At 38.2% G+C, this 102,238-nt stretch overlaps 1 protein-coding gene across 5 annotated transcripts; it reads left to right on the top strand.

The window, feature by feature from the left end:
* The first annotated feature begins 1,206 nt into the window (after positions 1 to 1,206).
* On the top strand, positions 1,207 to 94,035 carry DAGLA (diacylglycerol lipase alpha). Of its 5 annotated transcripts, none has more exons than XM_034420186.3 (22): positions 1,232 to 1,378; positions 52,718 to 52,847; positions 59,771 to 59,807; positions 60,772 to 60,910; positions 62,957 to 63,168; positions 64,417 to 64,518; positions 65,119 to 65,257; positions 66,028 to 66,115; positions 66,972 to 67,106; positions 68,194 to 68,271; positions 71,485 to 71,609; positions 72,465 to 72,621; positions 73,366 to 73,449; positions 73,598 to 73,675; positions 81,231 to 81,311; positions 82,427 to 82,569; positions 85,867 to 85,935; positions 87,362 to 87,434; positions 89,176 to 89,372; positions 90,130 to 90,259; positions 91,099 to 91,280; positions 91,476 to 94,035. In XM_034420186.3, the coding sequence occupies exons 4-22, from the start codon at positions 60,816 to 60,818 to the stop codon at positions 92,398 to 92,400; spliced, it is 3,093 nt and encodes a 1,030-aa protein (XP_034276077.1). In that variant the 5' UTR covers positions 1,232 to 1,378; positions 52,718 to 52,847; positions 59,771 to 59,807; positions 60,772 to 60,815; the 3' UTR covers positions 92,401 to 94,035. The 5 variants fall into 5 exon arrangements, with proteins under 5 accessions (XP_034276075.1, XP_034276077.1, XP_034276078.1 ...); XM_087881441.1 differs by lacking the exon at positions 1,232 to 1,378 and adding an exon at positions 1,696 to 1,819; XM_034420184.3 differs by lacking the exon at positions 59,771 to 59,807 and having other exon boundaries at positions 1,207 to 1,378.
* The last annotated feature ends 8,203 nt before the right edge of the window (positions 94,036 to 102,238 follow it).

The following is a 102,238-nucleotide window of genomic DNA, read 5'->3' as shown; positions in this document are numbered from 1 at the left end:
TTCCAACATTGGGAGTTTGGAGGAAGCTGTGAAAATGGTTGCTAAGAGCTGAAGATGAAAGTCAAAAATTCAATATGAATGCCTATGCTGAACTTAATGCTGTTATTTACAGTCTCTGTTGCTAATTTATGTGATTTATTCTTATAGATAATTTTATGATGGTCGGTATTATGAGCCAGTTTGAGAGATCTGAATCTTATAAAAGTCAGTTGTAAATTATTTTAAAAAACGATCAGTTAGACTGTTCTTTTTCTCAAGGCAACTTATATCAACAATATTGGTTGATTGCTATTCTGAATTATCTTCTGAGTTACTTGATACCATTGGGAGCTGTGATCAAAGCAAAGCTTCTGAAGAAGCACATGAAATATTTTTTCAATAGTTTTGTTCATGTAGTAGTAATGTTCTATTTATCATGCATACTAGGAATGACTGAAATTGAAGGACACCCACAGGCACTATATAAAAGAAGTCTGTGTAGTCATCTGTGTTCCTTACTTCACAGAAGCAACAGATGAACTAATGTGTCTTATCTTATTATGTCTTAGAGGCACATAAAAATCTTCAGAGTGCAAAAAAAGCTTTCATTTATTTCAAATTAATGTTATGACAAATTTCAGCAGTTTCTATTTACCGCTTTTGCTCTTATCTAAATTACTTTCCTTGCTTTCTCCACCCTTCCAACATCCCTTTCCTATTTATTTATACCTGGCTCTCAAGAAAATAATGCTATTTGTTAAGGCTCAACAGCTACAGAACCTCATTTCCATATCGCAGATAAAAATGTTTAAAAAGCAATGCACGCATTTTAAATACTCCTTCATAGCTTCCTTTTGATTGTGTAATGCACCACTTTATTCCCTGTGTATTTAGGATTAAAGAGCGCCGCTCTTCCATCTGTGAACGCCTTTAAGTCACCGCTTTTGTCCATTCAAGTGAAGGATGGATCAAAGAGCCATCCTTCACTTGAATCCTTCTTTATGGGGAAGTGACGTATTCCATAAATCCTCTTTTTAAAGATTAATAAAAAGCAAGCAATGTCTTTCCCCATATTTCGGCAGTCTCTTCCTCAGCCCACAGGGGCAGCGGGAAATCCTCTTCGCCCCGCTGGGGCATCTGTGACCAACCGTCTCCTGGCAGGTTGTAACACTGGCCACCAGAGGGCGCGCGCGCGCACCCACCGTAGCCATGGTTACCGCTGGGTGCGTAGTGGGGTTTACGAAGCTGACGCAGTGGGCGGCCCGGCACAGGCGGAGGCGGCCCTGGCACAGGCGGAGGCGGCGTTGAAGAGCTGCGGGGCTGAGAAGCCCCGGCATGGAGGCGGCGGCAGCAGTGGCTCTGGCCCGGTGGCGGCGGCGCCGGAGGCGGCGGCAAAAAGGTGAGCGGATGCGGGGATTGGCGCGGCTCGAGGACGGCGGGGGGGGGGTTGAAACGGGAGAGGTGGTGGCGGTCCATGCAGGGCGGATGCCCACTTCTCGCTGCGGGTGAAAGAGCCGCCGCGCACCTCTTGGCGGGAGGAGGAGGAGGAGGCAGGGCGGGCGGACGGGGTGGGGCTGGAGACGGAGAAAGCCGCGAGGCCGAGGCCGCTCTGGCGCGGGAGCGAGCGAGCGAGCTAGTGCAGAGGCGTTGGTGCCCTGGCATATGGCAGCACGGGCGCGCGCTCAGGGAAGGCAGGGGTGGGAAAAGCGCGCGCCCCTTTCTCCCCCCACCGCCCGCCCGCCAACCGGCAGCCCCGCCGCCAGAGGTGGAGGGCCTGGTTGCCAAGGGGAACGGAGAAGCATCCCTCCTCCCCCGGCACCAGCAGCGTGGGAGCTGGACGGTAAGCAGGCAAGCGATCCTGTCGCTCTCGTGCCCAAGCAGGTGCCTCTGCTTCTGCTGCTCCCCTCCCCGCCTCTCCCCTTGCCAAACTCGGGTATATGGTGGAAGAGGTAGGGTGGGAAGGAAGGAAGGAAGGAAGGGAGGGAGGGAGGGAGGGAGGGTGGGTGGGTTGCTCTCCTGGGAACTGGTGGCAGGGGCTTTTCCTATGTCGCCTTGGATAGTTTTTCACCCCCTCTTCCTCTCCATCTCTCTGCCTGCTCTGCACCCTTTTCCCAAGAAATCGGTAGAATCAGGGTGGTGTGGCCTGTGGAGGGATTAATCTGCCGGGAGTTGGAAGTGTTGGGTAAGGAGGGATGGTTACAGTATGGAACTGCAGTGTAGCAAGCTGAAATTGGTTCTTGGGTATCCTTCCAATGCTTGTGGAAAAGGGAGTTGACAAAAGCTTAAGTGTTCCTAATACCATGGAGGGTGACGGGTGGATTTAAAGTAGAGAGGTTCCCTCCCCTCCCCCCACCCACCCACCCAGTTGATGAATCTGTGCATGATGGTGTTTTATGTGGAAATTAATAGTCTGGATCCATAACCAAATGACGTGGGCTGACATAAACATTTACTTTGCAGAAAAACTGAAGTTCTTTCTATAAACCTAAGCAGATGGGAAAATAATGGATCTTTCATCTTTGAAGGTTGTTTCTGCAAGGAGATGCTTCTATCGTGCAATTTTTGATAGCGTCCATTAAAAGTTTTGTGTGTGTGTGTGTGTGTGGCATGTAAATTGAAATAAAGGACATCTTGCCTTATGATTTGAAATTGCTCAAGAGATTGTAGCCATGTTGGTTTGGAATGCGATAAGTACCTGATACTTGTATTTTGATTATTGCCCAGGGTTCCACTTTTAGAAGGGAAGAAGACAAAAGTGGAAAAAGACAACATTAGAAATAAATTGCCTCCAAAGATTTCTAATTCTAAAAATTAATTTATTATTTGAGTGATTAAGGTTTATTAAAGGTTTATATGTTTATTAAAAGGATATATAAAATTATGGATTAAAAGGATAGATAAAAATTATGGATCAGTGAAGAGAGCTTTTAAAAAGGATAATCATTTCATGGCTGTAATTCAAACCTTAGAACACAGTTTAAATGGGTGGAGTTCAATGTACTAAATTATGTAATTTCTTTGATTATAATAGTTCTACAGAAAAGCATTGTGGAGATAGTTAATTTCTCTAGAAGTGTAAACACATACTGTTTGCATGAGCCTAGGCTCAGATGTGGCCTCCTCTCTTGGGTGAATGATTTAAAACTAGTGATCAATTTTAGAACTAGGTTCTTATAGTTTTATTCTTCTGTACAATTATATCATCATTAATAGATGCCTCCTTACTACTTGTAATAAATACTGTGCAAGTGAAAAAGAACATTAGGTACTTTTTCCAAGGCTTGAAAATGTTGTATTGCTTTTGTCTCTAACAAAAGTCAGTTTTGTGTTGTCATTGTCAATAGAATCAAAAAATTGTATGGGGTTTTGTGTTAAAGGAGCTGGGTAATCAGATTTCTACCATTCTTTAAAAATTCATATTCCTGAATGAAATTGCTTTCAGAATTGATGACAAAATTAGAGCTAACTAATCTATTGTGTATAGGCTTCTCATGTTTTGAAATTTCGAATCCCCTGAATGATAAAATGATGAGTCGACATTTTCAGCTGTAGTTTAAAGCTTACCTGGACTGTTTTATTACTATACTGAACAGGAGTTTAAATTATAAAAATGAAAAAGATCAAAGACAAGGATAAATTCATGTATATATGGAGCTTCTCACACATGTATATATGTAAATAACACTTTACACAATCCTTTTAGTAAAGGATTACCATATTCATTTTAAGTATACATACATAATCTATACCTGTCCATTAGTTGCAAGTAACATCAGATTTTCAATCCACTGATAGAAAATGCCATATAATTATCTTTTAAATATTGAAGAATAGGTCTTTTAGAAATAAGAAGGACACAGTATATCCATTTCTGTTCTCCGGCTATCAATTAGCATGTAATCATTGTAAAAAATGGTTGAAAATTAACTTGACCTCCCTTTGTAAGTGTATCCATTAGCAATACTTCCACATCTCTGATCATGTCTTTTCCTAAAGACAGTAACTCCAAAAACAAATTAACAAATTGCATTATATATTCATCACAATGGACTCAAAAAGGGAACAATTGTTCTAAAAGTATTTCTGAATATATACCTTTCAATCTGTATTAAAACTAAGTCTGTATATAGAAGATTCTCATACAGGTAGGTTTCAGCCATAAAGCCAGTCACTCAATTAATTAGAGCTACTTTCCCAATCTGAGGTTCTCCAGAAATGTTGAGAGAGCAGTCCTTCATTTCTCAGTTCATGTATCATGTGCATCACATTGGTGAAATCTGCATTAGAAAGTTATGACAATGGTGTAACTTTTAATCAGATAAATATATATTTTAATGAGTTTAAAATAAATCTGATAATGTTTAAAACAGAATTTTTATAGCTATTATGCCTTATAGAAAAGGAAATTTGAGACAACTTTTTGTATAAAGATTTTTATACTAATTCTATATAGATTTTAAAATACAGAATATTTTCTAGGAAATATTTTTTTCTTTAAAAGGATTTTCCTTTGAAATATTATATTATTAACTTTTAGCATTCCTGACCTTCACAGAGGAGCTTTTTTTTCTTCTTGGCAATCTCACTTTCATAAAACAAAAATTAAATGCCATAACAGTGTGCAAAATCTGTTTATTGCAGTAGAAACTATGGCAATGTCTTTTCCTGCCTTAAATATTAATGATTTCTGTTTGGATTCAAAAAGAAGGACTCTCACAATATGTCTTATGGAGGCATAAGTGTATACATTTCCCTGGTTTGTATAGGTTGCTAAACTGTTATTCTTTCTGGGGCTGGCTTGGAGGAGGAAAGTGAAAGTATTTACTTCTGTTTTCAACTGCTGTTTGTTATGACATCCAAACTGAGAACTACAGTAATTATCAAGTGTGATTTATATCCAAACAAATCAGGTTCATTAACTGTAGCTTGAAGTTATCTTTTAGGCAAACTACCGTCAAATTATTTCCTCTCCCCCCAGTTACTGTGGTTATATTCACATAACATTTAAAAACCATGACTGGTCCACTAAGTAAGCCAAATTAAGTTACACAGCCATAAGCCATATTTACTGACTGCATTGCATGGTTCACATACGGTAAGTAGTACATGTAAAGTAGAAGCAATTATTCTTTCTCTATTTTCTTTGCTTCTAAGTACAGTAGTATTGCCCTGTACATATAAAAAAAAAAACTAGTAGCAGAGACACTCTTACCCTCTCTCATTTCTGCTAGGAAGCTTAGATTCTGCGTGTGCAGATTAGCATGCGATATGAGTCAATGGTTAAAACCTTGATTTGCTTGAAAATGATACAAGATACTGTACTTCGATTAAATTGAGTTATTCTAATCCTCCCCCTGGGTTCAGATACTATGTTAAACTTAAATTACAAAATGACTATATTTTGTGTAAAGATGCATAACTCCATACAAAGATTGGTTAAAAATGAAAGCATTTCAGAGTATCTTTATTGCTGTGCTGAAAAAGAATTAAACAGAGAGGACATACACTGGCCTAGAGCATCAGTTGTAAGGCTAACATGCTCATGCTCAAATTAATGCCAGTCAATTTGTTCTTTAAGTGATCATGTTTGCAGGGTTGGTTTGGAGTCAGACCAGAGTGGGGTCTGTGGAAATTTGTATACCCTCTAAATTTTATCTGTACAGCTACATTTTGTTATCTTGAAAAGCCTATCCCTGAAAAAGATTTTTCTTGATTTTTTTTCCCAATGTTCCCCTGAACTTTTGCTCCAGTTTAGTTGATTTCAGAAACTTTCTGGGGAAAGACAGCATGAAATCACTTCTCTATTGGCAAAGAAGTAACAGAAATGTATCATTGGAGTCATCAGAAGTCAAGCTTAACTTGAAGATGACATTATCTTACGTTTTGTAGGCCTGATCAGTTGGAAAAATGACATTATGTGTCATTGATGGAAAGATGAGACTTCAAAAACTTTTTATCATGCAAGAATTTATGTTGTGTTGTTATACTTTATACAATACCAGTATTCTTTTACAGACTCTGTTCATTTATTTTCAGCATTATTGTGGTATTCTCTGTTTTTAATATAGAATTCATAAAAGATGGCATGTTCTTATTTTCAATTTTTATGTATAACAGTAGCCCTGTGAAGCACATTAGAGTGAAAGAATAGTAACTGTCCAAACTTTGTCCGATAAGTATCCATGGTTAAAAATGGATTTGAATATAGGTCTTCCTGTTCCAAGTTAACCTAGTTTAGTTAGAAAGTTTAAGTGCTGATAGTCTGATAATATAGTTCTCTGCTGCATTCAAAAATGGATTTTTAAGATTTTGCAGGAGACCTATTTCCTACCAATTAGGTGCCATCAATCATTTCATAAAGCTGGCATCTGAAAAGTGTTATATTTCAATAGTCACATCCTTATTAAAGAAACTACTGATGTAGTTCACAGTGGAATGTAAATTGGAATAGTTATACAACTAATGTGATAGGTGGAATCTGACAAAGATAGATAATCTAAGATTAAGAATTATCTAAGAAAGATAATTCCTTCAAAAGTTTCCTTTTAAAATAACTTGAAAAATCCCTTTAACAAGGTTGAAATGTTAGTATTTATATTACTTTTGGATATTAAATCATAAATTATAAACATTGCTAAGTAAATAGAGATATGATTCACTTTGCCTATCTGTTTCAAAAATAGTATTTCAGTAAAGGCAGATATAAATATTCATATATCATTCTTTATGTACGAATGTCTTATAAAGTTAGTGGAAGTTTGAGAATGTGTGTGAATTTTAAAAAGTATATCATTATTGTTGCACTTGTTAAGGAATTGAGCTCAACAAAATTTTGTAATACATTCTTCATTGTTCATAAATACTGCAAATATTCTTATTGAAAGTTGAAAATATAAATATGGAAACTCTGTTCATTCTAGCACTTATAATTTATTTTCAGCAAAGTATGGTAGAGACAGAATATGCTAACATTCTTCTCCAAAATTTATTGTGAGTCATTGTGAAAATTTTAAGGGATTGTTGTTCATCCATGTAATATTTCATTCCTAATGTGTGGTTTGTTGTTGCATTGATGTTCCAGAATGTGAGGCTAACAATCTAAGCATAATCAAGTCAGCTGGGAAATTTATTTGTTTTTTATTTGATTTGGAGCATGTTCAATACTAAAGTGACACTGAGCAACTTGAAATTTAAAAACAGAAAAACAATAAAGATGAACAATTTAAAAAATTCTAACTTTTTGAAATAACAATATTCAATTTTAAAAACACCACCAACAGGGCTTCATATCCATTGTATCCCAAAGTTTTAGAGAATAGCCACAATTCTAAAGAACATAATTAGAATGGGAGCCACATGGGCTTCTGGGGAGATATTTCCGAGGGCAGATTCATAACAAAAAGGATATGTTTCCTGGATCTGATAGATTATTGAATTGATGCACATAAGCTTTGATTGATCTTATGGATGGACTGAAACCATAGGAGAAAACTTTACTTGCAGTGGTACAAGATTCATTTTAAAATTGCTTAGGTTCACAGATACCAATTTAAATGCTGGACCAACTGTTCTTGATTGTATGACCAGGAGATCACAATGCAGTAACAGGGCAAATATTTAATATGTAAAAGTCTCCAGTTCAAGTTAAAGGATCACTGATAACAAAGTTGGGAAAGAATAATAGAGTAACCAACAGTTAAATGTAAGCACTAGTTTCATATTTTTATTTTTATTTTCAAAATTAGCATGCCTTGGGGCCAGGTTACTTCATGGACTGGCTTCTCCCAGTCATTTCTAGCCAACCAGTTTTTTAACCAACCAAATCTGGTAGATTGGGTATGTTACGGGTGCTGTCAGCCATGGAATGCTGACTGGCAGGGACTAGGAAAACTGCCTTCTTTGCCACAGCCCCTGCCCTCTGGAACATACTCCCTTCAGAGATTAGGATGATTTGGTTTGCTTTCCTAAGGCTGTGAAGACCTGGTTATGTGCACAGGCCTGTTAAAATGTTAAAGAGTATTTTTAAAGTGTCTTTATGATGTATGCCACCCAATCACTTGTTGAGATGTGTGGGTATAGAAATAAAATAAAATGAATCAATCAATAAGATAAATATGCTGTTTTATAATAGAAGAGCTACAGTGGTGCTTAAAAGTTTGGGAAATCTTTTGAATTTTTTGTGTAAAATATTACCTAAAACATGATCTGTTCCACACACAAGTCCTAAACCGACATGAAAAGAACCCAGTTAAACAAATGAGTCAAAAACATACTTGTTTATTAACTGAGGAAAATTATCCAAAGTTAACAGATAATAGATCGCATTTTAGATCATACAGGTAGTCCTTTACTTATAACCATAATTGAACCTAGAATTATGGTTGTAAGTTGTTGTGTCATAAGCTGAGGCATCACATGACAAGACTCAGTTTTTGATACTTTTGTGTCAGTTGCTAAGCAAGCACCACAGTCAATAAGCAAATCAATTTCCACCAATGATTTTTTTTTTGGCAAAAATTGACAAAAAAGTCACAAATGGTAATTATATAACCACTGAATGCCACAAATGGCTATAAAGGTAAGAGGGAAACCATGCACCCAAAATATAATGACATGAATACGGGTGATGGTAGTATAGCACTGTATCTTCAAAACCAGGTTATAAGTAGCTTTGGGGAAGTTTGTTGTAACTTTTATTACTTCCTTCTTGGTTTTCCACCCCTAACAATCTAAATTTGCTTTTTAAAAGTATAATCTGGTCTTTCATGCTGCTAAATTTCCCCGAAAATAAGACCCTGTCTTATATTTTTTGAACCCCAAAATAAGCACTTGACCTTATTTTTGGGGAGGTCTTATTATTTTGGGGCACTTGGAGCAAGATTTATTTATTTTATTTATTTATTTCATGTATTTATATGCCGCCCTTCTCCAGAAGGACTCCGGGCGGCGAACACAAGTTAAAAACATGTACAACAAAATCCCATTTTAAACCAAATTAACTAATAAATAATAAATAATAAAACCCAGAATCAGAGTCAGCCTATTTTCTTGAACAGCCAAGTCTTCAGGTCCCGATGGAAGGAGCGGAGATCAGGAGCCGTCCAGAGCTCAGTAGGCAACTCATTCCAGAGGGTGGGAGCAACCACAGAGAACGCCCTACCCATGGGCGCTGCCAGACAACATTGGCTTGCCGTCGGAACCCTGAGGAGAGCAGCCCTATGTGAGCGAACAGATGCAGCTCCTTTTGCTGTCTTACCTGATTTCCAGCTCTGTATTTAAATATTTTTGGGGAGGGCTTATTTTCGGGGGGAAGCTTATTTTAGCACATGCGCTCAAAAGCCCGATTGGGCTTATTATCAGGGGATGTCTTATTTTTGGGGAAACAGGGTAATTGTTTAGGCCTCATTGTGATTTGTTTGAAATCCAAACCTATTACAAGGTACAAATTTGGAGGGGGGAAATACAACAAACCTCACTTAGATGATATTATTAGTTAGGAATCCTGTCTTCTTTTAATCATTGCTTATGTTTGAACACCACAGTCTGGCTTCTTTTTGTTTTTGTACCCAAACCAATGTAAGTTTTTTGATTAACAGGATGCAAAACGGGGGGGGGGGGATTATTTTGTGATTAAATTGTGTTCTTTTACTTCCTCCCAACTCCTCACTTCCTTAGGCTATAATTATTGCTTCCATCCCCCAACCTTCTTTGACCAGAAGGTAAAAGTGGGCATTTACTCTCCAAATGTCAGAGCAAATACTTGCTTCTATATGGCACAATATAGAACAAAGCACAAAGAATGTAGAACTTTCAGTGAAAGCTTTTTTTAAGCACACAAAACCCTCTCCTGCAGCCTATCCAGAGAAAGATACCTGCAAACATAACAAAAACAAAAAAGTTAAAATTGTGCAATTGCATAACCATTAAGTAAATTTTGTCTCTTTACTTCAGCCTTCAAATGGAAGTACAGACTGCATGTATGTAACCTCAGTTTATAATAAAAGATTGAATGATGGTATGCAAAATTAATGTGGATTGGCTACTATTTCCTTCATGAAGTGAGAAGTTTCTAATTCAGTACACTGAGGCGAAGGTACTAAGCTTCAAGAAGCATTGAAACTTTGAAAAGTTTGGATTTAGGAGTATTGCATATACTAATCAATTTCTCTCATTAATGTGTTACAGATTCAGCCCCATTTAGTTCTCCTTTGAATACATTCCTTGTTCTGAGTCCAGAAGATTTGTCCCATAGTGACAGATACTGTTCCAGCTTCTAGTTAGCTCTCAGTTATTATTTTAAGTATTATCAATTATGGCAACGACTAGTTCAATGAAGTGGTTAAGATACTGGATGAGACTGTGGTTTCTAGTCTACTCTTTGGCATGGAAGCCAACTGGATGACTTAGGGCCAGTCATAGAATCATAGGGCTGAAAGGGACCTTGGAGGTCTTCTAGTCCAAACTCCAGCCCAAGGCAGGAGTCACTCTTTCTCAACTCAACATAATTCACACAGTGATAGTCGTGGGGAAAATAGGAAAGAACCACAACATAATGATTTGTAAAAAATAAATGCAGGATATAAATGCAATACAACTATTTTATATCAATAACTGCATATGGTAGCAGTATTTATAACACGTACTCCATTTTGGAAAAAGTAACTTTTTTGTTTTGCTTGTTTATATATATGCATTTACCATATTTTGCAATATGTGTGTGTATCTGTCAAAGAGCTAGGTCATTCTGTGAGAACAGGTCAATCCTCTTAGTAAGATTAGTGTCAATATATCAATATTTTTTTGAAGTAAACAATCCACGAAATCATTTGATAGCAAGAATATAAACTTATATGGAAATCTGCTTTATTTAATATGATTCACAACCTTATGACATGATCATTTATTTGAATTGCTTGGAAAAGAGCAATAGATTGAATAGCATCTTGTACATTGTATCAAAAGAAAGCTTTGTGGAATAAGAAATAGACTGAATTTGAATAAATAATCCCCCCTCCCCCCCTCACTCCCTTCCTTCCCCAAAGTTTCTCAAACTGTATTCAGTGGATCCCTAGAGTTCCAGGAGAACTTGATGAGCTTTTATAAAAGACTATGTTTGAGGAAAGAGAGAGCAATATTTAAACTACTAGTTTCTGTGCCTGAAACCTCCTGGTCTAACCAGTTTTGCTACTTGGGAGCCTAGCACTAATGTACTCAAAGAATGGTGTGTTCTGGATTGACTCTTAATGCTCTAGACGTTTTGCCTTGATACCTGGAATGGCTGTCAGCAAGCTAGACATTCTTAGCATACAATACATGTAATTCACATACACACATACACATATATACACACACACACAAAATGTTTTTCAAACTATCTCCTGATCAGCATAATTATGTTGTGTGACATCAGAAAGATAGCTGATTAAGAGCATTAAGTAAAATGGTAGTCTTTCATCGTCAGAATTTTCATTTACAAAAATAAAAAAATGAGCTCCAACTTTTCTTTCCAGGTTGAAACTGAAGGGCATACAGACAAGTGGTGAGGAACTTTCCATGTTGCTATTTTGTGGCACCTTGAAAACACAGAAGGCTCCAAATTGGCTTGTTGTTGTTATTAGTTGCGAAGTCGTGTCCAACCCATCATGACCCCATGGACAACGTTCCTCCAGGCCTTCCTTTCTCTACCATTCTCTGGAGTCCAGTTAAGCTCACGCCTACTGCTTCAGTGACTCCATCCAGCCACCTCATTCTCTGTCGTCCCCTTCTTCTTTTGTCCTCAATCTTTGTCAGCATAAGGCTCTTCTCCTTGTGCCTTTAAGGAATGTGTGTGTGTGTGTGTGTGTATACATGCATGTGTACATGCGCCTAAGAGGTTTTTTTTTAAAAAAAATATTCCTAGCAATTACCTGGACACTATGGTCCCTACACTTTTCTTGCAAAAAATTTGGAAGTTATTTTCCATTGCCTCCTTTCTAGAACCAACACACAGTGATTAGTCCATCTAGCTGGCTTTGTGCCTAAGACAGAACTATAATTCATGGTCTTCTGACTCGTAGCCTGCGGCCTTAAATCACTGTACCAAATTGGCTTGTTGAAGAATAATTTTTCACCAAAAGTTTCTTCTCCAAGCTGAGAAGGAAGAAATTTTGTTCTTCATCTTAAACTGTTCAGGAAGACTTATATGAATGACAATTTGGACAATTAAAAATGTCTTGTTTTTGTTTTAAGTTGGACAAGGATTTGGTTTTTAGGTTGCAAAACTGGTTCTAGCTGGAAGCTAGGAAGTGGTGATTACTTGAATCCACAAGATTTTTACGGTGCTCTGCTTTTCAGGAAGCAGACTAACATAATGATCAATGGAGTAGCTTTAAATGACTTCCTGTATGTGCTTTGAGCAATGGTTCTTCTTTAGTGAAATTGTGAATTTTAGCTTTTTATTTTGTGTAGTTACAGGAAGTGTTAATAATTAACAAATTATTTAATAAAAGCAGAACAACATGCATCTTTATCTTCAAGAAGTAGATTACTTTATTTGATTATGATACCATGAATTTGGGTCCCCTTCATTAATTGTGATTCCTTAGGTATGTTAATAAATTAATGCTTATGCATTCTATAACCTTATATACATACAGACATATAATTATATATATTGGTCATTGAAAGTACTTTGTGCATAGCTGGCATTTCTGTCATTCTAATTTACAAAAACTTATTATAATATAATGTACATAGATAGTATCATAGATACTATGGAACATATATTAAGTACACTCCCTTTCTATATTTTGTATGTAGGCTTATAATGATCCATTTTTAATCAGGAAGCATTTATGTCAAGAAAGAATCAATGGAGAGTTTGGAAAAGACTTCTATGGAGAAAAGAAATTTCTACATATTAATTTAGAAATAATAACTTTCTACAATTTTCTGTCAGGTACAAGAAGTCAGGAACCAAGATAGAGTTTTAAAAAGTATTACAAGTTTGTTTCATGCTACCTATAACAAGAATCTGAACTACTGACGGTCAAGGCAAATTGGCACCAGATGAGAAGGGGAGGCTAGACTTAGGTCTCTTATGGGGCCTAGAGACTCCAAATTGATGATGCATTTGACCCTGCCCTCAGGCTCAGCCTGATCATCTCCTACATTTTCATTCTGATTTAAACTTAGGTTTCCATTCCATTGCAGTATTTCTGAATCGCATCTCTATTGAAAAAAAAAGGTGCATGTTACATATGAGGAAATGGAATATCCTTTAGTTTTGTGTGTAAGGAATTGTCGCCTTTGGATTTTAATATCAATTCTATTTCTATCTATCCTAATGTGCTTACCTTTTTGGTAAATTCTGTTGTTCTGATTTGCAAGGAAAAATATTGAAGTTCTGAAATATATATGGTTTGGGTAATATTCTTTGGGAAGTACTGGTAGCTGCTTTTTTATCTTAACAATACTAATGTTAGTTCACAATCATTCATGAGTGGTATATAAATTTGATCTGAATGAAGACATGAGATTACTGTACATTAATGCCTGATTTTCATAACAGCATATGAATCTCAAGGTGTAAAATAATATTTTTAAGATTTTAAGTTGATGTTTCATTGCTTTTAAAAATATTGATTTGATTTGATGACATAATAGGAATCACTTGCACCCATTGGCATTTAGATCTAATTATAAACTGTGAATGCAGTGTCCACTGTGAATGCAGTGTCCATCTTCCTTATTCAAACCTATTAATGTTCTACTATCATAACCACTATCTAGTAATATTATTAACATAAGGGGTTTTTTTTCTTTATCCAAACCTAGAAACTTGTTTATACTTGCAAGTTCACAGAATCGAGTATTGGATTGGTTTCAATCAAAGCGTTGTTGTAATCTGCTTAGAATAGTCCCATGGTGAGATAGGCGGCAAATAAATGTAACAAATAAAATAAATAAAATAATAATGTTCCATTTCAAATATAATTAAGCAATACTCTCTTTACATACAGGTCTAATTAATGATGTTTTATTGCCTTTTATGAGGAAGAAAGGAAAGGAAGAAGTGGCATTTTAGATCTGAGAATTGAGAGTTGAAGGGTAAAGAATCACATGATTGTTGTAGGAATATTAATGCTGCTGAAAATGTGACACTATGCTGCAAAAATGCTCGTGAAGAACATGTCTTAAACATGTTCACTCTTTCTGCATAACCTACATACTAACTTTCTTGAGACCTGTACTTTTCCCAAAATATTTTTATTGTAGGTTCTGGGGGAGATGATCTATCAGTTTTGTATTTAATGTAATCTATGTATTGATGATACCGGTACTTAGCTTTACATCTCTGCAATAGGCTAAGTAGAAAATGCAGTGGAAATCATGACCTGGTGCCTAGAGACTTTAAGGGATTGGAAGGGGCAAAACAGACTGAGACCGAATTCAAGACAAGCTGAAGTTACTGCTGGTGCAAAACCTCTCAGAAACTGCAAATACAGAAATACACCATGTTTGTTCTAACTAACTGGGTTACATTTCTTCTGAAAAAGCTGGTGCAAAATTTGAGAATTTTCCTGGATTCATGGCTCTTGCTGGAACAGTAGATAGAAGCTATTGCCAGGAAAGCCTTTGACTAAGTTTTGTGACTCTGCCAGTTGTTCCTGTTTCTCGACTCAAAGGCACTGGTCATCGAACAGTCTATTATAATTCACTTTATATGGGGCTGCCCTTGAAGATGACCTGTAAGTTGTTTCTGGCCCAGAAAGGCCGAATGTGCCAGAATGTAACAGACAATTTGCTAACTGGTGCTTGCCAGTTCAAGCAAAATAACAGTGACAGCTGCATTGCTTCTGGCCCCAATTCATGCTGCTTGTTATTTATTTACTAAATAGATTTATATGGCTACCCAACTCATACACGGTGACTACCTTATTGTTACCTATAAAGCCTATATTATCTGGACTCTTTTACCTTCAGAACAGTTTTCTCTGGAATAATATGTTCATCCTATGTCATGTAGTTCTGAATAAAATAGGAGAAGTAAGAGTCAAACAGACAGGTAGTGTCTCTCATTTGTATGGTATTCTTGCTTCTCCTACTTTATTAAGTCAGCCAGGTTGGGATCTGCCCCATGGTTAAGGGAGGTGATTAATGTCTCCGTAAGTGTGGGATGCATTCCTGCCTATTTAAAGGAGGTGGTTACAAGATCTCGATTAAATAAGTTGTCCTTACTGAAAGAACTCAGTAAATATTCATTGATCTTAAATATTCCATTCTTGAATACTGTAAGATAGGGGTGTCAAACTCGCGTCATCACGGCTGTGTCAAGTGACGTATCGGGATTTTTTCCCCCTTCGCTAAACCGGGCATAGGCATGGCCAGTGTGTAATGCATCCCGCCCACAGGCCGCAAGTTTGACAGCCCTGCTGTAAGATGATTTAAAAATGGTGTCCTTGTAGCTCTACATACATTTGGCTGAAGTCATTTCTAGTTCCATTTCTGAAATAGAGTATTGTCTGAAATATAGTATTAAGAATTGGATTCCTTCCTTCCTTTTTCTTTGTGTTTTTTTTTTCTTTTACTATCCTTCTCTTATTCTTTGCAGTATTTCCACTTTGTCCTATTGGGACTCATCCATATGGCTATTACTTAGGTTGTTGACTCTGATATTGTTTGAAACTGCTCTAAGTCATTCAGAGTTTTGCAATGAGATGCCATCAGTACACTGATAGCATCTACTGCTTCCTACCTTCTAACTCCAAGGAAATAATTAATGCCCGTGAGTATTACCTAATCTTAAAATGAGCTGGATGAGAGAAAATAACTGAAAATTAAATTGAGACAAGAAAGAGAGAAGAGAAAACTACTCAGGCATTGAAGTGAACTTTGTTCTGAAGAGGGTTACACTCTTTCTTTACAGAAAGAGCAGGTCATAGTTTGAGAGCGTTTCATGACTTCCAGCTATTGCTGAATTTACAGGTGACAGTTGTACTGAAGAACCTGTTTATACCATTAGGAATAGCACACACCAACCTTTGCTGTGGTAACTAGACTTAGCAACAGTTATCCATATCATGATTATGACCTGTATTGAATTCTATAATGAGTTCTAAGTGAGGCTATCCTTTAAAAATGTCCGGAAATTGCAATTGATACCAATGTGGGCTCTGGTTGCTAACCAGTACAAGATATAGGAAATACATGATGCTACATTGAAAGATCTGTGTTGGCTGCTAATTGCCCACCAAGCAGAATTTAAGGTTTTGCTATTGATCTTTAAATCTCTAAAGAGTTTATGGAAGGCCTGATTAGATATCTGAGGGGCCAGTTTTGTCAAATTTTTAATAGTTAAACTATTTTTAATTATCTTGATTTCACGTTTGCATTTCATATTTTGTATTTTATTGATGCAGGCCACACTGAAAAGTTACATAATCAAAATCTGGGGAAAATAAATAAAACTAAATAAATAAGCCATGGGGGAGAAGTAACAGTATGTCAGAGCCATATTAAATTAAAAACAAATCAGGTTAATTTAGTTATCTTTAAGTGATTGAATGTTGAAACAAATTAAAAGCAAAAATAAAAAATAACCACTAATGGTCTCACAGCCTAAGTAGCATGACTGCTGACAAGGCACTTAAACCTCAATTTGGAAATCACTAAAATAGTAGAAATTGAATTTTTCAACAGAAAACTCAGTATTGACATCCATATTACCGCATGTATTTTGTAGCTGATAAATCTCAGCATGAACCAAATTCTTATTATAATAAGTTCTGAATAACTATTTAATAGAGGTATTCTCATTCGTCAATATGCAAATACTTACTCCATCATAACAACATTTTTGAAGGAAGATTATGTATTTGTATATTAAATTGCAGTTGCAATATTGCAACTTTCATTGTACTACAGTATTGATACTCTTTCTCATTGAAAATATATATAGTAAAGAGGGAAAGAAAGAAGAGGATGATCAAGAACAAAGTGGATAGAATTGATTACAACATTGATGGGTACATCATTGGAAGACCTGAAGGGACAAGCTGGATCATGCTGGAAAGGTTTTGTTTGGTTGCTAAGAGACAGCACCAACTTCATGGCATGTAATCAAATGTGAAAAAGAGAAAGGAAGAAAGAAACTTGCATTTTTAAAACAAAGAACAATTTTGAAGTAATTTAATTCTTGAGGTGAACGAGAGCAGGAAACTAACCTCCCTTTCTACTTCAGTGCTTTGAAACAGAATTGTCATGATACTGGGCGGTGTTCACAGTCTGGACAATAGAGCAGTTTGGAATACAAGAACAAATGTAACATTTATCTAAAATATTGACAAAAATATGTAGTATAATTATATGATTTGTATGAAGTATTATAAAGGAATTTTGCAAATTCAAGATAGCTTACATAGACAAATATATAACTTTAAGTAGTAAAGATAAGAACTTTCTATCCTCAAAAATGGATGTCTTTTCTGAGCAGGCTGTAAGCATATGATACATAAATAATGGTACAGAAACAACTCAAAATTTATGAATTAAAATGGGGAAAGGAGGAATTAAATAGTTCTGTTTTGGATACATAATAAAAAACAGCATCTGAACAGAAACTAAGTAATTAGATACGATGGTCTACATAAACATATCTAGCACTCAAAATTAATGTAGTCACTTACTCTTATTTCTGTTTTCTTGCCATTGCTTACTATGCTGTTTTTTTTCTCTGAAGATATCTTCACTTTGACCATTGGAACACCTTGATGTTTCAAGACAACATAGTTCTGACCAAGAAACTCTACCTAGCAAAAAAACATGTTTCAGTTTCTCTTCTGTGCTTTCTTGTCAATTTTGGCTTTCCAGATTGGTAAACTGAACTTAGTCTGATGTTGTGTGTCCCGAGTCATGAGTGTAAGACTGATATGCATGTCTCATTTTTACACTATGCTGCCTGTTGCTGCTTGTGCTTCTGTTGCATGATTTCTAGTCTTGTGCAAGGACTCATAACTGAGGCATATAGATATAACATACTGCCAATGGTGTAAGGTATATGTGAATTTATTCGCAATGTTATATCTATATGCCTTTGTCTAAAGTGAAATGAGTAGCTTGCAATAACATGATGCTTTTTGCTAAGCACTCAGCATTCTGTTTGATGTGTCTGACTTATTCCTGAGTTTGCAGTTTCAACACACACACAAACTCCCAACCTTGTCTCTTTCTTGTCTTCAGGAATTCTCACCCACTTTATTGCTTCTTAACCAAATAGTGCCTTCTACTGGTTAGGAGTATGATTAATGTGTGCCTTATTATTTGGAATACATTTGCCTCTTATTCTGGAAGAATACAGAATAATAGAAGAAAATATAAAATTGATGCTTGGGACTTGTTGGAATTGCTAGATGTCCAAGTTCCACCTCTTTTACATGCCTGTTTTAAGCGTTCTTTCTTGTTTTGCTGTTTGTCTAACCTTTTAATCAACTTTTAGTACAGAACAATTATTTTCAGATTGTGTTCTTCATCCATTATAACTTCCGTTTTTGAATAATCACAGGGATAGAGTGCTACCGGTATGATTATATTTTTTTTGCCAGGGGCATCTCTTTTTTGACCTGTATTGTTCAAAATGCATCTTAGCTTATAAAAAATGCCAACCATTGTATCACTTAATTTCTCTTACATGTTTCTCACCCAAAGATCTTGTATCAATATGTGTAAACTTTATCCAAGAAAGAGGTAATAAAAAAAAACCCCAGCATAGGACCCTTACCACTGTTAATCAAGCATTGGTCAAGAACTGTTGTTAACTTTATAAGACAAATCTTAAAATTCTTCTGGAATTTGAAATCATTGCACATTATCATTGCTAAGAACAAAAATTAAACCTGAAGCTAATTTTAATAGCACTTCAGCTCAAAATTTAAGGCAACTAAATTTAGAAATCAATTGGACTTAGAGACTGGCATAAGATTTATTCTGTAGGTTTCTGCCATGGGGCAGATAGCAATGTCCTTAAGCAAATTTCAGTTAGAAAAAGGATATAGAGAAAAAAGATAATTACTAACTCTTGCTATTATGTTCCTGCCCAGAATCTGCCTGGCATGCTGCTATTAAATAAATTTTCAGACATTCTGGGATTTTGACATGACAAATAAAATTATCAGAATGCTTATCTTGTGAAATTTATTTTATTTTTATTTATTTATTTGTTTCAATTTCTATACCGCCCTTCTCCAAATAGGACTCAGGGCGGTGAACAGCCAAAGTAAAAAAACAGGACATACAAAATTTAAAAACAATTTAAAATAATTAGATATTTTGGCCGTAAATTAAAACAACCCAATTTAAAATCAATTTAAAATTTAACTCAAGCCAGCCCAGCTAGTTGAAATAAATAGGTTTTCAGGGCCCGACGAAAAATCCGGAGGTCTGTTATTGTTATTGTTATTGTTACTCTTATAAATAAGAGAAGGGCCACTGATATCTATTATTCCCAAGTATCTCTCTCAGTATGGGGAGCCCTGAAGTTGTACAATCAGAGTGCAAATGCGAAACATTATCGATGAAGGAAAATAAGTTCCTAAAAATATTCTTATTCTTATTTTCAGAGTCTCAGCGATAGGGAAGATTGTATTGGAAATTAACCACTCTGAAATTGGATTGTGTAGCTGAAATACTGATAAACAGTCTGACTAAGGCCATTAAAAAAATTGTTTATACTGTATCTCCTCCTATCTCCATTTGCTTTTTGCCTGAGCTATAGTACAGCTTCAGATGAGTTTTTTTATTTATTCAATTTATATAGTGTCCCATCCCCCCACCCCCAATTCACATATGTGATTCTGGATTATTCACACACACATAAAACTCAAACGTATAAAATAAATAATCAAACAATAACAACATAAAACAATGAAAACAATGAAAACCAGAAAAAGCATAATCTATAAGAGATTGCATCCATTTTACGGTGTAGTCATTTTACAGGCTCTATACTGCCACCATATCTCCAGACACAGTAACAAAGCCATATCTTCAGGACCCTTCAAAAGTCCAATAGGATTGGGGCAAATCTAACCTTGGGGAGTGCTAATCCAAAGAGTGAATGCAGTGGCAAAAAGGAAGTGTTCTTCTGGGTCCCGTCAGATGACAGTCATTAGTAGACAGGACCCATAACATGCCCCTTCTGCCAGACATGTAGGGACAGGTAGATGTAACTAAAAGATGCAATCACTTAAATAAGCAGTTATGTACAACAGAGTGTTCCGTGCACCTTGGCGTATAGTCATGCTGGCCACATGACAAAGGAAATGTCTTTGGACAATGCTGGTTCTCTTGACTAAGAAACAGAGATGAGCACTGCCCCCTAGAATTGTGCACAACTGCACAGGTGAAACCTTTACCTTTAAAAGGCATTACCAGAACCTTAGGAACAGTGCAGTTTATAGAGTAGAGGTGTAACATGCACTGATCTAGTGACAAGTGCCCTTGTCACTGCACCCCTTGTACCAGTTGCAGCTTCTGGATACTCTTCAAGGGTGTAAAGGGCATCTCTGAACATTAATTCATAAGTTTCAGGCATACTCTATGTCAATACCCAGAATGAAAATGTTCTTATGAAAAAAATCATCAAAAATTCCAATTGGGTTCTTGAAGCATTAGTAGAACTAAGGAGCCAACATTACATAACATTGAGTGATATTTTAATTTAGGCCAAAAATTTCAATGCATAAATGGGATAGAAACTGAGGAAAATATAATAACTGAATACACCTCTTAAGTAATGTTTTGAACAAAAGTTTGAAATGCACTGTATTTACTATGGCTGAAATTCAATATCCAAACAGCTATTAAGTGTCTTACAGGTGGCTAATTAAAGGCTGTTTCACAGGTCAGGAATGGAATATTTGTAAGGGAACAAAATTATATCCCACATTTAATTGATAAAATTAACAATACATTTACAAATACTACAATGTGCTATGTGTCAGGGTTCCAAGTAACACCCCCAATGAAAGAAAACTCCAAGGCTTGAGTTTCCTCAAAGTCCATTTTATTACAGATGTCATATTCGCACATCTGGGAAAACCCGAATCTGAAAGTTTCCAGGTTTTCCCCACCCAAAGGAAAGTTCAAGTCCCTGCCCAACACCCATGTATCCATCACATGGTCCAATCAAAGCACCATCCCAACTGCAGATGCCTCTCAGTTCCAGCCGTCCAGGTGCAGGGCAAGATGTCCTTGACTCTCTGAGAAAGGAATGTTATTATGACTATATATCACCCTGGCTCCATACAATCCCCCCTCCCAGTTTCCCACAGTAGTAAATATGGCAGGCCTGAAGATCCAACAAAAAAGATGGTTTCCAGGCCTGACACTATAATTTATAGACTGATTTCTTATTAAACCTGACATAGAAATGTATCTGAGATTTCTTTTTTATAATAATTTTATTGAAGATTACAATAACAAAGATAAAACAAATACAAACTAAAAAGAAAAAATACAGAATAGGAAACAATACAGAGAAATGCGGGGGGGTGGGGGAGAAAAAATTAAGAGTATAGTAGATAGTCCTTGACCTACAACTGTTCGTTTAACAACAGTCCAGAATCATGACAGCCTTGTGAAGGGCAATTTATAGCCTGGAAAGCACTTCCGACCAAAATGTTGCAGCATCACCCTAATGGTCACATGATCACAATTTGGATGTTTAGCAATTGTGATCACCATTTGCAATCTTCTCTAATGACTTTCCCAGAAAGGCAGTGGAGAAGCTGATAGAGAAGGCTACAAACTGCTGCCACCTGCCAAGAGAACTCTCTCTTAAGTCTGGGGGCTGGCTAGGTGCATGGAGGGAAGCTGAATTCCTTCAGTAGGGTGCAGAAACAGAACTGAAATCCTGAAAACCAATCCATGCACTCTGGGAGGGAGTGCTCTTCCTTGCACAGAGGGGAGCTGAAATCCTTGAGCAGGCAGTTCTTTCAGCCAACTCCAAAAGAGGGGATCTAAATCCAAGCAGAGAACAAAGAGGCAGCACGGTAAGGTAAATATCATGGGGTGCCTCAGGCAGGTGGGGGAGGCTCTGGAAAGCCTGCTGCAGGCTGAACACAAGGTTTGAAAATCCTCCTTGGATTTCAGCAGGAGGATTTTCGGTTCCTGAGCAGAACCTCCCAGGGTCTCCTCAACTCTCCTGAGGTATCATGTGTTTCTTACCTGGGACTCTGTCTACTTAATGATGTGCAAGATTGCTTAATGACCACAATGGGAGTGCCAATTGTGTCCCAACTTAATGACCCCTTTGGTCAGTGACCAAGAGGGTAGTTGGAACACTAAAATTTGGTCATGTGACTGCAGTTTACTAAAAAAATTACTATTCTCATGCTGATTCTCAAGTCTTTTTTTGCCTTTCAGTGTTAGAGCAGATTGTGCCTTGCAGATGTGCTATTCAGTTTCTTAAAAATTTGCTTCAAGCAGTAAGCAATCGGGAAAAATCTTAAAATAATAAATTATAGGGTCACAGATGAACTAAACAAACACTTCACTAAAGCCTGATAATTTTGACTTAACATTCCTAATATATTTAAGATATATTGTATTTGTGCCTTTCCATCCAAAAGTCTTGATCTAAACAGACTAAGATTGTAAGGTAGTATATATGTTACTGTTAATGTGTGAAATTAGGCATTTTAAAAAATGCCTAGAAATCTGTAGAATACCAAAAATGGGATGTCAACATATGAAACATTGTATTTCACACATTTATTAGGCATTCTGTGCAATGCCAAGAGGTAAACTGGCAAAGTATAAAATACAGCCACTAAAATGTCATTCTAGCTTTTCTTGTTGCAACAGGTAAGTTAATACTGGTCTTTTTCTCTTGTTTTTTTCAGTAGAAAATTCTGTACTTTATTTTGCATTTCTTCTTTTCATATATGTTTTTTAAATAAAAGGTTAGGGACAGGATCAGGGTCAGGGTTAAGGTTAGAATTCTAATTCTTTTCATAACTTTCTACTTTGCGTAAATAATTCTTGTCATTCTGCATAATGTCTAGATATTATATACAGTGCCTGTGGGAAAATATATAGCTTATTAAAATAACACATATTTCATACTTTACCTAAAAACATCACACATTTTACACATTTACTAGGCATTCCATACAATGCCAGTTTTTCGCACATTGCTGGTAACATATATATCGTTTTGACCAGTGGTGAAATCTAAAATTTGTTACTACCGGTTCTGTGGGCGTGGCTCGGTGGGGAGGTAATGTGACTGGGTGGGCGTGGCCATTTAAAAAAACTTTTAAAACCATTTTTTCTACAACCTTTTTGGCGAAGAGGTTGTAAAAAATGCTTTCATCCCAGCTGAGTTGCCTGATCGGCAGAGGCTTTTTTAAAAAGCCTCTGCCAATCAGGCTACTCAGCTTGGATCATCAGAGGCATTTAAAAGAAAAAAAAGGGTTTTTTCTTTTAAAAGCCTTTGATGATCCCAGCTGAGCCGCACAATCATCAGGGGCTTTTTTTTTTTTACTTTTGAAAGCAGAAAAAATGCTTTTAAAAGTAAAAAAAAAAAAGCCTCTGATGATTGTGCGGCTCAGCTGGGCATGGGGGGGGGCAGGAATTTTTGCCCCGAACCACCCGCCTCCATTGCTACCGGATCAGGCAAACCGGTCCGAACCGGGAGCATTTCACCCCTGGTTTTGACAATACTATGCAGCTTGATTTTATTGTAGAAATTAAGTTAAATATACCTAACCAGATCACTTTGCTTCAAGTCTAAGTGTTGGCATCATTAGCTTAATTGTCCTCTGATAAGGATCTTGTTATTCCTGTTGCTATCCTCTTTTTGTTATATATTGATATTAATCCATAGACATAAATTTATATATGTACAAACTAATTGTTCTTTCATTCACATATTTTATTTTATCAAATATATCCAGAGGCAGACATTTTCTATTCTAAAATTGGGTTATATAGAAATTGATTAAATTAATTTTTTTAAAAAATAATTGTTTTGAAAATTAAAAGTTACCCGAGTTTGGAATGCTTATCCTATTATCACTGTCCGTTGCTACAGGCAGAATTCAGTTGCATGGAAACACTCAACTGTTAATTAGAATACAAATGTCAACTTGTTTGCAAGCAATTGGGAATAGAACTCATCACAATCACTTTGCAATCACAATATAGAATAGCGATGGAGCTTTATTCCCAGTGTCAAGAGTGAAAGGAGATAACTTTTTTAGGGTACATTGTATTGTAGTTATTGCTTAGGTAATTCCAATACTAGTCTCTGTTTCTTGAAATCTTGAGAACCTTCTGTATACAATGTATTTGTGATGGACTTCCAGGAAAGTAACGGGGGACTCATGACTGTGGCAGATCAAAGAATTGGCGAACAGATTGGTGTCTCAAAATTCCTCTCTGGATAAAGTGGAAGGCCTGGGATCACCCACAAGTACTGGATTTTAATTATAAAATCCTCCTTGTAGATTGCTTAAAACCATTCATTCTTCTTTTTTTTCTTAATTCCTTTTTAGAAGTGTATGAAATGTTTTAAGGCTGTTAAAAGCAGGTTTCCATCAACTTATGAATTATTGATAACTTCATTCCATTAGCTTTTCTGTTTTCCCTTAGAAAAACTTTTATTTTGGTCAGTTAATGTGACTCTCTTCTCAATCAAAGCAGCATTTTGAATATTGATGTAGCATTTTCATCACAACATAGCCACAACTGAAAGAAAAACAGTTGAGAAAAAGAATGCACTAAATGCAATGTCTGCTTTCATATCTGTGTAAAAGTCTGAAGCTTTTAAGAAATATTGAAATATTGAGAAATATTTGTTCGGTATTGTTGTTGAAAATCAAATTATCTAATCTACCTTACAGTATCATTGCTGCTTTTGGAAATTTTCATATGTAAATATTCCTTATTGTGATGTCTATGATGCGGTCATGTTCCTGTACACAAACTTTTTCAGAACCTCTCAAGTTTACAGAAATATCTGGCCGATATCATGGTTTGATACAGCTCTTGCTGAATCGCTTCAGTTTATTTTTGACAGCCACAGTGACAGAACATTCATCTTTGAAATTTTTGCAGCATCAAAATTATTTTAATTACTCTATTTTACTCTTGTTCATCCTTGCTTCTGCCTAATATGGTTCTGCAAAGCATTTGTCTCCAATTTCTGATAATTCCATGGTGTTTTGCTCTTCTAGGAAAGCTCACCAGAGTTCTGAAAGCCTCTGAAAGGCTTTTCACATTTCTCATCAACAGATTTATCTTCTTTGGAAACTTGAAATATAATGAAGTGAATCATTTTATATACAGGTCTTTAACTGCATATTTGGGTTGGATTTTCTCTTAACCATATTTTGGATATTCTCAGGACAGGCAGCTGTTGGAAGCATTGGGTTTGTTGCTGGTGTTGTTGTTCCAGGTTACTCTGGGTATTCCTTTATGAAAGATCTTCCACCTGGGCTTCTATCTGGCATCGCCTCCCACTCAAGAGACATTGTTTTCTCCCTGCTTGCCCCTGCTGAGTCTGCTCATCCTATGTTTGTTTTTAAAAAGTTAGCAATAAAAACTACTCTTCCAGGAGAAAATAAATCGTAGCTTCTTTTTCAAGTTCTTTACCCTGTCTTAGAAGGATATTGGACTTTTATAACATCAACTACTTTTTGAGATGTTCTTGCTTTATGATGGTGTCAGTTGCTTCCAACCTACTTCTAATACAGAATGGAATATAATTTGCATTTCTAAAGTGCAGGTTGATTATTTTCTTATTTATATAAATATCTTACTATCATGACTATCTGCTAGAACTGTTGATCAAGATAGGAGCCCTCTTCCCAGCTTAAATTCTAGGAGGTAGGGGAATGAGAAGAATAGGATGTAAGAGACATGGGTAGAAGGACATCCATCAGAGAAGATCAGGGAATTCTCCAACTCTCAGAATAACAGATTTAAAAATAAATCTGACATTTATATATTAAATATTGACATTTATTAGATACTAATATTAGATACTAGATATTAATAGATACTTTGTGAATGCTAGGAAAATATTCTGAAGAAGTTAATCAAGGTTACAAACTTAAGGAAACCTGTTTGTTTTTATATAATAATTTGATTATTTAATGAAGAAACAACAAAAAAATAATCCTAATCAAGAAAAATTTTGGTGATGGCAGTAAAATCAACAGATCTCTTAATTTTTTTCCTCACATTATTGTGAGTATGCTTTAACTCAGAGTAAAATATCAAAAGGAAGGACAATTACAACAGGATGAGCAACAGCTGAATTTTTTTCGTTTGTTTTTTTTAATTAAATATCTCTGCTACTAATTTCACATTTAACCATTTTGATAAGCAAACAGATCTTCTAGCCAGGCAAGACAGAGTAGTGCAGGATTGTCAAACTCAAGACCAATGGGCCGGATCCATCCCGTGGGGTGCTTAGATCTGGCCTGTGGAGCCGCCTTGGAAACAGCAAAGGACTGGCCCTCCATGCCTCTGCCAGCGAAAAGGGAGCTCGGGCTCCATTTTTTCTGGCAGAGGGTTGCAGGAAACTGTTGCAGCCAAAAATGGAGCTCAGGAGCCCATTCTCGCTGGCAGAGTGCTTGGACCACCACATGTACCCCTGACATGAGTGACATCGAGCTGGCCATGCCCACTCCAACCCTGATGCATCCTTCAGTGAAATCGAGTTTGACAGTCCCGAAGTAGTGGGACAAATCCTGGCTGCCAATACCAAGATAGCAGGGGAACAAAGAGAAACACGTAAAATGGAGATTCTCCTATTAGCTGTCACGGCAGTCAGACGTGGGTAATAGACAGGTGGCTGACCAATAGGACCAAGTGTCGAGCCTCGGTTGGGTCTCGCCATCACTGGGGAGGACGACGAGGAGGGGGCAAGCTGCTGGACTCTCCGGGGGCGTGTCATCACCTGTTTGAGAAGTCTTTTAAAGGATTGCAACTGCCTTCTTCCATTCTGGTGTTGGCTTGTTTCCAGTGCAGTTGGGTGGACTGGCCGAGACCAAGTCTACTGGAAGTCAAAGTTCCGCCCTTTCCTGCTTGGCTCCAGTTTTTCGACTCGGTCTGCCAGGACAGCCGTGTCTATAGAGTGCTCATTGCTAATCGTTTAAATTGTTATTAGGACTCAGGAATGGACTTGACTATTCTTCGTGTTTCTCCTTGTCGGATTTGATCGCTTACCTTATTAGTCTGCCGGCTGGCAGCTTTATTCAGCGCGCGCACGAGTTTGCTCTGCCGCGCTGCCCGGCTTTCCCGCCTGTCTCTCCGACAGCGGAAGATTTTAAACAGAGCCCTGGTCTCTTCGGATTTTTTGGAGGGCCTGTTACCGGGACAGCCCGCCTTCGTTCCATCGGCGGTGCTCGGCTGCGCTAAGGAGCCTTCCAGCTCAGCAGCGGTTTGGCACGCAGCGATTTCCGTGCCATTTAGTCGCCCTTAGCCAGCAGGCTAGCAACTTCAAATTGGGGCTCAGGACTCGAGCTCTGGGACATCGCCTTCAACCGCAAGTATCTGGCAGCCCCAATAGCCTTTCGGTTCCCTATCTCGCTCTGCGGTTTGGGATAGACCTCGTGGCGCAAGATTCAAAATGGCGGACACAACTAAATCGCACTCCTCCCGCCAGGCCCAAAATAAGGGGAAGAGACCCAGAGAAGAAGATCCTCTGGAAGGGTCATCCAAGCACCCTCCTTCTAAATCCAGAGCTACGGGCTCCACTGCTTCTTCTCGCCTTTTAGCCACTAAGCCATCAAGGGAAGAGAAAAGGCGCCATAAAGCAATTGAGAAGGCATTCCACAAGGCCCAAGCCTCTTCAGGTCTAGTACCCTGTCCTAGCCGAGCGGAGGTTTCCCCTGAATTGCCTTCCACAGCCAAATCCCTTACTAGTACTTCCAATTTGCAAAGACCTGCCTCTGCCTTATCTCCAGACAAGTCTGACATTGAAGAGATCGTTCATGATACTGAAGCTGATTCGGTTTTCCCTATTGCTAATGCTCCTCTGCCCTCTACAGTTTCTGAACCGGTCCCTCCACAGGAACCAGCTGTGCGGGCAGCCAACCAAGGTTCTCATGCCCTTTCTGATATTCCTCCAGCCTTGGCTGTACTGATCTCTGACGCTATACGCCAGGGTATTGCCCAAGGTCTCCAGCAAAGACCTCCATCCGAGGCTTCTGCTCTTTCTAGTGCTCATCATCGTTCTAGAACACCATCCTTGCAGGATGAAGTGGAGGAGACCAGGGAGGTTTGCGAGGCCGCGGATTCGGCCAGCCAAGATTCTCTCTCAGATGGAGAGATTATAGCTGATCAGGAACTTTCGGATGATGAGGGCCTAGAACCCGATCAACCAGCGTTTGTTGGCCTATTCCGTCCCCAAATGTTCCGTTCTTTGCTCTATAAGGCTCAAACTGTCACCCGTTTGGGGGGAAATGCAGCGGCTGCCACTTCAGCTTCTTCCTCTGCTGATCCTACTGCCTCTCTGTTTCAGGAACCTTCTGTTCAGAAGGAAGTTATCCCCGCTCCCAAGTTATTTTCCGATGTCCTCAGACAGTGGGCATTCCCTAGTTCTGGACCTGTACCCAATACCTTGGACAAGCGGTTTTATAACATGGCTCCTGATTTCTCCACCTTACTTCAGGTCCCTTCGGTTGATTCGCCAGTTCTGGCTCTGTCCTCTCCGTCTCCCTTCACAGGTCCTCCTGAAGAGTGCCTAAGACTGGAAGAGAAGAAAGCTGAGAGAATTCTGATCAAAGGCCATCAGGCCTCTGCCTGGTCTGTGCAAGCTTCCTCAGCGGCATCTTTTTTTAACAGGACCACGATTCTCTGGTTGAGACAACTGCAAGCGCGTTTGCCTCCATCCGATCATCGCTCTCACCAGGACCTGAATAAGATTTTGGCGGCAGTAGAGTTCTCGGCTGACGCCACTCTCAATGCGGCCCGCTTTTCAGCCAAAGCCATAGGAACCTCAATTACATCATGCCGACTACTGTGGCTCCGTAACTGGCAAGCTGACATCAGAAGCAAGTAGCGCCTGGCTTCTTCTCCTTTTGCCGGAGACAAGCTCTTCGGCTCTCAACTAGACCCTCTCTTAATTGAAACAAAAGATCACCGCAAAGTGCTTCCGTCTCTGCATCGTCGCCAAGATAATCGTCCTCAACACTTTTTTCATCCCTCCTCCTTTCGGGGTTCAGACACAGTCTTCCCAACTCACCGGTCGCAGCGTTCCTTCTCAGCCAGACCTTCAAATCAACAGGACTCCCAGGTTAGACAGGGTTCCAGATTTGGCTTCAAACGGCCCTTTCGGGGGGGCAGGGGATGTCCCTTCTGGAGGTCCCGCTGATTCTCCTTCCGATCAATCCTTAGGGGGGCGCCTATCCCTTTTTGCAGATCAATGGGATAGGTCCGTTTCTGACGCCTGGGTCACATCTACCATCCGTTTTGGCCTTTCACTTGAATTCCGCTCCTCCCCTCCGAAGCTTTTCTTGAGATGTCCTTCTTCTCGAGATCACATCAAAACTGCCCGTCTTAATTCGGCCATCCAACACCTTTTGGATATCAAAGCCATTCAGCCTGTGCCCCTCAATGAGAGGGGCGATGGTTTCTATTCCCGTCTCTTTCTAGTCCCCAAAGCTTCGGGGGGTTGGAGAGCAATTCTTGATTTAAAGTCCTTAAACCGGCACATTGTTTATCGCCGGTTTAAGATGCAATCGCTTCACACCATTCTCCTGAGTATCAGACAAGGGGATTTAATGGCATCAATTGATTTGACGGAGGCTTACCTCCATATTCCAATTCGGCCTGCCCATCGCAAATTCCTTCATTTTTACCATAATGGACACCATTTTCAGTATACTGCCCCACCCTTTGGCCTTTCTTCCGCGCCAAGGGTTTTTACCAAGATCATGGCCTCCCTTATAGCTCATATTTCTTCTATACCAGTCAGAACCATGTTTTACCTGGATGATATCCTCATCCTGTCCTCTTCTCTGACCCAGGCGATATTAGATGTCAATAAGACAATTACGATTTTACAGACCCATGGCTTTTCCATAAATTGGGCTAAAAGCCACTTAGTACCTACCGACCACATTCAGCATTTGGGGGCTGTCATCAACACAATCACAGTGGAGGTCTCCCTGTCCCCGGATCGACAATGCAGCCTATCCTCTCTTGCTAGTCGTTGCCGGCTTCGCAGGGCTGCTTCTTTGTCAGACCTCTCCACCTTGCTGGGGAAGATGGTGTCATCTTACGGGATCATTCCTTGGTCTCGCCTCCACAGCCGGGAGCTTCAATGGCTGCTGCTGCCCTACCAACGGAACCCATCGTCCCCCACCTCCCTGAAGGTCCAGCTTCCTCCATGTGTGGTCGATTTCTTGGCCTGGTGGACGTCTCCGGCGGTGGCCAAGGGTTCAAGGTTCCTCGAGCCCCAGCGAACCGTCATCACTACCGACGCGAGTCTCCATGGCTGGGGAGCTCATCTCGGCTCGAGCACGGCACAAGGGCGGTGGTCCTCCCAAGAAAGATCCCTCAACATCAATGTCCTAGAGCTTCGAGCAGTCTACCTGGCTCTTCTGAGCTTCGAAGCTCACGTCTTGGGTCGGGATGTGCTGGTCCTCACGGACAATATCTCGGCCAAGGCACATATAAACAGGCAGGGGGGCACTCGCTCAAGATTACTCATGAAGGAAGCTCTTCGGCTGGGGTTGTGGGCCGAGACCCACCTGATCTCGTTGCGAGTGGAACACATTGCAGGGAAGGACAACATCCACGCCGACGCTCTCAGCCACTTCCAACTGGATCCCACGGAATGGAGCATCCCGCACCACCTCTTCCACCAGATAACCCTTCGTTTCGGCCTTCCTCAGGTGGACCTGTTCGCCTCCAACGACAACCACCTATTACCTCGCTTTTATTCTCGGTTTCCCTCGACAACAGCAGAGGCGGTGGATGCTCTTCGCAACCCTTGGCCCCAGGGTCTTCTACTTTATGCATTTCCTCCTCTTCCTCTGATAGCCAAGGTGGTTCGCAAACTGTTGCAGGAGAAGGCAGAACTCATACTTCTTGCACCTCATTGGCCCCGCAGACCCTGGTTTGCGGACCTTGTATCTCTTTCAGTGGTCCCTCCGTGGCGGATTCCGGACGATCAGATTGTATTGCGTCAAGGCAACGTTCTTCATCCGGAACCCCAGTCTTATCATATAGCCGCCTGCAGGTTGAGCGGCTCTGTTTGATCAATTCCAACGTGTCCCCAGCTGCGATTCCCATTATCCTGGCGGCTCGACGACCCTCGACAGTTCGTATCTATGACTCAACATGGAAGGCCTTTCTTCGTTGGTGCTCCAAACACCATTTGGATGCCTCATCTGTTTCAGTGGTTCAAATTGTGGATTTTCTACAAGAAGGCTTCACCTCTGGGCTTTCGCCCAACACTCTACACCGCCAAGTCGCAGCCTTATCCTTGGTACTAGACCTTGGTCCCGAGAACTCACTATCCAAGGATCCTCTTATTCGTGCCTTTTTGAGGGGTGCTACCAACCTCCGTCCTCCGGTGGTTCACAGGTTCCCCACCTGGGACCTTAACAAGGTCCTCACCTCTCTCACCAAACCATCTTTTGAACCTCTCAGGGACGTCAACTTGAAGTTTTTATCCTTCAAAGTTTCCTTCTTGGTGGCGATCACTTCGGCCAGACGTATATCAGAGCTCACCTCTCTTTCAATTCGATCCCATCTCTGCGTCTTCCACAAGGACAGGGTGGTTCTCCGATTAGAACCTGCATTCATTCCAAAGGTTAATTCTACCTTCCACAGAACTCAGGAGCTCATCCTTCCAGACTTCTGCCCTTCTCCACATCATCACCTGGAGAAAGTCTGGCATACCCTTGACGTGCGCAGAGCTCTGAAGATTTATATATCCCGCACCTCGTCTTTTCGATGATCCGAAGCCCTCTTCATTTCCTTCCAGCCTTCGTCCATGGGGTCTCGAGTCATGGCTACCACGGTGGGACGTTGGCTCAGAGCTACGATCTCCACGGCATATGAGTCTCAATCCTTACCTGTTCCCTGTCGTATTACAGCACATTCCACCAGAAGTGCTTCCACATCAGCGGCTTGGGCGACCCAGGCTCTGCTGGAAGAGGTCTGTCGGGCGGCAACTTGGACCTCGGTGACACCCTTCATCCGGCATTACCGGTTGGACACTTACGCTTCCGCAGACGCCGTTTTCGGCAGAAGGGTGCTGCAGAGAGTTCGAACGGATCCCTCTCTATAGGACATGTGCTTTGGTATGTCCCACGTCTGACTGCCGTGACAGCTAATAGGAGAATGGGTGTTGTACTTACCTGATACGCTCCTTCTCTGTTCTGCTGTCACGGCAGTCAGCCCCACCCTGGTCGGTATAGGAGGGAGCTCCTGGGGAGGGTGGCTCTTTCACTTTTTCCTTTATATCTCTATAGACACGTCAGTCTACTGGACATCTTCGCCTCAAAACTGGAGCCAAGCAGGAAAGGGCGGAGCTTTGACTTCCAGTAGATTCGGTCCTATTGTCAGCCACCTGTCTATTACCCACATCTGACTGCCGTGACAGCAGAACAGAGAAGGGGTGTATCAGGTAAGTACAACGCCCATTTCATCTCCAGAAAAAGGGACATTGACTATTGGATTGCAGTTGGGATTGCTCCAACAGGATTTGATGAAAGATAAGATGTAGTTTCCAGTCATGCTCCACTGTTCTTGCTGCAGTACAGTTAGTGAGTAAAGGTGTCAGTACCAGACATATGGCTTGCTACACTCCTCCTTCCATACACTTATGCTTATGCACACAAACACGGTTTCGAGTTTATGTAAAAAAGGGAGAGCAGTTTCATTCTATTAACTGCACCAGATATTTGATTGCCCTTAATTAAGAGAATCTGGGAATTGCAGACTATTTTTAAAAATGGGGTTATCCAATTAAATACACTACAAATGACTTCCAATTTTTTCTCATAACCTTCCTTATGGAGAGAACATAAGGGTTGATTTGAAAAACACATTCTGTATGATAGAAAGACAAGTCACAGTTACACTGAGGTCCCTGTTGTATGGTTTAGGAAGAAAGTAAGAGCATAAAGATTATGTGCTTGGTGTACATTTGTGCAGATTGTACTATGTGTGGGTGTTGAGTAGGAGGAGTATATGCTGGGTATGTGAAAGCGTAGTCATTAGACAGTCTGTGCAAAGAGAGAAGCCATTTAGCTCTGAGTTGCTGAAGGAATATATGTACAATTTAAATGACACAGAATTACAGACATATTAACCTTTTCTCTAGTCTTAGAACAAAAATAAATAATGTTGCATTTTCTATCATCAGGTTTTCTGTTTGTCTTGCAAGTCCTATCTTGCAGGTCAGAATTGACTAGGAAAGTACATGAAAGGTTGCAAAAAGCTGGCTATAATAAGGATAGAAATATATTTTGCTGTTATGTGTTCTGATTTTGATTATATAACTGGAAATAGTCAATATTTAATCCAAATTTTAATTTACATTTAAATTCAGTCATTAAAATGGGAAAGTTTATATATTTTATATTAGGTAAACGGATTAAGTGTGACTTCTTTAGAGGCAACTTCCTGAGTATAGCACCCTCAACTATGGATTGCACCAGAGAGGCTAAACCAATTTCGTTGTATATATGATGTACAATGACAATAAAGGCTATATTACTCACATGCATCAACATAACTGATCACTGGCATCTGAGTCAGGATATCTGCTTGATTTCCAATGATCAAAAAGATTGAAATTTAATGAAATAATATTTTGGATATAGGTAATCCTTGACTTACAACAGCTCATTTAGTGACTGTTCAAAGTTACAGCAGTACTGAAAATAGTGAGTTATGACCGTTTTCCACACTTACAACTGTTGCAGTATCCCCATGGTCACATGATCAAAATTCAGACACTTGGTAACTAGTTCATATTTATGACACTGGGTCCCAGGATCATGTGATCACCTTTTGTGACCTTCTGACAAGCAAAGTCAATGGAGAAGCCAGATTCAGTTAACAACTTTGTCACTTACTTAACAATTACAGTGATTCACTTAATAACTGTGGCAAGAAAGGTCATAAAATGGGACAAAATTCACTTAACAAATGTCTCAGTTAGCAACAGAAATTTTGGGCTCAATTGTGGTCATAATTTGAGGACTACCTGTATTTTGGTATTATGTTTAAAGAGTTCTACTATATTTAAACTTTAAACTTATATAATTCACTTGAATCACTTGTTTCACTTGAATGCACCAAAGACAAATTCCTTGTGTATACAATCACACTTGGCCAATAAAGAATTCTATTCTATTCTATTCTATTCTATTCTATTCTATTCTATTCTATTCTATTCTATTCTATTCTATTCTATTCTATAAATGTATTTGAATATTAGTAGTTTGGGTTGGTAGTTGGGGTGTTGGTTTGAGCTCAGAGATTGGCAATTTGGTTTCAAACGTTTTGTCGCCATTCGAGGAGACATTGTCAGTGCTCTTTGAATTGTGCTTGTCTGTCAGAACACTGGCCTTTAAATACCTTCATATGTGATGCAAATTAGCATTAGTGTTGTTTGTTCACATGCTTCTGAGTCATGGTTTGGTTTTGGACTGTTTGATTGGCTAGTTGTTGTTACTGAGACGTGGTCCAATTTCTTGTGAGTTGATTGGTTATAGGATGCCTGTTTGTTCGTCATCAATGCTACCTTCGGGATTGCAGTTGATGGGGCCTTGTATAATTCAATAATTGTATAATTCACTTGTATAATTCAAACAGCATAAGTTTTACTGTCTGCCTTTTCTTGTAAAAAAATTGGAACCAAGATACTTAAAGGAGTATGTTTTTCTATTCCTTCTATGGCAATCCTATCCAATGGAACAGGGTGATTTTTTTTTAAAAAATTAATCTTTATTAATTATTTACAAATAAAAAAACATAATGTAATTATCAAACAGATATGAGTTATATATGGGTACACAACAAAACACATAAAGACAACCACATATAAAGACTAACCGGGGGTCATATCGATCCTCCAGATACCTATTCATAGTTACATCCCGGTAAATCTTTTTGTTCAGATAACATTGACTATTTTAAATACCAAACGCTATCTAATTATGACTAAGTATATATGTAATACTATATTGTTTACTCTATGGAACAGGGTGATTTTTGTGTCCTACCAGCTATCCAAAATTCAGTGGATTACCATAGATGAAAAGTACCATCAGAATGTGGAACCCAAGGAGATACATTACTCTTCTATACTGATCTTCCTTAGAAGGTTGAAGATAGTTTTGCTTCCACAAATAAGATAATGCAACTGATGTGTGATGGACTGGATTCTCTTGGCAAAATGACCGCTGTATTTTCACAGAGACCTTTTGAACAATGGATGCTCAAGAAACATCTACACCAGAGATTTATGCTTCTGGTGAATGAGATGCAATTGTTGGGAAAGTCCCTAATTAATGGCATTGTTATTAAGAGTATCCTAAGGAATGGTTTTATTATTAAGTGTCAAAAGAGGATATTTAATCCTGGATAGATCAGAGATAATGATTGGATATTTTGTGGTAGACTTCCTATGAATTAATTACAATAACAGATTGTTAACAGAGAGCTTTGAAGTTTAATTTAGTTGTTGATTAATCTGATATATATGTGTGTGTGTGTGTGTGTGTGTGTATGTATATATATGTATGTGTGTGTGTGTGTGTGTGTATGTGTGTATAATAGATCTATTTGCAAGGGGAGAAAACTATTATTGTAAAATATTTGTCAATTCTCAACTGAGGGGATAATATGTGTTTCTGTTTTTTGTCTTTTAATTTAAATTTTTTAATGTTTTTGTCTAGTTTGCTTTACTTTTGTAATTTTTTTCTGGTTTTTCTTTGGAGTTTGTATTAGAGCCGTTATGGCACAGTGGTTAGAGTGCAGTACCGCAGGCTAGTTCTGCTGACTACTGATTGCCAGCAGTTTGGCAGTTCAAGTCCCACCGGCTCAAGGTTGACTCAGCCTTCCATCCTTCCAAGGTTGGTAAAATGAGGACCCAGATTGTTGGGGGCAATATGCTGACTCTGTAAACTGCTTAGAGAGGGCTGTAAAGCACTGTGAAGTGGTGTGTATAAGTCTAAGTGCTATTGCTATTTTAATTTTCTGCATAAAAATAAAAAAACTAAAACTGCAGTAACAAACTGTAAAAGAATGGGTAATTGTTAAAAATGTTAATTTTCCAGAGTTATTATTAAGTAATTGTAAAATATGGGCATATATTTTTATCTGAAAACCTCTGCCCTTTTCCACGGTCTGGATGCATCTGAAGGCCTAGAAAAATAATTTGGAAATTCAGTAGTATGGAAATAATCAGTAAACTGTAAAAAGTCAGAGAGCAATTCTTCAGCACCAAGGATAGTTCTAAGTGAACACAGGTATTTCCATAGGAAATGTCAAATTTTAACATTAAAGGAATTTGAGTGGGTTTAGCAGTGAGATGGAAGTCCTTTGAAACAGAATTCAGCTTGTTTGGGTTCAGTTCCCTAGAAATACACTTGTAGAGCAATAATAGCCATAGATTACTTGTTACGTAGAAATTAGTTAATGCTGTAAGAGAGATGCAAAATGTGCCGTCAACACAAACTGTTTTCATAGTCTGAATTTACTATTTTTTCTCCAAATTTAATTCATATGTGATATGAAGGCAGAATGTTTCTGGTGTATTTTGTGATTGGGAAGCTTAGACTAAGGATTGCTGACATAGTTCAACTCTTCAGGATGGATATGTTTTGGAAGCAATAACAGAAGACTGAAATTAGGACACAAACTAAGGTGATAAATTAGCAGAGTACATGAAAAGAAATACAGTATGCTAAACTCCAGAGTGAAACTTTCGGGTTTGTAGAATGGTGAATGGAAACAATTTTAATATAGGCAATGTCATGTGCTTATTTGGAAGGTAACATAACGAAAGGTGTAGATTCAGACTTTAACTCATCATTTAGCGATAATTGATGTTCAACAGAAAAGCATGTTGTTTACATGCAGAAGATCAAAGAATCTAATGTTTTCTGTTAAAGGCTGAAGTAGTAGGTAATATGAAGGACTTCTGCCCTTCGACCCTAGCAAGTTTTTACCAAATTATGTAATATGAATTCTATTGTAATATGAATGAATATGAATAAGGACAGGAGTTAGATGCTTTTAGTAGAAATCAAGCTGGTTTTACTTACTTACGTAAAGTATGAAAATAATTGGAATACATTTAATTAGTCCACATTTAAAACCATGTTTAGAAATTATCATATCTACATTTAAGATAATCATTAGTCTGAAGGATGAAAAAGAGAAAATCAACTAAATAGTCTTCCAAAGCCATATCATCTTCTTCTGACTGAAAAACAACAATGGAACTATAATTTCTGAGCAATAAATAATTCTACACAATGGGAGCTCACATCCAAAGTAATAGCAGTTTTGTGAGTGTATAATTTGTATACAGTATTGGTAGAGAGGACTCAATTGGAGAAAAGCCTCTCTAGCTGTTCTTATAGACTAGTTAGATTCATGCATTGATAGGCAGTTGTCTTGCTACTTTGATCACTAATCATGTAGGCTTTAATAGTCATAATTGGCACCTTGAAATTCAGGCAGAAGTAAATAGATAATTAGGGCAATTGGAATAATAGCAATGTTACCTATGTTTTATATAAATCACATCAGAATTTTTTCCACCTTTAAGATAACATATAAGCTGTGCAACTGAAAAACAAACTGAAATCTTTTAGGGAAAATAACAATAAAAACTTACAATAATATGATTGTATGTCTCGATGGGTCGGACACGACTTTGCAACTAACAACAACATGAAGATACACACCTTCAAATTCTCCATAGTGGTGGAGATAGCATCCAGGAATGGGTAGATCTCGTCTGCTTAGCTGATTGGACTGAGTCTGTCAGAGCTGTCAGGACACGCCTCTGTTGCTGGGCTCTGCAGCTTTTGACTCAGTCCCTCAGCTAGGACAGACATGTCAAGGCTCTCTCCCAACTTGACAGGAGCATTCCTGGATCCTTTCTTCACTATACTAACTTCAAATTCATGAGTGTTTTACCCAGATGACTCCCAAAACATCTGGTTTAGTCGCTGGGGCCACCACAGCGTTGAGGGCTTCGGCTTGAGCCACTGGACAATTGACTTCTTGGCTGTCAGGGCAGCTGTCAGGGGTTTCTTCCACACAGCTAGCCCGGATTGCATTAATGGCTTGCAAACTCCTTTCCAAGAGATAGTATAGCTTCTGTGCTCCTATTTTAACCACCATGGTTAAGCGGAGCTTTTGCACTCCCATTCTGACAGCCAGGAAAACCGAAAAGTGGAACTTTTGTGCTCCCCCCACCTTTTTTACTGCGCAGCGGAGCTTTCATGCTCTCAATTTGACAGCCAGGGAGGCTGCTTGGTGGAGCTTTCACGCTCCCACCGTTGATTGAGTCGGGCGGCCATTACAGGAGCTTTGTGTTTCGAGAACTGCTCTGTGCTGCAGCACCCACCTCTGGGAAGCGTTTTGAACGGCGCAAAGAGCGGCAGTGGAGCTTCGTGCTCCCATTGTGCCCTGACCACCAGGCCACTGACTGGAGCAGTAGCTACGACCCGAACAGCCGCACAGTGGTTTTACACAGAGCTTCACACTCCCATTAAAGGAAAAAAGCCGCGGATCGCCATCTGAAGGGGCTTCAGAGCTCTGTTTTGAACTGCCCACCGCTGAGCAGAGTGGAGCTTCGTGCTCCCATTTTATTTAACAAAGAACACTTTTTAGCTGGCCAAGAGTTCTCCTATAGGCTTCAGGACCGTTGTGCTCAAACAGCATAGACCTGCCAGAGACCCTGTAAGCCTTCTTCAAAGGAAGAAAAGGGCATAAAAAAGGCAGGATTTAAAATGTTGGATGAGGCGGTAGCTAGTGGCAGCGCAGGAACAAGACCTGCTGAGACAGCAGCCACCAAGACAACTGCCTCAAAAAGGGCAAGGTCTGGACACAGATCTAAAGTTTGAGGCAAGGCTGCAGACACTAGCAAGGGCTCTAAGGCAGCCAAAAAAGACAAGAGGCGCAGAGATAAAGCCCTGGTGTATCTGTCACAGGCAGGGTAGATAAAAATCAATGATTTTTTTAAAAAAAATAAAAATCAGATTTTTTTTGAATTAAATCGGATTTTTTTGATTTAAATCGGATTTTTTTGATTTAAATCGGATTTTTTTGATTTTTATCAAATTTATTTTAATAAAATGCTTTGGGAGTAAAAATCTATCTAAAGATAGTTTTCTATTTAAGATACATTAATAATTTAGTTTAATCAGCATGAAATGGACCTTAGTTATGTAGCATGAGGCTGTATATTCTGCAATATTGGGACTGTTGGTGAGTCAACAGCGGGTCAGAGGAGGAGCCGGTGCCAGAAAAGAGATGTCAGCTGCTCTTTAAAAATTATGATTTAAATCGAGTTGATTTAAATCAAATCCACCCTGGTCACAGGAAAGGCAGACCAGCCACAGGGACTGAGTTCAGAGAGAGAGAGAGAGAACAGTGTCCTTGGCCCTGCTCTCTCAGTTGCTAGGAAAAATAGTGTCCACCATCTCCATCATTCCGTGGACACGCCTGCACACTAGAGATCTTCAAGAGTTTCTTTTACCTGTCCAGAGGTCAGGCAGGAGCAGCTCACCAGCCAGGGTCAGCGTCCCAAAGGAGGTAATCTGGTCCCTCAACTGGTGGATGTCCCCAGCTATCACCAAGGGCTGCCAGTTCAAGGAGCCGGAGTGCCTCACTGTCACGACGGATGCCAGCCTCTTCGATCTCCAGTCGCAGATGGCTCAGGGGCAGTGGACCCAGAAGGACCAGACCCTAAACATCAACTGCTTGGAGCTCAGGGCAGTTTACCTTGCCCTCCAACACTTCCAGCAGTCGGTCTCCGGAAAACACATCTTAGTGCTGATGGACAACGTGGTGGGGGGGACCCACTCCAGGTCCCTCATGCTGGAGGCCAGGCGGCTGGGACTCTGGGCGGAGAAGCACCTGTTATCTGTCACAGTGGAGCACATATCTGAGGTGTCAAACATGCAGGCGGACTGGCTCAGCAGAGTATCCATCGACCACGCCGAGTGGCGCCTGTAACCATCCCTCTTCTGGGAACTGGTGGACCATTTTGGCCTCCCAGAGGCAGATATGTTCGCCACTCCAGACAATTCTCAACTACCAAGGTTTTACTCCAGGTTCCCGGCACCGGGGGCGGAGGGAGTCAATGCTCTCCACAACCTGTGGCCTCTGGGGTTTTTGTATGCCTTCCCTCCTCTTCCCCTTATTCCAAGGGTGATACGAAAGATCCTGGAGGAGAAGGCAGAGGTCCTACCTCTGGCCCCACACTGGCCCAGAAGGCCTTGGTTTCCCAACCTCGTAAACCTCTTGGTGGCCTGACCTTGGAGGATCCCTTAGAGCGAGGCCTCACTCAACCAGGGGGCATTGGTCCACCCGGACCCACAATGGCTCCATCTGACTGCCTGGCGCTTGAGTGAAGTGCTCTGAGGGAGGGCAGTTTTTCCTCCAAGGTCATCAAGTCAATTCAAGCCTCCAGGATACCCACTGAACGTATATACATCACCACTTGGAGGGCCTTTTGTACCTGGTGTGCCAAGACGAGTATTTCTCCCATGGAGGTGATGATATCCCAAATCCTGGAGTTTCTCCAGGATGGACTAGATAAAGGGATGTCGCCTAACACCATCAGGAGGCAGGTGGCAGCGCTGTCCTCGGTGTTGGCATGCGGATCTCTGGAGTCCGCAGATTCCTCAGAGGCGCGACCAATTTATGTCCCCCTGTGGTGTCCCCCCGTGGTGCACAGGTACCCGACATGGGACCTGCCTAGGGTCTTGAACTCCCTCACTGGAGCCCCATACGAACCATTGCGATCTGCTAGCTTGTGCTATCTGACATGTAAGGTGGCGTTCCTCGTGGCCATTACATCGACCAGGAGGGTGTCTGAGCTGGTGGCTCTGTCCGTGAGACAGGACCTCTGTGTTTTTCACACAGATAGAGTGACTTTGCAGCTGGATCCCTCCTTCATAGCCAAGGTGAACACCTGGTTTCACAGGGCACAGGAACTGATGTTGCCTAACTTCTGCCCTCATCCAGTCCACCCCTTGGAAAAAAGATGACACACCTTGGACGTAAGGAGGGCTCTCCGCATCTGTGTCAGATGGATTGCTGACCTAAGGAAGACAGAGGCCCTGTTTGTCTCGTTCCAACCAGCCACGTTGGGCAACAGAGTCACCCCTTCCACGGTGGGACGCTGGCTCTGATCAACCATTGCCAAGGCCTATGACCTGCAGACCCTTCTGAGACCTTCCCGGATAACAGCACACTCCACCCGAAGCGCGACTGTGACTGCGGCATGGGCAATACAGGCCTCTATAGAGGAGGTCTGTCATGCAGCTACTTGGTCCTCTCCTTCCCCTTTCATCAACCACTAGACATCTTCGCCTCAGCGGAGGCTGCATTTGGCTGGGGAGTGCTTCAGCATGTCCATATGGAGGAGGGGACCTCAACCTAGATTGCAACCCACCCGTAAGGACAGCCAGCTTTGGTATGTCCCATTCCTGGATGCTATCTCCACCATTTTGGAGAAGGGGCATTGGTCTTACCTGATACGCTCCTTCTCGTTGGGTGGAGATAGCGTCCAGCCTCACCCTAAAGATCATCTGGTCCTCGGTCCAGATCGGAAAGGATCTTTGGGGCCAACATGTCGAGTCTGTCACTTAGTCTTCGCGAAAAGCTGGGGAGCCCTAGCAACAGAGGCGTGTCCTAACAGCTCTGACAGACTCAGTCCGATCAGCTAAGCAGACGAGATCAACCCATTCCTGGATGCTACATATCTCCACCCAACGAGAAGGAGCGTATCAGATAAGACCAACGCCCCCTTTGTTGAAGCACCTTTTGCTTTTATGACATTGTTCAGTCTTTTGAGGTAGGAACCTATCAAAATGGGACACTTTGTCTTAGGAATCTTTGCTCATTCTTCCTTACAAAAGCACTCTAAAACTGTTAGATTGCAATGGAATTTCCTGAACATAGCCCTCTTCAAGTCACCCCAGACATTTTCAATTGGAATCAGGTCCGGTTTCTGGCTCAGTCATCCCAAAACTTTGATCTTCTAGTGAAACTATTCTTTTGTTGATGTGGGACATTGTCATATTGAAAGATGAAATCCATCTTCAGCATTTTAGCAGAGGCCTGAAGGTTTTGTGCCAAAATTGATTGATATTTGGAACTGTTCATGATTCCCCCCACCTTGATTAAAGCCATATTTTGGGATAAAGAAAAACAGCCCAAAAGCATAATACTGCCACCACCATGTTTCACTGTGGGTATGGTGTATTTTTGGTGATGCACAGTGTTGTTTTTGCACCAAATATACTTTCTGGAATTATGGCCAGAAAGTTCAACCTTGATCTTGTCAGACCCTAACACATTATCCAACATGCTCCTTTAACGTTGCTGTAGGCCTTTTAGCAGCCTCTCAGCCAGTTTTCTCTTGTTTTTTCATTAGTTATGGAGGGACATCCAATTCTTGATAATATCACTGTTGTGCCATATTTTCTCCACTTGTTGATGACTGTCTTCCTGTGTTCTGTGGTATATTCAATGCCTTAGAAATGTTTTTGTACCCTTCTCCTGACTGATACTTTCTAACAATAAGATTTCTCTGATACTTCGTAAGCTCTTTGCCGACTATCAGAGGCAACTGAGTAAATTTCGGAAAAATCATACTAGAACAGCTGAACTTTATATGGGCTTGATCAGGAGCCATGGTGGTGCAGTGGTTAGAATGCAGTATTGCAGGCTAATCCTATTGACTCCCGATTGCTGGCAGTTTGAATCTCAGCAGCTCAAGGTTGACTCATCCTTCCATCCTTCCAAGGTGGGTAAAATGAGGACCCAGATTGTTGGGCTGACTCTGTAAACCACTTAGAAAGGGCTGTAAAGCACTGTGAAGCGGTATATAAGTCTAAATGCTATTGCTATTGTTATCAGAGTCACTTTAATTGATGTATTGACTATTATTTAACATCAGTTTGAATCGGATTGGTTAATTCCGAACACTGCCATATCCCTACTTATAAGAGAGTGTGCACACTTATGCAGCCATATTATTCTCATTTTTAAAATTATTTTCGCCCCTAAAAGATTCCAGTTTCTTTTTCAACTGAATTGTATAGCTTATATGTTATAAAAAGGGGGAAATTCTGAAATGATTTATGTTAGTCATACACACACATATATCTATCAGGATTGTTTCTTGGTTTTTTATATCCACTTTATAATGGCTCAACCACCTGATCTTATCAATAAACTACATCTTCCTAAATATCAGTATGTAGCTGTGCAAATGAACTTAGTGCTACATGAATCAGCTCAACAAAATAGAACAATTTCTACCCCAGTTCCTAATCTCCAAATAAGTTGGGGTTTGTGAGTCGTTATTTTGACAAAAGAGATGGCCTAGTGGGCAGACTCTTTCTGACATATTTATGCTCTAAATTGAAGAATTATGCTACCATTATTGAGTCCTGGCTTTGAGGATCTATGCTGCAAGTTGCAACAAATCATGAAATTTGCTTCCTCTGCATGTGAGGGAGTGAAAATGGGGTTACTGTCTGCTCTTTTCAAAAGTAGCTGTAGTTCTACAGACAAGCTTCCCCTTACTTCCAGTTCCCCTAAACATGCATCCATTCCCTCAGAACTATACCCACAGACATTCAAGCCAATGACCCAGCTGCCCTGGTATTTGAGCCACACTCTAGTGTTTTTAAGGATGTACTGATGTCCAGACGCAGCCTTACCTGCCCAGTCAATTTACAAAAGCAAATTGTAAGGCAGAATGGGAACAGGGATATGTGTAGCAGGAAAGCAAGTGGATATAATGTCTGACAATTGGCAGCTATTACAAGCAGGCAAGAGGACTTTATTCAGCTGCCAGGACCATAAGCTATGGTGAGCAGATGTTTAAATTAATCCAGATTTGCCTTTTTTAAAAGATTTTTTAATCTAAATTTATAAATATTTATATATATATTTATAAATAACACAAAGTGGTAAACATATCTAATGCTTCTTCCAGCTCCTATTTTCTTCAAAACTAAGAAGTGCAGAAAACACTTCTTAATGAAGGATTCACCACCACCACCCTGCCCCCTTCTCTGGCACTTCTCTGTTTGGCCACAATAAAACAGCCATAGGCCATGTAACATGATTCCTTGAGAGAACAGTACACTGAATTGATTAGTTAATACTCAAGAATTTTCAGACTTCTGACTAATGTGCTCTATTACACTTAAGGAAAACTGTAAAAACAGGAAACTTAAGACTTGTGCTTCATTGTTAGCCCCACTAGATAGATAGATAGATAAAAATCAACTCCATGGAAAAATTAAAATTACTTTAATTGAAATTAGCTACTTTCTAATTTATCTAGAGCTGGGGTCCCCAGGCTGTGACCCACTATTGGTGGGCCAACACGCATCCGCATCTCAACTCACACGAGTGGCGGACTGGTGTGCACGCACTGGCCTACCACTTGCACGGGCCAGTTCCCCTCTCTCTCCCCCCTCCCGCCGGGCCACCAAGCCATAAAGTTGGGGACCGCTGATCTAGAGGTTCTATACTTTTAAAAAATTCAGCCTCTTGTACAACAGCCTTTGCATATCTCATCAAAGTCATCTTCCTTATTCTCTACATTCTTGTTATCCAGTTCTATATGGGATTATTCTGTCAAGGAGATTTCCCCCCTTTCCTCCCTCCCTCTCTTAAAAGGGACAGGTGAACATCAATCCATTTCATTTAATCCTTCTTTACATCTGGGAAATTAAGAAAAGCTATTCAGAGGAAAAGAAAATTCTAATTGATATTAGAATAATCTAATTTAATGGAACCTGCCAGAAAACATTGGCTATAAGGAAAAGTATACTGCTGGATAATAAGGCTATATTAAGTATATAAAACCTTTGAAACCATGTTTTAGGAACTTTGAAGAGTTCTAGTGTTACATTTTGCTCAGGCAGTATTTTATTTTTGCTTGATTTTCTGTTTTATTATCAACAATTTTGGTGAGTGTTTACCTATTCAGTTTTGGCTAAGCATTCATCATAGGTCAGACAGAAACCTAAAAAAATAGGTTCTATAATTGTAGGAAGCCACAGTCCTACAATTCTAATCTTCCTTCATTTTTCTAATACTTTCATGAATTTATGTTTGTGATGATTAGTTGGGATATGCCTTCTGTTTTGCAATTGATAATGGGAAAATATTAAAAATGAATGAAGAAACTAGTTCCATAGGTAAACATGTTTGCAAAATCTTATGCATTAGAAATGTGAACTGTTTTCTGCTAGTAGCTAGTGTTCCAAGAAACAAACACTTGGGGACTTGGAAAGAAACCTGGTGGGAAGAGAACATGTATACTTTCTATATGCAACATTTTGCACATGTTTATTATGCCACATCCCTTAAATCAGTGAAATCTTTTCTCCTAAAAGAATTTCTCGAGGCCATTAATTTTGGAAAGATATTTTAAAAGTAGGATGGCGAGAGCTGTACACAATATTCCAAGTAGTATGTATAAAAGTGTGTGTGTGTACATAGAATACAGTGTGTGTATGTGTGTAATTTAAAAAATAAATTATATGGCCACCTAATTCACTCTCAGTGATTCTGGCCTGTTTACAAACATAAAAACCCAATATAAAAACAATAAAAAACAATAAACACTCCCTGGTGACAACAATCAGTCACTCAGATAAGCTACTTGATGGACTCCAGTCCACTCGGAGTTCCCCAGACCATTGGGAAAATCAGGTCTTCAGGACCTTGTGAATGAGTGATAAAGTGAGAGCCAATCTTATCTCCGCAAAGATGGTGTTCCACATGGAGGAAACCACCACAAAGAAGTCCATTATTCTTTGTCCCACTAGAACAGGGGTCCCCAATCCCCGGGCCATGGACCAGTACTATTCCGTGGCCTGTTTGGAACTGAGCCACACAGCTGGAGGTGAGCAGCAGCTGAATAAGTGAAACTGAAACCATCCCCCTCCCAGTCCATGGAAAAATTGTCTTCCACGAAACTGGTCCCTGGTGCCAAAAAGGTTGGGGACTGATGCACTAGACTAGAGGGACTTCCTTAGGACACCTGTAGTATTCCATACTAAGCAGTTTCTGAAATTCTGTCAACTTTGGAATTATAACCCAGAGAGCAAGATATTTCAGTCTTTGCTTAAGATTTCTTTTAGCACTCAATGTTTTAACTCAAAAAAGAAAACAAACCTCTGCCTTGAATTTTAGTTTTCCTATATGCATTATATTCAGGATGTTGAGACTTTTTTCAAACAGATAGGAACTTGTTTTCTGAAACCCCTGATCTGCAGAATAATTGATATGGCATTTTTTTCACAGGAAAACATGCTTCACCTTTTCAGCTGTACTTTAGAAAAACTGCTGTGGATAACCTGGCTGAATTCAAGTGATTTTTCCCACCTTAGCTTCTCTTTAAAGTTAAGAAATATGCATAAAACCATAGAAATCCTTTGAACTTAGGCTAATGTTGGACTTTTTAAAAAGCCATGTGTAATGTAAAAAACATAAAATCAATCATGATGCTCAAAACATCATGCCAGAAATAGCGTTGGTATAAAACCAGTAAATTTTGTTCTGAACAGAGAACAAAATTTTCAAAACACAAAATGCTTTGTTTTCAACTGTGTATTTTTAAAATGCTTTTTTGAACATATAGTGTTTTGACTTGAAACAGTTTGTATAGCTCCGTTTGAAACAAACAATAAGAGAAAATTCCCAAAATCAGAAATTTTTGTTCAAAGTGGAAAGCTGTCTTTCAGTTTTAGTTTCCCTTGCATTTATTGGAATTGAAAAGACTTAACCTTTTTTGCCTTGAACAACTACAACGAGGGAAGATTTTAGCAGAAAGCTATGGAGAGTTTGTTGCTGCAGCTCAGGGTTTACAGTATGTAAACGCTAACTGCAGTAGCTAACTTTGCTTCTGCTGCTGCTAGCATTTTGTCACTTTTATTAAGGCTCAGGATGTTACAGTCTTTAGCATATGAGAGAAGTGGGGTTTATTCACTCATTTTCTGCTATCTTTCTACAAAGTTTAGAAAACATCCACCTGGAGAAGCTTCAGCAGAAATCTATGACTCAATCTGCATGTTTCCTGGTGGTAGTTTGTAATGCAGTTTCAGACACTTTAGCATATTCCCTTCTGAAGATGATGATGTCCGTCCATCTGTTTGAAGAGGACCTTGACATCTAACAGGTTGTGGGCTGTCCACGGTGTGTCTGCAGGTGGCTGATAAGGCCTATATGGGCACAAAATGTTCTGCCACATGTCGGGCAGACATGTGTGGGCACATTGTTGCAGCATTTGAAGCTCTGGCTTTGCGGAGTGCTTGCTTCTCTTGTGCTATGGTTGTTCTTCTGTATTCAAATGTCTGGCAGCCTTGGTGGATCAACGTGTGCCATGTTGATCGATCTTGTGCCAGGGTTTCCCAGGAGGTGGTGTCAATATCCAGGGACTTGGAGGAGGCTTTCAACGTGTCTTTGTATCGCTTCCTTTGTCCCCCGTGCGATCGTTTTCCTTGAGACAGCTCACCACAGAGGAACTGTTTAGGGATGAGGTGGTTTGGCATCCTTGCAACATGGCTTGCCCAGCATGTCTGGGCTTTCATCAGCAGGGTGTGAACTGATGGCAGGCCTTCTCTGGAGAGGACTTCTGTGTCTGGCACCTTGTCTTGCCACCGGATCCTCATAAATCTGCGAAGGCAGGTCATGTGGAAGTGGTTCAATTGCTTAGCATGCTTTCTGTATACAGTCCACGTCTCACTGGCATACATCAGGGTAGTTAGCACTACTGCTCGGTAGACTTTGAGCTTTGTAGCAGGCTTATTCCTCGGTGGTCCCACACGTTGGTCAGTAGTCCACCAAATGCAGAGCTTGCCTTGGCAATTCTGCAATTGACCTCAATGTCAATTGTCACTCTGCAGGAGAGGATGCTGCCAAGATATGTAAATTGGTCCACTGCTTGCAGCTTTTGTCCCTTCACTGGTGAATGTTGGGCTTTTGGAGTTGGCTGATGCATCACTTCGGTCTTCTTTGTGTTGATGAGGAGGCCGAAGTTGTCGCATGCTGCTGCAAATTTGTCCACACTGGCTTGCATTTCCTGCTCTGATCCAGCATTCAGGGCACAATCGTTAGCAAAAAGGAGATCTCGTATCACAGTCTCCTTTATCTTGGTGACAGCCTGGAGTCTTTGCAAGTTGAACAGTTTCCCATCAGTCCTGTATCTCAGGCTAACTCCCAAGGAACTGTTCTGGAAGGCGTCTGACAGCATGGCTGAAAACATTAGGCTGAACAGGGTTAGTGCCAACACGCAACCTTGCTTGACGCTGTTTGTAATGGGAAAGGCCTCTGAAGCTTCTCCATCGTCCAAAACATGAGCCATCATGCTGTCATGGAACTGATGTACCATTAGGATGAATCTATCAGGGCATCCAAACTTCGACATGATGTGCCACAGACCTTCACGACTGAAAGTGTCAAAAGCCTTGATGAGATCCACGAAGATACAACAAAGGTTGTGGCAGGCAGATTGATTTGAGAGAATGATTTGAAACATCACAGTAGCATCCCTTAACTATATGCCATTAAAAATTATGTCCAAAGTTCAGAAAAAGAAGGGTTTTCTTCTGAGTAAGTCTGGGCTAAAATGCCCCTCCCCAAATAAGCAAAAAACATTTGTGAAAGATGAAATCATATCCTTGAAGGCAGAACAATCTTCAGATTGTGAAAATGCATGTTGTGAGAAAGAAAGAATTCTATTCATGAGCTTTAAAATAGCAGCCTGAAGACTGATGATGTTTTATACATATCCTAATTGCAGATTTCCTCTTGAATTGCTTATGGTTAGAGTATGCCATCTGGTGTTCTTCTGAATATAGAGAGTAGTGATATGAGTAGCTGTAATTAATGTAATATAGATTAGGGATTCAGTATTTCTTGTTTTCATGTCTTTCAAGTAAGACAATAAGCAGGGCATTCTTTTGGTTTTTTGATGCTAAGAAATAAATACGTTTATAATCATATGTTTGAAGTGTGTACCACGAAGTGTCCATACTGGAAAGATTCCTGAGAATGACAGCTTCTCATAGCTATGGATATGTTTTTTAAATTACTCCTTTTAATGAAGTATATACAGGTTTAAACTACTTTATTCAATCCTAGTGTGGGATGGTACCCATTAAAAAGTGCTGTTAAACTAGACCAAAGCTCTTTGTCGCACAACATTGTATCTCTTGCTGCTTAAACAATGCCTAAGGAAAGCCCACATGATACGATTGCCATAATATTTTTTGCTTCCATCCTGCAACAGCTGTCATTCAAAGGGAACACTACTATTGACCGTAGAATATGTTCCATCTGAGACTAGATTTTTCTAGATACAAGTAACAATGTCAAATATTCCTTGCCAAACTAAATGTAGTCATGATCCCTCTGGGTTTTTTTTTATGTCTTAGACTCATTCATATAAAGGATGGGCAGACACTCACTCACTCATCACTCTCTTCATTCTGGAAAGAAGTATATATTAGTAGTTTAGTCCTGAAAAATATTCCTTCACTTTTGTAACACAAATATTAAATAGTGACATGTAAGTATGGAAACTCAGACTTGGTAACTTGAAATAAATTATAGTGCTAGCTATCAGAGACAGAGCTGCTCATGCATATCTAACCCTTCCCAGTCACTTTGTTTACCATCCCTGGCTGACGTGCAATATTGCAGAAAAGGGATTGCCTATCCTGGTTACCTAGATCTGTAGCCTACTGTATAATTTACCAGTTCAGATAGTTGGTAAGAGCCATGCTTCTACAAACTCCTTCCATGAGTGAATGTGGTTCCATCCATACTTTGTTTAGGATATCATATGGGCCAGACAGAGAAGTGTGCTTAACATGCTAAAGAATCTATAGGCAGAACTTTCTGTAGTTTTTTAGCTATGCCCGTGTGGGAAAGAGGACCCAGAGGGCATTATTATAGCAGTAGGCATGTAATACCACTTTTTGTGTGAGGGTGGAGATTTGTTCTTCGAGCTTGTGCGTTCTAAACATTTTGTTACCAGGTTAGGTAATATTTTCAGCAGAGTTTAGGGGATGTCAGTGTTCCTCTGTTTGTAAGGGCTTGGTGTGGTCAGTAGGTTTTTGTAATGGGGAGGTCACATCAGGTGAGGGTTTTGTCTAAACCTCAAATGGACTCAGTTTTCAGCTATAATGCTTAAAATAATGTGACGTTCTGTATGAAAATAGCAACTTCAACAGTATAACATATCATTGGAACCACAAATATCAGTAACATGCTGGCATTCCCTAATCCTTCTGTGGTTATTAACATCACAAATAAAGGATTTATTAAACTATTTGATTTAGTTATATGCAGTCTCTTTTATGGTGAAATGGGCTTAGAAGCGAACAGTATACAAATAATACTTGCAAGCAATCAGTTTTCTGTCAAAAAATTTTGCCTCTTGATCAGGGGTTCTAGGCATTTTTTAACAGGTTCCATAGCCCGATAATGTTTGAAAACGTCTGGTTTAGATAAAATTATCGTTAATCAACTATTTGTGAAGAGATTACATTGTTCTTTGTCTCTGCTCATTATCTTGAATAAATTTATTATACAGGCAGGGTATACATATTGGGTTAAACCAAAATATTATTTTATTATTTGAAGATATAAGTTGTGTAATAACGTTACTGATCCTGACAGAAATTTTCTTCAGAAAAAAACAGATTATATGAAATATACACATATACTATGTGTTTCCATTAACATAGTAAATGTATAATTTTAACAATTCTTTATCCATTGTAAGCCACCTATTGTCATATATGTTAAATGGGAAGATATACATTGGGTGAATAAATGAATAAATTAAATTTATATAGCCACCTATCTCATGAGAATTGAGTTAGTAGAACTGTTTTGTTTGTATGTTTGTTTGTTTGTTTGTTTGTTTGTTTGTTTGTTTGTTATGATTTGGGTTCAGTGGTTAAAAATAAATTGTTATACTTATTCAGTACTTATTTACTACAGATTTATTTAGATTGCATTTTACCCATAGTTTGACCACCTGTTAAAATAAAGCATATACTATTTGTGTTTTAGAAGCAATTAAGTATATTAAAAAAATCCACCCAGAAGGCATACATTTTTTCTCATCTCTTATTTCCAAAAATGTCTGTATACATACATGTATACAGTTCTATAGGGTTTTTCTTTTTAAATACATTATTCTCTGGCTCATTATGAAATTATATGAACTCCTGTGCAAGTTTCTAATGTTTTAATAGAGTATTCAAGAAGAATTTTGCAGTTTTTTTTATGAGGTCTTGGTCCTCTCCAGTAGTGAAAACTTGAATAAGCAAGGATCAATACTAAACATTCAATATTCCACTCAAGGTATCATCAAAGAGGAAACTGCATCTCCCTCAAAACTGGCAAGTGAAGTTACTATGCACAAACAGACAGCAAACCCTGTACTCACTTGCATTGATGATGTTACCTAGTTGGGTAGTGAAACATTGACAAGCCAACAACCAAGCTCCAAGAGCCCCAAGAACTTTGTAATTCAGTCCTGAGCTGCATATATTCCCTTCTATTGGAATTCTTATTTTACCCAGACCATTGGTTCATTTTGTTAATTCCTACTGCTGATGGGATCTAGAAGAAGAGCCTTCTCTTCTGTAGTGTTTGTTCTCTGGAGCATCCTGCCCCCAGGGGGTGAGGTTTGCCCCCACCTCACCCCTGGGGGCAGGATGTTCCAGAGGCCTGATACTACAGCAAAGAAGGCTCTTCTTCTGGATCCCATCAGCCAGAGTTCCTTAAATGACTGGATCCATAGCCGGCCTCCCCTGCCAGCATGAGTAGGGCGGGCTTGTCTTAGCTGGATGAGATGGCTCATCAAGTAACTTGGACCCTGCCATGGAAAGCTTTAAAAATCATAACCAACACCTTGAACTGCACCCATAAGCAAACTATCAGCCAGTGCAGCTCACGAGACAGTGCTGTAGCATAGGCCATTCTATGGGACCCAAAGACTAATTGTGCTGCTGCACTTTGTATTTAGTTGAGGCTTCCAAATGCATTTCAAGGGTAGCCCCATGTATTGCTCATTGCAACAATCCAGATGAGAGATGACTAGGGCTTGAGTGACTAAGTGTATAGAGTCTGATCTAAGAAAGGCTGCAACTGGTGCATAAATTGAAGCTCTCCAAAGCTCTCCTAGCCATGACCATCACCTGCTAGATTTCCTGTGGAAGAGACAAAATTGCTTCACTGCTGTTCTTTCTCTTGGTATTTTTCTCAATATGATAACACTGCATCATCTTATTTTCTTTCCTTTATCCCATAGTCTTTTGGCCAAATAAGGATATAGAAAGAAGTGGATAAATTATGCTCCCCATTTCACATGCTTGGAGAAATCTTTGCATTGTTGAACAGAGGAGTGGCAGTAATGATGGTAATAACAGTCTATTAACAAATATTCACTGAGCTGCTTTTTTCTTCTCCCTGGGATTTTCAGTGGCTACAGGGTGAATATGCTGGTTCCTCCTTCATTCACAAAGTCTACATCCATGGATACAGACTTTCCCAATAAAGCTTCTTGTGACAGAAGAATGTGCTTCTACTGGATTACATGCTCTACATGCTATGTAAGCATATCTTGATCTCAGTTTTCTCTTTCCTTTGTCTAAAGCTACAGTTCTGCATGGTTTTCTGTTCCATAACTTAAGATAGAATTTTCATAATTTTGTTCATGGAGACTGATGGTGAAAGATTAGTCAACTAACTTACCTTAACCATTTTACTGTGTTCATAATTATAGGTCTTCTCCAATGGTGGGTTTCAACCGGTGTTACCACCGGTTCACTTTGCGCACATGCATTCCATTTCATAATAGCTGAGGCGCAGCAATCCACTCTGCTGCGCCTATCAGCTGGGCTAAAAACAAACAAATATAGGTAGGTATAGCACAAGGGTGGGCAGGGGGGCCCAGCTGACAGTCGGAGCAAACCGATTCGTTCTCACCTCAGCATTGCTGCTACCGGCTTGCCCGAACCGGGGATAACCGGTAGCACCCCACCACTGGTTTTTTCATATACAAAATATGAATGATTTGTTGCTTTTAATAGTGTGCTCCTTTCATTTAACATTTACCTTGCTTTTACAAATAATTTTCACTTACCAATTGCCTCATATAATGGCCATTCAAAGTTACAATGTTGCTGTCCTCAGTCATGTTATCTCCATTACACTCATCAGTATGCATTGTCCTATGCTTGACTTGTTCTTCTGTTTTCCCACCTTGCAGAGCAGAGAGACTAGAAAGGAAGGGATTACAAGAGAGTAAGGAAACACACAGTGAGAATACACATAAAAAACAATGTGACCATGCCAGCAGCCCAATCTCTCCATTCTGCAAGAATGTGAGAGGGGAACAAGCAATTTTTGCAGGCAGTCCCTTCTGTGTCTGACCTGTTTCTTCCCCCTCTCCCCCTTCACAATGAATGTAAATACAAACAGTAAATTCCTTGTTAATTATCCCAGCACTGGCATGTGCATTCCAAAACGTATTGGATTGGTTAGGAAGCAAATGAAAGCGAAAGGTATGAAACTGATTAATCTTACCAGTTTTGAGCTGGAAAGCACAGTTGCAGGCATGTGATTTTCCACTTAGCAACTGCTTTGCTTAGTAATGTTGCTGGTCCCAACTGTGGTCGTTAAACAAGGACTACCTGTATAAAAAAATCAGATACTTCTTCATAGTCATTTGCATATGGGATTATTCTTAGTCTTGACTAGTGGAAGTACTAGTTTGGGCATAAATAGATCCAAAAGTTAGTCCCATAGAGAACACAATTTCTGTAAGGAGAAAAGAATATCCTATATCAGGTTAGCTGTTAGAATGAATTATACTTGGCTCTTTTAATCACCATGTGTTGTCACTGCTGGAAATGGTGTGTGATACCAAAATGCAAGACGAGTGAAAGATTACTTTACTTATTTCTAGTAGTTGTCTGTAAAAATGAATACCTTGTATTCTTATAAAGCAAGGAGCACTACAAATCAACATCTTGATTTTTAGCATAATAGAAAGGGAAAAAATTAATACATGCTATCTTCCTTGGTGGGAAATTAGAGCAATAAAGTTTAAAGACAGAATAAGAAAGAATGTCTGGGAGATTTGCCGGTTGAGAGACTCTTTTGGTTTTGGAGATATGGTGAAGTTGTGCTGGCTTCTTGCTCTCATGTGAGATATAAGAGTAGTGGTGTTGAATGTTTGATAATATTATGATGGACCCATAAGAGCTGGGATGGAAGGGAGCATTATGGTGGACAGAAATGAAGTAATGGGAAAATATGGCAAGAGGAGGGGTCAGGCCAATTTCAGGGAAGATGGACCTGGTGTTTAAGTGTGGTATTAATATATGGTATATTCCATCTCGCTGCACTCTGCCCCAGAGCTTGGTCTGCTGCTGCTTAATGTCAAGTTAGCCTCCAACAAAGCTCATCTCATCCATAATTTGATCATGGGTAAAGGGGCCATCTTGGTGCCTATGGAATTTGGTTGGATGCAGAGAGGGGATCTTTCTCTCTGAAAAATGTACACTCTTGGGTTTTAAGTGTGGTATCAGCTGCAATTCCAGGGCAGAGGTGGGTGTGGCTGCTGTTATCTGAAAAAGTTTGGTTGCCAGACATAGCCAAATGGGAGAGCCTTTTTGTGGAATTGGGCTATAGGGGTCATTTGGTTTTATTGCTTGCCTTCCTCCATACTTAGCGGTGGCTCTATTTGAACTCCTTGACTATGTGGCTGAGTTGCCAGTGGACCTAATGGTGCTTGAGGATGCCCTTCTCATTCTTTGGGCCCGTTGATTGAAAGTTCATGGCGCCATGGCAACCATTGACTTGATCCATTGAACTTATTGATGGCCTACATCATAATCACACATTGGGCCTGGCTTTTGTCTCAGGGCAGTGGAAAAGTAAGCTATGGCTAGGGGATGTTAACATTAGTCCCTTGCCATGGACAGATTACTCCCTCTTGGCCCTGGAGTTTATAGCCAAATCTTACTGCAGGGAGATTGGGACTACTCAGTCAGTCTGCCCCAGGTAATTGATGGACCTCATTGGGGTTCAGAGAGCATTTTGGATCTTTCATGAACCTCTGGTGCACAATTCAACTGAGGTGTTAGTCATGGCTTAGAAATGAGCACATGATGAGGGGTTTGGATCCATTAGCACCCATGCAGATTTTCTGTGATCATGGATCCTATAGAATCCTTGTAGGAGGGCTCTATAACAATGCAAGTGATGTCTAGAGCAGTGCTGGAGAAAGACAAAGAATAAAAGCAACTAGGCACAGATAAGAACTTATTATAAGTTGTAATTTGTAAGAGCAGCAAAGCATTCTCACTTCTGTACTCTTTCATCCATAGATAGCCAGCCAACGGTTCTTTGTCAAGTGATTTGGGCTCTCCTAGGACTGGATGAGCTATTGCAGGATTGCTATGAGAATTATTCTAGGGATCATTTGAACAACTTTGTTTGAAGTTAAACTCTGGTTGGCTGTGAAAATAGCTAGGGCACGTTTAGTTATTTGAAAGGAGAAATTATGAACCCCTTATGGACTTTTGTGTAAAAAAAGAAACTAACTTTGTGATTTATGGTTTTGATGATTAAAAAGAGTAGGTTATAGAAAGAAAGGAATTGTGATATAATCTTAGAGAGAGGTTTGATTAGTTTTCATCTCTTAACTGCCAAATCATAAACCATTTCTTAAAATGGAAGTTGAATTTAGTATCAAACAATAACTCTTTTGATAATATTAGAAGTATACATTGTGAATGACTAAAAGAGTGTCCTGTGAAACAAGGCCTAGTTATAATGCATAATAGAAACTAGATGATCTAGGTTTTGTTCTTTGCTTAAGAAAACAATGCTTGTTTAATACTTGAAAAAACAATGGAGGCAAATAGGGATTAGAACTAAGATGCATTGAAGCAGTACTGAGAGTGCTACTGGTAGCTTCATGCTTAAACTGCTAAAAACTTAAAATACAGGAAAAAGAAATTGATATCTTAAAATTTGCGATAACTTTGTGCCTTGTTGAGGCTTACTATAGATTATTAACTGTTATCAGATTTTTTTTTTTTTTAGAATAGAATAGAATTCTTTATTGGCCAAGTGTGATTGGACACACAAGGAATTTGTCTTTGGTGCATATGCTCTCAGTGTACATAAAAAGACAAGATAATTCGTCAAGAATCATTAGGTAACAACACTTAATGATAGTCATAGGGTACAAATAAGCAATCAGGAAACAATCAATATCAATATAAATCGTAAGGATACAAGCAACAAAGTTACAGTCATGCTGTCATAAGTGGGAGGAGATGGGTGATAGGAACGGTGAGAAGACTAATAGTAATAGTAATGCAGCCATAGTTTTTCATAGATTTTCAGCCATAGTTGCAAAAAATTCTTTGCATTTGTACAAGTTGTACAAGTAGTGAACAAGGAATGACTAAAAATCACAGCTGCCATTTGATTAAGGATATTAAAAATAGGCCCACTAAATACTGAAACTGAATAGACATATTTGCTAGTTTTGTGTAGACTGCATAGAAAATAGTGTATTATATCAGTCCAAGCAAATGGACATGGAAGGTGACAAAAAGTGAAAGAAACAGGAATGAAAGTAGAATGACTGTAGGATGAAAAAGTTTCAGAATGAATGAAGGTTGAAGAAAGAGGATGTGGAAGGAATAGGAATAGAAATAGAAATAGAAATAGAAATAGAAATAGAAATAGAAATAGAAATAGAAATAGAAATAGAAATAATAGAAATAGAAATAGAAATAGAAATAGAAATAGAAATAGAAATAGAAATAGAAATAGAATATTGTGATTGGAATTTGTCCAATCACCGGAGACAAAAGGAATTTGTCTCCAGTACGTAAGCTCTCAGTGTACATACAAGCAACAAAATTGTCTTTCTAATGTTAGATTTGTTAGAAAGTACATAGATGCGTATATATACACATATATGCCACCCACCAAGGCAAAAAAACAATTGAAGATATATCCTACTTTATATCTAGAATAAGTCTGACCTTTTAGTGGCCATAAGAAATTATGTTTATTTCTGCTCCCAAATCCATTCTAAATCTAGGGAATGTATATATGGCATAAACTGGATGTGTGCCAGCCACTTCCAATTTATCTGAACCATACACTGGAATTTCAATAATTGGCCTCTTCTGCAAATCTGGAAAATTGGTGGCTAGAGGATGTATCTTTTGGCTGACTCATGAATGTAGTATCTAATCCCTAGGGGGATCATGACCTTTCAGAGGAATAGTAATATGAGCAAACCTCAAAGTAGCAATAGTTCTGAAAGACTTCTGCATGTAGATAATTAAATTACCGTAGCTTTTCCACATTTATTGACACTACAAGATACACAATTTGCCTCTGCAGATGTGGCCTTTGCTGCACAATCTACAGAGTGCTCTAGGCTGAAGATGTTAACCCCAGTAAGCTACTTTCTGTAGGCTCACTTTTTCTGGTGATCAAGTTGAAATGAACAATGAAATATTCTTGTCTGGAGAGATAACACAACAGTATCCAGTGAAGTAGCATGTGTGTAATCCAGATTAAATCCTTTTCCTTTATGTTTTATTATATTGATTTATTTACTTTATTCAAATTTCTATACCGCCCTTCTCCTTTCGGACTCAGGGCGGTGAACAGCCAAGATAAAAACATCTATACAAAACATCACAGTTAAAAAATAAAGTTAAAATAATTTATAAATTTGGCCTATAATTTAAAACTTGTCAATTTAAAATCAATATTAAAATTTTAAAACTAACCCTAAAATCAAGACAGACCGGCTAACTGGAAAAAATAAGTTTTTAGGGCCCGACGAAAAATCCGAAGGTCGGAGATCACTCGTATCTCTGGGGGTAGATTGTTCCATAGGGTAGGTGCCACCACAGAGAAGGCTCTCCTCCTGGGGGTCGTCAGCCGGCATTGTCTGGCCGACGGCACCCTGAGGAGGCCCTCTCTGTGGGAGCGAACCGGCCGGTGGGAGGCTATTGGTGGCAGAAGGCGGTCCTGTAAGTACCCTGGCCCTAAGCCATGGAGCGCTTTAAAGGTGATCACCAACACCTTGAAGCGCACCCGGAAGTCCACCGGAAGCCAATGCAGCTCGTGCAGGAGAGGAGTCACATGGGAGCGCCCCGTCGCTCCCATAATCCCCCGCGCAGCCGCATTCTGCACCAGTTGGAGCCTCCGGGTGTACCCCAAGGGGAGCCCCATGTAGAGAGCGTTACAATAGTCCAGACGAGAAGTGACGAGTGCTTGAGTGACCGTGCGTAGGGAGTCCCGGTCCAGAAAGGGGCGCAACTGGCGTATCAGGCGAACCTGACAAAAAGCCCCCCTGGCCACGGCTGTCATATGCCCTTCTAAAGACAGCCGCGCATCCAGGAGGACACCCAAGTTGCGGGCCCTCTCCGTGGGGGCCAATGATTCGCCCCCAATAACCAGCGATGGCGTCAGCTGGCTATACCGGGACGCCGGCAGCCACAGCCACTCGGTCTTGGAAGGGTTGAGTCGAAGCCTGTTTCTCCCCATCCAGACCTGCACGGCCTCCAGGCACTGGGACATCACTTCCAAGGCATCATTGGGATGGTCTGGGGTGGAAATGTACAGCTGAGTATCATCAGCGTACTGATGGAACTCCACCCCAAAACCACGGATGATCTCACCCAGCGGCTTCACATAAATGTTGAACAGGAGGGGCGAGAGGACCGACCCTTGCGGCACCCCACAAACAAGGTGCCTTGGGGTCGACCGCTGCCCCCCGTCAACACGGATTGCGACCGGTCGGAGAGATAGGAGGAGAACCACCGCAAAACGGTGCCCCCCACTCCCAGTCCCTCCAGCCGGCGCAACATGATACCATGGTCGATGGTATCAAAAGCCGCTGAGAGGTCTAATAGGACCAGGATAGAGGAAGAACCCCTATCCCGGGCTCTCCAGAGATCATCCACCAACGCGACCAATGCCGTTTCCGTGCTGTACCCAGGTCTGAAGCCGGACTGGAGCGGATCCAGATAGACAGCTTCATCCAGGTACTGGGGAAGCTGTCGTGCCACCACACTCTCAACAACCTTCGCAATAAAGCGAAGGTTGGAGACTGGACGATAGTTAGCCAAAACAGCTGGGTCCAGGGATGGCTTCTTGAGGAGAGGCCTCACCACCGCCTCTTTCAAGGCGGCTGGCAGGACACCCTCGCTCAAAGAAGCGTTAATAATCCCCTGGAGCCAGCCTCGTGTAACTTCCCGGGAAGCCAGCACCAACCAGGAGGGACACGGGTCCAATAAACATGTGGTTGCGTTCAGCCGCCCCAAGATCCTGTCCACGTCCTTATTGGTTATAAGAAATAAAATATAGTCTATATAGCTTAAGTTAATTCCTATGACTAAAGGGAATTTTCTCTAGAACCAGGAATACAGTTCTGTTCAGCCCTGCCTTCTTACTTGAACAGGAGTTAATTTTTTCTTTTCAGGTTTATCATCTAGTAGTAGTCAGAAAAATGCTTCATGGTAAGTTCAGATACAGATCCCCCCAAAGTTTTAATGAATAATAGAAATGATATTATAAAGTTTTAAAGAATTTTTATGCAATTATACATTGTAGAAAATAGAGGTTGTAGCAATTTTTGTACATCTCCCTTTGCATTGATAACTGCATGAGTTTGTAGATTACTGTAGATATTAATTTACTTTGTTACCTCTCTAGATCTAATGTAATTTTCATATTTTATTAAATCAAATCGATCAAAATAATGTGTGATTGTGTGTGTGTGTGTATGTGTGTGTGTGTGTTTCTGTCTTTCCTTGTGTCTATAAATGGTGGTAACAATGTTGAGTTATTTTTTAAAAAAGAAAGAAACCAAAACAAACTAAATTATTAATAGTCCCATTCCTTTGTTTTTTACAGAAACCAAAGCCCCAAAACAAAACCTAATTCAAACATTGAATTTCAAACTTTCAAAATAGGTGAATATAACCAACAAAAATAGATTCATGTTTACAAACAGAAATCCAGTAGAGTCAACTCAAAATGTGCCAATACTAAGACAAGCACAAATCATGTCAGTTAGGCTATATTTTGCTGATTTCCAAAAGCAACAAGATGCACCCAACATCTGCTAAATGTTCTCTGAAGGATCAAATATATTAAAATCCACATTTTCTGTAATGTTAGCATATTTTAAAATAAAAAGAAACTAGGTTTACACTTGTGATGTAAGGTTCCATTTTCATGACCCACTGAATCTGATTATTCTATAAGTAACATAAATAGTATTAATTTATTTTAAATATTCTAACTTCTCATAAAAATGTGTTATGAGTTTAAAGAGTTGCAGTTGATTCGTCGAAGACTTTTAACAGAATTTTAGAAGCAATGCGTCTAGACAATATATTTTGTAGTAAATTTGTAGCAACAATATTGATTTTGTCATATATACAATTTATGTTCCTGTTCTTTGTATTTCTATTACAGAAAGTTAATATTGTGCCCGGTGACCCTTTTCAGGCTCACTAGCCATGCCAGGCATTGTGGTGTTCCGTCGTCGCTGGTCTGTGGGAAGTGATGATCTTGTTTTGCCTGCCATTTTTCTCTTTCTTCTTCATACAACTTGGTAAGTGAAAATATACATGAGAAGAAGACTTCTATTGTTAGGTCATAAGCCATTGATATTTGTTTTGTAATCTTCATGTCCAGGTATTCATACTACGTTGCAATTTAAAATATTCTGCTAAAGTTCATATATACAAAGCAGTATGGAAATGGATCTATGCAAGTATAAGGTTCTGACTCAAATAATTCTTTTTAAATGTTTTGTTCCACTACTATGGTTCTGTAATGCCTTCAGGAAAGTTGTTGGAGTATCCAGTTTATTCTTAAATCAGCTAAAAAGAATTGAAAAACAACAGAATTATATTAAAGAGAAAGGAAGCCACAGAAATTATACCCATGATTGTAGTGGATGATAATTAATATTATAAATCCATTCAAATCATACTGTCAGTGTCAAAAGAAAAGTTAGAATTGTTTTGAGTGGTTTCTATGTAGATACTGCCACTGAGAAAGCCAAACCATGATGGCATCAATTAAGAAACTATTAAAAGCAGGGCTTCTTGGATCAAGCTACATTTTGAGAACTCAAAACCAGATTGGAGGCAAATGCAGTTCTTCCATATCAGCCCATTAATATTTTTGTAATTAAAGTGAGTCATACTTATTCCCAAGGAGAAAAAAATTGAATAACTACAGTGGTGTTATCTTTATTAGAAATAAATATGTACAAAACCATAAACACATTTTTGAGATCCCCAGATCTTTTTATTATACAAAATGTTACAAGAAGTTGATGGAAGTGAGAAAGGAGATAAAAATACATGTTGAGCTGGTTGACCTTAAAAATCATAAAATTGGGTGGATGGACGGACGGACAGACAGACACTCCCAATCAGAGATTTAACAGAGTGGAAAAAGTTTTTTTTGTGTGAAAGGATAATGACCTCTTCTCGGTTCTGATACCTAATATTAATATCTGACCTCAGGATTCTTTTTCTGTGAGACTGGGTTTTCTGTCGTGAAATTTCAAGGTTCTAATATAAAACAGATTAGTACTTGCTAGCCTAATGTCTGTTTCCTGAACTCTGCTGTTCATGGACAAAACAATAATTGTTGGTGGTAATGGCATTTACGTGTCGTCTTCATCTTGTTGGGTAGATTCCTCATGAGCAAACAAATGTATGACATTTAGGAGCCTGTGATATTTAAGATGCATTGTGTGTGAAAGAGAGAGAGAGAGAAAGAAAGTGTGTGCACTCATGTGAATGCGTTGGCAAGCATGGTAAATTATATGCTGGGATAAAAACAATATAATTGGCATATGGGAATCAAAAAGTATGTGCCTGATAACATTTTTGCCTGCCCTCTGCTGACTGTTGAAGTATGTGCAGGTTTTTACTGTTCCCATTTCCAGGCCTCTTTACATGATGGAGAGACAGATAAATCTCAAGGGGATTGATGCAGCCTTTTTTCCCCCCTTTGTATTGCAGAGGAACACAGAGTATGTTCTGGGACACCATCCAGAAATCAGTATGTGGGCGGGGTGGGGGTGGGGGGGACTTTGTTAGCTAACCACCAGCATTTTACTATTAGAGCAGCACAAAGAATGCATAGCACCCATAAATTAATGATATAAACGAAATACAGGTTTGCTGTTGGCTGAACTGATATATTTTATTATCTGAGAATCACATAACCCCCGTACCTGAAATCAACTAAAAGCAATGTGATAATCCGTTTAGAAACTGAAACTTTGACATGTTTACTTTATGAATAACATCAAAATAATTTATCTGTGAATATAATATTACACATACTACAATATCTTAGAGATACGGTAGTAGTTTATTGTGGGATAAGCTTTTATTGGCAGCAGTTAATATCAAAAACTGCAAACAGTTTGGTTATTTATATAGTACTAACTATTCCCAGGGATTAAAAAAGAGATATTTCATTTCTCAGTTTATATAAAAGCAAAACAAACCACAACAGTTTTTTTAAAAAACTAATAAATGTTAGGCTTCTTGTTCCTTATATGGCTAAAAGTTTTTGGTCATGTGTGTATTGTCTCAGCCTTTGTCAAGTGAATGTGGCTTGTGTACGGCAGGTTCATCATCCTTTCTGTGGTGCTCTTTGGACTGGCATACAATCCCAATGAAACCTGCTCTCTCAATCTGGTGGACCATGGCAGAGGTTATTTGGGTATTTTGCTCAGCTGCATGATCGCTGAAGTTGCAATCATCTGGCTCAGCATGCGTGGCAGCATCTTGTACACAGAACCCCGGGATTCCATGCAATATGTGCTATACGTCAGACTGGGTAAGAGGCAGCGGCCAAGGGGTTTTTATTAATGTTTGGTCTTGATGCAGCTGGCTGTCATGCTCTCAAAGGCTTCTCCATTCATAATATTTACAAACACTGAGTGATCCAAGGGCATTTTCAGTTGTGGCACCAAAAAACGTCTGCATCTGGATATATGCCTGCTGAAATTAAATATTATTTGCATCTTTAGTCACTGTTTCATTACTTTTGCAGATATGGGAAAATATACTCCTATTTTCCCCCAAATAGGAAAATAAGCCTATTTATGCCTCCATAAAATCTGTATCAATTTTTCGTGGGCAAATGCACATTTATGAATTATTTTATTGTTAAAAAACTGACAGCCTCATTAATGAAATACATATACTTTGTCTGATGCCTTGACAGTGGTGCATGTGTGCTGTTTCTTGTATTCAGCAAAGACAAACATGTTAACATGATACTTTTAAGGATAAGTAAATGTAGTTTACTATTCTGTGAAGAGAAACACATACTATAATTATCTTTCTCAAACTCACCATTATTTCCTTTGTTCACTTACCATGAGCTTTCATTTGTAAAAAAATCTAATGCCTATCTACCCCTCCCAAAAGTGTGTGTGGAATATATTATGCTATTCACTCCAAGCCTCCAAAAAAGTCTACATACAGATATATGTAGATATATATGTGCTATAGAGAGATAAGACATTTTGGATGCTTTCCTTGTTCATTTTTATAGTTAAGGTTTCCCATTATCATTCTTTAATATTTTTCTCCTAGACAGTTACATTGCATGTTTATCTGGGTAAAAGTGAAAAGTTTTAGAATGACATTTATTTTTATTTAGTTTATGGCATATACAAAGGTTATGCAATCTCTGATGTACAACACTAATAAAACACATTATACATATAAACACAAATATAAGTTTAAAAATATAAGTTTAAATAAAACATCAGCAAATATATATGTGAGAAATACAATATATGAGATTAAATATTAAATTAAGGTAAAACCATGATAAGATCGCCATAAAATGTCACCATGGAATAGGATAGATGTTATAATTCGATATCTAAGCAAGCTAATCACCTAATTTCTTCTAGTGTGGCTGCAATGAGATCATCCCATTTAGAATGACACATCAGAATGGATATTTTTTTTCATTGGTTAAGAATTGCTGCTCAGAAATATGGTGAAATCAGTTGTTGTTGCTGTTGTTATTGTTGTTATACCATTGTACACTCTGTTCTTATTGTTCCAGCAATCTTGGTGATTGAATTTGTCTACGCTATTGTGGGCATTGTTTGGTTAACCCAGTACTACAGTTCCTGCAATGATGTTACTGCCAAGAGTGTTACTTTGGGTATGTCCTTATAAGTATTTATAAGTATTTAAAATCATGTTTATGCACCATAGTGTGTTGTGATTTAACCTGTTCATAGACCTAAACAAGCATAATTTGTGAGGTCTTGCTGTTTCACTGTTGTAATTTAGTTTTACTAAAAACATTCATACACATTTACTCATAGGCATAACAATTATTAGTATTAGAACTAGAAAGGAAATAACTATTGAAGTCTAACTAGGCTGTGCTTAAAAAAAAGGTGCTCTATATACATTTATGCCATGATCCTGTGAAGGACTGAAGATGTAGACTGAACAAAGTGGTGTAATGCATATGTAACTATTTGGGGGTCACTATTATTATTCACAATATTTATACCCATTGCAGCTTGCTTGATAACCCTCATTAAATATATTTTATGATATATTTATGATGCTACAGAATCTCCAAGAATATCAGACGTTTTGTACAAGAATTATCTTTACGTTGTCAAATAAAATCAAACAGGGAATATTACTCTGTGAAAAAGAATACATAAACTTAAAGCAAAGAGTACAAATGAGTCAGATCTGCCACTTACAATCTGGGCCTCATCATCTGTCTCCTCTGCTTCACTAGGAATGGTCGTCTGCAACTGGGTAGTCATTTTGAGCGTCTGCATCACTGTCCTCTGCGTCTTTGACCCAACAGGACGGACTTTCGTTAAATTGCGAGCCACAAAGAGGAGACAGCGCAATCTAAGAACATATAACCTGAGGTAAGTAAATTGTAATTGTAGAGGTTGACTCGGAGTTTTTAGAGAATAGATTTACAATTTAGATAAATGCAAATCTATTGTTTTCAATGTAGATAAGCACAAATGAGTGTATTCAATATGGCAGCAAATAATGCAGTTTACATACTGGGGATATTTTTTTGAATTGTAAATAATAAAGGCCTTGTAATATATATTAGCACAATTTTGGTTTCCAGGTGTATATTCTTTAAAATATACATTTTACAACATTTATAGTCCTCTTTACTATGCAGCAAAGTCATTTTTTTTTTCTCACAATGATACTATCATGTACATTAGACTAAAAGGTAGTGCTTTGGCCAAGATCATCCAAGTATAAATGGAATACATTAGATGTCATTCACTCAAAGCTATAAAAGAATGTGTATTTGGTTTGTCATAACTGAATGAGCCAGGAGTATTTGATAACAAAATGGTATTTTCAGCTGTGCAATTTTCTATTTTTTAAAAATAAAAAAGTTAAAATGGAGCGAAACTTTTATAATTAATTCAATCTAGCCAGTGTGATTTTCTCCCCGCAAAAATAAAGGATTTTTGACCAAACATACAGTATTAACATTTTCCATCATTTTGTTTTCCTTCACATGAAGGGTCAAACTTCTGTAATATTGCCTAGGTCCATGATGGCGAACCTATGGCACATGTGCCACAGGTGGCACACGTAGCCATATCAGTGGGCACACCAGCTCAGCTCTGATGATTGCATTTGACTGTAATTTTTTTTTCTTAAGGCATCGCTTGGAAGAAGGCCAGGCTAGCAGCTGGACCCGCCGTCTCAAAGTTTTCCTCTGCTGTACACGAACAAAAGATTCACAATCAGTAAGCAGCTACTGTCTTTTCATTAAAAAACAAATACAATTCATGATTTTGATAGTATTATAGTATGGCTGATGATGAGAGGAAATATGGTACAAGTATCCTATTGGGATATTCCACACATGTATGTTGACCCAGTGGTGCTCTGTTGTAAGAATAGAAAAGTTTTCGTAGTTGGTGCAAATAAACCTTTACAGGTAAGATGTTCATGCTTGCTTAGTTGCAAAAAAAAAAGAAGTCATTTTTAATGTAAGAGAAATACTTAGCTTGCAAAGGGGCCTAAAACTGTTGGGTGGCTAATTTTAAAATATATAGTAATCTTCCATTATCTTTTATTACTAAAAATGTGATTAAAATGGAATAATCAATTATTTAAATTATTTTCAATCATGAAACTTTTGAAAGGAATTCCACATTTTACATTAGGCAAAAGTAAAAGTATTAATAACGTTCTTCAGAACCATCTAATCTTGGCCTGTTTGCAGCTGTCAAGACATCTTACTTAATATGTAGTATCTGATACATGATATTGAATTGTGCAGATGTGTTCACCCACAATGTATTTGCTACAGAAGACATAGGTGTACTAATAGCAAATACTACTGTGTAAAATAAAACTACCTGATCTACCCCCCCACACACACACACACACAAATTTTCTCTGAATTCCAGACGCTAGCCTAATTCACACATAAACTAAATTGTAAAGGATTATTTGCATACCGTATTTTTTTAAAAAAGCAAACTCCATTGTGGTTTAATATAATGCCTTTAGCAATCCAACAAGCTAACAACTATTTCAAGCTCTTCTCTCTTGTTGCAGATTAATTTTTCACCTTTTCCTCTTTGGATCTTTCAGGATGCTTACTCTGAAATTGCATATCTCTTTGCTGAATTTTTCCGAGATCTTGACATAGTCCCATCTGATATTATAGCAGGCCTCGTTCTACTACGTCAACGACAAAGGGCAAAACGCAATGCGGTATTGGATGAAGTGAGTGTAAGAAATTCTCATTTTAACAATGAAAAGTGGACAAAATAGGCTAACATTACTTAAAATCACCTGCTGTGATACATTTCAATTTTGAAAACTACCTAACACTTCATCATAATTCACTTCCCAGCTACTTACAGTTTCACTGTTTCTTATTGACAAGATTGAATTAATAAATACTTGTGTACTGAAATAGAAGAAATTACGGTTTTAAATGTCTTTCAAACATCGTGTTAGTTATGAGAGAAAATACACCATAAAGCACCAATTCTCTCTGGTCTGATTTTTTTTAATTAACCACTTAACAGTTTGGTCTGACTACTAATTCTAGGAATACATTGAACGAACATCTAGGACCAATTGAGTAGTGGCAAATACTATAATTTGCATAATGAAAACATTGCTTATTATGAGAGATAGTTGCAAATATCCTATTAAACATTCTTTTCCGCTTTCCATCCAGAAGATGGAAAATAGATTAATGTTGGCCAAGAATCTCAGCTCAGCAATATAGGTCACAACTAAAACTGTTTGAAAGTAGTGGGAATATGACAAGAGAGACAAAATAGCTATTGCTATAGGAAAGTTCAATGATAATTAGTGGTCATCAGTTATATAACAATTTAGTTAGTTTCAGCCAACATCCCCCCCCCAAAAAAACCCTTTTTTTAATAATTTCAAGGCTGATAATTATTTTAATTAAGCCTAAATTTTTGTGGATTAGAATCCAGTTTATCAGATTATCGTACTTGTATTCTAGTCCACAAAAATCAAGCCATAAATGTATCATTCTCTTTGAAGGAGATGGGTGGTTCAGACATGTGAAAAATAAATAAAATTGTCTATAAGATGTTACAAAACTGACAGTTGGTTTTAAACATTTCTAAGCTTCAGATTCAGTAAAAAAAAAAAAAAACACCTCCGTCTCCAATATTCAGAGAAGACAGAAAATCAAAGAAAAAGAAAGTGACACACTGAGAATAATATGCTTTCCAACTGCATTAATTCAGACAAAGAAGTGTTTACTTTCCTTAAGTACAAGCTGAATATTTTAATTACATTTTTTTCTAATCTATATGATTTTCAGGGAAACAATGATATACTAGCTTTCTTGTCGGGAATGCCAGTTACCAGGAACACAAAATATTTGGACCTGAAAAACTCAGTAAGTTATCAGATTGTTTATTGCAGAAAATATACAAACTCAGTGGATCAAAGGAATAGTTGTTCTGTCTTTCCCTGGATAAACTCTTGTTCTGATCTTAGACGTTAGAGATCTATTAGATAAGGTAGAGATCTATTAGTTCATAACAACATCCATGAATGTATTATGCCAAAGCAAACAACAGATGCTATTTGACAAATAAAGTACTGTCAAAGTATAGGTAAATCTAATTAATAAATAGAAATCAAACAAAACATAAATATAATTAATTAAAATAATAAATTAAAAAGAAAATAAAAACAAACAAAATACTCAAAGGGCAAACTTGATGGACCACTGAGAATTTTTTGCCATCAGTTTTCTGTGATTCTGTTTCCAGTTTCTTTTATGTATCAGAGAGTTATTGCTGTACCCTAATTGCACTTTGAAATTTCCTTCTAACGTTGGTTAGTTCTTTAAAAGAGGAGCAGGCAGCATAAATTGCCCGGTATTTAAATTTTATCATAATAATATGACTTAGGGACTGTGTAACTCTTGAAAGATTGAAATCTAACCTGGAGTAAATGCTCCATAGAAAGCTCCTACATAAAAACAAAGCTCCTGGAATACCAGGGAACTGCCAGAGTACTACAAAAGAGCTGATAAAGTTCCAATCTTCAAAAACGGGGGGAAATGTATCCAGAAAACCACAGACCAATCACCTGCACATCAATATCCGGGAAAATCCTCGAAAAGATAATCAAGCAGTGGATTTGCAAGCATCTAGAAATGAGCAAAGTGATTATTTGAAGCCAACATGGGTTTGTTAAAAACAGATCATGCTAGACAAACCTTACTGACTTCTTTGACAAAATGACTACATTATATTCAGGGTATAGTTTATCTAGACTTCAGGAAGGTATTTGAGAAAGTAGATCACAGCCTACTTGTTAATAAGATATAAAAATGTGGGACAGATAGCATCATCGCTAGATGGATTCGCAACTGGCTGATAATTGCACTCAGTGTGTAGTCCTCAATGAAACTACATCTACATGGAGGAAAGCATGCAGTGGGATACCTCTTTATAAATGATTTAGGTGAGGAGACAGAAGGAGACCTTATCAGATATGCAGACAACACCAAGCTGGGGGGAGTTGCCAAAACTTTAGAAGATAGACTCAAGTCAGAAGGATCTTGACAGACTTGAGCATTGGACCCTATCCAACAAGATGCAGTTCAGTGGTGAGAAAAGTAAGGCCTTGAATCTTGGCAGGAAAAATAAAATGCACAGGTTCAGAATAGGTGGTATCTGGCTCAACAGTAGTAACTGTGAGAGAGATCCATGTATCCTAGTGGACCACCACTTAAGTATGAGACAGCAGTGTGCTGCAGCTGCCAAAACAAGCACTGCAGACATAGGATGCATCAGCAGAGGGATAGCATCAAGATTACAAGAAGTGATAGTACTGATCTATACTGCACTAGTGAAGCCACACTTGGAATACTATGTCCAGTTCTGCTCATCACAATACAAAAAAGATCCTGAGGCCCTAGAAAGAGTGTAAAGAAAAGCAACAAAGGTGATAAAGGGTCTGGAGGGTAAACCGTATGATGAATGGTTAACATAACTAGGTCTGTCTAACTATTGAAAAGAAGGTCTAGGGGTGACATGATAGCTGCCTTCCAGTACTTGAACGGCTATCACAGAGAAGAGGGGGTTGACCTATTCTCCAAAGCACCTGAAGATATGGACAAGAAGTAAAAAGGCCCCAAAGAGTTTTGGCCTATGTGGGTTATTTTTATTTATATTTACTGTATTAGAATTTAAAATTGAGAAATTTTAAAATATTTATTTGATTTTTGGACTCCTTGAAAGGGTCTCAGGGCCCCTCTAGGGTCCCTGGGCCACATTTTGAGAATAGCTGGAATAGGTAAACCATTTTTGTAAGCAGTTATTTGTACAAATGCGTTATTTATAGTTATTTCTACAAATGAATCAACCACTGAAGTCTGTTTTCTTATAGCACTGTTTATACCTGGGTAATAGAACCATTTGAGATTTTCTGGGACTTTCGTGAGTCTTACACTATTAAATAAGTAATACTTTTGAATTAAAACTATAAACCTCAAATGTAGACATTTTTATTGCTTTAGTATACAAAAAAAAGATACATAAATTAAAAAAATTAAGAAAAAAACACAATGCATATTTTGAAAACAACTATATTTAAGCATTTCATGAAACTTTATGAAATGGTATCTCTTTAATAGTATCTCTTTAATGGTATCTCTTTCCATTATATCAACACAGAACTAGTTTATGATTAGTGAGCAAATGCACATTGTCAATCCAGGATTCTGTGTAAATCCTGTATAGCACTGTCATTTTATCATAAAAGAACATTATGTTCTGGTACACTCCACACTTCATAAATCAGTAGTTCTTCATATATTGATAAATTCAAAAAAATTCGTATGTAATTTCAACTCACTATGCACGTGTAAACTATACAGCACTCTTCTCAAAATCAACAAACAAACCCAAATTGGATAAGTGTGGCATGAATACATTTCATCTGCATAAGTGTCTCTTCCATTATTTTACACTTACAGCATAATGAAGTTGATAACCAATTCTTTTTAAAAGCTTTATGACGTATCTAATAAATATGGAAAAAGCTGTCATTGAATTAGTCCCATCTTAAGATCATGATATCTTAATATTTTTTAACCATTCATTTGTTAAAACAGGGTATTTCAACTTTTGATTCCAATTCTTACAAATTCTCTGTCTCTAAAAATATTTGGAATTATGCATGAGTTCATTTAACAATATTATATCAGTAGGGGAAAGATCTATCTAGTTTTGACTGCACTGCATCTTAGTTGTTCAAACAAGCCAGAATCAAGTTAAGGGCTAATATCTTGGCTTGTTAGTAAACCACGTGTTACAAATCAGTTTTTTTAGCTAGGGTATAAAATAACAAGGTTCCCCAGTTGGTTTAAAAATGGAAGTCAAATTTTCTCATCCACTCAGCACCTATCCTAGAGAGTGCTAATCTCAGGCTTCTTCCATCAAACAGTGCCTGGAGGTGGCTATTTGGAGCTTAATTGAAAGATCAAACAAACTATGAAAACCTAACCAGAAATTATAATTTCTTGATAATTAAGTGAGAGGAAGTTATTTCTAATTATGGCATCATGCCATAATATTTCTTTTATTCCCTTCAGCAAGAGATGCTGCGATATAAAGAAGTATGCTATTATATGCTCTTTGCTTTGGCTGCTTATGGCTGGCCCATGTATTTGATGAGGAAGCCTACCTGTGGACTCTGTCGCTTGGCCAGATCCTGCTCGTAAGTATTGATCCAGATTGTTTTAAAAGTCTTTCACTTTATTATCTCATTTATTTTTTTCTTCCTCTGTCTCCTCATGCATTCCTCCTTTATTGAGGTGTATGTGTGTTTCTTGGATCATTCATTCATTCTTATTTATTATATATATATAGTTTCTCTCTCGAATACATCCTTCTCCCACCACTAATCTATTCGGCAGGATATTGTTCCTATGCTAACCCTAACATTAGGTTTTCAAGTCATATGCCCTTGATAGCCCATCCTGCATGAATATATCTGATAAAGTCATTCAAATTAGTAACCATCATCACATGATTCAATGGTCAGTTATGTATTAACTACTGGCAATTGTTTAGAAATTAATATAAATTGTATTTCATTTCTAATTTTACTCATTTTATTTTGGATCTTAGGTACATATCTGAGCAGAAAGGAGGACTATAAATTAACTTAATAAATATTCATAACATAGTATAAAATCTCTACATAAAATCCCTAAAAGGCCATTGTAAGCTATTAGTGTAAAATTTTGTTTTGCTATCTGCAGTAGAAATCCTTTGTCTCATTCTTTTTTTTTTTAATACACATATGGGGAATCTTGACGTTTAACTTAACTAATAGCTGAGATGAGCATTTATTTATTCATGTGTTCAACCTAGAAGTGTTGAAAGGATTAGAAGAATTTGCCATTAAAGCTGACTTCTGGGATAATGAGAAAAGGATGACAATTTTGGACAGTTGCAGTCTAATAGTTTTAGAACTTTCTTATGAAACACTAAAGTGGAATTTTGTCTAAAAAGAAGTAGCATGGATTTTTTCTTTCCATATTATAATGATTTATGCTTTCTTTTAAAGTTGCTGTTGCCTCTCTGCTACTCGGCCCCGTTATGCACCTGGTGTCACCATTGAGGAAGATAATTGCTGTGGCTGCAATGCTATTGCCATTCGACGCCATTTCCTTGATGAAAACATGACTTCTGTGGACATTGTGTACACTTCATGTCATGATGCGGTAAGGGCTGCATGAGAAATAACTTGTGCTGGAGAAGACTGCTACAGTGTTTTGGAGAAATGTGCTAAGGCAGGAATAGGAAAGCAGCTTTCAACCACTTTATGTAAGAGATCATTTCACAGACCTGATAAGCATTGTTGATTGCTTTTCTGTGTTTACTGTCTTGGAGAGAAAAAACAGGTGTCAAAAAGTGAAAAAACAATCTTGAAAAAATTGGTATCAAACAATCTTAAGTAGTCCCGTGGCTTTGGCTCTAGCCCTACCATCATTTCTTTCAGTTCTACATTCCCTCCCATGTCATCCCCAATAGATACCATCATTGTAAGAATATGTGTTTGACAATAAAGAGACATTTCCACATGTGGCATAATAATGGAGCTGAAACATCAGAATTCTCTTATCAGACGTGAAATTATAAATTCCTGATGGAATTAGTTCAAAACTGTTGCTTCTCTACCAGGAGTTGATTAGGAAAGAAAATGCATGGCATTTAGGTAAGACGAAATAGAAATAACAAGTTTGGTGTAGTGCTTAAGGCACTGGGCTGGAAAATGGGAGACCATGAGTTCTAGTTCTACCTTAGAAACAAAGATAGCTAAATAACCTTGGGTGAGGAAGAAGGCAATGGCAAATCACTTCCAAAACCTTGCCAAGAAAGCTGCAGGAAGTTGTCCAAGGAGTCAGCACTAACTTGAAGGCACCACTACAAACACTAAATATTGTAGTATACTTTATTACTTTTAGGTTTATGAAACCCCCTTCTACGTGGCTGTAGATCACGAAAAGAAGAAAGTAGTTATCAGTATTCGAGGAACTTTATCACCAAAGGTAATTTTTAAATTCCTGTTTACTTCAGTCGCTATGTGCTGCTTCATGCTCTGATCCTAGAAATCTGCTAATGTGCAAATGCATTAATAAGATTTGTAACAATGTCTAAGCCTCATATTTCATGGAGTCTTTTTTCCTTACCCCAAAGGATGCTTTGACTGATTTAACTGGAGATGCTGAGCGCCTCCCTGTGGAGGGTCATCACGGAACATGGCTTGGACACAAGGTATTTATAGAGTGCTTTTGATTTTAATTGGTTAATGTATACACTATAATTTCAAATCATTCCTTTAAAATTTCTCTTGGAATATATAATTTAAGATTATTTTTAACCCTTGTATGAAAGCCACAGCATGCAATCTGTTGTACTGAAAAAGGTATAAAAAGCTGTTGAAAGTTACTTTCATTCAAATTGGTGTCCTCCCCAAAAACAACTGACAGTTAAAGAAACAGAACCTAGTGATAATCCCACAAAGTTGATGGAATATGAAATGCAATTCTGTGACAGAAGACAATTTTAAAGTTCCAAGGAGTGCAGAATATTTTATTATATATTGATATTTTATTATATATTGATAATTAGAAATACCTTTATTACTTTGGATTATGGAAAATGAACATGCCAATCAATGTTTCATTTGTTTTGTTTTAATATACTGTATTTTGAAATACATAATAATAGTTGAATTTAGTGAATCTATATATCTAACGAATATGGTAAGAACAGAATTTTCAGCCGCAGTGGCGCAGTGGTTAGAATGCAGTACTGCAGGCTACTTTTTTATTATTATTATTTATTTTAAATTTATATACCGCCCTTCTCCCTGAGGACTCAGGGCGGTGTACAGCCAAAATTAAAAAACATAAAATACAAATATTAAAAAACAGTTAAAATATATATAATTTTGGCCCAAAATTAAAAATACAAACCAATTTATTTTATTTATTTATTTTATTTTATTGAATTTCTATACCGCCCTACTCCCGAAGGACTCAGGGCGGTGCACAGCCATGAAATAAAACACATAGATATACAAAATTTAAAATCGAATAAAATGAATTAAATAAATTTGGCTGAATTAGTACCCATAATTTAAGATACTCATATTTTAAAATACATTAAAAATTTAAAATTTACACTTAAAAGGGAGAAGATTTAGGCGAGGCCAGCTTGATGAAATAAAAACGTCTTCAACTCGCGGCGGAAGGTGCGCAGATCCGGAATCCTCCGTATCTCTGGGGGGAGCTCATTCCAGATCGTCGGTGCCCCCACAGAGAAGGCTCTCCCCCTAGGGGCCGACAGCCGACATTGTTTGGCCGATGGCACCTGGAGGAGCCCCTCTCTGTGGGAGCGTACTGGTCGGTGGGAGGCTGTTGATGGTAGTAGGCGGTCCCGTAAGTAACCAGGTCCTAAGCCATGGAGCGCTTTAAAGGTGGTAATCAAAACCTTGAAGCGCACCCGGAAGACCACTGGGAGCCAGTGCAGCTCGCGCAGGAGAGGTGTTACATGGGAGCTCCATGTTGCTCCCATAACCACCCGCGCGGCCGCACTCTGCGCCAGTTGGAGCCTCCGGGTGCACCTCAAGGGGAGCCCGATGTAGAGAGCGTTACAATAGTCCAGACGAGAGGTGACGAGGGCATGAGTGACTGTGCGTAACGAGTCCCGATCTAGAAAGGGACGCAACTGGCAAATCAGGCGAACCTGATGAAAAATCCTCCCGGTCACGGCCGTCAAGTGCTCTTCTAAAGACAGCCGTGAGTCCAGGAGGACGCCCAAGTTACGAGCCCTTTCCGTGGGGGCCAATGATTCGCCCCCAATAGCCAGCGATGGCGCCAGCTGACTATATCGGGACGTCGGAAACCACAGCCACTCGGTCTTGGATGGGTTGAGCCTGAGCCCATTTCTCCCCATCCAGATCTGTACGGCCTCCAGGCACTGGGACATCACTTCAAGGGCATCGTTGGGGTGGTCCAATTAAAACATTTAAAATTTCTTCTTAAGCCAGCCCGGCTTGCTGGAAAAAGTGGGTTTTAAGGGCACGGCGGAAGGCACTAAGGACTTGGATTCTCCTTATCCCTGGGGGCAACTGATTCCAGAGGGTAGGTGCCCCCACAGAGAAGGCCCTCCCCCTGGGGGTCAGCAGCCTACATTGATTGGCTGATGGCACCCTGAGGAGGCCCTCTCTGTGGGAGCGCACGGGATGATGGGAGGTCGTCGGTAGCAGCAGGCGGTCTCGAAGATAGCTAGGCCCGATGCCATGGAGCGCTTTAAAGGTGATAACCAGCACCTTGAAGCGCACCCGGAAGACCACTGGGAGCCAGTGCAGCTCGCACAGGAGCGGTGTTACATGGGAGCGCCATGCTGCTCCCATCACTACCCGCGCTGCTGCATTCTGGACCAGTTGGAGCCTCCGGGTGCTCTTCAAGGGGAGCCACATGTAGAGAGCGTTGCAGTAGTCAAGGCGAGAGGTGACGAGGGCATGAGTGACTGTGCACAGGGAATCCCGATCAAGAAAGGGCCGCAACTGGCGAATCAGGCGAACCTGACAAAAGGTCCCCCTGGTTACAGCTGTCAGATGTTCCTCCAAGGACAGCTGCATATCCAGGAGGACTCCCAGATTGCGAGCCCTTTCTGTGGGGGCCAAAGACTCGCCCCCAATAGTCAGTGATGGAGTCAACTGACTATATCGGGATGCCGGGAGCCACAGCCACTCAGTCTTGGAAGGGTTGAGCTTGAGCCTGTTCCTCCCCATCCAGATCCGCACAGCCTCCAGGCACTGGGACATCACTTCAAGGGCATCATTGGGGTGGCCTGGGGTGGAGATGTACAGCTGGGTGTCATCAGCGTACTGGTGGTATCTCACCCCGAAGCCACGGATGATCTCGCCCAGCGGCTTTACATAAATGTTGAACAGAAGGGGCGAGAGGACCGATCCCTGCGGCACTCCACAGATGAGAGGCCTCGAGGTCGACCTCTGCCCCCCTGCCAACACAAACTGCGACCGGTCGGAGAGAAAGGAGGAGAACCAACGCAACACGGTGCCTCCCACCCCCAACTCTTTCAGCCGGTGCAGCATGATACCATGGTCGATGGTATCAAAAGCCGCTGAGAGATCTAACAGGACCAGAACAGAGGAGCAACCCCTGTCCCGAGCCCTCCAGAGATCATCAGCCAACGCGACCAATGCCGTTTCCGTGCTGTGCCCAGACCTGAAACCCTACTGGAACAGATCTAGATAAGATGTTTCCTCCAGGAATTGTGGGAACTGTCGCGCGACCACACTCTCAACAACCTTCGCCATGAAGCGAAGGTTGGAGACAGGACGGTAGTTGGTCAATATTGCCGGATCCAGGGACGGCTTCCTGCCGGCTGCCTACTATTTGGCAGTTCGAATCTCACCAGGCTCAAGGTTGACTCAGCCTTCCATCCTTCCAAGGTTGGTAAAATGAGGACCCAGATTGTTGGAGGCTGACTGTAAACCACTTAGAGAGGGCTGTAAAGCACTGGGAAGTGGTATATAAGTCTAAGTTCTATTGTTATTGCTATAAAAGCATTTATGACACCAGGATGCCAAATATGTCACTGTACATCATCTGAAGATGCACCTGCATGCAAACCTACCTATCCATTACTCTGTTTGCTTTTGGAGAAAGCCTTATTGCATTAAGAGTAACAAAAACTAAGCCAAAAATTATAAAAGCCTGAGGTAAGAAAAGCAAACATATGTACAACTAGTTTACAAATGATAAAATGTTTGACAGTATTATGGTGCAAGTGTAAGTAGGAACTGCTTTCTTTTTCTGGATGATTTGTGATGGCTCAGCAAGAACTTTTTACTCCCAATAAAGTTTTTCCCCATCTTGAATGACAGTGCTGAAAGCAAGGAGAGGGATTCCAAAAATGGATTTTGAGTAGAAGGGCTTTGAGTTTCATTACGTTCAAATATTTTAACATCATTCAGATATTTTTTTTTAAAAAAAATCCAGGAATCTGCAGATGCCAGTAGGTTACCAGTACCCATAACCAGGTTCTTTTTAAAAAATAATACAGATTTTGCAGATCTGCTGACCTCTGCTCCATAGTCAGTAAATCTGAAAGGATTATGTATAAGCAATTACAAAGCACCATTTCAAGTGACATCTGCTGAATGCACTCACACAAATCTTAAATTACTTTTTCCATCTTTGGAATTTGACATTCTTATGCCAACCAGTACATTCCTATGTCTTGATAATTGATTCCATCTGCTAAGTGTATTCTATTATAGCTTTCTCCAACCCTTCTTATCCTGTGGAAGGCCTTGCTATCACCATATAAATCCTTTTGAAGGATACAGAATGGATTTATATTTTTAAAAATGAGTTACCATTCTATAGATGCAAAAAGTAACATTCACCACCTGAATTATAACAGGTGTCAATTCATATATCAGAGTACAGCCATTCTTTCTGATTCTTGCCATTATTAGCAGACAGCTTTCAAGTCAACTACCTGACTTCCCAGTTTTAAATACCATTCCTAATATTCCTAAATTACACTGAGAATAAATTACTCAATATATTTTATTTATTTATTTATTAAATGTGTTTGCTGCCCATCTCTCTGCGAGGCAAGTCTGGGCAGCCATACAGCATCAAAATGAAACCATAAAGATATATATACCACTGTATAAAATCACAATGAAATACAGATTATAACTAAAACTAAAAGATGGGAAGGAAAGGAGCATGAAGAAGATGGGAGCTGCTATTAGCTGATCAACCACCACCAAGCCAACCACAGAGCCAGGTCTTCAGGGACTTATAGAAGGTCAAGAGGGAGGGAGCCAATCTCGGGACCCTGCCAACCAGAATTCCTTGACTGACGAGATCTGCAGCATGCTCCTCTATCGGCACGGGTGCGGTGGGCCTATCCCATAGGGCTGAGACAATTTTGATTAGCACTCAGAAATTTCAAAAGGTCATGAATGCAATGGTCCAAGTATTGGTCTCTACATGTTGTACACATCTTCCAGATCTGTTTTAGTTGTTAACAAATTTCTGGGTACAATAATCAATAGCACTGATTTAAATTGACAAAAGCCTTTTATGACTTAACATTATGGCCTTACCAGCCATAGTCTGTTGAACCAATATATTCATGCCAAGAGATGTATTGTGTCCCACTTTCATGAAGTGAAAGCACTGAGGCCTTTTTATCTAGGAAATGTAGATGCCCATATTGTGCGTAATAATCCTAACTGGTTTACAATAATATTTCATATAAACAAAATAAATGTAACCAATAAACCTTACAACAAAATCATATCCCATCACATTTCCACATCTCACTGATTGTACATTTACATTTGCTGGGTTCACTTTCACCCTAGGCCAATACTGGTGTTGCTGTTTTTTTTACCAGCATCTTAGACCTGTGGAGCTGCTTCTCATTAGTTGAACTGGCCCCAGATATAATTAGAACGATTATTAGGATTAGGATTTTTTTCTGATTATTCAGATAGTTTACTGAAAGTAGCTGTTTTAATTTAGCTTGTAACATTACCAGAATTGTGTTTGAATATCTTAAATTACTGCAATTCTTACTGTGAATATTTTTATTGATACACAACTATAGATTTTTAATTCTTCTAAATCAGGGGTGTCAAGCTCAAGGCCCGCAGGCCAGGTGCGGCCTGCAGGGTACTTAAATCTGGCCAATGGGACCGGCCTAGAAATAGCAAAGGACCAGCTTGCAGTGTCTCTGGCAGCCAAAACAGGGTGCCCCCCATTTTGGCTGGCAGGATGCTGCATGAGGTGTCCATCCTGTCTCCCTCCCCTGGCCAGCCCACGATGGAGAACAATGCTGATCAGCCCTCAAAGAAACCCAGTTTTATATCCCTGTTCTAGATTGTTGTAAACTCTCTGGAGTCCCTGACAGACTCAGTAGCATACTATACAACAGTGGTGAAATCCTCCGAGGTTTGCCACCAGTTTATTGTGTGAGCATTCGTGGCGCGTGCCAAATGCATGCTGTGCATGTGTGCACGCACAATGCACACCAAACACGTGCTTCGTGTGCATGCGCACCACAGGTGCTACCACGCAACATGGAAAAAGAAGGCTTAAGAAGGTAAGTAGAACAGTGAGGGGGAGGAACAGCTGTGCCGCGCGATTTAGATTTCCTGCTTTCTAGCGAATATAAATCATGCGGCACAGCTGATTGTCGGAAATACGGGTTCAGGTGAACCGGTCGCATGTTTTTACTACCGGTTTACCTGAACCGGTAGCCTTTATTACTAATGGTTCACCCAAACCGGTGCGAACCAGTAGCATTTCACCCCTGCTATACAAGCATAATGTAATAAACTGTAATAAATATTTCAGCGCAGCATTGTACCATATAGATAGGTGTCAGAGAGGGTTAGGATCAGTGGTGAAATCCGAACTGGTTTGCTACCAGTTCACTGGCCACGAATGCACAGTGCGCACCAAACATGTACTGCATGTGCATGCATAGTGTACACCAAACATGTGCACATGTGCATTATGCGCCAAAAGGAGGCTTGGGAAAGTAAGTAGAAGTGTGGGGGATCAGGTGTGGTGCGTGATTTAGCTTCGCTGGAAAGCAGGATTTCCTGCTTTCTAGCAAAGCTAAACCCCATTGCACAGCTGATCGTCGGAAATACCAGTTCGGAGGAACAAGTAGCTTTTTATAAACTACTGGTTTGCCCAAACCAGTAGCTTTTTTTTTTACTACAGGTTCAGCCAAACCGGTAGTTTTTATCACTACAGATTTGCCCAAATCTGAGTGAACTGGTAACATCTCACCCCTGGTTAGGATGAGGCAGAGTGCTTCTCCATCTGGGTATAGGAGTTTGTCTCTAAGTTGCTCTGCTTACCGACAGAAAATGCTTTAGCTATAGTTCTGCCCGTGATGTCTTATTTTTCATTTATTTAAACACAAATGTATTATCTGTCATACTATGCTTCACCTGGCAGAGTGCAGTACTGAACAAATGTTATACCATAAAAGTAGAATAATTAAAAAAGAATGTAAATTAAAATGTAGAAAACATGAACACAGTGGCAATGAGTGACAAAATTGTGACAGCCTAGGACAGGGGTCTGCAACCTTAAGTACTCAAAGAGCCATTTGGACCTGTTTCCCACAGAAAAGAAAACACCGGGAGCCACAAAACCCTTCCCATGCCTGACTATTTCTTGAGCGGCCATAAAACTAGCTTATGTAGTTGAATTAAATGTTCTGTTTTCTTCTGAAACTTTTCTTTTCTTGGATTTAACCATGGTTGGCCTACTGGAGGTTGAAAAGCTCAATAAATTGTGTGCTGGCAGGTGTCACACTTTGGCGGTTGTGACACATATTTTGAGTGACAGGGAGCTGCAGCAGAGGGGTGAAAGAGCCACATGTGGCTCCAGAGCCGCAGGTTGCTGACCCATGGCCTAGGATTTGGGTTGGAACTGAAACTATTTAATCAAAGTCTCTCTGTTTCCTTTAGAGATCTCCCAGGTTCTTTTTCCATTGATTCAAACTATAGGGAAGTCCAAGAAATCTGATTTCCTTTACTCAAACTAATATGAGCTACTAAGCTTTAGAAATGGTGCTCAATGTAACATGTCTCTTTGATCCCTTATCAACATTGGATTTCCCATTTTACTGAAGAAGGAAAGAGTCACATTGCCTCGGTCACTTGAATTAATGCCTAATTTTTAAAATGCTGATGCCTTGCTCAACTTCGTTAAACCACACATTTTATGTTTTCTTTGTTGTTTCTTTTTAGGGGATGGTGCTATCTGCTGAGTATATAAAAAAAAAACTGGAGCAGGAAATGGTGTTGTCTCAGGCTTTTGGGCGTGATTTAGTAAGTTTTTGTTTTACTGTAATATGTTCATAAAGTGAAGTCATACCTCCATGTTTTGCTATTAACTATTGAGCACTATGTACAAAGTATTTGAAATACTGCTACAATTTAAAAACATCCAGCATTTTCCACTACTCTAAAAAACAATTCCTTGAAAGAATTTTTTAAATATTTAAAAATTCATTTAAAAACTATTTATAATTTTTAAAATATTGCTGACAATAAACATTGCTGTGTTAATTAAACATACTTTTTCAAATTAATTAATTGAAACCACTAAAATTTGATGAAAAGGTCCCCTATTACAAATGCTAAAAATAAAGTAAAATGTATTAATCACTTATTAAAATGTGAGTAAGAAGCCTTCACAAGAATCCATCTCCCAAACAATGTGATTTCTCATTCATGCTAACTATGCTGTTTAGAATACGAGAAAGTGATCGATTGCCTGCAGATGGCTTTTGTGCAACCCTGAACAGTCCTTTTTCATTTGCCATTAGAAAACATTTGCCACTAAAATTCAAAAATATCATTTGAAAACAAGTTTTCCCCCTATAAAGCTGAGTAATAGTTATTGAAAAGATCATTTTAATTCAGAGTAATGATTAAATTTATTTAAATTGAATTGAATTTAAAAGATTTAATTCAGAAGATTTGAAATCAATGTATTTTAAAGAAAAAATATGAGCAATTGTAGCAAATTTACAATTGTAGCAATTGTATCAAATTGTAGCAAATCTGTAGAAGACTGGATTATGTTTGCTAAGATTAAGAGGTCTTATTTGTGAATGTTTGGAAGTTTCTCATTGGCTATTGCAAGAAGCTATGCATTTGTTTTATTTGGTTTTCTATTTAATTTAAAAAATACCAGTCTGAGTGCCACTTTTTTTCTTTTGTTCCCCACCTTTTCATTCTTTAAATGTTACATTGCAATTTGTTACTATCAGAATGGTATATTTAATGTTTTAAGAAAAATGCTTGTTTCAATGCAAATTAAAACATACATTTTACACTGTGGTTTGAGAGAAATAGTTTAAAAAGATATGGCAGATAACTGCATAAATACATGGAAATGCCTTAATCCTTCAAATATTTAAAACACTTTTGTTTTGTAGGGCAGAGGAACAAAACATTATGGCCTAATTGTAGTCGGCCATTCCTTAGGAGCAGGCACAGCAGCCATTTTGTCCTTTCTACTACGTCCACAGTATCCAACTCTAAAGTGCTTTGCTTATTCTCCACCAGGTGGGCTTTTAAGGTAGGTATCTCCAGTATATTTAGAAAATAATACGGAGCTCTAACGTATGAGCCAGCAATGAGCTGCAGCTGCCAAAAAAGGCAATGCATTCCTAGGATGCATCAGCAGAGGGATAGCATCAAGATCACAAGAAGTGATAGTACCTCTGAGATCTCATCAAACTTTGGCAAAATAGTTTCAAGCTTTTATTTACAGTTTTAAGGATAGATACTGACTTTTTAAACTCCCCTGTTAGGAGGAGGATTTTTTGCTACAAGTCAATTACTTCATTAGGTACTATCATACCCTCAATGATCCTGATCCAGCAACCTGTCTCTGGTGATAATTCCCCGCTCTTGCAAAGTCATTCTAGCATACCGGTGTCAAACTCGATCGTGTCGCGTAATGTCACATGATGCATTACGTTTCTTGCCTTTGTGGAGCTGGGGTGGGTGTGGCCTGCTCATGATGCATTCTTTTCTCAGTTAGATGAGCCCAGATGGGTTTGTTGCTGGTTTCCTTGGCTGCCAATTTGTCAATGTCTTTGTGGATTGTTTGGTCCTATAGTTTAACATTTTATTAACCACCCAGAATTAAATTTGAGAGATGCATAGCCATATAAATTGCTTAAAAAAAAACAAATGTTCTTAAGTAGTTAGCAAAACTGCACTCAGAGGAGATGGCCCATACTATACAATTTAAATCTATGTCAGGCAGCCTTTCAGTGATCCAGCAACTGTAGATTTAGCTTCAATTACTTGTGATCAGTCTTTGTTGTGATATGCTAATTTTCCAACTACTGACCTTGCTTACATTTCAGATTCTCTCTTTTGACTCTGTGTGTCCAACAGTAATTTATAACCTGAATATAAGCCAGAGTATCATCATCACCTTAACACAACAAGTCAGTCATTCTTTTTTCCATGACCATTGATGGATTCTTTTTGCTGTCCAGAGATCCATACTAATGATCTCCAGAGCCATCATTCAGATATGTTCTTACTCTTTCAGTGCTTTAAGTATTCTATTTAGATGGGGGGGAATAACCAAAATAGAATTATTCTTGATTTTGTTTTAAGTTTATCCATATCTTCTTCCATAAGAGTAATCTTTTCTTTATTTTCTTTACAAATCAACTTTATTTTTGAGCCCAAGAAAAATAAAATTACAAATGTTCACTGTGAATTCTTGTTTGCATTACATTTGTCTTCTTAATATTTGACATTATCCCTTATTTTTCTTTTTCCATTTTTACTTTCATAATTAGGTCTTTCATCCTAACATATTAATGTTTCATCCTCCAATTTTGAATTCATCTGTCATCTCTTCCAGACCTGCCGTTTGTATATTTGCTATACAAATTAAATAGTATGGGAACACAATAAAACCTTATTTTCCTTCATTCTGAAACACTATTTCTCCAAATTGTGTGGTTGCAATCATTTTTTATTCTTTAGAAATATTCCTCAGAAGAATAATCAGGTGTTCTGGCATTCAGGATATTCTTAGTACAACTCACAATTTGGCATAATGTAATCAATGAAGCAAAATAAACAACTTTCATTTATTTTCTTGCTCTGCCCCTTATTTTTTTTATGTTAGCTGTTGAACTTATATCCCTATCTTTTTAAAAATCTTCCTATTCTTTTGGTATTTCTCTTTGTATACGTGGCATGATTCTTCTCTGTAAGTTCTTAAGCAAAACTTTGCTTGTGTGAAGAATTAGTTCTGAGGATTTGGTAATATGTTGATCTTCTTCCATTTCCCTTTTTTGGTGTACATTGATCTTCTCCAATCTCCATTGTTTCACATTTATTATCATAGAGATGTTAGCACTTTAATTGCCTCCTCTGCAATATTAAAACAGTTCATCTGGTGTTTCAACTAAGTCTTGGTACGTTCCTATTTATCAGCCAGTCTAATGCTTTTAGTAGTTAATTTTTTTAATGGATTTGGTTCCTGAATATACAGTATATTCTCCCTCTACAAATCTTCTGTTATACTAAAATCCTATGTGTAAAGTATTTCAACATTGAATTTCCATTTTCTTGTAACCTCATATGTTTCTATTAGGTCTCTTTTGTGATATCTATTAGGTATTCCTATCTTAGTGTACATTTCTGTGTACTGGCAAACAGTTGATCTACTGGGATTCCTAGGAGTAAATTTTATCTATAACATTAATTATCCGCAAATTGCTTTTCTCTTGATATAGAAATACATTATCAATAATACAAACCTGGAGCATTTTTGTTGTTATCATTATTATTATTATTAATTTAATCTTCAATTTGATTCGCAGTCTGGGACTGGTAAAAACTAAACAGTTCAAATTCTACCAAGGACCTAAATGCTGTTAGAGTATCATCTGAGTATATGGGCAGTTTTGAGTAAGGTGTTTTTTTCAGAATATTCAGGTCTAATAAATGCAAAATTTCCATGTATCTAGGCAGCCCTTTGGGTATTACTCCAAGGGCTCCTATTGCTATTAGTACAACCATGGATTTCTTCCTCCACAATTGTTCAATTTCAATTTGCAAATTATAGTATTTTGGTATTTTTTCTAGCTGTTTCTCTTCAATTCATGCATCACCTGGTAGTGCAATATCAATGAACCAGACTTTTCCCGCCCCACAATAGTGATGTCACACATATTGTGGGCCAGATATCTGCCTATTTGGATCTTAACCTGTTCATTTTCAATAACTTTGTCAACTTGGTGTTTCCAGTGATTTTTACTGCATTCAAATCCAAACTTTTGGCAAAGCTTCCAATGTATTATTATTATTATTATTATTATTATTATTATTAGTAGTAGTAGTAGTAGTAGTAGTAGTAATAGTAGTAGTAGTAGTAGTAGTAGTAGGAATAGTAGTAGTAGTAACAGTAGCCAGGAGACCAGAATGTTATTACAGAGTAGTAGTTTGGCTGTCAGTTTACCAGCTCTGTTGTAGGATATGCTCATGTGCTTCTCAAGGTGCACCTCTGGAGGGCAAGCTGGTTTAGCACCAGAAAGAAAAAGCTGCTTTTCCTGCAGCAGCATCCTAGTTCCCTCCTGTCCCTGAAACCGCCTCATAAATGGATGCCTCAACCGCAACTGTTAGCTGTACAGAAGCTGAGGCGAGTGATGAAAACTTATCCCACTACACAGTGCTAGGACTCAAACCACTGAAGCAGAGACCATCTCCAACATCTCAGCTAAGCCACTGAGCCACCATGCCTCTTGATCTGGAACATTGATTTCTTACTTGTTATACTTACTTTTTTTTCTTACATAGTTAAATATTGGCATCATTTTCTTATATCCTTTTCTTACAGCGAGGATGCTATGGAGTACTCCAAAGAATTTGTGACAGCAGTTGTGCTAGGCAAAGACCTTGTTCCCAGGCAAGTCAGTTAATTTGGAATTCTTTATTTCATTTTTCTTGTATTTATAACTAAGCTATAATGCCTTGTCTCAATTCCAATTAATATCAGTTTCATTTTACCACTTAACAACCGTTCTTATACTTCTTCCTTGACATTTTTTCCAGCTATCTACCCTATTTTACTGTATCTTTTCCATAAACACATACTGTACTTTAATGTACCACATACATTGACATAAGCCTCCTAACCTCTCAGCTGCCTCTATTACTGAAAAAGGTGAAATATGCACAAATATGTACCACCTCCTTAGTTATTTATGCTGTCATTTATACATTTGTACTTTCTCCCAGGTCACTTCTCCTGAGCCATCTTACATCTGTGAATTATCTCCTGGCTATATCTTCCGTGCCATCTCCCATCTATGCACTTTATCTTGATCTCTGAGTGTTGTCATCTTCCTTCTGTCTAGCATCTTTGTATTATGTGAGCTGTGTCATCTTATAGTTGTGTACAATTTACTGTTTTATGTATATTATCATTCCTTGCTTACCTGAATGTTATTTCATTTCAGATGAGTGCACTGTTTCTTGCTAATTTTTTAGTTTCTTTGTCATTATAGCTAGAACACAGTTATGAATCTTTGCACAGTATTTTTTTTAGGTCACAGAAACAATCATTCTCAAGTAGTTATATTAGGAATGTTGACAGCTAAAGACAATGAATGATGGTGAGCAAATAACTTCACTATAATGGAAGTTGTAGTGAAGTCAAGATGTGCAAAGTGAAAATTGTAAGCAAATCCTCCCAGCAAAAAATTGGCAAAAACCAATTTGCTATTTTTGACTCCTACAAAAAATCCAGGATATTGGAAAGAAGGAATGGCTACAGAAAAGAAGATTAAACTGACTATCAGTAATAATCACATTTAACGTTTTCCCAATAGAGGCAGAAATATTAATACCTATCACTGATTTGTGTAACACCTGAAATCTGTGAATGAAAAATACTGATGCATATGTTCATAATCTCATAAAGGAAATCTGTTTATATCTTCTAGTATGAATAGTGATCTGTTTAATTTTCTTGCTTAGTTCACCTGTAATGTGAGCTCTAAAATGTCACTCATGCCCTAGATTGCATAGTAATTCTTTCTGCATATATTTGGTCAACTGTATGTTTTAGATTCCTACTATTAGAATAGTAAGCAAGTGTTATTTGCTAAGCCCTTGAACTCTTGTTTGGTTATTAGTAGCGTACAGTATCTAAATATACTGTATTTATTATCTAAATCTTACGGATAATGGATGAAATCCAGGGTGTTTATATACTTTGTCCTTATATCATGGGTAAGTTATAGCTGATTAAATCTCTCTTTGCTTTTCTATTTATGATTCTCATAATAGTTAAATCTGTATCATTGCATCTGATACTCTTTATCATTCAGGATTGGCCTCTCACAGTTGGAAGGATTTCGCCGGCAACTTCTTGATGTTTTACAGAGAAGTAATAAACCAAAGGTAAAAAAAATTCAAATCTATCTGAAATGAAAGTAATTGTTATAAATCTGTTTTGTTTTGTTTTTTGTTAGTTTGTTTTTGTTTAGGATTTATGCCAGTTGTAGTTGTCTTCTAATTGTCAGGCCCAAGCAACCAGAGCTACTCATAAATGGCAAGGAACTTTATTGTTCTCTACCTAAATTACAAGAATCTCCCCAGACTCACTTGCCTTTCCCTGGAAACAACCCGATAAGGCTTTGCTTGTCTTGGGGGTAGACAAGTTTATGCCTTTTGTGGCTGTGCGAAAGCTAAGCCCCTGCTTGACTTCCAGCCTAGCTGGCAGTTTCCTAACAGTGATATATGGTTTTGATGTTGGCTGTTAAGAGACTCCCACACTTTGGATATGGTACATATCCAGCTGTAGAATTGTAATCCATAAATTATTTTCATGTTAAATTATTGGGCTATTTTTAAAAATACAGAGTTGATACTGCTTTCATTTTTTATTTATTTATTCATTCATTTATTAAATTTATAGGCTGCCCAGGTCTTTCACAAGTGTAAGAAGTTTGACAATTTAAAACTGTGCAAGACTGCATACTCCTGTAGCGTAGTCTGTCATTTTTCTAAAGAGGTTTATGTGTAATTCCAAGTAAGAAGTATGAAGTGTCCTAGCAGCTGTAACCATGTGCAAAGCCAACTTTATATACTTTACAGGAAATATGAGGCTTAGTAATACCTAATTACTTAATAAGTACAGTTACTTAACTTAATTAACAGGAAACAGCTGAGAAAGAAAAAAATGATATTTAAAATGTTTTCATTCTATGAATTATTGTATTTCTTGCAGGTTTTTTAGTATGAATTATTTATTTTGACAATCAACAAAGATTGTATCAATTTTCTATAAACATGTACAGTACATTTCACATTTATTTTCCATTGAATTCCTATTGTTGGTTTTCTAGTTTTAAAATACTTTTAAGTATTTGGAATATTTAACTGGACCCATTCTCAAACTGACACATTATTTAAAGATGTATTCCTAGCATAGCACTTCAGTTTTATTAATACATCATTGAGGGAAGATAGTTTACCATTAAACCTATTTAAGTGTCAGGATGATTTTTAAAGATTCCTTTTAAGGAATATATATACATATCTTAGCACATAGTTGTGCTATGTATATATGTATTTATTAGATGTATATCCTGTTTTTTTCTCCAGAAGTTCACAAGAGTCTATATAGCACCCCATCTTCCAGTATTTTTCACAACAACCCTGAGATTTCATTGGACAGAGACAAAGTGACTGGCCCAAAATTATCTAATGACTTCTGTGATTAAGGGTGGACTTGAACCTGGGTCTCTTTAATCCTTATCCATTACTTTAACTACCATAGCACAGTTTCTCTGGCATAAATCAATAAATATAGATGCAAAAGTAACAAAATATATGAATGACACAAAATGTGGTTTCAGCTGTAGTATACTGTATTGATGGATTTCTGCTATTATATTGATTAACATATTATAGTTGAAGAAGGCACACAATATTAAGTCTAAGTGGACAAAAATGTTCAGTCTGTCAAGCTGAGATACTGTGGCTTCTGATACACACACACACACACACACACACACACACACACAAACTTTCAAGATTAAAACCATGAGAAAAGGTATGACTCCTGTTTTCTTTCATATGCTAGCTTTTAATAGTGTCCAGTTCACATTCCTTCATTCCTTTTTTTCCCCTTGGATAGTGGAGAATCATAGTTGGTGCAACCAAATGCATACCCAAGTCTGAGCTCCCTGAAGAGCCTGAAGGGAACTCAATAACCAGTAACCGCCTCTGGACTCATCCTAGTGACTTAACTATTGCCCTGTCAGCCAGCACACCTCTCTACCCTCCTGGGCACATCATCCATGTGGTTCATAATCATCCTGTTGAACAGTGCTGGTAAGTGGAAGAATAATGACTAGCAAAGATGAAATATATAGGTCTGTTTTTTCAAAATATCTCTTAGAACTTTTAATATTGGTGATGCTTACTACGCTGTATATATTTTCATAATTACTTCCCAGGGAATTGTGGTTCTGTTTTACATGTTCTACACACAGAGAAAAATTAAATAATTATCTCTCCTCTTCTCCCACTCCAAATGTAACCCAAAAATGTAAAGCTGGATAAAGATAACACCCATCCAAATTGTTTGCAAGTAATGTTGCTGGTCATTTTAATTAACCAAAAATTAAAAGTCCTGAAACAAAGGCAATTCACTGTCTATTCACAATACAAAGCAGCTCTGCTTTATTAGTTGAAAGATAAGCTACAAAGTTGAATTTCTGAATCAGATTAATTATAGTTCAGCTAAGAAGTACAATATGGACATGTTCCTGATGCTTTTTCATTAGTTTTTTAGCTTTGCAATACAGTTATGCTTAATATCTACTGACAATCATGTGTCTAAGGAAATATATTGTATAATATTGGTATATACTTATACAATAAAATGCAGTGTTATGCAATGAAATAGTTTATTAATCATCCTGATTCTTGAATTAAAAAGTTATGTAAGGAAAACGCTGCAGTTGCAAGGCAGAGGATTTGAATGAATTCTTGTGTTTATTTTGCTTATATCACACAGTAGCCTCAGAAAGAGGTAAAGTAATTAGAAGTGATGGTTAATGACTGCCTCATCTGATATCTTTTACAGCTGCTGTGATCAGGAAGAACCTACATACTTTGCCATTTGGGGAGACAACAAGGCATTTAATGAAGTGATAATTTCTCCAGCAATGCTACATGAACATCTGCCATATGTAGTAATGGAGGGTCTTAACAAGGTAATAATCATTCAATGATTTTGGGATTGAATGATGAGTGAACAATTAGACCCATTATGCTGAGTGTCTTGATGAGGAGAACTAATATAGATTCTATGATTTACAGATATAGAAAGAGTACAACATAATGTAACAAAGTTTTCATGAATGCATCTACATTTATATAAAACAGACACATGTACCCCGTTTCCCCCAAAATAAGACATCCCCTGATAATAAGCCCAATCAGGCTTTTGAGCACATGGCAATAAGGCCAAGCGCTTATTTCAGGGTTCAAAGAAATATAAGACAAGGTCTTATTTTCAGGGAAACACGGTACACAATGCATTGATGATGTTTGGGTAATAAAATGTCTGAAAGAAAACAAGCTCAGAGAGCACCAGGGACTTGGTCATATACATAAACCGGTTCAGTTTAGCTCATGTTCTGAGAAATGCAAATGCATTACTTTTATAAAACCAGACCAAGATAAAGTGATCTGTGCTTACATTTACTTACTTACATCTGCCATAATATCTTGCTGAAAATTACTTTGGAATGCCATTGTTTACTGTAATTAGCAAGGAGACCAGATGAAGGGAGAGCAATTGTCATTTGAGCAACAAGTTGAATGTCTGTTGATTATATTGAGCTGATACTTGCCCAGAGTATAATAGGTTTTTTTATCCATCTTGCCATTGGTAAGAACTTAATTATACTACAAATCACATGATCTGTTATAGGCTACTTTAAAGTGATCTACATTTGTCTTAGCATTTGTTTAACACTACTCAACAGTAGAGGATAGATTAGAAATGAAAGTACAGCAAAGTTATTATTCACTAATTTACTTTACATAGGTCCTAGAAAATTACAACAAGGGCAAAACAGCTTTGCTTTCTGCAGCCAAAGTGATGGTGAGTCCTACAGAAGTGGACCTCAACCCGGAATTAATCTTCCTGAATCAACCCCTGCCTAGTAGACCTTCTGTACAGATTGGAATTGGAGACATAACAGTGGACAGAAGGAACAGCAGTACTAAGTAAGGATATGGCTCTGATTTTCTAGAAGGGCTTACGAGGGCTGCTGGTGATCTTATTCCTTCCTGCTATCCTGTTGGTGAATATCATAATTTCATAAAGAGTCATGCCTTCTGTATGCACTTCTGTAGCTTGTTCCAGGAAATTATAGTCTAGTCTTATCTTAGTCTCATATAATTTGTATTCTCCTTTTGCAGGAGTAAGGCTCACTCTGAAATCAGTTTGGAAGGGTTTTATGAAACCAAGCTTCTGTCACCAGTGCAGAAGGATCCTGTGGAGATCCTGCTACTAGATACCAAGGAACGCCTGTCTGTAGAACTGCAGGACCGGCGTGCTCCTCTTGCTACAATGGAGAGCCTATCTGATAATGAATCCATCTATAGCTTTGATTCAAGGCGTTCCTCTGGTTTTCGTAGCATCCGTGGCTCACCCAGTCTCCATGCAGTCATGGAAAAAGATGAAACTCATTGTTTTTATATTGATCCAGCAATTCCTGAGGAGAACCCCTCTCTTAGCTCACGGACAGAACTGCTTGCTGCTGACAGCCTCTCCAAACACTCCCAGGAGACTCAACCTCCTGAGGGCCTGCAAAACAGTGGAGACACCACTCCTCAGCGGCGATGCAGCGATGAAGGCGCTGGTAGTGATACCGATCATATTTCCTTTACTCCAGAAGAATTGACTCTCCAAAATGGGAGGCTAAGTGATGCCCCCAGCCCACAAGTGTTGGAGTTTGCGGAGTTTATAGATAGTCTCTTTAACCTGGACAGCAAAAGCAGTTCCTTTCAGGACATTTACTGCATGATGGTATCGGACAGCACCAGTGATTTTGCTGAGATTCCCAAGTCAGTCAGTGACCAGGAGATCTTGTTAAGAGCACAGTATGAACCCAACTTAGTCCCAAAGCCCCCCAGGTTATTTGCAGGCTCAACAGATCCTTCCTCAGGCATATCTGTTTCCCCTTCTTTCCCTCTGAGTTCTTCTGGAGAGCTTATGGACCTCACTCCTACAGGCATGAGTAGCCAGGAATGCCTCACCACTAACAAAATCCGGACTTCCACTCCCACTGGAAATATGACCAGTCCTGCCAAACAAGAAGACCTTGTGATCTCAGCCCTCTAATATAGGAGAGAAGGTGCAGAATACCTAATCCTATAATAGTGAATCTTGGGACAGCACTTGGAGGAGCTGGTCTCTTGGCAAGTGAGAATGGGTGAAAATGCATGGGGAAGTATTGTTTCCCTTCCTGGGTGCTACACTAATGGCACTACAAAGGATTTCAGCATGAAGGATGTCACATCATGGGTCATGTTCTTTAGTTAGGGAGAAAATCACTGCCTAATGCAGCTTGCTGCTTTTCAGGGTCTCGTTCACTGAAGTTAGATGATTGGTTTCCCTACCTCAGCATATTTCTTTAACAAGAAGGCAGACTCATTGCCTTTCCTGCTGAAATTATGAACTACTGTCCATGGGCTAGATGATTAGAGTAACTGAGGTCTGATAATGCCCAATTGTCATGTCAAAATCAAGGAAATTGTGACATTGGGCTTTATTGCACTAGTGTGTCATGTTTGATCCAAGTACCTGTTTATTGTTGTCATCATGATTTTTTTTATGACATGCTCTCCTGTTTTATAGCCATTGACTGTGTTCCAGAGGAATGCAGCCTCCCACTCTAAACCCTAACTGGGTGCAGTGAGAATTGGGATGGGGCAAACTGTGCTCCTCCGATTAGCTCTGTGTTCAGTGATATCTGCTCTTCTTCTAAGAAGAAAGAAAATACGTGTGCTGGAGAGTTGAAGGTCATTTCCATCTTTCATCACCCACTGGAGGGGTGAACAGTCTCTTGGGTCTCACATTATTGCACAGCTCCCCAAACCACTATGAAATAGAGACAATCTTGCTCTCTAGTATAATTGTCATCTTTATTTGCATGGATTGATTGGTCTAAACTAGCTTTTGTTCTTCAAGAAGCTTGCCTATGCCCTGCATTATTCCCCAAGTCCTTGAGTATGGAACTATTTTGTTCCCATTTATAATTGCAGTATAATATTGTCTGTCTCTGAATTCAGGAAAAAGAGGGACTTTTACTGCATATTGAAATCTCATATATGTTTACAGATCTACTAAACATTTGGGAGGTAATCAGGAAATGTCTACTTTTGTGGGGAAAATGTGCTTCTGCCCTTCCCATTTCTCTATTGACATGGGGCCTAACTCAGCCATGGAAAAAGTAAAAAGAATTGCTATTACTTATCCTTACTAGAAAGTAAGTCTTACTAGAAAGTAAGACTGGAATGTTGGCATTAACCCTCTGTGTATGCATCCTAACACCCAACTGAATATTATGGGCTTAAGAATATGAGGTAACTGCACAGCAGCAGCTCCTGAAATCGCATCTCGGCTATTAATCCTGCAGTTTGGTGCTCACAATTAAGTTCATGACAACAGGGTGACACTGTGTAAAATTGCACGGATTTTCCAATGGTGAAATTGGGGATGAAATAGCATTTATGTAGAAATTAAACATACTTGATCTACATACATACAATAATCTTGTATTGTACTAAAATATAACTGAATATGACAATGCCACAGCAAATTTTTACCTTCAGACTAGTTCAATATACTGTGTCTGGGTTCTACAAAATATACTAGACTCATCTTACAGGTCATGAAGTATGTCCTTAGTAAATCCCTTAAGTTTGCAGCTGTAAGCCTCCGAGTAGGCTGTTAAAATAAAGTGGTTTTGAGGAATTTTTTAAGCTCCCATGAATGATTAGTATGCTATGTTATGCTTAGAAGGTGTACATTGTGAAGAAGATTGAGAAGAACTGTACACTTTGTGGTAACAGATAATGTAATCCTGCATATCTACTTGTAAACAGTCTCAGTGGACTCAGTGAAACTTTTTTCACAGGTAAGTGTGCTTAGAATTGCAGTCTTACTTCTAGGAGACTGTCTACATTCAAGTTGTTGCCTTCTATACTTTAACACTGCATTTATTTTAAATAAGTGCAATTTACTTGAAATAGGTCTGCAGTAGACTCATGTGACTTCCATTTGAGAAAATGCATTGAATTGGGCTGCAAAATTTGGTTATAAAATAGTATATTTACATTGCATTAATGTAACTGATTTTACAATATGAAGGATACTGTTGAAACTGGGGCCTTTGGGATTTATATGCCCTTAAATGAGACAGGTTAACCCTATTTTAAAGTGATTATCCTTTGGAATGATAAATTTCTACACTTAAAATAATGTTAATTTAATGATTTAGGGTCATCCCAGTTTTACAGCTTTGTTTTCAAATGTTCTTCTTTTTCCAAGAATACTTGCATCAGTCAAGAACAATTCTGCCCATCTTCAAAAAAAAATCTGTCTTTTGTACATAGTACAACACAACAATAGTTGTTGTCACTCATTTAGATTACCATAAATATGTGCTACCCTAGGCCTGGGCTAACAAAATGTTCTTCACTAAAGAAATAATAATAAGTAGAACAAATAAATTATAAAATATAATAAATAATAAATAAGTAGAAATAACATTGAGCTATTAAAAGTAAATTCATACTTTCAAACATTCAGGTATTCTTTGTGATGAAAGCACATAACAAAGACTTCAGTGAAATTTGGAAAAGAAGAGATATTGGTAAGTTTAAGGTGCAGATCCAGATTGAGTGGCGTAAGGATCTGAGATGAATAATCTAAATTGGTTGGTTTAAGTCAGTTGATCACATAAAAGCAATGTTTTGTAAATTGAACTATATTCAGTTGTTATCTTAGGGCTATGATGTCTGGTTTGCAAAATCCAGAGTTAATATTTCTGTTTTTGCTAATATCCAATGGTTATCTAATGATAGTCCTAGTTAATACTTAGCACCTAGATAATTCTTTAAACATCAAAGCACTTTACAAAGTAAATAATCTTCCCACGCTAGGTCATGAGAACATCAGATGGGGGGGGGGTGAGGGTTTATGCTTATAATTGAAAGAAGCCTATATGATGTATTATTTGTAGTAATGTTATTAAAAATATATATTGAGGTTACATTATATAGGTTCTTCCTTAAAATAATTATTTTAGATTTAGAGAGTACTGAAAACAATCAGGTAGCTGATGCAGCTTTGCTTGAAGAAGAATTTAATTTGTTTTCCTGGTGATAGATCAAGCTATTGCACTACAATGTCACGTCTGACCTGAAGGCGATTTTATTGTCATTTCTTAGAGGTTGTTGTTATTTTTATTTTAAAGTTGTTGGATAGTGTCCTTAAGATTTTTCTTGCTTACTTTCTTGCCTGGGGCGGGAAGAATTTATCTAACTGAATCCCAGTTTATCTGTATAATTTAGGGATTTTTCTTCAAAAAGGAAAAACACATTGTGGTGACTCATATTCTTCAACTAATCTTGAGTGGCTATAGTAAAATGGAAATTGACTGGGAACATTTAGTTGTGTCAGTTTACAACATTCCATTTGCCTCTTATATTCTTATTTATTATATTCTTTTAGTGCTAGTTGACTATTTTAATATAAATCTAAGTGGTATATAAACATATCCAGCAATATTAATATTTCTTTCAACTGGAAATGATCTACAACTGATATAAATTCAGTGGCCTGTTGAGTTTCATGCCTAAATGTGGTACTACCTCTTTCATTCCTAGATAATGCTACTGTTCGCATGTATGCTCCCTCTGCCTTGCTGAATTGGTTTTCATCATTTTCCCCCCTATGTCTGAAAAGTGCCACTCTGTTTAGTTACAATCTATTATTGTTTTACATTAATAGTTATTAGATCTTGAATGGAAATTATACCACTCGGATGAATGTTTGAAGCAGAGTTGGCCATCTGATTTACATTAGCAAATTGGATTTGTGCACTTTAACAAGTATTAAATGCAAAAGTTCCTTAAATATGCTGATGCTGCTTTGCCAAAGATGCCCTCACAATCTTTCAGATGACATGTTACAAGTTAGCACAGCTAGGCAATCTGGATCTTTTGCACAGCAGTATGGATTAGGATTATGCCTAATGGACAGAGATTTAAAAAAAAAAATACAAAGTAAGTGGGGGGTTCAAACTGTCAGTCTCTGAATGTAGCTAAAGAATATATGTGACACATTTTATCAATAGGTCTTTTATTGTGCTTAAATATAAGTGTATAAACAAAAAAATTACAATAAAATTTCAGTGATTGGGTAGCCATTATCAAATAAAATCAGAAATAGGTACATAAACTTGCATTTTGTTTAATTAATTGCACATCTTAAAATAATTTATTGATGTTCTGATGAATTAGTGGAAGGTTGTTTCCATTATAAATAACTGAAAGGGGGTGTTCTTAAAATTTACCCAGATCAATAGTGTTAATGTTAGTTCTTCTGAACATGTTTGTTCCAGACATAAATCCTATTATTGAAAGATTTGTGCCAAATATGGAGAATGGAAACTTCATTTTATGGTAATTCATGTGGTTTTAAATATACATTGATCTTTCCATAATTTTGTTCCTTTTCAATAATCTGCAGTTTTTCTTTCCTGTTCTATAATTTTTCAAACATGTTGATTATAATTATATTTTATCAAATTTCCTCCTGTATGCTTGATGCTAAATACTCATTTTCTTTGCCATCATTTCATCTTAGTTAGCACTGGAGCCACCTTACTGTTTCAAAAAACCTGTTTTCTCAGTTATCAAGCTTTCCCACATTTTAAAATTCAAAACTATCCATGGGAGTGCTGTTGTTCCAAGCCTGTTTTCCAAGTATTCAAATTACCATATTCAAATTACAATTCTTCTTCCAAATAGCATATCCTTTGTTCTTCAGATTGCCATGGGAAATACAATTACACAAGTGTTACTGAATAATGCCTTTGATGAGCATATAATTTCTCCTTCATGTAGTTTGAAAACCTCTGGGTCTTTTTTTTTTTTTTTTTTTTTTTTGTGCAATTAATTACCATTTCTCTTACTATGCAACTGTAATTTTGAAGTATCAAAGATCAGCTTTAAAAAGCATACATATGAGGAATGGCTACATGCTACAATCTTCCTTTGCCCTACAGTTTCAAGAAACCTGATGTGTTGTCTCTAGTTCAAAGCTAGCATTCAAAAAGACTTCTCAATTAATAGGAAAAGTGATGGATGGCAGCTAAAAAGTCCATTGTTAATATTTGGGGTGTGGGGGTTATTACTGTGTAATGTGTACTGCTAAAGATAAAATTGTACATAAGGAATCCTATGAAACAATCTTACATTTCCATAGTCTATACAGCCCAGGATTGGCTGTTCCGGCCATGTTTTTCCAGTGTCTCAGGCAGGGGGTTTCGAACTTGTTAAAGATTGAATCAGGGATTTTATAGAGACAGATTATGTGTTCTACCATTGATTTATGACTTAAACAATAACAACACTAGCAAAATAATCCTTGATTAAAGCTTGCTCTAGGAAGTTTTAAATTTAAATTGAAAAATATCCAAATGATTTAACCAGAAGACATCCAACTAATGTTCCATAAATTTTAATTTATAATATTTAATTAAATAATATTTTATTTCAAGCCTAAAACCTGGGGCCTATTAAAACCTAGAAACGTGTGTAACAGAAATATGCAGGATTTTTGCACAATCTATCTTGATGTCCTTTGTTTCCGAATTGTAATTATTTTTTTCTTTAGCACCTACAGTAGTATTAATGTTGGTGTAGTAAGTGATACTGAGATATTGAAATCTCTGCCATGTGCTTGTTCTCTCAAAACATACAAATTAATATATCTTATTGAACATAGTGTATTCTGTTCTGAAAAAATGTTACCTTTAAACATTATTTGTATACTCGGATAATTCAGATTATGTGGTCCAGAAGGCACATCGTTATGAAACCATCAGTCAGCTGGGAAGATTTGCACATGTGCATGCACCCCATTAGAGACGTAGCCCCAAATGCTTTCACATCAAAGTGATTGCCAAACTTTAAGGAATTGGAAGGCAGAGGTGGGAGAAGTTGGGGTAGGATTTGTACATAGTTTCAGAGATTAGAAACTTCTAGAGAAATGAAAATAAAACACTTTATTTAATTTCTGCTCTAATGGAGAATAGACAAAAGGTCATCAGCTCTGGAATACATTTTTCACCCAAGGCAATAATGGCATTGAATCACTGTATCCAATTCTGAACCCTATTATAAAAATGTAGTAATTGAAAACTGGAGGCCAACCTTGCCCACTGAGACACAGTGAGCAAACTGAGGCACCTTTCTGTGTTAATATCTTTATCTAGCTTTATCTAGCTTCCTCAATTTAACAATACTTTTAACCATGGGATTTAATTCCTGGGTCAGCACTTTTTAGAACATACTGTGTAGGATATTCAAGCACATAGTAAGTAATAATAACTCCTCAGTTGTTATCACAAGATTTTTCAAAACTAATATTGAACAGTGAATTGTAAATAAAACATGAATGCTGCTAAATTTAGCCCAGATTATTTCCTTAACTCAGCTAACATTAAAATAATTTTTAGATCTCTTAGTTCAGTTTCTCTAATTTGCTTTGCTGCAGGCTATCCTGGCATCAGTAATTTAATTTTATATTTATAGTAATTTATAGTAATCCAATTTTATATTTAAGATGCACTTCCCCTTTTTATTGTTTTTTAAACAAATTTGTCATTTATTCTGGGTATTTTACACCATAGATAACAGTCTATGATGTAAAACTTTATTTATATAAAATTTCATCATCTTTCTCCCTTTCCTTTCTTCTCTCAGTTTTTTGGCCAAGTAGAAGCTGAATGACGAGGCCTAGTTTGTTTTCTATTTCTCACTGTTTAAATTCTAAGATTGGATTGCTTACCTGACGCTAAATTTGCTTTTTCCCTTAAATGCTCAGCTCTAAAATAATAAATGATTTTATCAATGGAAGAAAAACACAAAATTCTTTCTCAATAAGCGCTTAGACTTCAGTGTGTTCATTATTTTTATTTTTCCCATTCATTGGCTATGCAAACTTCTATATATTTATTTTAGAATGTTGGTGTCTTAGTACTTAATTCGTACCGTAATTGCTGTTCTGCTCTTTGTCTTTGGTCATATCCTTTTGCCTCTTTTTAAGGCCACGTAAGGATAGGGAATGTGTATATCTCTTATTCAAGAGTGGTATAAATCTCTTCTAAGAAAAATAAAGAGAAAATTTTATAACTAATAATGTAATAAGAATTAAGAATGCTAAAACCTTGCATCTCATATTTTCCTGTTTTAAGCCATTTATTTCCTCAATTTTAGAAAATGCACAATTATTTGTAACTTTTTCACTGCTTTTGGTTAATCCCTGCAGTTTTATGTTAGTTTTATTGATTTAACTACATTTGGATTCTGCTGTGCTCCTCCCATTGCAAACTTCAAATGATAAAGCACATATCTGACAAGAATAGTAGCATTCAAACCCGTAGTAGTAGTAGTAGTAGTAATAGTAGTAGTAATAGTAGTAGTAATAGATATAGATATAAAATAATCTTATATAAATAGGTGTTAAATGCCAATCCCATGCAACAGTCTTATTCTTAAAAAAAATCTGTTATAGAGCCAGGTCTTGGCTGCTAGTGCATTTATATCCTTTCTATCTCCAACACTTCCATCTTTCTGTTAACGATCCCCAAAATACATTGCAACCAAAATTATGCTGCCTCTATTTGTCAGTCTTTATTTATAATTTATTGTTTTCCGCATCTATGAACTTCAGGCAAGTCTCTAAACAAGCTACCCAATAGACCACCACTTCTCAGGCACAACATATCATATGTGATTAACTGAAAATACAATCACAGTGCCTAGAAATAGGCTGTTTTTAATAGCATTGGATTTTGTTAAATTAATATTGGTTGAATTAGTTAACTGCACTTAAATTTGAACTGCTTGAAAACAAGATTACCACTAGATGACAACAAAGATTTACCCAGTTTCTGTATCTTTGCTGTTATCTAATGATAATTCAAAGTTTTGCAGTCCATTTGACCTCATTTGAACTTTGACTGAAATAAATTTTGTAGAAAAGTCAGAGAAGTATTAGCCTTCTTTGTATCTCAGATGGTCTAGTTGTTCAGCACCATTATATACAAATGAAAATCTACTTATTTTAAAATCATTGTGAAGTAGTATATTGTTATGGCCATTGTAAACCTTATTTCTTATTGGTAAGTAATTTAAATTACTCTCCTATTTATTGTGGATTACATATTGCGTTTTTTGTGAAAAACCTTACTTTTGTAAAATAACTTTTGAGGTTCCACAAAGAACATGGATTAATTGACTGTTTGGTTAAAACAGTTTCACTGTTATCTGAAATTTATTTCATTATGGGTAAACCCTAGCTGTTTAAAGAGGCACATTGTAGCAAGAGCAGTGCATGGTAATATGATGCATCATAGAAACCTGGTTATAGAGCTCTTTAACATCAAATATAACATGGAAATCATTAATCTACATTTGTATGAACATGAGAAGCACTTCTGCTGTGACTTCCCATTGAAGCTTCCAATTCACGATAAATTTATAAAAACGTACGTAGTCTGATGGTACATTATTGGAGAACTATAGAGCTGGGTTTTGTATCTGTAATAACAGTACAGTTGGAATATTCTCTTTCAATTCATTGCTGAACTGAATGTATATTTTCTTCATTTTTTGGTAACACTCTCTCCATAGAAACAAAATTTCTGCTGTGTATAACTTTCAGGAAGAAAAAAGGCTATCTTTCACTCACCACTTTAAAATTTGGAATATACCTTTGTCATCTGAAATCCTTTCCTTGTAATCTTTCCTTGATTTCATATGTAATCTGCTATTTAGTAATACTGAACTGCCATAACATGAACATCCAGATATTAAAAGCTTTAGCAACTCTGACAAAATGAATGATAATTCCCCTCACCATTATATCAAATGTCCATGGAGTAGCATGTAGATTTAGGTTGGACCAAAAATATATCCTTCACCCTTTTGTATGCCAAGGCCCACTGGTATACTGGGTGAAGCCTCTCAAGGTCAAGAAAGGGCTGTGCTAGAAACATTTGGAGCGGCTCTGAGATTAAGGTACCGACAATTGACCTGATTCACTTTTATTATTTGTATGTGGTATTTTTTATCAAGCATTAAGATATATTCTAATTTACAAAAAAGATAGGCAGTAATATATAAGGAACAGTAATGTTTAAAAATAAAAAAACCTAGCACACACAGTCGATAAAATATTAGTGGTGAAGGTATTTTTTACTTAATATAAACATTTTAGAAAATTAGGCAGACAGAAATGTAGACAGTGCTGAAAATATGGCAGTGCTGGAGTTTAGAGACTATTTCTAGAGCATCACCTGCCTCGCTTTTTAAAATGGGGCTACTCAGATTTAAGTCTCTGAGGAAATTTAAACTATTTAGGATTTAAGATTATGAAATGGACTGGGAGCCAAAATATTACACAATACGATCATGGCCAACTCACAGGTTAATCTGACACTGGCCTCTTTCTATTTTCTTCAAATGTTGCTCAAATATTGATATATTTTAGGAAAGACTTCTATGGCAAACCTCTGAAGTTGTTCATGAAGGATTATAACAAGAATGGGCAAGGAATAAGATAGAATATAAAGAATAAGATAGAATATAAATAGACATAAAATTACTTTCTTGGTTCCTAGTGTCCTACTTGATGGCAATTTCTTCTTTAACTCTTGCCAGGTGTCATTTCTGATATATTTTGTTCTTATATGTATTTCTTTGCAGAAGGAAGCAACCCAGGGAGTATGTTACAATAATAGATGTGTAATTTCATTGAGGGGGAAGGAAGCATTGAGTTTCATGGGTATAAGCAGAACAGTCTTAGATTAAATCCAACTATCATTGAGGAAATTGCTACCTTGTTTATATGCTATTTTCTCTTTTATTTTTCCCCCTTGGTC

Source organism: Pantherophis guttatus, chromosome 1, assembly GCF_059756535.1.
Source record: "Pantherophis guttatus breed Tessera chromosome 1, ASM5975653v1, whole genome shotgun sequence".
NCBI classification, from domain to species: Eukaryota; Metazoa; Chordata; class Lepidosauria; order Squamata; family Colubridae; genus Pantherophis; species Pantherophis guttatus.
This window is presented reverse-complemented; position numbering and strand designations above follow the sequence as displayed.

What these genes read in the sequence shown, in the direction of transcription:
- DAGLA (XM_034420184.3), top strand. Translation starts at nt 60,816, where the DNA reads ATGCCAGGCATTGTGGTGTTCCGTCGTCGCTGGTCTGTGGGAAGTGAT. An exon ending in CGCTTGGCCAGATCCTGCTC is followed by an intron (nt 71,610 to 72,464) that starts GTAAGTATTGAT and finishes TTTCTTTTAAAG; the next exon opens with TTGCTGTTGCCTCTCTGCTA. An exon ending in GAGGAACTTTATCACCAAAG is followed by an intron (nt 73,450 to 73,597) that starts GTAATTTTTAAA and finishes CTTACCCCAAAG; the next exon opens with GATGCTTTGACTGATTTAAC.